The sequence below is a fragment of the Lynx rufus genome, unplaced genomic scaffold (assembly GCF_022079265.1).
Source record: "Lynx rufus isolate CCGP_SWC_20201006 ecotype Redwood Valley unplaced genomic scaffold, mLynRuf1.p SCAF_1, whole genome shotgun sequence".
NCBI classification, from domain to species: Eukaryota; Metazoa; Chordata; class Mammalia; order Carnivora; family Felidae; genus Lynx; species Lynx rufus.
In genome coordinates this window covers 199,524,208-199,668,386 of record NW_025814823.1, presented here as the reverse complement: position 1 = coordinate 199,668,386, position 144,179 = coordinate 199,524,208, and the positions used below count along the sequence as shown (strand labels likewise).

The following is a 144,179-nucleotide window of genomic DNA, read 5'->3' as shown; positions in this document are numbered from 1 at the left end:
CAAAGGACAAGATTTGGAGTGTTTCCAGGTAAGTAAAATGTCCAGTAAGTAAAATGTTCTTCTGAGTTTTGTGAGCCGCTCTAGCAAATTAAACCCAAGGAGGGTGTCATGGGAATCTCTCATGTGTGGTCATTTGGTCAGAAGCACAAGTAACAACCTGGACTTCCCATTGGCATCTGAAATGGGTAGAGGTTGGGGAGTAAGAGAATTAGGGGGAGGGTAGTCTTGTAGGACTGAACTCTTAGCCTGTGGAATCTAACACTAATCTCCGGGTAGTAGATAGTGTCAGAATTGAGTTGAATTATAGGACACCCAGCTGGTGTCTGAGAATTTCTTGCTCGGTGATGTGGAGAACTCCTCCCACACACACCCACTTTGGAATTGAGTGTAGAATTCTTACGATCTTTGAGCATCTCTGCATCATATTGCTAAGTAGCATATGAAGGCCATAGGCTGTGGGTAACTTCCCAGGACCTTACTGATTTGACATTCCAGAGCAATGATAGATAAAGCAATAAGTCAGACTATAAGTCTGGAGGTCCAGATTCCTCCTCAAGCTATCTGGGTGTCCATCATCTTGCCACACCCACCCAAGGCCCAGAATGATGACTCAGCAAATCCCTCTTTAGGAGTCCAATTATGCTTCTTATCTCTCTGGTTGCATTCCTTCAAAACCTGTCTCCTTTTCTCCCATCATATAAAACTTTCTTTCCTCTTCCTGTCTGATAGTTAATTTCCATCCCTCATGTTTTCCTCATTCTTTATACTATGGGTTATAAAATCTGTAATCTGAGTTCATGAGATTGGTTCTTGATATTCAAAGGATAATTTTTTTTAAGTTTTTAAAAGAAAATTTGTTTAAATAATCTCTACACCAACATGGGACTTGAACTCATGACCCTGAGATCAAGATTCACATGCTCTTCTGACTGAGCCAGCCAGGCACCCCTCAAGGAGAATTTTCAGAAAATAGACTATAGAGGCACTAAGCTCTACCAGAGACTACTGTATCATCACTAATGTTGGTGACATAAGTGGGTGATTTCCATTTTGCCTAGACTGTTAGTATTTCCTGAAATTCTATATTTTCTACATAATAATTGCTTCTAGTTTTCACATAAGCAATTTCATTCCTTCCTTTATTATATGTTAAAAATAACCTTAGCCATATATATGGTAAAATTACACATATTTCATTTTAGAAATTTAATGAGAACAGAAAAGCCAAATACGAAAAAGCAGCCCAAATACCAACACCTAATGATAACTGCTGCTAACAATTTTGTGAATATCTTTCTAGACATTACGATTCCAGAGTAGTATGCTTAATAATCAATTTTAAATAAATGGAATTATTCTATATGCACTGTCTTTTTCACTGATAGAAGCTTTGGATATATTTTCACATGAATTAATATAGAAACATATTAACTTTAATGGCTACAGAGTATTCCACTGTGGAATTGTATGCTAGTTTTCTTGTCCAGTTCCATATTAATGGATTGGGAAGAGACTAAAAAAAAAAAAAAAGAAAGAAAAGAAAAGAAAAAGAAAAAGAAAAAAACAAAGCCAGAATGGACATTCTAATAGATATATCATTATGCACTTGTACAATTAGCCCTTGGAATAAATTCTAGAAGATTGGTGGGTCAAAAGCTATATACATTTCATATTTTGATACATTGTGTCAATTTGCCTTAAAGGAAAATTGTATTGATTTATGTATTCCCATGAATTAGAGGGTCTGTTTTCCTTCACGTCCTACAACAGGGAGTCATTTCAATCTTTTAAAACTTTATAGATGTGGAAATTATATTTCACAATTGTTTTTAGTTACATGACTTTGATTATTAATGAAGCTGAGTGTATTGTCATTTTTATGTACCAAATTGTGTTTTTTTCTTTTTTGTCTTAAATGTTTATTCATTTGCATGGGGCGCCTGGGTGGCTCAGTTGGTTAAGCATCCGACTTCAGCTCAGGTCATGATCTGGGGAGGTTGGGGGGGGGGTGGGCATTGTGAATTCCAGCCCAGCATCTGGCTCTCTGCTGTCAGTGCAGAGCCTGCTTCATGCTTCAGATCCTCTGTCTCCCTCTTATCTGCCCCTCCCCTGCCCATGCTCTCTCTTTCAAAAATGAACAAGCATTTATTTTTTATTATTTTTTAAGTGTTTATTTTAAGAGAGATAGAAAGTGAGCAAGCGCTAGTGGGGGAGGAGCAGAAAGAGAGAGGGACAGAAGATTTGAAGCAGGCTTTGCACTGACAGCTGCAGCACCCGATGTAGGGCTCTAGCTCACTCTGGGGCTCTAACTCACTCTGCGAGCCTGATGTGGGGCTCTAACTCATATCATGACCTGAGTGGAAGTTGGATGCTCAACTGACTGAGTCACCCAAGTGCCCCTACCAAAAATGTTTTCTCATGTATCACTGGCTTATTAAAACCTATTACTGATTTTTTCTATTGAATTGTTATTTTTTATAGATTTATTCACTTGTACATTATGGCTATTAATCTTTTAACATGAGTTGTGAACTTTTCCTATTTTTTTTATTCATCTTTTGGCTTGTTTATGGTATTCTTTACCATAAAGATGTTTTAAAATTTAATGCAGCTTCTAGTTTCTGTGATAATTTCTGACCAATGAAACATAAATATGTACCCTCATATTTTATTTAAGTTCTTTTTTTTCCTTTCATCCCTCATCTTGTTCTTCAAGTTCTTTTACATTTAAATCATTGATTTATCTTTAATTTTATAGAGATCTAAAAGTAGGGATTCAACTTATCTTTTCTAAATCACTAACCAACTGTTAAAATATCACTTGGACATAAAAAAAAGCGGGGGGGGGGGTGGTTCTCCTGGGTGGGTCCGTCGGTTAAGCGTCCAACTTCGGTTCAGATCATGATCTCACGGTTGGTGGATTCGAACCCTGTGTAGGACTCTGTGCTGACAGCTCAGAGACTGGAGACCACTTCAGATTCTGTGTCTCCCTCTCTCTCTGCCCCTCCCCCACTCATGCTCTGTTTCTCTGTCTCAAAAATAAAATAAAATAAAATAAAATAAAATAAAATATCACTTGGTGAATAATTCACCTTTTGTTCCACTGTTTTGAAATCACCTTTACTGTATAATAAATACATGTGTATATACTTTGTCCTATTTTTAGACAAAACAGGGTTTTCTATAAACCTATTCATGAGCCGATAATGTACTTTTTTTTTTTTTATTGGTAGCTTTATGGTACATTTTAATGTAGGGCATGTCATAATTCTCCAGATTCACCTTTCTCCACCCTCATCTGTCTCCAGGAGGCTGATCTGTTAGGAACCACAACACAGATTCCTTTGCCTTCTGGATTCTGGTAAAGTGGCCAACAAACAGATGGAAGGGATTAAGGAGAGTGAGATCTAAGTGTTTTTCTCCCACCTCCCTACTTGTGGGTCCCTATGAATTGCTGGGTCTCCTATCCTATCAAAAGTCCCTGCTCCTAAGAGTGCCTGGGTGGCTCAGTCGGTGAAGTAAGCATCAGACTCTTGATTTCGGCTCAGGTCATGATCTCATGGTTTGTAGGGTTAAGTCCCACATCGGGCTCTGTGCTGACAGTACAGGGTCTGCTTGGGATTGTCTCCATCTCTCTTTGCCCCTCCCCTGCGCTCTCTCTAAAATAAATAAATAAATATTTAAAAAAAAAAAAGTCCCTGCTCCTAAAAACTAGCCTCTCCATGAAGCTTTTTAAGTCTCTGAGTTCTAGTAATTGTTTCCTCTTTTTCCCACTTTAGTCCTGGGACTGATAGCAGTGCTCTGGGTTACCAGCCTGGAGTGTTGCACTCTATCTTACTGTTTCCCTTATTTGCTGCCTAAACCGTTATAAATATTCCTTTGTTACTTTCTCTTCTCAATATTCCAATTTGAGTGTATCATCTATCTCCTGCTGAGAACCGTAACTGCTACAACTGGCAATCATGAATACTTCTGTCTAGTCCATGCATAAATTGGAAAGCTTCTAGCGCTTCACTGTTAACCATCCTGTAAAATAGCTACAATGAACCCTCTATGCTGTCCTTGAACATGTACTCTATCATCTCTTTCCTCCTTCTCAGCAGATGGTCTCACCCGCTATGGTACAGCATCTGTAAGCTTACACGTCCTTCCTTTCTTTCCTCCTCCCACTATGGAGGAGAGATTTCTCCTTCTGTCTCAGCTGAATTCCTCCAGCTATGTTCAGGATTCCATCCTTTCACTTTTCTCAGGGATCTTGGGCTATCACACTTTCTTTCCATTCATTCCTAAATTAGTAGATTGAAAAATGTCATGCCTGCGCCATCTTAAGGAGAAAAGTCCCTATTGGCTCAAGTACCCTCTCCAGTTTCTATCCTCTCCCTCTTCACCATTAAAGGTCTTGAACTTTACTGTGCATTTACTCTTCAGCTTCCTTGAATTCCTCTAATTCCACAGAAATTTTTGCAAGATCACGTGTCAAAGGTGGGCAGAGTGAAGAGTCTAAGAGGTTTATATGGGAATAGTGCCTGTGAATTATGAAAGGGGGGAAAAAGCAGGATATGGGCATGGAATGCATTCAGATGGTGGTGCAAATGTGAAAAATTCTCAGTCAATTCAACAGTAAGCGCTGGAGCAAACATGGCTCCTCGAAAAAGCCCTGTGCTAGGCAGAAATGCCCTGACTTACTTGATGTGCTTGTCATGCTCCATCATTGGCTGCAGGCTTGGTCTCAGTCTGAAAGCTGAGGCATATTCTGAAGATACTGCAAGCTGGCCTCTGTCAGCCTAATGCTGTTGATTGATTACTCTGTCCTTAAAAAACATTCTTCTCAGTTTTGCCCCCTCTTACTCTCCCAGCTTAAGATTTTCTCTGACCATCCCTCTTATGCTGTTCCTCACTGTTTTGTCCCAAGCCTTGTTTGTTTTGTACCCTGAGCACTCTATCTAGAAAAGTCTCACACATGTGGATAGCTTCAAAATGCTAATGACTTACAAGTGTATGGCTTTAGCCAAGATCTCTGTCCTGAGCTCTAGACCTATAGCCAGCAACCCCTTGGACATGTTCACATGCATGTCTCACAGGGCACCTTAAGCCATTCTAACTGAATTCTTTATTTTTCCTCCAAATCTGCTTCTCTTCTTCCATATTTTCTATCTCAGTAAATGGCATAATCACCCACTTAGTTGTTCTTTCTCCTCATCTTCTCCCTCTTCATAGTCTTGTGTAATCAATCACTAGGTCTTGTCTTTTTATTTTTATTTTATTTTATTTTATTTAAATTTTTATTTTAAGTAGGCTCCATGCCCTACTAGGGTTTCAAATTCATGACCCTGAGATCAAGAATCGCATGGTCTACCCACTGAGCCAGCCAGGTGCCCCTAGGTCTTACTTTTTTAAACTTCAGCTATCTCCCCAGTCTGTTTTCTTCATCCCTACTCCACTATCTTATTTCAAGCCATGGTGTTTTTCTCTTCTAAAATACTGCCGTAGCCTCCAACTGGTTTCTCTCTTTTCTGTTTTATGTCCCATTTTCATCCGGTCTTATTATTCATTAAATAAATAAAATTTAAAACAGTCATGTCTTGGGGTGCCTGACTGGCTCAGTCAGTAGAGCATGTGACTTTTGATCTTGGGGTCATGAGTTTGAACCCATGTTGGGTGCAGAGATTACTTTTAAAATTTTTTTTAATTTAAAAAATTAAAAAAATAAAATATGTCTCTGGTGAGGGAAATGCAGATGAAATCAACACTGAAATATGATTTTTACCTGTTGTATTCATTTCCTGTGACTGCTATAACAAATCACTAGAACCTAGTGGCTTAAAACAATAGAAATGTATTCTCTCACAATTCTGTAGGCCAGAAGTTCAAAATCAAGGTGTTGGCAAGGCCACTTCCCTTCAGGAGCTTTGAGGAAAATCTGTTCCTTACATCTTCCATCATCTGGGGACTTCTCCATGGCATCCCTGGGTTGTGTTCCCATCACAATCTCCAATCTCTGCCTCTATCTTCACGTTGTCTTCTTTTCTCTGTGTCTGCCTCAAAATTTCCTCTGCCTCTCCCTTATACAAATGTGTAAGATACCACTTATGGCCCACCTGGCTAATCCAGAATAAATCCTCCTCTCAAAATCGTTAATTTCATCTTTTGCCACATAAGGTAATATTCACAGAGTCTGGATATTAAGATGTAGGTTTATCTTTTGGGGGGCCACCATTCAGCCCACTGTTCCTACCAAATTAGCTTTAATCAGAATGAATATTCAATGTAAGCAAGTGACCCAAAAAACAGAAGGCATACACATTCACAGCTGGTGAAGCTATAAATTGCCACAAATCTGTTCTGAACAATGTGATAGGACTTAAGACCACAAAAAATATTCATTCTCCAGGAGCCTGGCTGGCTTGGTCGATAAAGCATGTGACTCTTAATCTCAGGGTTGTAAGTTTGAGCCCCATGTTGGGTATACAGGTTACTTAAAAATAAAATCTTTAAAAAAGTTCATTCTCTTATCTAGTAATCTCACATCCAGAATCTATCTTAAACAAATATATGTAAATATGGACAAACAGAAGGTTCACATATATATGTATAAAAATTTATTTACATGTGGAGAAAAGACTAGGAAAAATGCATCAAAATGCCTATCATGGTTATCTCTGGATGGTTATGTTATGGACATAGTTATTCATACTTGTCTATGTCTTAAAAATATTTTATGAAGAGCATGCATTACTTTCAGAATCATTTAAGTTTATTTTCAGGTTTAATCCTAGGAAATGTAGATTGGAGTTTGACTCACAATGAAGAAATACATGACTAAGCCATAGAAGATTTACGAATTACTTTCCAAAATATTTCAAATCCTATTTGTCTATATTTCCACAACCAAAGCAAGACAGACTAAAAAAATAGATTCTGGAAATCAAACTTCTGGGATTTTTGAGTAATCCCCTGTTTAATGTGCTGGGGTTCATCTACCTCCGGAGAAAATTAAAAATAAGAGAGAGATAAGTAAAGCTGATATGGTCTGCTAGGATCACCCTGTTATGAGGCTAAAGCAGACTCAAGAAGTCTTGTTCATTTTATTACCTAAAGGCAAGCTGCTGCACTCTAGAGAAATATAAAAGTCTCTTTTAAAAAAATGTATTCTAGAAAGAGAAATCCAATATCTCCATTGGGCTTCCAAGTTCTTAAATATATCAATTATATTTGACAATGTTCTGCAGGTTAAGTAACAGGAGGAGAGATGTGAGTCTATGAATTTTCTTTTGGGAACAATTAAAGAAACAAAGGAGAGACTGTTCCTTTGACTCTGTGTTAAATCTAGCTACATACAGCATGAAATAATTTTATAATTCTATTTCTAAGAGACTTCCGTATGAACTCTGGTTTAAGATCAAGATATTAGGAACAAAATAATTATTAAGCAAATGCCTGTCTCTATGTAAAATATGGTGGAAAAAATAAAATTCTCCCTACAATAAGAAAATTTTTTAATGTGCCAAACCCAGCCAGGAGTAATGTTGTTCAACCTGCATCATCAATTGAAGAAATTGCTCAGTTCAACGAGACAAATGCCTTTTTCATTATGAAATGTTGTCACATATAATTAGATATAACCTGAGGGTACCAATTAACCTTAAAATATAGTTACAGAGAACTTATTTAGCATGTGCTTATTTAGTAATTATTAACTTCATCTATTCAATGCATTACTCAATAAAATCACCAAGAAGCAAATATCTTGCAGATTCTGTCCCAGGAAGCCTTAGAAGAAATGATGGCTTCCCCATTCACTCCACACAAAACATCTTAAGGATTAAGACAATTGTAGTCAAAGGACTCTCCTCTTCCATTATGTACAAAGATCCTCAAAGCCTTTAACCTCAAGAGATTATGCAGAAAATGTGCATACAGTTTCCCCAGAGGAAATTCAGTTTGGGTGATTAACTCCATGAGAAGATGAAGCACAAAGAAAGGGACAAGAATAACCAAGGAAGACATGCTGAAGTTGTGCATTTTTTTCTGAGAATTAAGATCCAGTTAGGTGTATTCATCGTCAAGACAGTGGTTACAGTTCGGAAAGACAACTTGCAAAGGAAATGACTGTGTCATAAGTAAAGACCTTATGCAGGCTTGATTTGCAAATAACCTATTATCTGATGGAATTGCTAAAGATATTTGTTTTCTTATCATAACCTGTGGAGAGGATAATTTTACATCAAGAGTAAGACTTAAAAATAAATATGGCAATACATATGTCAAGCATATATACATATTGTAAACATACATTCATATATGAATACATAAACTCATAAATATGTACAAGGACTGTCTTTTGCAGTTTGCAGTCAAAAAATCATGAAATGTCAGAAATACTTATGTTTGGAGTAAACTTGAGAAAGCTTCAGTCTCCAAAGATTGGTGTGGGGATAAGACATTGAGAAAGGCCATAACAGCAATGGTTAAGTAGCCTAGCACTGCAAAAAGAAATACTAGACAACTATTAAAAATGATGATATAGGTATATTTGTTGTCTGTGACATCTTTCTATTATAAAAAAGCAAGTACTAGAACAGCATGTATGGTATGTCCTTGTTTACATAAAATTGTGTGTGTGTGTACGTGTGTGTGTGTGTGTGTAGAAAGATGTCTCTGCCATACAGTGAGCATTGAATAAATATTTTGTTCAATGAGCAGCATTAATTTCAGGTTGATAAGAACCTGGGGTGAATTTTAGTTCCGTCTTTTTCTTTTTCAATATTGTTTATTTTTTCCAAATAAATAAATATATTTAGAAGTATGAGAACATTTTCCTTTTTTAAAAGGAGAAAAATAGTAACAACAATATTACTCCCCTACATGTGACTCAGTACTGCAATATCCTTGAAATACCATTCATTTTGGATTTCAGTGGAATTCATGCTGCTGTTCCAGGTCTTCTTTTGTTAAAAAGCCCTGGCTTCAGAGCTTGGGGTTTTTTAGAGTTAGAAGAATCTGGATAAGGAAAACTCATTGAAGATAATGGTGTATGTACGCGAACTACTATAAAGCTAGGGAAAGAAAACAAAAAAAAGATTACACCTTTCTGTGTGTTAATTCACTATTTCTCACACTTTTCTACTTAAGCACCCTAGCTGCAGAATGAAAAAATCTGCGAGGCCCTCACAATCCTGAAATTTCTTCAAAGTCTCATGTTTGAATTAAAACATTATGAGAGTTTTGCATTGTATTCCATAAGATATCTGTCATTTTAATGCAAAATGAGGTTTAAACATCCTTATGCTAGCGTAAAACTGATGCTCCAAAGAGAAATTGGCCACGTTTTTCTTGTGGTTTGAGTGCCTGGTGGGCTGAGCGGGTGGAGTAAATAAAACCTCCCAGTAGAGAAGAAAGTCCGGCTGGAAAGTGTAGTAAGTCGTCATCAGTATCACTGAGACCAGTCGCTCTTGGGAAATGAGGCTCCGGCTTTGCCCGGGGTGTCTCAGCACCTGATGGAGATCGCAGAAGAGGCAAGGAAAACATGTGATAGAATGTCATAGAATGCCTTCGATCATAGTTTTTAAAATGCTGTTCATTTCACCAGTTCTCTTTAACATTCAAGTCCCAAAAAGAAAGTAATATTTTTAAAGGTGTGGTAGGGCAATATTTTAAAAGGTATGGACTGGTAAGGTAAGCAAAACATAGTTACTAAGAATTCGTTTCAGCACATCAAAAAATCAGGGATAAAGCTGAAATAATTTTTTTTTATTTCAAAAGACTTTATGTATGTAGTAATCTTATAGGTATTTTCACAATATTATACCTTTATTACAAATGTTTTGTACAATTTTAAATGTTTACGGATGCTTACTAGAAAATGAATAAGCCCCAGATTTCATAAATCACCCACAATATCAAATTTAATTTTAAAATAAGGTGTTTTCCCTCTCTTCCAGAACAATAAAACAAAATTCATAACATGTATCTATCCTCCAGATAATGTTATCCTTCAAAATATACATTTCCCTCCCCTGTTAAGAAAACTGCCCTCACAGTCTTTGAAATTAAGAAAAGAAAAATTTTCAATAAAGCATTTAATAATTTCCAACCTATTCATGACTGATATCAATCTTTTTGTTTAGAAAATAAAAACCTAATAACCCTGTATATCTCAATAAGAGGGAAGCATGGAGTAATAAAGATACCAGTTGGGGAACATTAAATTAAAACCATGTGGAAACTTGGCAAGAGGGTCAGGACAACCAAATTACAATTTAAAAAATTAATCGTTTTAAAATTTTTGATAACTGAGCAATCAAGAGAACTAAGTTCTATAGTTCTACAAACTAGTTGATGCTCAAAAACTCTGAAATAACCCATCTTTTTGCTCTTTTTGCAAGAGAAGGTAGCTGGAGCTGAGGATCTGGGGAAGGTTTTCAGTGCTAAATGAAACTTTAAAAGGCTTGTCTTTCTTTTGCAATTATTCATTTTTGGGTTCAGTGAAATGTGTTAGGTCACAAAGAATGATCTTATTTTATTTTTATTTTTCCCCCAAAAACATGGTGTTATAAAATTAAAATTATAGAAGAAAAATTAATCTACTTCCAGCAAAAAGGGACATTTTAAAAAAGAACCAAAAGTAGTGTTTCACACTAAAAAAGCAACTCAATGTAGTAAATTACTGTATCTGAATATCCTATTTTTGCACCACATTTAAATTGTTGGAGCCTGAAAAAGTAAATGCCAACGCTTGATTCAAAGAGATATTTATCACATTCTCTAAACCGATGGGAAGAATACACAGACACAATAGGGATTACAAGTCTCTTTGATGAAGTCTCCCTGATTTGAACCTGTTTTTTCCTCTTTCATGGAACAAGAGATAATCTCCCTGAAATAAATATTTCCCCCTTTGAAAAATGATTCAAACACAAGATAATTGGACAAAATAAGGTACCGAATACAGAAAGTGGGAAATAATAAATAAATATAAACAGATAAAACACTGGTTATATCTCCCTGTTTTTAAAAGAAAAAAGGTAATGAGCAGACAACCACTTGTAATTTACCAGCCGAAGTCTTCTTTTGACAGCCCACGGATCAATTAAATCCTCTTCAAATTAGTTTTGATGTGTTAATGTGTGAGTTCCCCACCTCCCCAAGTTTCCATGGACTATTACTGGGTTTTTATGCTGCCTTTCCACTGAATTGTTTCAAGTGTTTTGTTGCATGTTAATACAAGGTCATTTAAAGCTGCATAAATACAGAGAAAAATAACTCTAAAGCAGATTATTTCCCCCTTGGCTTTATTTTCTCACACTACCTTCCAGCTTCTATTAGCTAAGGAAAGGTAGAAAACACTTTGAATCTTGATCAGTTTTTCTTAGGTAGCTGTAATCTTTAACAATATTTAGATTATCAAAATACAGCAGGTAGCCGTATCCCAATCTTCACGACCTGTACAAAAACACCTAGATTCTCAAAACTGTTAACCTTAACCTGTCACAGATACTTAGCTCTAACATAGAGTGGCTAACAGGTAAAGAAAGAATATTTTAAATTTATGACTGGGTCATTCTTGTCACATATGATGGAATCCAAAACAATACCTCAGTTTTATCTGACAGGGAATTACTGTCACGTTTGCCTCTCCAATGCTTCCTGTTGGGGGTGAGTGGTCTATTCTTCAGCATGACAAAGTCTGATTTCTGAATGGCTGCTAGTGTCAAAGGGCCATTAGTATGCTAAGCCTTTTAGTGGCATGGGATAGCTCCATCCTGCTTTCCTCAATTGTTGCCATTGGGCCACGTGACTAACTGATGATTTCAAGGCAAGCTTTGGAATCTTGATGTCTTCCAGAAATTAATATTCCTTCTGGTAATATAATCTATTGGCTCTTTTTGCTCACTCCTTTAATGCCCGAAAAGAGGTACAGTTTTAGTGGAACTCCTGAGCAGTGAGAAAAAAAAAGAAGGCTCGGCAAATAAAATTGCTAGCTTCTCTTGTGATTAGGTTTGAAGAGTTTAAAAAGACAAATCTAATCTGTTTGGAAAAACCTTTGGCAGCTTTTATCATGTTCCTCATTTTTAAATGTTCTACACAGAGCAGTGACAATTACACTTTGAAAGCAAGTTTTCAAAACTGAATTAACTATAAAAATGTTTATAGCCCTTCCCCTTCTTTCTCTTTCTTTCTTTCCTTCTTTCTTTCTTTTTTGTATAGTGAACTCTTTATTACCCAGCACTGATTTCTTTTGCATATCTTGAATATATCCTTTTTTGTGCCTGTTAATGACCAGCACCCATAGTATTGAAAATTAAAGAAAGTGGACCAGATGATATCTGATTCTATACTCACTAGTTATGTTTTTTAAGTATGTTTTCTTTTTCCTTTACATTTAGCCAGCAAACCAACAGGGAAGTTTATTGGAATAGAACATTTCGTTCCAAAGAAGATTCAGGAAGTGATACACTTTAGATTAGTCTGCCAGTGTTACCAGAGGAAGAGCTGGTGAGGGGTGACTGAATTACAAACCTATCAGTTGCTCAGCCTTACAGGAATGAGATCTATATAATGCATGTTATTTGGTGAGAGGGATATTCCAAGAATACCAGTCACATACATATTCAAATGCGGAGAGAAAATACCTATCAAAGTTTTGATGAACAATGCTTTTTAGATTACCGACATTTATATTATCCACAAATTTGCCTTTATTTCTAATGAGTGAATAACTGAAAACTAAGAATATCTTGTTACTTCTGGGACCTAGTGTAGCAGATTGGCTGGCTTTTCAGAAAACTTGTTTCTTCTTCCTTTTTTTTTTTTTTTTTCTTTCTTTTTTTCCCCTGGGCACACAGCTAGACCATTGATCCTTCCCTGCCTTCCTTGCAGTTAGGTATAATTATGTGACTGAGTGTCAGCTAATAGGACGTATTTAGCCAATAGGATGTGCTTCGTTGCCAGGCCTGGCCCATAAAAGTCGCCTGCATATGATCTTTTCTGCCGTTTCTCCATCTGCCAGCCTGACTCTGAACATGGCGACTTTGAAAACTTACCATCAAAAGGGCAGAGCCACAAGACAGAACTAGCCTCTATTCCAGAAACACTGCAAAGAGGAGAACGGCCCCCCATCGAGGAATACACATTTGGGGCTTTACGTGAGTGAGAAATAAACTTTGATTACTGTTGAGCCATTGCACATTTAGTATTGGGAGTGGGATACAGCCAAAATTAACAATTGAAAATTTGTGAATTGCCTTCGTGGTTGAACATCACATAGTGAGGAAACTGTTATCGGGGGCTGGACACAGAGAATTATGTTACATAGAAGCAAAACACATGGCCAAACTATCTCCAGTGATAGCTTGAAAGAAGACCATATAACCTCTGAATCTTTAGCACCAGCAGAAGTGATGGGAAAGTAATGGCGACTACGTTCAGCAAGCTATCACAAGAAACCAATGTACTCAGAAAAGAATCACAGTTTGTAAACGGAAATGAAAGAGGATAGAGGCCAGAAACTCAGTTCCTGTAAAAATCGCAAAAGTCAGCTACTTCTAAACTCTTTGGAAAAGGAACGAAGACTGAAAGAAAAAAAAAAGGTTTTGAGTAACAAAAGGCTATAAAACAACTGCTGTGTTCTAGTTTGCTCAGGATAGTCATAGTTTACATCTGTTGTTTCTGCCTAAATATTAATAGTATTACTACAACTCATTGTGAGGCAAAAATCAGATTATAGGTGTGGCCTTCCTAGTCGAAGTCCAGGTGCCCTGAAGGTAGTTGGCCAGTTACAATTATCTATTGCTGTTTCACAAACAATCCCCAATTTAGTAGATTAAAACACAACCATTTATTTATCTGCTAACAATTGTATAATTGGGAAATAGCTCTGTGGGACATCTCATCTCTGCCTTGCAAGAAATCAGTGAGGGGCACTCAGTAGCTGCATTTAACTGGAACACTATTTACTACAAGAGGCAAGGAAGCAAAAAAAAATGAGGCTTGAGAGTTACGTCTAGAAAGGACCTTTAGGTGCGGCTACTGACACATGGAACTGACTGAAAAGAACATAAATCAGAAATGTACTGTGATTTTGAAGGAATTGAACTATTAACACAGTTACAAGCCCAAACTTGCACATCAGGAGCAAGCAGTAAAAAACGAGAATAGACAAGGGACTTTCTACTAGAGAGAAGAATCAGAATTTAATCAAGGTAAGGACTTTCATAATGTCTGCTCAACAAAACTTCAAAGTTGCAAAGAGTGTTGATTGCTGTGTATCTCTAATCCTTTCCTTTCCTGAATAGGAATGTTGATTGCAGTTATCTGTCCCTATTCCACCATCGTAATTTGAATGTATAGGATGATGGCAGCGGGGGACATAAAACTCGTCTTTTTAGTTCATGTTGGTAGGCTACATGTTCGTACATCAATATCAACTTCATCGGGATGCACTGTCTGCATGAAACATTTTTGTTTCGTTTTGTTTTCCTCCGGAGGGGTATGAGTGTCTTCTTTGTATAAGGAAAAAAGAGAAAAGAGATACTTAGTGATCAGAAGAGTAAACTGTGGCAGAGACCATCATGTGTTAACCAAAGTCCATTTCCTTTTCCTTCAAAGCACATAGATAGACTACTTTCCCCAGAATTCCTCTTGTAGTTAAGTATGAGTATATGACTGAATTATGGACCTTGGAATGTGGATAGAAGTGATGTGTGCCACTTCCAAGTCTGAAAGATTAAAACCTTTCCACGTCATCAGTCTGGTATCTTTTCTTATCTACTTACTAAAAGCAAAGTTCTCCAAGGTCCTTGAGGAGGATACAGCCTGGGTCCCTGGCCTGACTGGGAACACTTTATGTTAGTGACATGTGAGAAATAAACTCTTCCTTTGCTAAGACACTAAAAATTTAGGGCTTATTGGTTGAAGCCATTGGCATCATCTTAACTAATAAAAGGAAAATAAATGTACCAGAGACAAATGTTTTCTGATCTACAAATAACTACAGGTCAGTCTTGTTTCTCAATAAACCCAGTTGTGTTCATCATCAAAAAACATTTTAAAGTCTTTACTTTCTTTTATGGGTTCAGGAGAAAAATAAAACCTACATCTCTTAGGCAAAAGTTGGGATATCCACCTGGGTCATACAGTTTCCTTAGAATTTGTTTTTTTCTGAAGGGTGGGCAAAGGCAGCCATACCTAGTCCATGGAGTTCTGCCACCTAGTGCAGTTGATTGGCAGGAGTGGAGATCTAACCCAAGATGGGCCAGTCTGCTTCCTTGTACTGGGTACAAGTTGGTACTGGGAAACGACTCCGTAGGAACTGAGCATAACTGAGTTATTTTAATCGTGGGATCCTAGAATGAATTCTATGAACTTCTGCTCATTAATGAGTTAAATATATGATGTCCAAGGTTTGTCTTTTTTTAAAAAATTCTTTTTTAATGTTTATTTCTTTTTGAAAGAGAGAGACAGAGTGTGAGTGGGAGGGGGGCAGAGAGAGAGAGGGAGACACAGAATCTGAAGCAGGCTCCAGGCTCTGAGCTGTCAGCACAAGCCCAATGCAAGGCTTGAACCCACCAACAGTGAGATCATGACCTGAGCTGAAGTCAGACGATTAACCAACTAAGCCACCCAGGAGGTCTCAAGATTTGTCTTAAAAAAAAAAAAAAAATGTTTAGGACATGTGTGCATATGAGTTTTAATTTTAACTTTAATTTTTTTTTTTCAACGTTTATTTATTTTTGGGACAGAGAGAGACAGAGCATGAATGGGGGAGGGGCAGAGAGAGAGGGAGACACAGGACCGGAAACAGGCTCCAGGCTCTGAGCCATCAGCCCAGAGCCCGACGCGGGGCTCGAACTCACGGACCGCGAGATCGTGACCTGGCTGAAGTCGGACGCTTAACCGACTGCGCCACCCAGGCGCCCCAACTTTAATTTTTTTAATAAAGTTTATTTATTTTTTGAGAGAGAGAGAGAGAGAGAGAGAGACCTGGGAGGGACAGAGAAAGAGAGAGAATCCCAAGCAGGCTCCACACTGTCAGCACAGAGCCCAACGCAGGGCTCAAATCCATGAACCATGAGATCATGACCTGAGCCAAAACCAAGAGTCAGAAGCTTAACAGACTGAACCACCCAGATGCCCCAGATTTTAATATTTAAAACATATGAGAATAGTATAATAAACCCATAAATACTCATTAACCAGTGTCAATAATTATCAACATTTTCCATTCTCGGTTCTGTGTGTGCGTATACACATTGTATACATGCACACATACAAATATTTTAAAAGCTGTGTATCTCTCATATGGTTAAAAATATGGATTCTGGGATGTGATGGACTGGGCTTCATATTTTGTTTTTGTCAGTATCTAGCAGTAATCAGCTTGTTCAAGTTACTTTGTCTTCTGTACAAGTACAATATTCATATGCAACACAAAGAAAACATTAATACTCACATTGTAGGGATGATTAAAGATTCAGTGAATGGGGCGCCTTGGTGGCTCAGTCAGTTAAGCGTCCAACTCCTGGTTTCAGCTCAGGTCAGGTATGTTAGGCTCTTTGCTGTCAGCATGGAGCCTGCTTGGGATTTTCTCTCTCCTCTCTCTCTCTGCCCCTCCCCTACTTACTCTCTCTCTCTCTCCCAAAATAAATTAAAAAATAAAAAAAAAAAAGATTCAGTGAAACATGTAAAGCACTTAGCACATTATTCAGCACAGAGTAGGCATATAAGATTTACTCTTTTATTTTTAATAGTGTCATAATAGAAATTTGTATAAAATGCAGTAGTGGTAGAAAGGAAAGACTGATGGATAGATAGATACCCGTGGTGGGGGAAGGACATTAAATGAAAGAACTGTTAAGCTGAGTCTTGAAGGTTGCATTGTACTTTTCTAAAAGGACGAGATAGTGTAAAAGGTATCCAAGAGAAAAAAGTTACAGACTTTTGGATATATACAAATATACCATGAACATTTGTAATTTTTTGGCTGCTTAGCATGTAAATCCCCTTTGCATGTTTGGAAATTACCACCTTATAAATATTGATGAGAAGTGTAGACCGCTTCTCACCAGGAAACCTAAAAATAACGTGTACCCTTTCCCAGCCTGCTATGCAACTAGGATACAAGCATGTGCATATCCAGACTCAGGCATTCAGACGTATTTGCCCTGGATTTTGAATAGGGAGCCATTGATCCTGAGGGCCCAGGGCAGCAGAGAACCTATTATGGAGACAGATGGCAGTAGTGACAGCAGTGATACCCAGTTTTCATGGACAGAGTTGTCATGGTTCCAGTAGTGGAGTCTAGTGTCCGGTGACACACAAGGCAACTGTGGATCTATGTTTAACACAGCAAGTTTCTATGGCATGCTTTAGATTTGTCTCTGCTTTCTGTCTAGCTTCCCATGTTACTGCCCCTTTTTAGTTGAGCTCAGTTCTTCCGACTTTCTGTGATTCTATTTGCTACTCGATGTTTTCATTCAAACTTCTTTTTTTTATAATCACAATAGGCTTTTTGTTGCTTATAACCAGGAATTCGGATAGATAGGAAAATAGATCAGGGTAAAGGCTACTGGTACTATGTGGTAGATATGGGGTTTGGGATCTTGCAATTTTAGATAGGGAGGTATGCTGAATTTTCACCAGCTTCTCCTAGATTCCTTCCCTGACTTACCTGCTCTACCATTTCAGAAGGAACAACATCTTCCAGGTTCTCTTGACTTCAGGCTTTTAGGTGGGTTCAGTTAATGGGAGACAACTGGCAGACTGGAGGGCAAGTTGAGATATTTATCTGCCCCCCTCTCCAGCATGGGGCATGATCTCTGGCACTTCTTCCATGATTCTATTCCCATTCTTATTGGATTGCTTCTCCTTCCCTGGTGCCAGCTCCTGCTCAGCATCCCTTGCTCTGGGTTCAGATCCCACTGGATTGCCCCCACTTTGGACCTTTGAGAAAACCATTTATTTCCTGTGGTGCTTAGCCCCAGAGGTGACAGCAGCTCCTGATGATTCTGATATCTGAGTTGCTTCATGATCTCCCTTGTTTGGCTCTTCAGCAATTCTATCACCTGTGTAAACAATTCCCTGAATTAAATTTCTTCTGTTTGGAATGGTAGTTTCTGTTTTACCGGCAGGACATTGACTGGTATGTATGTCAGGGGAAGTCTTCATTGAAAAGGTGACATTTGATCAAAGACCTATCAGAGGAAGGAGTTAGCCATGTTGATATCTGGGGGGTCAGCGGTGGGGGCGGGGGGGGGAGTGTATTGCAGGCAGAGGGAACAATCAATGCAAAGGCCCTAAGGTGAGAAAATGCCTGGCATGCTGAAGAAACCAGAGTGAGGAAAGAAAGAATAGCAGATAAGGTAAGACAGGTAGTAGAACCAGATCATCTCTAATGTAAGGACCCATTGGAGGGTTCTGAGCAAGGGGGTGACATGAGTTGCCTTGTATTTAAAAAGGACCATTGTGGCAGCTGTGTTGAGAATACAGTGTAGGGGACAAAGACAAAGAAGGGAGACATATTAAAAGAAGCTAACAGCATTCTAGGCAAGAGATGATGGTAGCTTGGATCTTGCAATAGAGGTTATGAGAAGTGGTCATAGTAGAGTTATACTTTGAAAGCAGAGCCAAAGGAATTTAGGGTGAGAGAGAAAGAGAGGAGTTAAGGAAGACTCCAATGATGTTGTGAATCTCTAACTAGGGATATACAAAGTGGTTAAAAGTCTGAAAGCATGGTAGTGAGGAGTTACCTGCATTTGCTCCTCTAATATCTGCACAATTTTTTTTCCTTATGTTCATCTGGACATCATTCAGTGCTAGTGATTGAAAGTCACTAAAGAAGTTTCTGGTAGCTGTATTTAGGCCTTTGACTGTTGTAGAATCTTATGTATAGGGACTTTTTGTGCCCACTCTATAGTATGGAATTGTTTTCAGAAACATCCTAACATGTTTCAGAACTAGCATTCCTGAGAGAAGGGGGAATCTAAAGTTTTGTTAGCTTGAACAACTGAAATGACAAAGTTAAGATGGAGAAGTCTATAGGTTGAACAGATTTTGGGGAGATCAGAAATTCGGTTTTGGACATGATAAATTTGTGATATCTATTAAATATTCAAGTGAGGAAGTTAAGTAAATAAGTGGAAATACAAGTCTTCAATTCATGAGAAAACACTCAGCTAGAGATAAAGGTTTGATTGCTGTTGGTAGATAGATGATATTTTAAAGCCATGAGACTGAGGTTAAGCATATGACTCTTGATTTCAGCTCAGGTCATGATCTTGCTGTTGTGAAATCAAGCCCCATATCAGGCTCAGGGTGGAGTGGGAGCCTGCTTGGCTTTCTCTCTCTCTCTTCCTTTCTCTCTGCCCCTCCCCTGCTTGTGCACACTCTTTCTCTCTCAAAGTAAATAAATAAACTTAAAAGCCATGAGACTGAATGAAGTTGTTAAGGGAGATAAAAAGAAGTCTGAAGGTTGAGTCTTGGGGCACTCCAACATTAACAAGTTTGGGAAAGAAGGAGGAACCAGCACTGGAGTTTGAGAAGGGGCATAGAAATGAAGCAGAGGAAAACCAGGACAGTAAGGTGTTCCAGAAAACCAAGTGAACGGGGTGTATTAAGCCCTGAGTAATCAATTGTGCCAAATAATAGGTCAAATAACATGAAGTCTGAGAAATGATCACTGGCTTTAGCAACATGAACATTGGTGACCTTGAAAGAGCAGTTTCAGTGAAGAGGTGGGAGAGAAAGAATGCCCATGTGAGTTGAACAAAGAATGGGAAAATTGGAGACAGTGTATATAGACAACTCTTCAGAGGATTATTGCTGTAAAGAAACGGGGCAGTAGTTGGTGTGATAAATTGAGTCAAGGTAAGTTTTATTTTTTTAAATGGGAGAAAGGCTGACTCAGTCAGAAGAGCCCACATTGGGTATAGAGATTACTAAAAAAAAATAAAATAAAATAAAATAAAAATAATAATAATAATAAATAAATAATAATAATAATAAACTTTTAAAAAGAATAAAATAAAATGGGAGAAAGGACAGCATGCTTATAAACTGAGAAGAATGTTTCATGAAATGGTGAAATATTTATGGTATAGAAAAGAAGGAGCAGAATTACTGGAACAATGTTCTCAAGCAGATGGTTCCAGATGGGATGGGACTTGGTACACTAGTGGAGAGATTTGCTTTATATAAGGGCATGAATAGTTCATCTGTGGTAACTGGGGGAAGACAGAGTAATATATAAGTGTCGCTGCTCATAAGTGATATGGTGGTGGGTGTCCAAAGAAGTCTTCTTCTGATTAATTCAATTTTCTCAGTGAAGTAGGAAAGTCATCAGGAAGAAGTGAGGATAGGGGTGCCTGATGGACTTACTTGGTAGAGCATGGGACTCTTGATCTTGGGGCTGTGTAATAAAAAATAAAGCTGAAAAGAATAGGGGCTGCTGGGTGGCTCAGTTGGTAGGGCATCCGACTCTTGATTTCGTCTCAGGTCATGATCCCAGGGTTGTGGCATCCAGCCCTGCCTCAGGCTCTGAGCTGAGCATAGAGTCTGCTTGAGATTCTCTCCTCTCTCTCTCTCTCTCTCTCTCTCTCTCTCTCTCAAATAAAAAGAAAAAGAAAAAGTCTTAAAAAAAAGAATAGGAGAAGAGGTAATAGAAGTTTGAGGAGAGAGAAGGTATGAAAGAGTCATTTACTAAAATGGGAGAATGAACAAGATTAGGAATGTATGAATCTAGAATATAGGAAAGTATAATATGATTGTCAAATAGTGTTAAGGGTCAATTGGAGGTTTGTGGTCAAGAGAGAAATCAGTATGGTTTTGTGCTTTTCCCCAGTCATGTTCAGCTGCATGGGTGTGGGTGCAGGATAGAAAGAGAGTTGGACTTGACTTAGGTGGCAGTTTTGCTGAGTACAAAAATACTGAGAGAGGGGCAAGGGAGTTGTGAGTGTAAGCAAGAAAATGAACATGATAATTGGCCAGGGAATTTAATCTGAATAAGGTGGGGAGAGCCTTCATCAAGGAAGTGAAGACCAGAGAAATGGTGGCGGAATCAGTGGATCGGCAGGTCTTATGGAATCAAAGGATGGTTGGAGTATCCAGTCTCCTTCTACCTCATTATTTGCTCATCATAGAGACCTTGACTTTATGATCTGAGTCTTCACATGTGTACTGAGGTAGCAAGATGATAGAAGTAAGTAAAGAGAAGGGGGAGGAAAGGAAGTACAACTGCTCTCTATGTTTAAAGGAAATTTCCCAGAAGTTGTCACATGATCCTTTTTTCTTACGTTTAATTGGCCAGAACTTGTTACATGGCTATTTTAGCAATGCAAAGGCTGAAAAATAAGGTCTTTTTTTCTAGAGACCAGTAAATAATGGGTTTCTAGTATTAAGAACAAAGGGGAGAAAATAGATTAGATTAGGCAATTGTTGTATTTCTTTGCTTCTAAAATGTGCATTTTCCCACATTTTGCCTCTCTGAAATCAGTATATATAATACAGTTGGTAATGTGTCATGGTTTAATGGCTCCATTTTTCTGTAGTTAACAGTATAGAAAATAATGATGTATTTTACAGTTGATAACATCACATATTGGAAGAAAGATGGTGGTATTTTGCCAAGATAGACAATACTGCATGGGAAGAATAGATATGCTTTGGGTAAGAGAAAAGGAAGGAATACAATTAGTTTGGTTTTCTTTACATGTTAAGTTTGAGAATGACCTATAAACAGTTGAAAATTTAGGATTGGAACTCCAGACTGTGATGGGGCATGTGATCATATGTATGTGGGAAAATGAGTTCTTAGGAATTTTGATTGTCTGTACCCTTTGTTTTTCAAAAATAATTTCAAGTGGCAGTTCTTCACTCTAGGTAGAAATTATTTCGTTTGTTGCCAAAGCCTCAGCAGTCCTGCCAGATGTCATGATAATTTTCTAAGAAGATAAGGTATTAATTCAAGGTTTTCAATTAAATTAGCAGTGAAAAATAAGATGTGATTTAAAATATTAGTTTGTAGCCAATAAGTGATGGTGGAATTTTTTTCATGTCTGTAGCGATTGCATGTGAAACCTCTGATAGAAATGTCTGGTTTTAATTTATTTTCTTCTGGATGCTTTATTGAAGACCCATGTGCAAGGGGAAAAAATTAAAACCAGACAACTTCAGATCCACTGTAAATTTCACATGCCATCAGAAAGTCTAAACTAAATGTTTCTTTTGGCCACCATGCTTGAAATTCAAGCAAAAAGTAAAATCAGTTCACATTTTAATACTTCTATATGAAATAATAAAATGGTATTTAGACCTAGACATCTATTAATCCTAGTGGTAGAATCTATAGATTGGGTGCAATTGAAAAAAACAATATATGCACACAGCAAATTATTTGTGTTTCATTTCAGGCCTCTATCCTGTATTTGAAATGTGAGAAATAAGGAAATGAAAGGGGTTATTAAACTCTTTTTTTAACGCAAGCCTAGTAAAAGGTAGATTTATGGTTTCAGGCCTCTTGCCAACAACATGGGCCTCAACCCCCAACATCCTACCACCATCTTCAGGAAATGGCATTTGATCAAAGATGAAATATTAGAAACCAATAAGATTTGTGAGAGAACAATCACATTAAAAATAATTTGTACAACCTTTGTCTAAGCAAAAATAACAAAGAGAAAATGTACGCCCCCATTTCCCACATTTTTACAGTTCCAGTTAGCTTCATTCATTTATTCATTCATTCATTCACTAATTCATTCATTCTATGCATTCTTTGGTGCCTATTATGTGTCAGGGCCTTGGCTAGGTGCTGGGAAAATTATCAGTAAAAACAGGTATGATCCTTGTCCACATAGAACTTGCTTTACATTCTGGAGAAAGAGATAATTACACTGCATTAATACTGTAGCGTGGGAGGGGTTGCCTGGGTGGCTTAGTCAGTTGAGCGACTGACTCTTGGTTTCAGCTCAGGTCACGATCTCACGGTTTGTGAGTTTGAGCCCCACATTGGGCATTCTCTCTCTCTCGCTCTCTCTCTCCCTCTCTCTCTCTCTGCCCCTCCTGCTCTCTCTCTCTCTCTCTCTCTCTCTCAAAATAAATAAATAAACAAATAAAAACTTAAAAAAAAACAAAAAAGACAGAAACATGGGAGGTACTCTGAAGGAGAAAGATATGGTGCTAGGTGGGTTTACAAGAAGAGGAGTTGGAGTGGTCAGGGAAGTCAGAGAAGCATTCCTTGTGTAAGAGGATCAATAAAGATGTTTTCAGCTGTAAGATATTTAACAGATGAAAGTTTAAACAGTTAAAACACTTATTTCATACAACAAGAAGTAGGAGGTATTTTGATTAGGGGTGATTCAGAAGCTCCATAATGCCATTAAAACCCTAGGCTCTTTCCTCTTTCCTCTCTCTGCTATTCCATTCTTTCTTGGTGGGTAGATTTTTATGCTTGTTCCCTAGGCATTATGTCCTCATACAATTGCATCCAAAGGCAGGAAAAGAGGTATTTCTCTTTGTGTGTCTCCTTTTTTCAGAAACTTTTTTTCCCACAAGGAATTTCAGATCCCCTTGGCCTTGGGCATGTACATATGTTGCTTGAAAGAGCATGGGAAAGCAACTATCCTATATTATTTTAGTCTTTGTAGGAGGAGTCAGGCTCTGCCAGCAAGGAAGGGAAAGGTGGGATATGTCAATAAGATACCTACAGTTTCTACCACAGGGAGTGACTCTCTAGCTATGATCTGAACAAAGAGGATGACTAGAGAAAAGGCAAGGAAGAACACTCCAGTTGGCAACAATCTGCAAAAGGCTCTGGGGCAGGACAGAAAGACAGTGGTGAAGGTGGAGGACAAACCATGTAGAGCCTGTCAGATCAGGATAAGGGATTTTATTCTGAGGGAAATGGTAAGCCATTGGAAGGGATTCATATAGGTGACATGATCATGTGTTCATTTCCAAAGTGGAGTACAAATTGGAAGCCAGAATGATTATGGGAACCCAGTAGGGACCAGTGCAGATCTCCAGGTGAAAATAAGATAAAAAATTATACAGGTTACTGGGGCTCCTGGGTGACTCAGTTGGTTAAGCGTCCAACTTCAGCTCAGGTCATGATCTCATGGTTCGTGGGTCCAAACCCCATGTCAGGCTTTGTGATGGCAGCTCAGAGCCTGGAGCCTGCTTCAGATTCTGTGTCTCCGTCTCTCTCTGCCCCTTCTCTGCTTGCACTCTGACTCTATCTCTCTCTCAAAAATAAACATTTTTTATTTTATTTTTTATTTTTTATTTATTTAAAAAAATTTTTTAACATTTATTTATTTTTGAGACAGAGAGAGACAGAGCATGAACAGGGGAGGGGCAGAGAGAGAGGGAGACACAGAATCTGAAACAGGCTCCAGGCTCTGAGCTGTCAGCACAGAGCCTGACGTGGGGCTCGAACTCACGGACCGCGAGATCATGACCTGAGCCGAAGTCGGCCGCTTAACTGACTGAGCCACCTAGGCGCCCCAAAAATAAACATTTTTTAAAAATTGCACAGTTTACTAATTTTGTAAGTTGAGTACAAATTATTTCATTTGATCCATATTTATTGCATAATTAGAACAATTATTCCTGGACACATTACTGTGGAAATAAAGTTTATGTTCATAGCTGGAGGGAGATTGTCCTTATTTACTGGGGGATTTTTCCACCTTATAATTCATATTTACCAAAGGAAGTTCATAAAATACTAAACTTACAAAAAAATGCTAAGGAGGAAAAATAAAGCAAGGAAGATATAGGGGCTAGTGTCAAAATTTTAGATAAAGTAGTCAGGAAGGACCTGACTGAGAAAGTAACATGTGAGCAAAGACCTGAAGGAGGTGGGAGAGACAGACAGACAGACAGATGGACAGATATACACATGGGAAAGACACAGAGATGGAGACAGAGGAGTATTCCAGACACGGGAAAGCAAGCACAAAGTCCTTGAGATAGAAGTGTGCCTGGCATGCTGCAGGGATACCAAAGATGCCAGTGCGTCTAGAACGCAGTGAGTAAAGGGATGGACGGTAGGTCAGAGGGCCTTTAGAGTGTCTATTGTACAGGGCTTTATATGTTATAATAATAAGATCTTGGGCTTTTACTACGAATGACACAGAAAGTCCCTCTACGGTTTTGAAGAAAGGCGTGGCCTGACTTTTGTTTCAATTGCTTTGATCGCTACCTGGAAGCTATTAGAAGCCTATTTCAAGAATCCATGCCACAGGTGATGGTGGCTCGGATCAGAGTGGCAATAGGAGAGGTAGGGAAAATGGTCACATTCTGAACACTTTTTTAAAAAGCTTATTTATTGGGATGCCTGGGTGGCTCAATCAGTTAAGCATCCGACTTCAGCTCAGGTCATGATGTCATGGCTTATGGGTTGGAGCTGGGCTGACAGCTCAGAGCCTGGAACCTGCTTCAGATTCTGTGTCTCCCTCTCTCTCTGCCCCTCCCCTGCTCGCACTCTGTCTCTCTCTCTCTAAATAAATAAATAAATAAATAAATATCTGAACATAACTTTTAAAAAAGCTTCTTTATTTAAATATTTATTTACTTTTGAGAGAGAGCTAGTTGGGGAGGGATAGAGGGAGAGGGAGATAGAGAATCCCAAGCAGGCTCCCCACTGCCAGCACAAAGCCCAACACAGGGCTCAAACCCATGAATGGTGAAATCAAGAGCTGGATATTGACTTCTTATAATAAAATTCTCTTCAGAAAAAAAAAAAAAAAGAGTTGGATGCTTAACTGACTGAGCCACCCAGGTGCCCCAAGTTTGTTTGTTTGTTTGTTTGTTTAAAAGCTTATTTATTTATTTAGAGAGAGAGAGAGAGAGCACAAGCAGGTGAGGGGCAGAGAGAAGGAGAGACAGAACCCAAGCAGGCTCCACTCCACCAGCACCGAGCCCGCCGTGGGGCTTGACGTCACAAACCATGAGATGATGACCTGAGCTGAGAGCAAGAGTTGGATGCTTAACTGACTGAGCCACCCAGCCTCCCCAGTTTGTTTATTTTTAAAAAAAATAATCTCTATACCCATCATGGGGCTCGAACTCATGATACTGAGATCAAGAGTCACATGCTCTTCTCATGAGTTGAGTCCTGCATCGGGCTCTGTGCTGACAGCTCAGAGCCTGGAGCCTACTTCAGACTCTGTGCCTCCTCTCTCTGCCCCTCCCTTGCTCATGCTCTGTCTCTGTCTCTCTCTCAAAAATAAATAAACATTAAAAAAAATGTTTTTTAAAGGGTCACATGCTCTTCCAACCAAGCTAGCCAGGCATCCCTGTACACATGTTAAAGATTGGAAGTGGAAGGTAAAAGAAAGAAGAATTAAGAAACACTCCAAGATGGAGCACAGGGCTGGCTCAGTCAGTGGAACACGTGACTCTTGATCTCAGGGTTGTGAGTTCAAGCCCCATGTTGGGTATAGAGCTTGCTTTAAAACAAACAAACAAACAAACAAATAAATAAATGGGATTGTGACTTAAAAAAAAAAAAAAGACTTACTCCAAGCTTACCATATGATTCAGCAATTCCATTTCTGGGCGTATATCTGAGGTAAATGAAATCAGTATCTTTGAGAGATATCTGCACCCTCAACTTCATTGAAGGATTATTTCCAACAGCCAACACATGGAAATAACCAAAGTGTCCAGTGACAAATGAATAAAGAATACACACACACCCACACACCCACACACACACAATGGAATATTATCCAGACACTTAAAAGTTGGATATCCTGCCATTTGTGACAAAATGGATGAAACTGAAGGACATTATGCTAAATTCAATGTCAGAGAAAGACAAACGGTGGATTTTAACTTACATGTGGAATCTGAAAAACTGAACTCTTAGAAATAAAGAAGATAGGTGATTTCCAAGGTGAGGCGGGGGTGTTAGAGGTGGGGAAATGATGGGGGAGGGATGGGTAAAAGTAATCAAAGCATAAACTTCCAGTTATACTATAGATAAGTTCCAGGAATTTAATGTACAGCATGTGACTATGGTTAAAATATTGTTGCATTATATCCTTGAAATTTGCTGAGAGTAGACCTCAAAAATTCTCTCCATACACACAAAGGTAACTATGCGACGTGGTGGATGTATTAACTAACCTTACTGTGATAACCATTTGCAATATATGCATATATCAAACCATCATGTTTTACACTTTGTACTTACCAAATATTATGCCAGGTAAATCTCAATAGAGCTGGAAGGAAAAAAATTACCCCAAGTCTGGAATATTAGTAGTATGGAATCAATTTTTAGGAGCACCAGTTAAAGTCTCTCACAATTAGTGTTCCTTAGAATACCACTTGGGAAATGAGGTTAAAGATACTCAGTGAATTAAAAGCTATGCCAAACTACTGAGGAGTCAGATAAGGTTACATGGTGAGTACTAATTAGCAGTAGAATAAGTGTCTGAGATTGCTATTTTGTTTAATAATGATGAGCTGCTCAGGAGGATTTTGGTTACCGTGCACGAAATGCAAACAAAAAGTATTTTAAATACTTCTATTGAAGTATTTAGACCTAGACTTTTTTTTTTTTTTTTAGACCTAGACATTTTATTAAGCTTAATGGTAGACTCTATAGTTTAGGTGAAATTGTAAGTAAGTAAGTAAGTAAGTAAATAAATAAATAAATGCACATGGCATGTTAATTCTGTTCAGTTCTTAGGCCTATATATTACACGTGAGGTTAGCAAGGACTTCAGGTATGGGCAGTGGAGGGAATCCAACAGAAGATCAAGGAATCAGAGGTTCTACAGGAATGTATTGTTGGCAATGCTGATTTTGGATCAAAGGCTGTGTAGAAAGGAAAACAGACCAGTGAAGTCTTCCCTTGAGATTCCAAATTCACAGAAGGAAGAGACTAGAATAGCTGGTAGGTGGAGAAGTTGAGTTTTGGTCAATGGGACTAGGAGCAGGGCTACGGTAAGTTGCCCTGATGAACATTGGGACAGATCATAAGTTACTTCTTAAAAATGAAAACATGTTTATTAAAATTTAACCCAACATCAAAACCACCCGAGGGCTTAAAATTCCCTTTGAAATAGAGAACCCAGATACAGTATGGCCAAATTGATTTTTTGATAAAGGTACAAAAACAATTCAATGGAAGAAAGATAGTCTTTTTAACGTTTATTTATTTTTGAGACAGAGAGAGACAGAGCATGAATGGGGGAGGGGCAGAGAGAAAGGGAGACACAGAATCGGAAGCAGGCTCCAGGCTCTGAGCCATCAGCCCAGAGCCCGACGCAGGGCTCGAACTCACGGACCGTGAGATCATGACCTGAGCTGAAGTTGGACGCTCAACCGACTGAGCCACCCAGGCGCCCTAAGATAGTCTTTTTAATGCAGAGTGCTGGAGCAATTGGATACCCACAGGTAAAAAAATTGAAACTTGACCTAAGCCTCACACCTTATTGACTAAATATGCAACTCAAAAAAAAGGCCATAGACTTAACCATAAAAGGTAAAACTAAAAAAACCTTTAGAAGAAAACACAGGAGAAAATGTTTAGGACATAGACTTGGTGAATAGTACGAGGACATGACACCAAAAGCAAAATTCATGAATTAAAAAATGACTAATCTGGACTTCACCAAAATTTAATACATTTACTGAGCAACAGACCCTGTTAAGAGGATGAAAAGACAAGCTACAGGCAGGAGAAAATATTTGCAGACCACATATCTGATAAAAGACTCATATTTGCAATATATAAAGACCTCTTAAAATATAACAGGCAAAAACAAATAATGCAATTAGAAAATGAGCAAAAGACATGAGGCATTTAACTGAATAGAATATACAGATGGCAAATAAGCACATGAAAAGATATTTGATATTATTAGCCATTAGGGGAGTGTAAAGTAAGGCCATGATGAGGTATCATGACATACCTACTACTAATGTTAGCCGAGATAAAATAAGAAATAGTGAAACAGCAAATGCTGGTGAGGATAAAGAGAAACTGGTTCTCATATATTGCTAGTAGGAATGTAAAATGGTATAACTGCTTTGAAAAATCATTAAGTAGTTTCCTAAAAAAACAAATATACATGTATCACACGACCCAGCATCGTGCTTTTGAACACTTATCCCAGAGAAGTGAAAATTTATGCCTACACTAAAAAATGAGTATTCATAGCAGTTTTATTTATTTTCAAAATGTATATTGTTTTGAGGGAGAGAGCAAGTGTGCTCCTGCACAGGCATATGTGCATGAGCAGGGGAGGGGCATAAAGAGAGGGAGAGAGAGAATCCTAAGCAGACTCCATGCTCAGCGTGGAACCCAGTGTGGGGCTTGATCTCACAACCATGAGATCATGACCTGAGCAGACCCCAAGAGTCTGATGTTTAACTGATTGAGCCACCCAGGTACCCTGCAGTTTTATTTTTAATAGCTCAAAACAGAAAACAACAAAAATTTTTACAATAGGTGAATGGTTAAACAGATAGGTATGCTCATACATTTATCTTACTGTATTTGCTTTTCTGGAGGGTCCTAAAACACCAGGAATGTTACTCAGCAATAAAAAGAAATGGACTGTTCATATATGCATTAATTTGAATGGTTCTCAAGGGCATTATGCTGAGTGTAAGAAGCCAATCTCAAAAAGTCATATACTACATGAGTCAATTTATGTAACATACTTGAAATGTCAAATTATAAGAACGGAAACAGTACCGTTGAACTTTGAACAACATGGGTTTGAACTACGCAGGTCCACTTATATATGAACTTTTTTTCAATAAGTACAGTACTGTAAATGAATTTTCTCTTCCTAATGATTTTATTTTTTCCTTTTAAAACAAACTATTTTTTTAAGTAAATTCTATAGCTAACATAGGGCTTAAACTCACAAGGAGTTCTTAATAATATTTTTTCTCCAGCTTACTTTATTGTAACAATACAGTATAAACTATACAAAATATGTTAATTGTTTATGTCATTGGTAAGTCTTCTGATCAATAGTAGGCTATTAGTAGTTGAGCTTTGAGGAGTCAAAAATTGTATGTGGACTTTCAACTGTGCAGTTCCCCTGAGCCCCTGCATTGTTCAAAGGCCAACTGAACGGTGACCAAGAGTTGTAACTTGGGAGTTACTATAAAATGGTAGCACTCTGGAGATCTTTGTGGTTTTGAAATAATTCTGAATCTTGATTGTGGTAGTGGTGTCATGAATTAACACATGTGATAGAATGATACAGGACTATCCCAACATTTTACATCAATGTCAGTCTCTTGGCTTTAGTATGTACTAGAGTTATGGAAGATACAATCCATGGGAGAAACTGGCTGAAAAATCTGTACTATTTTTGCAACTTCTTGTGAAATCTATAATTGTTTCAAAATAAAAACTTTAAAAGAAAATTCCCTCTGAGACATTTCTCCTTTGCCTTCCTTCATCTTTCTGTTCATTTCCCTTTTCCCTTGACATGGCTTTCTCTCCTTAGAGCTAGGTGTAAGGTGCTACAGTGTTGAATCTCTTTCTTTTCCTTCTTTCCTTATGTATTTTCTTTTAATTCATCATAATGCAGAACCAAGTTATCCCCCATCTTCCTGTTAATCCTCTTCTTTTAATACATGTTATGTTTCCAAAGGCTTAATGTTAAAAGCAGGAATCTTAAAAAAAAAAATCTCTTTAAAAACAAAACCCCACAAACTAACTTTTTATTTTCAATAATTCAGTTAATCGTTTTTAAGGTCAGTAGCTTACAATACAAGGATGTTTCCAACACTTGTCTCAGAAGATAATTTTTGTTTTATATACATGAAGCATTAATAATATTCTTGGTGTGTACGTATTATGATCTCACAATCAGAATTTACTGGGAAGGCAGGGGATTTCAAATATTGTGTTCTATTAGTTTTTCATATGAACCTACATGTCAAAAAAATAATCCTTTTCCGGGCCATGTGTCCAAACTGGAAAATATGATCGTTACAACTAGACAACATCAAACTAAATACAGCCCTTTCCTGAGGGCTTGCATACTGAATCTGGCAACACTTTGGAAAAGTACTACTTTAGGTTCTCAAGAACCCAAAGAGCCCTCTGGCTCTTCCAGTGGGCTCAGCCCTAAATATGCTCAGCCCTTTGAAAAAATTATGAGTTGCAGGTGTTTAAAATTTCCATGTTTTTTTGCGTTTCTGTGTGTGTATGTGTGTGTGGGGGGGGGGGGAGGGTTCTTTTCATTGAATAACCAGTAAACAACCAGTCCTAGCAACAAACAAGGATTACAATTTGTGGAGGTAATATTTACACAATGCACTGCTGCATTTTCTTCCATTCATTTTCCTTCTTATCTCTTTCAATCAAACTTATTACCTCTTGTCTGAACTCCAGCATTTAACAAAACGCCAAACAAAAATGAAATTAACAAAAGCCCACTTCATTACGATGTAGCCCCAGAAGCTTGAGAACGAAGGAAGTTTGTCCCTTCCGGTGATCCGTTCTGGCGTTTGCCTGCAGCAAGATGGCGGCGGTCTCAATGTCAGTGGCGCTGAGGCAAATGTTGTGGGGGAAAAGGGCAGTGGCTGTAGCGGCCATTTCCGCTTCCAGGGTTCCTACCAGGTAACAGGATTGTCAGGCTTCTTCTTCAAGCTTCTGGGGTCTCTCCACTTTTGGGGAGGTCTCTGCTGGCTGGGTTCCGGAGAAGGCCTCTGGGAAAGCGTTCTCTGCTGACCCTTTCCTCCGGAGAGGGCGGTTGGATTTGGGACTAGCTGCTTTTCAGGGGCACTGGCCAGGCGAGTGGGGGTGTGAATGCGGGGATGAGGGGAGGAGGACCTCTGGTTTCTTGGAAACTTTGGGACTATTGCTGTGAGAGAGGGTCTGTGGGGTGGGGTTGTCTCCAGGGCTGCGAGCCGAGCCCTAGCCCCCAGAGAAGGGGAGGAGTCTCACTGGTCTTTCTCCCCACTTTACGCACCCCCTCCGTTTTTCACCTGTTTGTCCATCACTCCAGGCCTTGTTGGGGTTAAATCCCTCTTTCCCTTACATGGCTTTAAGTGGTATTAGTGGGTTTCTGAACAGAAAGATTGTTTTATTCATCAGCCTGCTTGGTTGGAATTCAATGTTAGTGAACATACCATTGCTAGTAATATTGGAAGGTAATTTCTAAAAGGCTGGTGGTAATGCCGGGAGGCTTCCTATCAAGAATGTTATTAAAGCTTCACAATAATTCAGAGATTGTTGCTGTTGTTTTGCTTTGAGCGTTTTTGTGATGGTGCTTTTTTTCCTGACTGCATTAATCCTCGATTTCCCTCTTAACGCGAATTTTCCTGACTGTGGTACTAACACAATAGCATGTAAACACGGTAGTGTGTTTATCTGCAAAGCATTATGTTTTATCGCTATTTCGCTGCCTATTAGAAATCAGGGCATGTATTGAATGCCTTTTGCATGCTCTGGAGACTACACTGAGTGCTTAGAATAACACGGGAAGACTGCAGGGACAGATGGGGGTGGTTAAAAATTGAGGGTCTAGTCAAATACTAATTAATTTAGTGTTAAATATAAAGGGAATCCCGAGCGTTAGAACTAGAGTTAATTAGAAAGGATTTGTGAGGTAAATTTTATTAAGGTTTTAGTGTGTTGGGGCGGGGGGAGAAGAATGTCCTGAATAGGGTCAGTGGCTTATGAAAAGCTTTGAAGGCAATAGTGGATACATACATAATATAGAATTGTTGAAAAATAACGATGCTAAGATTGGGGAAAGGTAAAAAAAAAATTGTAGTGAACTATTGTACATATGAAGACTTGAAGAATGGGAAGTGTTTCTCTAAATAAAATACCCGACTGGTTGACTTAGGGCTGTAAGAGAGGTGATCCAAGTTAGTTCTTGTTCTCCTAGACATTATGGAGAATAATTTTGCATTCCCAAGTAATAATGTATTCACAGTAGCCCTAGAACTCAAAACAGAGTTGAAGGGGCCACTGGTGCATGGCTAATTAAGACATGACTGTGTATCTAACTAAATTCTATATCTAAGTCAGCCATTTTGTCAGCAGTTATTGTAGTTGAAGTTAAGATACTGGATTTTAGAAACTGATGATAACTAGTACTACTTACGCAAATTTGAAGAGTTTCTGTTTGCAAATGTGTTAGAGATTTGAAAATAAAATATTAAATTAGTAAAGTGATCTTTGGTTCACACTTTAAAAAACGTAAAAGACAAAGAAAACAAATTTTAACCACAAGTCAAATGACACATTTATTTGCCTTTTAAAAATTTTATTTTTTAAGTAATCTCTACACCCAGTGTGGGGCTGGAACTCACAATCCTGAGACCAGGAGTCACATGCTCTACTGACTGAGCTAGCCAGGTGCCCCCGTTTATTTGCTTTCTGTAACACATTTTTTTGTCCAGAGAACTAGTGATGTTCATCTCCCCTTGAGGGAAATTTATGGCCCTTCTCTCTTCCCTATTATTGGCTTTTCATCCTTTAAGCATTGTCTTTCCATTATGTTTTGAAGGTAATGAGGATCTGAAAAGGTTGTGTGTGGAAAGAGTACCAATTAATAGGATAATGTAAATCTATAATTCATTTTATTGTAATGCTTAGAAAACATTTGCAAATAATGTAACCTTTCAGATCACTTGAATAAAATGAAGGGTAGAATCAGTAAGGCAGTTGGTAAGGAGGGAATAGTGAACAAATACTGAAGAAAGTGTGAGTAGAAGGAAAGAAGCTGTTACATTAACTTGTATGAAATTACAGTGTATTAGTACAAAACCAGAGTAAACCAAAAAAACCCAACAACATACACACAAGGAGAAAAATTGTTTAAACAGTGTAGATGATTCCGTTGATCTAGTTCCTGAGCTCGTGTTCCAGAGTGAGTCTCAGTTTCCATGTGCTTCTCATTTCTCTGGACTGAATGAGAAGGGGGAAAAACCGGATAAATGGCCCACATTTATTCTTACTTTCCCTGACTTTCTGACAGAATTGTCCAGGGTGAGTTTAACGATTTAGGATTTTAATCTAAAAGCTAGATAAAATGGTGCTCTTTCAAAATAGCAATACTTCGGACTCCATGTTTGATAGAGTGTTTTTTGTTCTGTTTTGTTTTTTTAACCTATTTGTGTATTGCCTAGCCCTGTTTCATCACTTTTCAATTTGAACTGAATCTTGTGTTTACCTCAAACACAGTTCCTTAGGGTCTGCGTAGGGTCTTAATTAATGACTGTGGTGAGGACTAAGTGTATAGACTTTTTTTTTTTTAAGTTTATTTATTTATTTTGAGAGTGAGAGCACGAGCTGGGGAGGGGCAGAGAGAGAGAGAAGGAGAGAGAGAAAATCCTAAGCAGGCTCCACACTGTCAGCACAGAGCCCATCGCAGGGCTCAAACTCATGAACCATTAGATCATGCCCTGAGCCTGAGCCAAAGTCAAGAGTCGGATGCTTAACCACCTGAGACACCCAGGTGCCCCATGTCTGGATCTTTTTTGTGAGCCTTATTTTGTGTTTCAATCTCTGGCTCTATTGTGTCACACTGTTTCCTTTTTCAGCATTAGATAAGCCAGGAACCTTCAGTGAGTAAGATGTGCTGAAGTTGACAGTCCTAAGGTTGACAAGGGTTCTGTGTATATTACACCTTACTGGGAAACTGAGCCCAAATTTGAGAAACATTTAGGACATTTAAAGCCAGTTATTGGCTTCTACTTCAGATAAGATGGATAAATTCCTCTCTGAAAAAGCAGCTACTTTTGCTGTCTTTGAAATATATCAAAGCCAAGTTTAGTGAGCTTGAAATATTTCTAAAATACCCTTTAATAGGCTTAATTCTTTTGCTTATTTTTCTCATTAAGAAATACCCATAATGGTTCATGAGGTTTCAGCAGTAGTAGAGATCTTTGTTGAGTTCTTAGGAGAATTAAATATTTTAATACTAATGAATATTAGAATAGTGTCTGGCACATAGTAAACTTTACCTAAGTAAACACTACTTTATTATTGGTTTGAATAGCCTGAGTATTTTTCTTTTCATTAATCTTGGTGATAGATATTGTGGTAGATGGTAGTATTGTTGAAAATATTTGCTTCCGTTTTCTGTGACAAGATTATACATTGCTGCTCCATTAGTCAAGTGATTTGTTTTGACCAATGAAATGTTACTGGCAACAATATGCCATGTCAAGCAGAAGCTTTAAGAGCTGTCCCATGTTTGCCATGTCCCTTTTCCCTTCGCCTATAGGATAGACATTTTAGGTGGGATTTTTTTCTTTTAGTCTAGATCCTGGAATGAAGATCACATGGAGCAAAGCTAGAAGCTGATTCTTACAGGTTATATAAAATATAAAGTGACTAAGAAATAAATCTTTGGGACGCCTGGGTGGCTCAGTCGGTTAAGCATCCAACTTCAGCTCAGGTCATGATCTCACAGTTCATGGGTTCAAGCCCTGCGTTGGGCTCTGTGCTGGTAGCTGGGAGCCTGGAGGCTGCTTCCGATTCTGTGTCTCCCTCTTTCTCTGTCCCTCCCCGGCTCATGCTCTGTCTCTCTCTCTCTCTCTCTCTGTCTCTCTCTCTCTCTCTCTCTCTCTCTCTCTCTGTTTCCATCTCTCTCTCTCTCTCTCTCTCTCTGTCAAAAATAAATAAACGTTAAAAAAATAAAAAAATCTTTGTTGTGAGTTACAAAAATGTTTGAATTTTTGGTTGCCTCAACATAACCTATATTGACCTTTTTTACACACACACGCATGCATGCAAATGAGCAGGTTTTAGCACATGGACTAATGTATCAGTGAGGTCACAGGCTTTTGGAGGGCTGGAAAAATTTTTTATTTATTTTTGTATACTTGATGGCACCTAGTGTAATGGTTCACAAATAATAGTAAATGTTGATCACGTACATGAGTAAATACATATTTAGAGATGTGTGATTGTGAGGAAAAGCAGGAAGCCATAGGTGGTATTTCTGTTAATAGCTTCATCAGTGAAAGCCAAATACTAACCTACATAAGTGTGAATATAAAATATCTACTACATATATTCTTTTCTAATTACTTGCAGTGGTCTGAGATTAAAATATTGACCTGAAACTCTTAACATCTGGATTGAAGTTGACTTATGAATAGATTTTTTTTTTGTACTCAGAAATTTCTTTGACAAGTGTCCTGACTCTTTTGTATTCAAATTTTATAAAGAGGTAGAAATGAATTTATTTGGGAAAGGGTGTTCATGGAACATGGTAACTTTCTTGGCATAATAGTAACTAAATGTGATTATCAGACTTGCCTTCTGGAAGTTATTTTACAGGAAGTTTTTAAAAATTAATGATACGTTGAGCTTAATGGAGAAAGAAGATGCAACTTGGTTCCTTTGTTAGACATGTTTGAAGAAGTTTCTGGGCATGGGTGAATATAGAACAAGACTATTTCACATGGAAAAGCTTCTAAAATATATCCCTTGGTTGTCTAAAGTTGAGAATCATTTTTCTAGTATTTGTTCTGAGCACAAATTAATAATAGGTGACCTTTATTTCTCATTGTGTATTAGCCACTGTGTATTAGCCAGTGACTTTACCTGCATTATCTTACGTATTTCTCACAGTGACCCTATGAACTTAGGTGTTATTTTTCTCATTTTTCAGATGAGGAAACATTTTAAAATTTACATTGCTAGGAAATAGTCTGGTTTAGCAGCCAAGGAACATGTTGACTTTAGTAATGAGAAGTATATGTCTGCTAAGAGTAAAACCTCAGTGTCTTCTCTGTTTTTCTTTTAGCAGGATGTCTTTATTTGAGAAACTATCTGATGCTCTTTACTTTCACTGTTCCTTTTTGTATAGTGACAGTCTCCAAATGAGGAATTTGTTTTCTTTTTTTTGTAATAAGGATTTTTCCCCCTAAGTTTGGTAATTATTTTTGCTGAGAAACTTTGTATATGTGACTTGATTATGATACTTTCTTACCCCCTTAAACAAAATGCAAGTAATACATGTTTTAAACAAGGTAAATGGAATATATTTTTCTTTTTTTCTTACTCCAGTGATCATTAGGAAAAAGTTATTGTATTCTGATGCCTTTAAAAACCATCAAGTGTCTGCTATACTTTCTGAGTTCTTTGTCTGCTTTTTAATAGTGTTTTTGTGTCCTTCCTTGACTGGTCTGCCTCTCTTTAGCAGTTTCACTACCCTTTTTCATTTATCATGAGTTTGAATACCAACCAAGTAAACCTGTTAGGATTTGAGTAAAATAAAGTAGGCTTAATGAAGCTCTGATGATGGCTGAAATTTACTTTGTTGCGATTAAAACCTTAAGCTTTTTTAAGGTTCACAGATAATTACATATAATACATGAGCTCCTATTATAACTTTTCTTTTTTAGTTTGCAGTGTCCAAAGACCCTGATGGAACTTTATTGTACGTGAATTTTGGAGTGGCCAGATTCTTGACAGTGACTTTCATCTAAATATTTTTATATTTTAGCAAACTATTCTAATTCTTTTGCCTTTTATGTAGTGGCATGAGAGCAATTCAGAATTCCTGTTTCAAATTTTCTTTCTTTTGTCTTATTTTGATAGGTGAATACAACCTTAGGTTCTTTAGAACTAGTTAGTTGCTCAAATGTGACCTTTTTGCATTGACTTAATTTTTTTCCTTTATGGGATCATGCTCCAGTTTAGTGGTTTTTTAAACCCTTGCTGTACGTCAGAATCACCTGTTGTGTGCATAAAAAATTCAGATGCCTTGGCCCCAATATGTATTAGTTCAGTAAGTTTAACTTGAGGCTTAACTCTGGTGATTCTGATGGGAAGCTAGGTCTGAAAATTACCGTTTGTGTGTTTTAAAATAGTTTCCATGCTATATCATGAAAGACTTCAAAATGCATTTTTCCTTGGGGGTCGGGTGGAGATTTCCAGAAACAAACAAAAATTCTTCCGTCTTTGCACATTTCCCTAATCTAAATTAAGCTTTATGCTTTTCACCCATGCACTGGATGGAAGCTTTTTCTTGGAGAAATTTTCCTTTGAGGGAGAGCAGGCATTTTGGTAATTTTGGAGAAAGCAGGCCATGTTACTCGCTCTCTAGAGACTCTTGTTCTTCCTTTTGGAAGAGCTCAGGTTTAATATAGCGCAGCTGTTGAACTCTGCCCTTCAAAGTTTTAAGAAGAAAGTGTTTTATCCTTTAAAATGGAAATGCCTTTTTTAGGGAGGTGGTCTTTGGCTGGATATAGTTCTCTAAGAAAGTTGCATGCTTTTCTAGAGTTCTTTTGTTTCAGTGATTTCTTAGAATTGTTTCAGATGTTGAGGGCAGTCTCAGAGTAAAAATCTGGCTGCTTTGTAATATGTTTTGCTGTATCCTTAACAAAGCTAGATGAAGAGTTTATTTCTTTGTGTTTTCTAGGACTCGAAAATATGTTCTTTCCTTTATTCAGCCACTCTATACATAAGTAAATGGTCCTTGAATAGGGTTTACTAGACAAAAGATCCTGTTCTAGATGACTGTTCAGCAAGCCATATGCTTCTCCTAAAAATGTCAGTCTGTCTTGATGAGCTTTAAAGTGAATACAGATGTTTTGGCTCTTTTGAGGACTACCACTTTTTGTGTGGAAAGAGCACTTCTTTTTCAGGAGATTTCTTCAATATACTTAGAGAAATTTGCATGAAATTTGTATTTATAACTTTTGTCTTTTAAGTCTAATGAAATTAGATTTAATTAGGCATTAATAATTTGAGTTTAATTTTAATATCCTTAGTATAAATGAGATTTGGGAAAATAAAATAGATCTCAATATGGCTTTTGTTAAGATTTTGTATTTATTTAGTCTTTTTAAAAATTTGGAACTCAAATTTTTACCTTGTAATATTTACCTTTATGCAATGAAAGGTGATATTTTGGCAGGAAGGGTTACCTTTTTAGATGTTCAATACCTTTTACTTTGCTAGGTTAACGCTAGAAGTAATAGTCATTAGATTCATACAGTGTTTGAGTTGGGAGAAAACTCTAGGATATTCCTGCCTGACCTCTTGTGTATGCAGGAATCTCTAGAATTTCCTGTTTCTTGATTATCTAACACTTGAGGAATAAATGGTAAATTTCTGGTAACCCTAGAAAACGTTCTACTTTTAGATTCGTTGGTAAGTGATATTCCCTTTAATACTGTGTAGAAAAAATTCTAACCCCCATGCATATGTCAGCCTTTCAGATAATTTAAGATATTTGTCATTACTCATTCTCCCCTTTAAGTGTATGCTCTAGACTTAGCATATATTGTGTGTTGTTTTGTTTTTTTACCCTTTATTAATTTATTACCAGATTTCTTAATTATTTACTACCTCTTGGTACTCCTTAGGATATATTCCATTTTGCCAATATCTTTCTTTGAGCTGTATACTGTTAACTAAATGAAATTACCAGAGGTGATAACTTAGTGAGTTGAAATTGAATTAAAGAGAAAAGTTGACTTTAAGTCGGAATTTAAAATTTTTTATTTTTAAAATTATAAAGAAAAATTCACTTTTTCCTTTTGGTGAACAGTTTTTAGAATTTAATACATGTATAGATTTGTGTAATCACCACAGTAGTCACGGTACAGAATATTGAAAGAATTCATCACCCTGAAAGACTCCCTCATGTTATCCCTCCTGACTCTAGACCCTGGCAGTAAGTTATCTTTTCTTCATCTCCATAGTTTTGTAGTTTTGAGAGTATAATATAAGTGGAACCAGGCAGTATACAATCTTGTGAAGATTGATGTCTTTCACTCAACATAATGCCTTTGAGATTACCTAAGTTGTTGTGTTTATCTATAGTTCATTCTTTTTTATGGCTAAGTGGTACATATTTTGTGGATGTACCACACAATTTATCCATTCACCCCTTGAAGGACCAAATGTCCTTATTTTTGGTTTTTAATACTTATAAGTAGAGCCACTATAGTCAATACTTGTGTACAGGAGTTGTATGAACATGGTTTCATTTTTCTAGAGTAGCTACCCGGGAGGGAGATTCCTGGGTCATTGGTAGTATTTGTTTAATTTTATAAGATACTAATAAACCATTTTCCACAGTGGTTGTATCATTTTCCTTTTTCACTAGCAATGTATGAAAGTTTTGTCACTCTGTGTCTCATTAACAGTGATATTGTCAGTATTTTTTAATTTAGCCATTTTAATAGATGTATAATGATATTTCATTGTGGCTCTTTTTTTTTTTATGTTTATTTTTGAGAAAGAAAGTGAGCAGGGGAGGGGCAGAGAGAGGGGGTGACAGAGGATCCTAAGCAGGCTCTGTGCTGTCTGCTCCGGAGCTTGAACTCACGAACTGTGAGATCATGACCTGAGCTGAAGTTGGACACTTAACCAACTAAGCTACCCAAGTTTGTGGTTTTTTAAATAACAATTTCATTGAGATATAATTTATATTCCATAAAATTCACATAAAGTAAAATTTGATGGTTGTTAGTATATTCACAGTGTTGTACAACCATTCATAGCCAATTGTAGAACATTTTTATGACCCCCAAAAGAAACTCTGTGCCCACTAGCTTTTACTTCTGTTTCTCCCTTTCCCCCAGTCTTAGGCAACCAAGAATCTACTTTCCGTGTCTGTAGATTTGCCAGCTCTGGACATTTCATACAAATGGAATCACATATGATCTTTTGTGACTAGCTTCTTTTACTTAGCATAATGTTTTCAAGGTTTATCCAAGTTGTGGCATCTATCAATACTTTATTCCTGTTTATTGATAAATAATATTCCATTGTATGGACATACCACGTTTTATTTATCCATTAGTTGATGGGCATTGGGGTGGTTTCCGCTTTTGATTATTAATGAGTAATGACCTATGAAACATTTGTGTATAAGTTTTTGTTATACATATGTTTTTATTCTTTTGGGGATATACAGAAGAGTTGAATTGCTGGATAATGTTGTAACTCTCTGTTTAGTCTTTTGATTAACTGCCAGACTCTTTTTCCAAAGTGGCTGCACCATTTTACATTCCCATCAAGAGTAAATGAGGGTTCAGTGTCTTCACAACCTTGCTGACACTTGTTATTGTCTTCTTTATTATAACCATCCTAGTGAGTGTGAAGTGGTATCCGGTGGTTTTTATTTGTGTTTCCATGATGGCTAACTCATTGTGGTTTATATCTGTTTCCCTAATGGCTAATGATGTTGAACTTTGGGGAAGTGTTTGTTTATATATTTTGCCTATTTTTTAATTGGGCTGTTTGTTTTTTTATTGTTGAGCTCTGAGAGTTCTTAAACTATTCTGGATATAAGTCTTTTGTCATATATGTGGTTTGTAAATATTTTCTCCCAATCTGTAGCTTTTCTTCTTTTAACTGTATCTTTTACAGAGTAAAAGTTTTATTAAAGTCCAACTTACCAGTCTTTTTTTTTAATGGATAGTACTTTTGTTGTCCAAAGAACTCTGCTGAACCCTGTCAGTGAGCCCTCTTGCTCAACTATAGACCCCAACAGTTACTTCTTATTGTACTTTCTTGAGGCCTCGACAAAGAATTTTGCAATGACCTAAACATTCCAACCACCAGACCAGAAGAGCCCAGATAGCGGTGGAATGCCTAGAAGACCACACCTCACCCATCCCCTTCTAGCCCATGATCATAGGCTAAACACATACTGACCCCTACTCATAGTCACACACTCTTTGCCTCTCTTGAACTTACTCCTCTGAACTCTCTCTTCAAAACTCTAGGTGTCCATCTTGCTGGTAGAGGTAGATTGTTAAGGCTCAAGCCTGCCATCTCCCATGGCTGCTGAAATAAATGTCTCCCTTTCTCTTTTCCAAACCCTTGTCTGTAGAGTTATTGGCTTCTCTTGTCGAGTTTATCCCAATTTGTTTGCCAATAGTGTCAACATAACCAATTAGCAATACCTCTGATTTGTCCAGGCCCCTCAGGATTCCCTGGAAGGAACAGAAGGCTGTTGAAGCTCCAGGGCTTACCCGTTTCCTGAGTTTCCTGAGTTTGCCGCTGTATGTTTGGGAGCAACCGCAGGTTGAAGATTTTTTTGTATTCTCAAAGTTTTGAAGTTTAATATTTTACATTCAGATCTATGATCCATTTTGAGTGAATTTTGTATGAAGTGTGAGATTTAATTTGAGGTTAATTTTTTTTGCATGTGAGTATACACTTGTTCAACACCATTTTGTGTTTACTGTGAAGACTATCTTTTTGTTTCTGTTTTTTTAAGGCGTTATTTTTAAGTAATCTCTACAACTGATGAATTTACAACTCCAAGATGAAGAGTTGTGTGCTCTACCGATTGAGTGAGCCAGGCTCCCCTAAAGACCATTTGTTTTCAGGAGTGCCTGGGTGTCTCGGTTGAGCATCCAACTCTGGCTCAGATCATGATCTCACAGTTTGTGGATTTGAGCCCCATGTCGGGCTCTGTGCTGACAGCTCAGAGTCTGGATCCTGCTTCAGATTCTGTGTCTCCCTGCCTCTTCCCTGCTCGCGCTCTGTCTCTCTCAAAAATAAATAAACATTAAAAAAAAAAAAAGACCATTCTTTTTCCATTGAATTGATTTTGTACCTTTGTCAGCAATCATTTGGTTATATCTGTCTGGGTCTGTTTTTGTATTCTTTATTGTGTTGCATTGATCTAAATCCCTTTGCCACTACCACACAGTTTTGATTACTATAGCTTCAGAGTAAATGTGTATTAAAATTGAGTGATTGTGATTCTTCAGTTTCATTCTTTTTTTTCAAAAAATTTTTAACTATTCTAGTTTCTTTGCCTTTTCATCTAGATTTTATTTTATTTTTTATTTTTATTAAAAAAATATTTTAATGTTTATTTTTGAGAGAGAGAGCACGTGAGCAGAGAAGGGGCAGAGAGAGATGGAGACCGAATCTGAAGCAGGCTCTAGGCTCTGAGTCGTCAGCACAGAGCCTGATGCGGGGCTCGAACCCACAAACTGTGAGATCATGACCTGAGCCAAAATCAAGAGTCAGATGCTCAACCTACTGAGTCACCCAGGCACCCTTAAAATTTTCAGTTTCTGATTGTATATAGAAATAGGATTGATTTGGGGGCTCCTGGCTGGCTCAGTGGGTGGAACCTGTGACTCTTGCCCTTGAGGTCTTGAGTTCAAGCCCCATGTTGAACGTAGAGCTTACTTAAAAAAAAAAAAAAAAAAAAAAAAGATCGATTTTGTGTTACGACTTTTTATCCTATAACCTTGCTAAACTTACTTGTCCTATATGTATTTTGTAAATTCTTTGGGATTTTTAAAAGTAGATGATCATGCAGTCTGTGACTAGGGTCGGTTTATTTCTTTTGTTTCAGTCTCTGTGCCTTTTGTTTCTTTTCATCTTCCCAAAGGATGTTAAAAAAGAATGGTGACATTAGACATTCTTCCCATTTACCACGCTTTGAAGCATTTAGGTTTTCACCATTAAGTAGAGTGTTAGCTAAGGTTGAGGAAGTTTCCTTCTACTACTAGTTGGCTAAAGTTTTTATCATGAGTGGATGTTCAATGAGACTTCCTCTCATTGAGAGAGAGACAGAGCATGAGCAGGGGAGGAGCAGAGAGAGAGGGGAGACACAGAATCTGAAGCAGGTTTCAGGCTCTGAGCTGTCAGCAGAGAGCCTGATGCAGGGCTTGAACCCATGAACCGCAAGATCATGACCCAAGCCGAAGTCAGAGGCTTAACTGACTGAGCCACCCAGGTGCCCCCCCCCCCTTTTTAATGTTTATTTAGAGAGAGAGCTGGGGAGGGGCAGAGAGAGACAGGGAGTGAGAATCCCAAGCAGGCTTCACGCTCTCAGCACAGAGCCCAACATAGGGCTCCATCTCACCAACTGTGAGATCATGACCAGAGCTGAAATCAGGAGTTGGTTGCCGAATTTAGTGAGCCACCCAAGTGCCCCGAGACTTCGTCTTTGATGCATAAATTATTTAGAGGAGTTTTGTTTAATTTCCAAGTATTTGGAGATTTTCCTCTCATTTTCCTATTAACTAATTTTGAGTTTAATTGCATTATGTTCTGAAAATCCAGTTCCCTGGGTTTCCCTTTTCAGTTTCCATCCAGAAATTTGTGACTCTTCTTACCCTGCTCTGTAGTCAGGGGCTAAGAGATGGAGAGACAGAGAAACTAGAAAAAAACAAAAACTGCAATAGGTGTTGGTCCTGTTTTTTGTTTTGTTTTGTTTTGTTTTTGTGTTTCAGAATCACAGCTTTAGTAACTGAAGTGATGGCTCTTTCAGGTTTCCATGTGACCATGGGATTGCCTATAGCTTGTGCATGGTGCATGGGAGAACAGAAACGGGGAAAAACATGGGTAGTTTCCATACTTACACATTTCTGTTAGTTTCCTTTGTAGATCTTTGGGCCAGAGTGATTCTTCTGGAGGAATGCTCACTCCTGGGTTTCTGGCTACATGAAATTCAGGCAGGGGATACTGGAGAAAAAGAAATAAATTCACTTCTGGTTGAGTGGTATTTCACTTCCTTGATCTGCCTGCTGTTTGCTTTTTAGCAAGAAGCTGTTCTGTGTACCCTGTCCTGAGTTTATGGTTACATTTAGTGGAAGAGACAGGGTGGAGTGTGCTTACTACATCTTACCAGGACCAACCATCTTAGGATGAATTATTTTTTAAAGTCAATTGTAGTATTTCTTGCATTTTAGCATATCTGAATAGATTTAAAAGATGTAAAAATGACTCAAAAAAGTTCTTCATACAGATCGTAAACCATTGATTCTCAGCTGTTGGAGGAGGAAGGGAGGAATTAACAACATACCAGAATCTTAGAAGTAGAGAGAGGATTTCAAAATATATGTGCCCGTGGTTGAAAATCATGGCATTTAATAAAAGGTGGATGTTTGTTGCCCATATAAATGGTCAGAAATATACATTAAGTTACTGGCTTAGACCATCAACTAATAAATCTAAACTTTAGAGGATATGGTAGTCAGAGATTTATTCTGACGGAAATTTTAGTATCTTCTCTCTAGAATATGTACTCTTATATACAAAATCAGAGTTTTATTTTTAGGGGATTCATGGATCTCATACTTTCTAGCCCTTCCATAGAGAGTATTAGATCTTATACTATGTTTATACTAGCTCTTGTGTTAGACCTTTCTCAGTTACCAGTGACAGAAACCTAGAAACTCAAATGACTTGGCTTAGTCAAGAAGAGGGAATTGGTTTATATTATCAAGCAAAGGAAAAGGTAAGGATACAGCTAAATGGTCCCAGGGACCAGAGCTAGACAGGGACCAGGCTCTCTTTCTTATTTGTCTCTGTCATTCTCTGAGTGACAGCTACTACTTGAGATTGTTTTTTCCTATGTGGCAGATACAGCTAATGAAAGTTTTTTTTAGACTTATATCCCGTATCTTTATCACCAGGGAGGGACTGAAAAATCCTTTTCTTTGGTACTGGGTTTTATTTATCTATCTATCTATCTATCTATCTATCTTATTTTTTAAAGTAACATTTATTTATTTATTTATTTATTTATTTATTTATTTATTTTAACATTTATTCATTTTCAAGAGAGAGAAAACCTGAACAGGGGAGGGGCAGAGAGAGAGAAACACAGAATCTGAAGCAGGCTCCAGGCTCTGAGCTGTCAGCATAGTGCCCGATGTGGGGCTTGAACCCATGAACCATGAAATAGTGACCTGAGCTAAAGTCAGACGCTAAACTGACTGAGCCACCCAGGCGCCCCTGGTACCAGGTTTTAAAAATCTTAGGGAAATAATCAGTGAGTCACATTAGACTAAGGGTTTACTATAATATGTAGTTATTGTATAGTCATAGTAATTCTGCTTATATTGCTGTGTCATATGCATACATGGGAACTCTGGAAGTCAGGTGTAATGAAAGGTAGGCCTTCTCAAACAAAAATTAAGAATAGTATTTTATATCAAGATCTCTTTAGGGATTTTTAAGGAACAAATAATGTTTGTGTATACTGTGTAGGCTGACTTACCTTTTTTCCTAATGAACTCTGGGATTTTGCTTGCTAAAGTTTATTCACTCATTCAGCAAATATTTGCATTTTTTTCTACTTTCAAAAGGCTGCATTTTTACAGGCTTTACTGGAAACATCTGTCTTGGTGTTCCTTGGAACATCTGCTTTAAGGATGAATGTGCAGGATAGAAATATTCAAGCAAAGTCTAGATGATCATCTTTTGGGTCTTGTGATTGGGCTTTATCTTAGATTGGCATTTCTTAAAGTAGAGTGTAGATGATTTATTTGAGTTGATCCAGGAACTAGAAATGAGGAATTTCTAGACAAGGAAGGAAAAAGTATGATGCTGAGATTGCTGCTGTAAGCACTAGAAACTCAGTTCCACTGGAACCTCCTAAGAAATATACAGAATGCCTCTCAGTATTGTCCATTTGAAAGATGGAAGGTTTGAACATTTATCCACTATTTTTCATTCTCCTGTGGTTGAAAGTATAGACTTTTCTGTTCTTTGAGCTATACCTGTGCTCCTGAAGACCTGAGGCATACATAATGGGCTGGTTCACTTGAGATGGAATGTTGGTGCATAACCTGAGTCTGAAGGTCTGTAATGGTGGCAAATGACAAATTGGCCAGAGGGGTGACATGAGCACCAAAGGTGTTGGTTACAGGCTTCATTATAACTCAAGGGTCTCTATAACTGATTTTTTTGGAGAGGGTGCTAATAATTCTATTAGCTATTATGTACTGAGCACTTAGGCACTGAGGTAATTGCTTTCTGTATGTTATTTCATCTTATGACAATGATCTCATTTTCTTTTTTTTCTTTTTAAATTTTTATTTTTGAGAGAGAGCACGAGGCAGGAGGGGCAGAGTGGGGGAGAGGCAGAGAAAGAGGGGGAGAGAGGGTCCAAAGTGGGCTCTGCGCTGACAGCAGAGAGCCTGATGTGGGGCTGGAACTCACGAATTGCAAGATTGTGACCTGAGCTGGAGTTGGACGGACGCTTAACTGGATTAAGCCACCCAAGCACCCCTGAATGATTTCATCTTAGATGGTTTATTGACAATTATAGTTTAATCGATTGCTAGGGTTGTAAATAACTCACATTTATTGGAATTTGCTTTATTCACCAGTACTCTGAAGGACATGACAAAGGATTGGGAAACTGAGGTCTTACAACTTAACTTAACTAAATAGTAATAGAAGTCTCTAGGAAAGGGATGGTTTCTTCTGTAAAATTTCATATTAAAAGAATTCATGATGGGGGTGCCTGGGTGGCTCAGTGGGTTGAGCGACCAACTCTTGATTTTGGTTCAGGTCATGATCTCATGGTTCATGGGATTGAGCCCCACATTGGGCTCTGTGCTGACAGCATGGAGCCTGCTTGGGATTCTCTCTCTTCTCTCTCTCTGTCCTTTCCTCCTCCCCAACTTGTACATGTTCTCTCACTCTAAATAAATAAACTTTACAAAATAAATAATTCATAATGGCAGAATACTTCCGTACTATGTACCAGGTAGTTGACCAGAGATTGTGTATAATACCCCAGTAAACAAAGGTCAATTTACAGATTTTTCTTTAAATTTGAGAATGTTAACAGATAAGTTTAGTGGCTGGTAAACTTCCTAATCTCATTCTCTGGATTATTTTCTCTTCACTGATACTGCTGAATAATTCTAAGATAGTTAAATTATTTTTTCTACAGCTGCGTTTTAGGCTCTTGCTCCTGTCCCACTGTCATCTTTGACTGTTAATATGGTGGTAGCCTGGTTTTCCATCTTCTTCTTATTTTTTAAGATTTTATTTTTGGGTGCCTGTGTGGCTAAGTCAGTTAAGCATCTGACTGGCTCAGGTCATGATCTCACAGTCTGTGAGTTCGAGCCCCATGTCAGGATCTGTGCTGACAGCTCAGAGCCTGGAGCCTGCTGCAGCTCCTCCCCTGCTCATGCTCTGTCTCTCTCTGTCTCTCAAAAATAAATAAATGTTAAAAATAAATTTAAAAAAAGATTTTATTTGTAAATATTCTCTATATTGAGCTTGAACCTGCAATCCCGAGATCGAGTCGCACGCTCCGCTGACTGAACTAGCTAGGCGCTCCTTGTCTTCCATTTTATTAATGTGGTTCACTTTAAATGTGATAAAGTGGTTTTAATGTGGTAAAGCATACCACTTTAGTGCATAGCTGGTACTGGAATGGATACAACATGCATTTGAGGTCATTTTAGAAATTTCAGTTTCTTCTTCCCTTAAGACTTAAAACATGGTTGTTCTGTTGCTGATGAGTTCATGGTTTAAATACATCTTAGTTAATGCTGATAAGTGATCCCTTATTAGGGCTCAGATTTTTATTTTGGTCTCAAATTTAAACTTTCAACTTCAAGTTCAAACTGTTAATTTGGCCAGTCCCCTTAACAATGTCTTACTAGTGTCCTTGACCCAAGCTTCAGGAAAAACTGCTTTCCAGAGATAGACATATTAACTCCTGATATTAACCATGCTGTCAGGCTGTATTCTTAGCTTCATACTTGAACTACTTTACTTCATGTATCAGTCCAGTCTACCGTCTCTGTCCAACAGCAGTTAGGAGCACACATTTTGGTCAGATCCACCTATATTTGAGTCCTACCTACCTATGTCACTTCCTAGCTCTGTGCCTTCTTTGTGCCTGTTTTCTGTTTTGTAAAGTGGATATCATAATCTCTCTTTTCAAGTTATTTATACACACACACACACATATATATATATATATATATATATATATATATATATATATATATATATATATAATCCCAAGCAGGCTCTGCACTGTCAGCACAGAGCCCCAGGGTGGTGCTCAAACTCAGGAACCATGAGATCATGACCTGAGCCAAAAACAAGAGTTGGACCCCTAACCGACTGAGCCATCCAGGTGCCCTATTCTTTGTTTTGTGGCTTCTTTCTTTTCCTTTTTGTTCTTTCCTTTCTCACCTTTCTTTTTTTCCTTTCATAAATCTTACCTAGATTCTAGTTCTTCTTCCTGGATTATGAGAGCAACTTGGATTTTGTTTGTTTATTTACAGTATTTTATTCATGTGTATATGAAAGAATTATCTGCACCTGGCTTTTTCCAGATTGTGACCTCCCATGCACTCCTCAGCTCAATGCAATCTATTTTTGGCATCCACCATTCCACTGAAATAGCTTTCATCAAGGTCGACAGTGACCCTGTTGCTAAATTAATAAACTCTTCTCAATCCTTATCTTATGTGACCTTTGCAGTCCCAAAAGATGACTTTCTTGTAATTGAAAGATTCTTCCTTTGACTTATACTTTGGCTTTTCTCCTTCTCAGTTCCCTTTGAGTGCCCCATCATCTTTTGCCCATTCCTTGAGCTGTCAATATTTCTCATTTGATTTAATAGCTCTTTATTCTTTTAAAAATGTTTTACATTATATAATATTTTGTGTACACTTGAATATATGTAACATACATATTTTAGGAAGCATACTGACAAAGTGAATTCATGTGGACCCACCATCCAGTATAAGAACTAGAGAATTACCAATACCGTTATTTGCATTCTCTCTGTGGTAGGCTGAATAGTTGTCTCCTTCTTCCCAAATATATCCAATGTTCTAATCCTCAGAGCCTGTGAATGTTACCTTAGGTGGCAAAAGGGACTCTGCAGATAGGATTAAGTTGAGGATATTGAGATGGGAGGTAATCCTGGCAGGCCCGATGTAATCACAGTGGTCTTATTAGGAAGGATGTATTATGAGTCAGAGGAAAAGCAAATGTCACCATGGAAGCAGAGACTGGAGCGATGTGACCGTATGGTAAGGAATGCCACCAGCCTCTAAAAGCTAAAAAAGATTAGGAACAGATTCTCTCTTGGAGCTTCCAGAAGGAACCAGTCTTGCTTGACACATTATTAGCCTGTGAGACTCATTTTGGACTTCTGACCTCTAGAACTGTAAGAAAATAAATTTATGTTGTTTTAATCCACTAAGTTTGTGGTAATTTGTTACAGCGGCAGTAGAAAACTAATATGCTTTCCTTGTAACTCATTATCTACCATGACTTCAGTTACCATCTATTTGTACTGAAGCCTAAATGTATATGGTTCATTTGCTATAATATATACTTTTCACTCAAGCCAGTCAGCACACAACTTAAAAAGGGTAAAAGGTGTTTAAAAACATTTAAAAATTCAACTGAATTCTCTTATTATTCTACTTAGTTATTATTTAGTACTCAACCAAGAAACAGCAGTTGTTCTGGTGCGAGATGACTGGCTTATTAAGAGATGGTATGGGGCACGAGGATGGCTCAGTCAGTTAAGCAAGCAGCCAACTTCGTTCGGCTCAGGTCATCTCGCAGTTTGTGGGTTTGAGCCCCACATCGGGCTCTGTGCTGACAGCTCAGAGCCTGGAGCCTGCTTTAGATTCTGTGTCTCCCTCACTCTCTGCCCCTCCCCTGCTTGCTCTCTGTCTCTCTCAGTCTCTCAAAAAGTGAATAAAAATGTTTAAAAAAAAAAAAAGAACAAAAAAAAGAGATGGTATATCTTTACTGGTAAGGGGCTTCCTAAAGGATTTCCAAAGATAATTTTCATTCTTTGTAGTTTTTGCCTAGCACACTGACTTTTGGACCTACTTTCCTTTGAGATGTAACTCTGCATCCTTTTCTTGAATTCTGGACTTCTAGACCCTTAGATCTCTACTTGGATGTCTCCACTTGGATTTTTTACAGGCCTCTCAATCACAGTATATCTGAAACAATTTGATTATGATCATATCCTCTACCACTCCATTCTTTTTCTCCCTTAGTTCCTGTTACCAATAACTTGCCAGTTACCTAGCTAGAAACCCATGTATTGTTGTCTCCTCCCTCTCCCTCTGGCCTTCCCACACTCGTTCGTTCTCTCTCTCTCTCAAAATAAATAAACCTAAAAAAAAGAAAAAAGAAAAAACTCAAAACGTTGCCTGTACTGTCCAGATACTTTTGTTTTCACCAAGCATTCAATGCTGCAGGATTGAAAAGGGAATTAAAAAATGTTTAGCATATTACTTTGATTCATTCCCATTAAGTGCCTATTATGTGTGGTACAATCTTGGCAAACATGCTCATAATTTATTTTAAAATTATATATAGTACCACAAAACAGTTCAAATTTTAGTTGAAAAATCATGAATTCTTTCCCCCCAAATATTTATTTTTCCACCATTGCTTCATATTTTGCCTTCTCCCAACTCCCTCCCAGTAAATTAAATAAAATTTAACAATATCTACAATATTCCAAAATGCCTTAAACCCTAATAGATTCCATTTTTTAATTGATTTTATTTCTAAAACAAATAGAACTGAACAAATTTAAGTAAAATTATGTGGTTTGTTTAATGTGGGCTGTAACAGCAGAATGTGTAATTCTCATTCTTAAAAGTCAGGGTGTATTCTGCATTTTGAGCATTTTGAGCATTCAGCAATTCCAAAATCTATAGTATAATAGCTGTGTAGCTATTTATTACAGAAAAAAATACTCTTGGCAGTATTTATATGTGCAATATATGTTCATCTTTTCTATTCTTGCTTTGATGAAAAATTTTGGAGTCCTAGTGAAAACTCAAGTTGCAATCAAAGCTGTCTTTCTGACAAAATTCTCCTTACACATTTTAGTAAACGTTGCCATAAGATAAAGTCTGTGATACTGTTATTCGAGAAATGGAAGAGGAGGATGTGTCATTAACCTGTAAGTCATCACTTTTCAGTAATCTGTGATGTCACTGACCATGATGGCTACATTTAAAACTCTAAAGAGTTGGTTCATGAGGAAAACAAAAATCTGAAATGCTATCCTGCTTAAGGAAATGGCGGCTATGCAATATTTTTAAATGTTTATACAATTCCATAATCAAATGAGCCCATAGGTATTTACTGAGTATCTTTTCTTTGCTGAAGATTGTGTAATGCTGTGAAACACAAAAGTGAAGAAGAAACAGTTCCCGCTCTCAAAGAACTGACGTCTAGTGGGAAGCAGAGACAAGGAAATAAGCAATCACAATGAAGCATAACAAGCACTAGAAAAAGTAAAAGTTAAAAACAGAGTACTCTAAAACCACATAAAATTAGTATTATAGTCTAAGCTTGTAAATTCAAAAGATGCTCCATAGAGAAAGTGATGTTTAAACTTTTTTTTTGAATTTACTGATTTTGAGGTAGAGAGCAAGCTGGAGAGGGGCAGAGAGAGAGGGAGAGAGAATTCCAAGCAGGCTCTACACTGTCAGTGCAGAGCCCAATGTGGGGTGTGAACCCATGAACCATGAGATCATGACCTGAGCCAAAGTTGATGCTTAACCAACTGAGCCACCCAGGCGCCCTGTGGCAACATCGTTAAGGAAGTTTTACTTGATAGTCCTGCCATCTGCCACAGTACTTCCCAGTGCCCAATACAGTTGTTCTTCCATAAATGGAAAAGCACCTAATATGTACCATTATCATAGAAATTACTACTAGCATTCAAAGCAGTGACATTGATATTGTTGTTTATATGTCTGCCTTTATCCAATAAAAATTTTAAAGCTAGCTACGGAGTCTAGCATTGTGCATAAGACATAAATGTTTGTTTCTTTTTCTCTTTCCCTTTCGTCCCTCCCTGTCTGTCTGTGTCTCTCTCTTTCAAGATTTTATTTTTTCTGTGCCCAATGTGGAGCTCAAACTTGTAACCTCAAGGTTAAGAGTTGCATGCTCTACTAACTGAGCCAGGCAGGTGCCCCAACATAGATGTTTTAATTAATCATCATCATTTTTGATTAATTGAGAATAAGAATTAGAATTTTGGCTTTCTTTCTTTTTCTCTTTCTTTCTTTCAAGATTTTATTTTTAAGTAATTTCTACACCTAATGTGGGGCTTGAACTCACAACCCTGAGATCAAGAGTTGCACACTCTACCAACTAAGCCAGCCAGGCATCCCTACATTCTTAAATATATGGTCAGCAGAGTTCATCTGGGCTTTTTGAACATAGATATACTACTTTGTAATTGAAGTATTAGCTCTTGCCAGATCATTAGATTTTTCTTCAAAGAATATTTTATTGCCTGGATATTCGTCAAGAAAATGTAAAGTCAAAGCATCTTTTTAAGGTATAGCATAGTGACTACAGTTAATAACACTGTATTACATATTTGAAAGTTGCTAAAAGAGTAGGTCTTGAAAGTTCTCATCACAAAAAAATTTGTAACTGTGTGTGGTGATGGATGTTAACTAGATTCACTGTGATTATCATTTCATAATATATACAAATAGTGAATCATTATGTTGTATACCTGAAACTAATATGCTATTTATGTCAATTATATTTCAAAACAAAATCTTCTTTAGGTGAATATTTTTAAAAGATGGAATGTAATTATGAAAGGTCAAAGGAAAAAGTACTGGTTTCACGTCTCATTTTCTTATTGATTATATTAGTTTTGTGATTGAAATCAAATTGTATATACACCTGACAATAGACTTAGGTGTTTAGCTAAGTAATTTTCTGAAGTCAGTGCAATTTTTAATTACTTTGTTCAGGATTATCAGTCTGCAGTTTTACTGACTGGATTTGGATAAATTTTACAGTGATTGTTGTTGTTTTTTTTTTTAATGGTATCAGTGCCTATAAAACTATTAGTTGAATAATAACAGCCTATTTTCTTTATTAAGCTAACCACTATGAAGTTTTCTGTGTGTGTGTGTGCGCCTTTGTTTTTATGTAGCTTTTTGTGCTCTTGTGCATATATATTGTTGTGTTATGTTTATGAAGTGGTAAGTCTAGATTGTATTTTACACTTTTGGTTTTTTTAGATTCTGTTTGAATTTGTTTAAACAAATTAACTTTACAGACATACATTATTTTAAAAATAATACTGTATTTCAAAGTGGCACTGCTTTGCTAAACTAGTACAGAATATTTTCAGTTTTTCTTTTATCAACTCATCTTTAGATATAGTAATTTATTACTAAATCTTTCCTTTTTTTAACGTTTATTTATTTTGAGAAAGCATGAGGTGGGGAGAGGCAGGGAGAGAGGAAGAGAGAATCCCAAGCATGCTCCCCAGTGTCAGCACAGAGCCTGATGTGGGGCTCGAACTCACCAACTGTGAGATCCTGAGCTGAACGGAAGTCAAGAGTTGGCCGCTTAACCAACTGAGCCACTCAGGCACCCCACTAAATCTTTCTTTGATTTGTGCCTGATGTCAAAAAATGCCCTAAAATAGGTCACAGGTAGCAAACATCTACTATAGCTATTTTGGGAAATGAATTGTTGTTTAGTTATTTTTAAAGCTTTTTTTAAAAAAAAAAATGTTTATTTTTGAGGTGGGGGGAGGGGCAAGGAGAAAGGGGGACAGAGTATCCTGATGGGCTCTGTGCTGACAGCAGAGAGCCCGGTGTGTGGTTCACATTCACAAACTGTGGGATCATGACCTGAGCTGAAGTCAGACACTTAATTGGCTGAGCCACCCAGGTGCCCCCAATTGTTTTTAAATCTGAAATTTTTTTGTTTTTAATGTGAAATTTTTTTTGTAGTTGAATCCATGTCTTAGAATTGGTATGAATTCTAGGGTTAATCTAATAAAAACTTAAAACTTCTAAATGGAATTGTTGATTTAACAACTTTAGTTTCTCAAAGTAATAATGATTGCTGGTAATTTTACTTGGAATAGATTAAAAACTGTGTTAAGTGCTTATTATCATTTATACCTCATTTAATCTTCTTATTAGCTCTATGAGGGGATGCCTTGGTTCACTAAAGGTAGATGGTACCGACTTCTGATGATAGGAATTGTTAACAAAAATTCAACCAAGTAAATTTTAAAGATCTAATTGGGTTTATTCATGGATTGGTCAGCATGCTGTCTAGAAAGGTGCTCCAGAGAGTACAGAAAGGCAAAGGTTTTTAAAAGCAGGACAAGGAAGTTACAAACAGAAGAAAGGATGGGGCGCCTGGGTGGCTCAGTTGGTTGAGCATGCGACTTTGGCTCAGGTCATGATCTCACAGTTCGTGGGTTCGAGCCCCGCGTCGGGCTCTGTGCTGACAGCTCAGAGCCTGGAGCCTGCTTCAGATTCTGTGTCTCTTTCTTTCTCTGCCCCTCCCCTGCTCATACTCTGTCTCTCTCTCAAAAGTAAATAAGCATTAAAAAATTAAAAAAAAATAAACAGAAGAAAGGATTTTTTGGGGTAAGGTCACCTACCTTGGAGTGGGGAGAGGGTCTTATTAGGTTGATTATCTCATCTTCCTTTGGGGAATGGAGACAGGCCCATATTACCTTATTGGTGCTGACCAGTAAATTCCCGACTGTTTAAAACCACATTTCTGGGGGAGGCTGAAACTGCAATTAGTTGGATATTAAGCCCCAGTTTGGTGAGTTGGCCCAGCATAAATGACTCCATTTTGGGCCTGTGGTGTGGGTGGCAGAATGGTGTGCTGTCAAGTCAGATAGCAGGGTCCTCCATGAAGACTGTGATGAGAGACTTGGTTCACTAAAAGATAAACAGTAGCAGTAGTCTGATAGCAAGAATGGTCATGTTAGACAACAGTGGCTTCTTTGAAGTGGGAGATCCTGGGCCCAAATGGTACTGAGTGTTGTTCGAAAAGTCTAGGCTGCTGAGCTTGCTAAATTGTTAAACTTTCGTAGTGGTGCCCACGTGGTTTTCCTAGCAGTCATATATTTCAAATTCCAGTCATTTCATCAAGGAAAAATAATTTCAGTCTTGCCTTTGACCAATCAAAAAAATCCTTCGATATAAATGTTGGTAGTGGTGATTTGGAATTCATGTTCATAAGTAGTCATTTCTGGAGAGCACAACTAACCATCTGAGGGTGTAGATTAAAATTAACTGGTACATATTAGATGGTACTATTAATACTGAAGATTTATTTTTTCTTCAACAGCCGGACTAGCTAACATTTACTGAGCCTTGACCAAGTGCCAAGCACTTACTAAAGCTTTATATACATTGTCTCACTTAATCCTCACAGTATGCAGTGTGTAAAACTATGGTCATTACTTTTCAGTGTAATATTTTAAAGAGATAATGCAGTCATAGAATTCTGTGTATGTAAATTGTATGAGTCTTTCTCATCTCTGTTTCCTGTTTGCTCATTTCCCACTGCTTTCCCCACCCACCAAGAAATCACTGTTAATAATTTCCTATGCTTGGAGTTTGTGCATATTCAAGTATATACATTTTTACTCTTTCCATTTTTCCATAAATAAAGCATACTAATAATATTTTTCATTTTGCTTTTTCAACTTTTTATAAGGTTTTTTTTTAAGTAATCTTTACCCACAGCATGGGGTTTGAACCTACAACCCTGAGATCAAGAGTTGCATGCTCCACTGACTGAGCCAGCCAGGCACCCCTCAGGTTTTCAAGTTTTTATTAAAATCTTATACAAAAAAGTTAGACTACAATGAATCCATAAACCCACCACTTAGGTTTATCATTGTTAATATTTTGCTGTTTTTTGCTCATTTTGCATTTATGTATTACATGTATAAAATTTACATATATGACTATATATGCATATGTATGTATATGAGCAAAATGGACATACACGTATATTCTTTTTTTACCTAAGCTATTTGAAAGTAAATTATATATATCACAGTACTCCATCCATATTTTAAGATAAATTACCACCAGCCAATGAAGGATTTTAAGTAGTGGAGTGGAATGATAGGTTGTAATTACTTGGTGATGTGGAAGATGCCTTTAAAGATGATAAGACTAGAATCAGGGACACCAATTAAGTGATTGTTTTATTGGTCAAGGTGGGAGGGAATAAGGACAGGAGTGGATTTGGTAGTACTTTATAGTGAATTGGACAGAAAAAGGAAAGTTAGCTGTTTACATTCTTTAGAGAAAATCTGGAAAAGATGTGTTTGTCAATCTTTTATAGGGTTCCCTTTTCTCTCTTGCCCCTAAATGAGCTGATAATGTTGTTAATGGGGGGAAGAAGTGAACATTTCTGTACACCCCACACTCCATGCCTGTTACTTAACAGTCTGTGTAATTCTGCCACTCGTTCTGTGAGTTATTATTATCCTTATTTTTGCAGATGAGGAAATTGAAGTGCAGAGTTGTGAAGTAATTTGTTCAAGATCATATTGCTCTTAAGTGGCAGATCTGAAATTTTAACATGGGTCTGACTGATACAGAAGTTACTACATGGCTGTTTTCCCAATTGTGTCATGAAGTTAAAAAAAAAAATAACGTTAGTGATTTTTTTCTTCTAAATGTATTTGTAATTACTCTCAATCATGTAATCATTGACTTTAAGAAATTGCGTGCCCAAGAGTGCTAGGTTTGCTAAAGGACAGATACTTTATCTATGAATTGAAGAGTAAGCAGCACCTACCAACTAGCTTTCTCTTTGATGGATTATTGCTAGATGATGAGTGCTAGTCTGTTCAGTTTTCATGTCTTATAATTTCAGCACATTTTCTGTGATGGAATTTTATTTTAAAATATATTTATGATTCAAACATAATCCCAATGGTTTTATGGCAGTTAGAAGTTTTAAAGCAAAAGATTCCTAAACTGGAGCAAATAAGCAACAAGTTGGAATACTTCAAAGTGAAGATAAATGAGGATAAAATACATTGCTTTTTTTTTTTTCTTTTAAATTAGATAAGCTGTCCAAGATGAAACAGTAGCATTAAAGCTGGTGTGAAGCAAATTGTCTCTTGGCTTTTTGATCCGTTTTTTTTCCTTTGAACCTATAAGAAAATAAATCACGTGGCCCTTAAAGACCAAAAATGTGCTCTTTAAAAGTGACATCTTGATTCACTTGAAAATAGTAAACTCTCAATGTGTAATACTTCCAACCTCAAACAGTCAATGTGAAACAGGCATTATACGACTTAAGTTCTCATATGGCATTCCCTAGAGAAGTACTTGAAAAGAGAATTACTTATCAAGCTATATCAGTTAAGATACCAAACCCCACAATATCTGTGGCTAAAACTAACAGATTTATTTATTGTTCATGTTTCATATCCCTATTGGGACAGCCAGAAGCTCTACTTCTCCACTGTTTGTCCTCACTGACCACTGTTGTTTTCTCTGACAGAGGAAAAAAGGCAATTGGTTTCTCTGACAGGGGAAAAGAGATAGGCAATTATGCACTGACTTTTAAAGCTACTAAATAGTGCCACTTCCTTTTCTCTCATTGGCTGAAATAAGTCACATGCCCACACCTAACTTTAGAGATGGTGGTGAAGTGTAATCTTGCCATATGCATGGAATGAGAACTAGAATACTGGGCACAACTGTAATGGTTCACACATAAGCCTTGTGAAGAACATAGAGAATTTTGTGTGGTTGATTAGTAGAATCTTTTTTTGTTTTGTTTTGTTTGTTTGTTAAAGATAGTACCTCTGAAGTAAGAACTACTGTCATGAATTAAGCCTCTTGATGCTAAAAGGTAAATGAGGTAGGTAACCTCATTGAAAATGTCCAATAGTTACTTGACTAGAGTAGTCAGTTTGTTCATCCTGGGCTTGCTTTTCCTTGTGTTTTGTTCTTTATAATCATTGATATATTAAAGAAGATTTGCTCTAACTATTGATAACATGAAAAGTATCAATTATTATTACGAAAAACATGTGTTGAATAATGGTGCCAAAGCAATGGTCTGAAAAATCACTAGGGTGGTAATTGGTATTAGTATGTTAATAAAGTATCACTTATTTCGTGTTACATAGACGTGCACTTGACATGCATATTTTTTTTGAAAAAAATTTTAATGTTTGTTATTGAGAGACAGAGCATGAGCAGGGGAGGGGCAGAGAGAGAGGAGGAGACACAGAACCTGAAGCAGGCTCCAGACTCCCAGCTGTCAGCACAGTGCCCAAGGTGGGGCTCGAACTCACCACGAGACCATGACCTGAGCTGAAGTTGAACGTTTAACCAACTGAGCCACCCAGGCACCTCCAGACATGCATATTTTTTTGGAAAATATGCTACCTGAGGCAGTACAGATGAGTAATCATATTGAAGTTCAACATCTTCAATTTGATCTTCTAAAAATTTGTGAAGAGATTGGTGTGCCTGGGTGGCTCAGTCAGTTGAACATCCAGCTCTAGGTTTCGGCTCAGATCATGATCACAGTTCATGAGTTCGAGCCCTACGTCAGACTCTGTGCTGGGGAGCCTGCTTGGAACTCTCTGCCTCTCCCTCTGTCTCTGTCCTTTCCCTGCTCTCTCTCTCTCTCTCTCTCTCTCAAAATAATAAATAAAAACTTAAATAAAAATGTGTGAAGACATTGATTACATATAGACCTACGTACATACGTGAAGAAGCTTTCTCTAGGCAAAGCTATAAATCAGTAGCTTTGACAAACTTGTATGGGTGTATTCCTCTTAATTAGTGGTGTAAACAAGGTAAACAGTTTCTTTACAAGGCGTATATTTTTAAAAATTGTAAAATTTACATAATACAAAATTTACCATTTTAACCATTTTTAAGTGTAGTTCAGTGACATAAGTACATTCATATTGTTGTGCAACCATCACTACCATCACCTCTAGAACCTTTTTTCAACTTCTAAAACTAAAACTCTGTACCCATTAAACAATAACTATCAATTCTCCTCTCCTCCCAGTCCCTGGCAACCACCATTCTACTTTTTGTTTTTATGAATTTCACTACTCTACGTACTTCATATTGAGTGGAATCATACACTGTCCTTTTGTGACTGGCTTGTATCACCTAGCATGTGATATAACCCTTTCTTCAGGGTTCCTCTGTGTTGTAGCATGTGTCAGAATATCCTTTCTTTTTAAGAGTATTTTGTTGTATGTATATACTAAATTATTTTTTTAATATTTACTTTATGAGAGTGAGAGTGAGCATGTGCGCAGGGGAAGGGCAGAGAAAGAGGGAGACAGAGAATCCCAAGCAGGCTCTGTCCTGTCAGCACAGAGCCCAGTGGGGGGGCTAACCATGAGATCATGACCTGAGCTGAAATCAAGAGTTGGACACTTAAGGGGTGCCTGGGCAGCTCAGTTGGTTAAACGTCTGACTTTGGCTCAGATCATGATCTCAACGGTTTGTGGGTTTGAGCCCCACGTCAGGCTCTGTGCTGACAGCTCAGAGCCTGGAGCCTATTTCACATTCTGTGTCTTCCTTTCTCTTCGCCCCTCCCCCGCTCATTCTCTCTCTCAGTCTCTCTCTCTCTCTCTCTCTCACTCTCACTCTCTCTCAAAAATAAACATTTAAAAAAGAAAAGAGTTGGACACTTAACCAACTAAGCCACCTAGGCACCCCTACACTAAATTATTTTTAATCCATTCATTCCATCTGTGGGTTTTTTCTGCCTTTTGGCTAATGTGAATAATGCTGCTCTAAACATTGGTGAACAAATATCTAGTCAGATCCTGCTTTCGGTTCTTCTAAATATATATCCAGAAGTAGAATTGCTAGATCATTTGGTAATTGTATTTCTAATTTTTTTTTTTTTATGAATTGTCATACTGTTTTCCGTAGCATCTACACTATTGTACATTCCCACCAGTGGTTCCATTTTCTCCACATCCTTGCTAGCACTTGCTCCTTCCTCCCTCCCTCCTCCCTTCCCTCCTCCCTCCCTCCCTTCCTTCCTTCCTTCCTTCCTTCCTTCCTTCCTTCCTTCCTTCCTTCTTTCCTTCCCCTTTCTAATGAGTATGATGTATCTTTTGGTTTTGACTTGCGTTTCCCTGATAATTAGTGATGTGTTGAACAGTGGTTCATATGTTTATTGGCCTTTTGTGTATCTCCCTTTGAGAAATGTCTGTTAAGTCATTTTCTCATTTAAAAAAATATTTTAAATGTTTATTTTTGAGAGAGAGAGGCAGAGAGAGACAGAGGAGCTGAAACAGGCTCTGTGCTTAAACCCACGAACTTTGAGATCACGACCTGAGCCAAAGTTGATCGCTTAACCGACTAAGCCACCCAGGTGCCCCTATATTCTGGATATCCCTTGTCAGATATGTAATTTGCAAATACTTTCTCCAGCCAATTTCTTTTTCTCACTGAATTCTATTCCATTGTATGGCTCCACCACAGTTTACCAGTTGACCTATAGAAGGACATCTTGGTTACTTTCAGTTTTTGGCAATAATGAATAAAGCTGTGATAAATAATTCTTGTGCAGATTTTTGTGTAGACATATGCTTTCATTTCAATTGGGTAAATAACTCATAGCACAGTTGCTGGATTGTATGTTAAGTTTTGTAAGAAACTGCCAAACTGTGCTATAAAGTGGCTGTGCCGTTTGCATTCCCACTAGCATGAATGAGACTTCTTGTTGCTCCACATGCTTGTCAGTATTTGGGTGTTGTCAGTTTTTTGGATTTTAGCCATTCTAATAGGTGCATAGTGGCATCTCATTGTTTGAATTCAATTCCCTAATGAAATATGTTGAACAACTTTTCATATGATTATTTGCCATCTATATATCTTCTTTGGTGAGGTATCTATTCAGATCTTTTGCATACTTTAAAACTGGACCATTTTTTTTGTTGAATTTGGAGAGTTCTTTGTATGTTTAATGTTTGTTTTTTTTTTTAAAATTTTTTTCAACGTTTATTTATTTTTGGGGGGACAGAGAGAGACAGAGCATGAACGGGGGAGGGGCAGAGAGAGAGGGAGACACAGAATCGGAAACAGGCTCCAGGCTCCGAGCCATCAGCCCAGAGCCCGACGCGGGGCTCGAACTCACAGACCGCGAGATCGTGACCTGGCTGAAGTCGGACGCTTAACCGACTGCGCCACCCAGGCGCCCCTAATGTTTGTTTTTGACAGAGACAGAGCATGAGTGGGGGAGGGGCTGAGAGAGAGGGAGACACAATCTGAAGCAGGCTCCAGGGTTTATGCTGTCAGCACAAAGCCTGATGCGGGGCTCAAACCCACAAACTGTGAGATAATGACCTGAGCCAAAGTTGGATGCTCAATCCAATGGAGCCACCCAGGCACCCCTTTGTATGTTTTAGATTCAAATTCTTCATCAGATATGTGTTTTACAAATACTTTCTTCCAGTCTGTGCTTGTCTTTTTATTGTCTTAAAGCATCTTTTCTAGAGCAGAAGCTGTTAATTTTTAAAAAGTCCAACTCATCTATTTTTTCTTTCATGGATTTTGCTTTTAGTGCTGTATCTAAAAACTCAAAAGCAAACCAAGGTGCCTAGAGTTCTATGTTAACTTCTAGAAGCTTGGTAGTTTTGCTTCTTCCATTTAGGTCTATGATCCAGTTTCAGTTAATTTTTGTGAACAGTGTAAGGTTAGTGGGTGGATAACTTTTTCTGTATGTGGATATGTTGCAGTTCCACTTAATAGAAAGATTACCTTTTTTCCATTGGATTGTCTTTGCTCCTATCTCAAAGATTGGTTGATTATATTAGAGTAGTCTATTTCTGGGCTACCTGTTGGTATGTTCTATTGATCTATTTGCTTATTCTTCTGCCAGTGCCATGCTATCTTGATTAGTGATGTGTGTAATGAATCTGAAATCAGTGTTTAGTCCTCTTACTTTGCTATTCTTTTTCAGTATTATGTGGACTATTTGGGGTCTTTTTCTTTTTAAAAAAGGATTTTTAAAAAATGTTTATTTTTGAGAGAGAGAGAGCGTGTTTGTGCACGTGAGCACGAGTGGGGGAGGGCAGAGAGAAAGAGAGGGATACATACAATCCAAAGCAGGCTTCAGGTTCAGAACTGTCAGCACAGAGCCTGACATGGGCTCGAACCCACAAGTCATGAGATCATGACCTGAGCCGAAGTCAGATGCTTAACCGACTAAGTCATCCAGGTGTCCTGTGTCTTTTGTCTTTCTTTCCACATGAATTTAGAATTCGCTTGCCAATATCCATGAAATAACTTGATGGAATTTTGATTTGTTGTGTTGGATGTATACATCAAGTTGGGGAGAATTGATGCCTTAACAGTATTGAGTCTTCCTATCCATGAACATGGAATGTACCTTCATTTATTTAGATATTTTGTGATCTTTTATCAGTTTTCTGGTTTTATTCATATAGATCTTATATGTATTTTGTTAGATTTACCCCTAAATATTTATTTTTTGATGCTAATGCAAATGTATTGCATTTTAAATATCAAATTCCAGTTATTCATTGCTAGTTGTATAAGAAGGCAGTTGGTTTTATGTATTAACATATCCCACAAATTGCTGTTTAATTACTTTTTAGCTCTAGGTTGTTTTTTGATAATTCTTTGGGATTTTTCTTTATAGACAACGTTGTCCTCTGTAAACTAGGACAGTGTTATATTTTGTATCCCAATATGTGTACTTACTATTTCATTTTCTTGTCTTATTGCCATTAGCTAAGACTTCCAATCCAGTGTTAAATAGGAGTAGCGAGAGGGGATATCCTGCCTTTTTCTCAGTCTTGGGAATAGTTACCTTTAAGTATGTTAGTTGTAGATTTCATGTATGTGTTCTTTATGAGTTTTGGAAGTTCCCCCTCTGTTCCTAGTTTGATGAGAGTTTGTAGTATGCATGGGTGTTGGATTTTGTCAGAATCTTTTATGTGACAGTATGATCACATGATTTTTCTTTTTTAGCATGTTGATGTACTGGATTACATCAGTTGATTTTCAAATACTGATCCAGTCTTGCATACCTGGAATAAATCCCATTTGGTCATGATATATAAATCTTTTTATACATTGTTGGATTCAGTGTGTGAATATTTTGTTGAGCCATCAGCACAGAGCCTGACGCGGGGCTTGAACTCACGAACCACGAGATCCTGGCTTGAGCCGAAGTCGGACACTTAACCGACTGAGCCACCCAGGTGCCCCTAATGTTTATTTTTGAGAGAGAGAGAGAGAGAGAGAGAGAGACAGACAGACAGACACACGGAGCATGAGTGGGGGAGGAGCAGAGAGAGAGGGAGACACAAAATCAGAAGCAGGCCCTAGGCTCTGAGCTATCAGCACAGAGCCTGACATGGTGCTCAACCCATGAACTGTGAGATCATGACCTGAGCCGAAGTTGGACACTTAACCAACTGAGCCATCCAGGCGCCCCAACTGAGCCACCCAGGCGCCCCTATTTTTTATGGTCTCTTTAATATCTGTGGTGTCAATAGTGATGACACCTCTTTTGTTTTTGATACTGGTAACTTTTGTCTTCTCTCTTTTTTCTTGGTTAGCCTGGCCAGAGACTTATCAGTTCCTCTGATCTTTTCAAAGAACAGGTTTTGGTTTTGTTGATTTTTTTTTTAACCAACTTCCTGTTTATAATTTCATTGATTTCTGCTGTAATTTTTGTTATTTTTTCTTCTGTTTGCCTTAGTTTTATATTGCACTTTTCTAGTTCTTTTTCTTAAAAACTTGGATTATGGAATTTTGACTTTTTTGTAATGTATGTGTTCAATGATGTACGTTTCTAAACACCCCATTTGCTGCATCCCACAGATTTTAAAAAGCTGTATTTTCATTTTCATTTAGTTCAAAATATTTTAAAATTTCTCTGAGACTTCTTTGACCCATAATTTATTTAGAGTTGTATTATTTAATCTCCAAATAATGAGCATTTTCCAGTTTTCTGTTATTGGTTTCTAGTTTAACTCCTTTTTTGACTACTGGAATACATTGTGTGATTTCTCTTTTAAATTTGTTAAGGTGTGTTTTATGGCTCAGAATGTGGCCTATCTTGGTGAATGTTCCATGTGAGCTTAGAAGGATGTGTATGCTGCTGTTGTTGGATGAAGTATTCTGTAAATGTCAAATCCATTTGATTGATGGTGCTCTTCAGTTCAACTGTATCCTTACTGATATTCTGCTGGCTGGCTCTGTCAGTTACTGTTAGAAGAGTGTTGAAGTTTCCAACTACAATAAGGAATTTGTCTGTTTCTCCTTGTAGCTCTTTGGATTTTTGCAGCATATGTTTTGATATGCTCTTAGGCATATATACTTTAAGGAATGTTAATGTCGTCTTAGAAAATTGACCCTTTCTTATGATATAATACCCCTTTTTATTCCTGATAATTTTTTTAAAGTAATCTCTACACTCCATGTGAGGCTCAACTCACGACCCTGAGATCAAGAGTCGTTACCAGTTAAGTCAGCCACATGCCCCTATTCCTGATAATTTTCCTTGTTCTGAAGTCTAGTTTGTCTGAGATTAATATTGCTATTGCAGTAAGATTTGATTACTGTTAGCATGGTATGTCTTTCTCCATCTCTTCAACTTAAGAAATATATTTATTTATTTTGAGACAAAGAGAGCAGGGGAGGGGCAGATTAATTTACTTTTAATCTGTCTGTGTCTCTGTATTTTTTTTTTTTAATTTTTTTTTTTTCAACATTTATTTATTTTTGGGACAGAGAGAGACAGAGCATGAATGGGGGAGGGGCAGAGAGAGAGGGAGACACAGAATCGGAAACAGGCTCCAGGCTCTGAGCCATCAGCCCAGAGCCTGACGCGGGGCTCGAACTCACAGACTGCGAGATCGTGACCTGGCTGAAGTCGGACGCTCAACCGACTGCGCCACCCAGGCGCCCCAGTGTGTCTCTGTATTTAAAATGGGTTTCCCTTAGGCAACATATAGTTGGTTCTTGGTTTTTTTAATCCACTCTGTCACATTTCCTCTTTCAGTTGGTATATTTATACCATTCCTAAAGTGATTATTGATACAGTTAGTGTTAATATCTACCATGTATATTTTTTCTGCTTTCTTTCTCTTTTTTTGAGGGGTGGTTTTTGCCTTGTTTTCTAAGAGTCCTTTATATATTCTAGATATTAGTGTTTTATCTGCTTTGTATGTTGTATTTATTATTTCTGATATTTCCTTTATTTTAGTTCATAGTACCTTCTGTTGTTCTGAAGTTATTTTTCTTTTCATGGTTTGTAGGTACTGTGCCATGTGTATTGTTAAGAAAACTTTTCCATCCAGTATATTTGATTTCAGTAATTTATATCCAAAACTGTGTGTGTGTGTGTGTGTGTGTGTGTGAGAGAGAGAGAGAGAGAGAGAGAGGGAGGGAAAGAGAGAAAGAGAGAGGGAGGGAAAGAGAGAAAGAGAGAGGGAGGGAGGGACACGGAGACAGAATCCATTTGGAATTCTTTGGTAGATGATTTAACTATACAGGATTCAAACATTTTTCTTCCGTGAAAGGCTAGCCAGTTGTTTCAGTAATATTTATTAAATAGTCCATCCTTTAACCACTAATATGAAATTGCACTTTAATTGTATAATAGATTTACAAATCTATATTATCTGTTTTTGTACTCTGATCTGTACTGTTTATATGATACGTGTCTGTGCCTGTGCTACTACCATATTTTAATTACTGTAGCATATTAGTTGGCAAGGCATATCCTACCTTCTAGTTGTTTTTCAAAACCTTCTTAGTTATTTTTGTGAATTGTTTCTTCCCAATGAGAATCATCTAATTACATAAAAATTTGGTTAGAATTATTATATTTAACTTGTAGATTAATAATTGACATCTTTATGGTGAATTTGCTTCCAATTATTTACAAGACATTCTAAAGTACAGCAACTAAATTTCTTCCTTTAATGCATTTTAAACCAGTAGAATTACTCTTTATTGGCCAGTATAGCTCAAGGATTTGACCTTCTTTAATGTGAACTTTTCATATATTAATTGTGTTTTGTAATATAATTACTTTTATCACTATGACATCTATGTTTCTTATTCTCTTTATTTTTACCTCATTTATATTTATTTTGATAACCTGTTGTTATAAACTTGGGTATATTTATTTCTTTTTACATTTTCTATCATGCCCTCCAGTTTCTTCATTATCATCCTCCAAAACCTTGCCCACATTCTCCTTTTACTCCTCAGTTTCATTCCAAAGTCTGTTATGTAAGCATAATTACCCTTATCCTTCTTGCACAAATCTTTCCTTCATCTGTTAGATGACTCTCAAAGGATTAGTTTGAGTTTTTGGCTTGAGTTGTATCCAGAGGCACAACTGCTATTAGTCTGTGCTCCAAGTTCCACCTGACTTAGAAGAATGGGAAAAAAAAGATAACTGTAAGCAGGAGAAGGAGATAATTAATTTTTGCTCACCTGACCAGCGGAACACTTTAAGATAATATTAAGTCCTGTAGGTAAAGATTGGAAATTTTGTGACAAATCTGAATTAGAATCAAGGAACTTATTTATGAGTAGATTATAAACTATTTTCACTGTTACTTCCACTGAACTTAACCAGAGCATTTGTAGTATCCTTGATTTTCCTTTCACTCCACATGTTTTCCGAGAATATTAAAATGGTCGCTTGACCCTTCATCTTTATTTTTTCCATTAACAGTTAGTTCTTGCTTGCTTCTGTCTAGTGAGTACAATATGATGACAGTTTAAGTTTTCGCTATTGATTCAAGATCTTGAAAAGCTTCAAGATCATTAACTTGAAGGTGATTGACCCAAATGCCAACATATTTGAAATCTGAGATAATTATTGTGACATAGAAAATGTGTACACATTTTTATTTTAATGTTTCAGTTAGAATTCTTAGTAACATTTTCTTACGATTTAATACTTCTTTATGGAACTAAACACTTTCTGATTTAATGTGAATTTGGATTAATTAAATTTCCAGTAAATTGACAATTAAAAATTGGTTTATTCAGAAGGTTAAGGATTTGCCTCCTTAATAATTTCTATAAGATTTAGAATTTAACTTTGTCTAGAAGTTGAACAGATCATTTCTGATCTTTTGAAGTTACTGGTTCAATTTTAATGTTTATAACATCATCTTCAATTATTTGTAGGGATGTTTTCATTCTCTATAGTTGGACACAAACTATCCCAATACTCAGTTGCTTAAAACAAAAACAGTCATTTGTTTTGCTCACAAATCTGCATTTTAGGCAGGGTTTGGCAGGCATGTTTGTCTGTGTTCCATGTGGTGTCTGCTAGGATTCTCAAATTGGGCTAGAGGATCATTCACATAGCTGGCAAAGTGACATTGATTATTGATTTTTCCTGACGTGGATCTCTCTGTGGGCACCTTGGACTTCCTTACAACATGATGGGTGGGTTCCAAGAGTGAATATCCCAAGAAGCCATGTTGTAAGAGACAGGAAATGAAAACTACTAGTTTTTTAAGGCCTGGGTCTGGAAACACACATATTTTCACTTCTGTATTATATTGATCAAGCAGGGTTCAGATTCTAGGAATAGGGAACCTGCAGCTCTTGGTGGGAGAGAGGAGAGTCAAAGAAATTTGGAGTCGTGTTGTCTTTCGTTCGTTCGTTCATTCGTTCATTTATTTATTTTGAGAGAGAGCTTGTATGTGCACACATGAGCTGGGAAGAGACAGAGGGGGAGAGAGAGAAAATCCCAGGGAGGCTCTGTGCTAACCAACTGGGGCTCTATCCCAAGAGCCATGAGAGCATGACTTTAGCCAAAATCAAGTGTCTGATGCTTAACCCACTGAGCCACCCAGGCACCTCATGGAGCCATGTTTTCAAAGTGCTACAAGGGTTATGGGAATTTTACTATTCTTAGTTGATAAAGTTAATTTGTTTCAAAGGGAGAATAGTGTTAGTACTTTGAATCAGTAATGTTTATTCTTATTTAGATATTTTCCAATGCAACTGGTTTCTTTTTATCTTTTCACCATTAAGGCTTGTTGAAGAGTATATTTTAAAATAATAAAAACAGTATTTGCAAGATCTATGTGAGGAAAATTACAAAACTCCAACCAAAGAAATCAAAGATCCTAGTAAATATATATGGACAGGAAGACTCAATAATGTTAAGATGCCAGTTCTTCCCAACTTAATTGGTGGATTCAGCACAATCCCAGTCAAAACCTCAGCAAGCTGTATTGTGAATGTCAAGAAACTGATTCTAAGCTTATATAGAAAGACAAAAGACCTCAAATATTCAGTGTAATAGTGAAGAAGAATAACAAAGTTATAGGTCTGATCCTGACTTTAGTGATCAAGACAGTGTGGAACTGGTGAAGAATTGACCAATAAATCAATGGATAGAATTGATAACACAAATTTCAACATTTCAACACAAATAGATTACTGATCTTTGGGATAGGAGCAAAGACAATCCAAAGGAAAAAATAATCTTTTTATTAAGTGGAACTGCAACATGTCCACGTAATCTACCCACTGACCTTACACCATTCACAAAAATTAACTCAAATGGATCATAGACCTACATGGAAGAAGCATAACTATCAAGCTTCTAGAAGATAACATAAAACTCTAGGTACCTTGGTTTGCTTTTGAGTTTTTAAATACAGCACTAAAAGCAAAATCCATGAAAGAAAAAATAGATGAGCTGGACTTTATTAAAATTAATGATCATGACTTGAGCTGAAATCAAGGAGTTGGATGCTTAACTGACTGAGCCACCTGGGTGCCCTTAATTTTTTTCTTACAATATATAGATTTAGTTAAAAGGATTCAGAATGTTTTTATTGTCATGTTATTCTCTTAACGATTTCCAGAGTAAATAGATTTTTTTTTTTTCCTTGAGAGAGAGAGAGAGTTGCATACAGGGGAAGGGCAGATAGAGAGGGAAAGAGAGAATCCCATTCAGGCTCCACACCCAGCGGGGCTAGATCTTATGACCATGAGATCATGACCTGAGCTGAAATCCAGTCCCAGCTGTTCCCCCTGCTCCCAGAGTAAATAGATTTTTGAAAGTGCTAATTATACTACTTTAATTTAACAACCAGAACATATATTTTAACTATTTGTATAAAAATGTAAAATAATTTCCATTTAGATGTATTTCGTGAATATGTATTTCTGAGCAGGGTATTTAATAGCTAATTATTAATTTTGGGAAATAACTGACATTTAAAAAAGTATATGTTCATAAAGCAAAAAAATCTTCTCTATTATCAGTTAATAATTATGCTATTAGTAGGTGGAATTTCCCTAAAGCTGTGTATACCATAGCTGTTGAAAGTTGAACATGAAGTTTTGCATCAGGAATTAGTATTTATGTTGTGTCAGAATTATGGTGATTATACTTTATTTAAAACAGAAAGAACTCAATACTGTATATTCTATTGGTTTTGAAGTTTGAGTCACAATTGTAGGTGCTAACTTTCGAAAAAGAAATCTACATTGGATGGCTTAATATTTTGGAAAAATCTCAAATGCTAACTTGTCACAATCAGTGACAGCTCTGACATTCATTAGTATAAACTACAGTGTGTACATGAAATTAAAAAAACCTGTTTTAAGTAATTTCTTTCAGGTGAGGTTGGGATGATGCTAATATAAAGGAGTTAGATTTGGTGCCCATTATATTTCTGAGTTAATATTTCTATTTTAACTATTTACACTTTCTTCAGTTCTGTGAATGGGATATGGGACTAGACTAATAGCTAGTTAACTAATAAACCAAACTGTTAGTTAACATGATCATACAAATCATTTCTATTTAAATTACTTTTGTTTTGAAATTAAAATCAAGAAACTTTTTATTTGTTAACATGATATAATTTTACAGTTACTTTAGGCCATTAAGAATATGATTGAGATTTTTCTTTTTCTTTCTGATGCCATCATTTAAGAATCAGTATTCCAGAAGAGTTGATACAGCTTTGCATTTTTCTTCCTGGTAGTGACAAACCAGCTACTGTAGACTCACAGTGTTCAGTACTTGTCACTGACAACCTTTCTGTGACAGAGAGTCTATAGACTGACATAAAGTGCAGCCTGTTGTGAACTCCTAAGTGAGTCTGCCAGAAACTCAGCAGATAGAACTAATTGGGGAGGAAAGGATTTTTGTGCCTTCTCTTTCTGTTCTTTTTGTTTTGTAAGATAGATATTGTTAGTAGCTTGTTTATGTAAGATTTTTCTGCCTCTCTTTTCTCATTGCATGGATCATTTTTTAACTTAAAGTCTTGCACTGCAGGTCATTAAGCACTTCCACATGGAGGCTGGCACAGGACCCAACTCGAGACGCACAGCTCATAACAGTTGATGAAAAATTGGTAAGAATTTTCTACTGTACACGGCTGTGATTCTGCCTTCAGGGTTATTTTTGTATAACAGCTTTTCAGTATCGTGTTCTGGGTTCTTCTAGGAAAATGACTTGAATTTAAATTTCTAGATTGTGTGTAAATTTTAAGAAGAAATTTTCATCACAAAAAGATAAAGACAATTTGTGTTAAGTGTAATACACAAATATTAAGTCATATAAAGATATTAAGAGGTTAAAATGGCAAAAGGCTTCATTTTTGTGGTGTTTATAAGTAGCAATCAGAACATTTTAATTTAACAAATACAAATTGAGTATACATATGAATGAATATGTAATTTTTATTTTCTCAGCTACACTCCTGTTTAAATTGTAAGACACCAGGTGGTACCTAAAATTAAGTATATTGGTTTTTTATGGGACCAGTTATTGTATTGTTATTATATGTATATATGTACACACAAATTGCATTTCTACATTATGCCTGAGAGGTTACAACTAGCAAAAAATAATACCCTGTTAATCAGTAGCAGATAGAATTTTGGTAACTGTCACTTGTAAAATTTTTCAATGTGTGCTGTTACTTTAGATACAACTTCTTGTTTATACCTATATTGTAAAATAGCATACATTTTGTAAAGTCTCTAAGACTTATAAAAATTTGTAATCGTGTAAGCATACTTCTCATTTTTTATCTGGTTTACCATTATCAAATGTGTGGGTATCTTTCTTAACTACGTTTCCTCCAATTGTACATTCTTTTATCACTCAGTAAGCAAAATTTAATTTTTCATTTTTTTAAACGTTTATTTTGAAAGAGAGAGAGAGAGAGAGAGAGAGAGAGAGCATGCACCGGAGCAGAGTAAGGGCAGAGAGAGTCCCAGGCAGGTTCCATGATCAGTGCGGAGTCCGACTTAGGGCTTGATCTCATGATTGTGAGACCATGACCTGAGCTGCTTAACAGACTGAGCCACCCAGGCACCCCAGCATAATTTAAATAATAGGTCACACTTAAAAATGATCTAAACACCATTTATACCATTAGAGATATTAACAGATACATAAACAAATGAGTTAACAGACAAGGGACGGATAGTTTGGAAAACTCACATGTCAGGCTTAAGGCTGGTTGGTTTTATCTTTAAACTGTCTCTATCTGCTTGCTGACATTGCCATCATCCTGGTCTAGGCCAGCATCATCTTTCACTTAGATTGCTACAGTAGTTTTTAAATTGATCTCTATAGATATTTCAATCTTCCTTTAATTCATTTTCCAAAGGATAATCAGAACAGACTTTTTTAACTGCTGTTTTTGTCACTTCTTGTGTGTAAAATCCATTGGTTTTCTTACTGACCTAGAAGTTAACATTAAAATCCTTACATGGTTCTTGAGGTCTTGCATGATTTAAGGCCTGCCTTCCCCTTGAGGTTTATTTTGTACCACTGTCTTTTATACTCTGTGCTCTAGCCACACCAAGCCTGGAACTTGTTTTCCTGTTTTGGGGCATTCACATTCCAGTTCATTCTGCCTAGATGCTTTTCACCAATCCCTTAGTTCTTCAACCAGGGGCCATCTACTTATTCTTCAAATATTAGTCGAACACCACTTGCTTAGTCAAGTATAAAAGAAGTGAGAGAGGTATGTGTGAGAGGAGGATGAATTACCCATGTCATGGGTTCATTAATTAACGACGGTACTGCTTGAATTTTTCCAATGACTATCTTCTAAGCACCAAGAGACTGGCTTCTTGTTCTAATATTATGGGGTTTACTCTGTATAATAAATTTTCAAATTTTATAGAGTTTATTAGTAATGCTTCTGAGTTCTCTTCTCTCTAGTTTGAAGAATGAGTAAGTGAGGTAGCAATCTGTTGTTCTAAACAAGATGCTGTGAATCCTACCAGAGAGGTTTACAGACCGCTTTGAGTTTTGCATTTTTTATCTCATATCAGTTGCATACTTTCAATGAATCTTGTTGCCCTGTGTAGATTTTTCTCAGCTTTGTTATGTCTTGAAGTGTATTAGTGAAAATGTCAGTATGGTATTCCAGCTGAAATCAATTCAAGTCTTACACATAAATTATTCATAGCTATTGAAGTAATATTTGAACAGATAATTCAAACCTATAGGTAATTTTCAAACCTGAGGTTTAGCCATTGATTTAGGTTTATATTAAAATGATATATTAAATACTCAAATAGGTAGCATAACGCTGATAGGGGTTTCAGTCTTCTTGTTCCTACACATTACTAGATGTTTCAGTTGATAGAGTAATGACATGACCACTGACTGAAGGGTACTTCCAGAAATATTGAGCAATTGGACTTGATTATATATGCATTTTGAATAAGAAGGATTCATTCCAAGACCCACAGTACATGCCTGAAACTATGGATAATACCATATATGCTATATATGCTATGTTTTTCCTATACATACATACCTATGATAAAGTTTAACTTACAAATTAGGCACAGTAAGAAATTAACAACAACAATAATAAAATAGAACAATTTTAACAATATACTAATAAAAGTTATGTGAATGTGGTCTCTCTATCTTGTGATGATGTGAGATGACAAAATGCTTACGTGGTGAGATGAAGTCAGGTGAATGATACAGGCTTTGTGATGTAACATTTGGCTAACATTGACCTTTAGATATGTTAGAAGGACAATCACTAGCTTTCTTCTTCTTTCTTCTTCTTTTATGTTAGTACAAGCAGGGGAGGGGCAGAGAGAGGGGGAGAGAGAGAGAATCCCAAGCAGGATCCGTGCTGTCAGCACAGAGTCGCATGCAGGTCTCAATCTCAGGAACTGTGAAGCATGACCTCAGCCAAAACCAAGTCAGATGCTTAACTCACTGAGCCACCCAGGCGCCCTGAGAATCACTACTTTCGGACTGTGGTTGACTGTAGGTAACTGAAACTGCAGAAAGCAAAACTGTAGATAGGGTGGTGTGGGGGTGGGGGATCTTCTGTGTATTAACATTAATGATAAGAATATTTCAAAAATGTTAAGTAAATGTAAGTATTTTAGAAGGAGATGTGGAAGCAGCATTTTAACATGATATATAATGTAAACCAATTTATTAGCTAAGTATACCATCTTCATTAACTGCTCAACACAAGATTACTGTTATATTTGTACCCGAAATTGGATGAAAGCTAAAATCTTAATGTAAGGTAAGCTAATTGGCCATTATCATGATTTCTATTGGATATTCTTATATAATGTATTAAAATTAATACAGGTGATAACCTATTATAGCCGAGGGCTTTAGCATATGGACTAAGCTTAGTTGAGGATAAATTTTTGTGGTTATTGTAAAATGGATCCTGGGAATTTAAAACCAGAGGATAACTTTAAATGTTACCTAGTTTTATTACTGAATCCAATTATTTCTCGTTTGAAAGATTGTTCAACCTTTTATTCAAGATAAATTGTATGGGGAAATCCAGTAAGTAATTAACTAGATAAAAGCTGAACTGTTGGAGGGTAAGGGTTGGGAACATGAAGGAAGACTTGTAAACTTTCCCCAAGACTGCCTTCTTGGGTAACTTCATAGAGTGAGATTTGGAAAGATAATTTAATCTTCTGTCCTTTTTATTAGACCAAACAACTTGTTCACAAACTTCTGTTTTAAAAATTTCCAGTTAACTGGTTCTCATTTCTTTTGAGGTTACTCTTTATATTACTCATCAGCCATAATTATTAGAAAGCGATTTATTACTGAGAAAAAATAGTCTTTACAACAAATGAAGATGGAACAATTGTATACCCAAATGCAAAACAAAACAAAAACCTTCATCTATACTGTGTACCATATGCAAAAAGAGGAGTTGTATCCAGACACTAAACAATACTTAGAACTACAGGATCTCATGGTTGGTAAGTTTGAGCCCTGTGTCAGGCTCCGTGCTGAACGAGCAGAGCCTGCTTGGGATTCTCTGTCTCCCTTTCTCTCTGCTTCTGTCTCTCTCTCTAAGATAAATAAATAAACAAAACATTAAAAAAAAAAAAACTACAGTGAGATACCACTATACCATGATATACACCATACAGTATACATTGAATGGCTTAAAAAAATTGACCATACCAAGTGCTAGCAAGGATGCAAAGCTACTGGAACTCGCATGCAGTGCTGGTGGGAATGCAAAATGGTACAGCCGTTTTTGGAAAACAGTGTGGTAGTTTCTTACACAGTTAAATATATACTTATCATATAACCCAGCAGTCCCACTTCTTAGTGTTTACTCAAGTGAAATGAAATCTTACGTTCATATAAAATCCTTCATGCAAATGTTTTTAATAGCTTTATTTATAATTCCAACAACTAGAAATACCCCAGCTATACTTCAGTATACCTATACAATAGACTTTTACTCACCAATTAGTAGCAAATGTGGGTGAATCTCTAGTGCATTATGTTAAGTAAAAGGAGCCAGACTCACAGGCTGCCTACTGTGTGATTCCATTTATTTGACATTCTAGAACAGGCAAAACTCTAGGGACAAAAAATTGATCATTGGTTGTCAAGGTTGGGTGTTGGAGGAGGAATACACTAAAAAGGGCATTAGGAAATTTGAATGGGGTGATGTAACTATTCTATATGTTGATTATGGTGTTCTTTCTTAAAAATCCTTATTTATATTCATTTGTTTAAAAAAACCCATGTAACTGAACACTTTAAAGGATTAATTTTATTGTTTATAAATTGTATCTCAGTTTAAAAAAAAATACTTATTTTTGAGTAGAGAGAGAGCACACTTGTGCTCACAAGCAGGGGAGGGGCAGAGAGAGGGGGAAACACAGAAACTGAAGCAGGCTCCAGGCTCTGAGCTGTCAGCACAGAGCCCGACATGGTGCTCAAACTCATGAACTGTGAGATGGTGACCTGAGCTGAAGTTGGACGTTTAACCGACTGAGCCACCCAGGTGCCCCATCTCAGTTTTTTAAAACGGAGAAAGAGTGTTCTTAATTCGGTGCTAATATACTTCTTTCTAACTAATATCCATTGGTTCAAGGTCTGCCCTATTATATAGGACATGCCATTTTTTTTTTTACATGACAGCCTTCTGTATACATGAAAACAGCTCTGGCCATCCTAAATCTGTGGTTCTCAAAGAGTGGTCTGGGCAGGGTGGGGATGGGGAGTAGCCCAAGACCCTTAAGAGTCCACAAATCAAACTATTTTTATAACTATACAAAGATTATATTTTCCCTTTTCACTGTGTTGACACTGACACTTAAGATACAGAAGCAGTTGTGTTACATCTGTGGTACTAGTCATTTTATTCACTTTCTTGCATTCGAGATTAAAAAAAACAACTAGTTTGACTTAATGTCCTTGATTAATCAGCAAAAATTTTTGATTAAAAAATTTCAATGCTGCAAATGCAGCTCTTTTTTTTCTTTTACATACACATCTTTTTATGTTCCATGTAACAAAACAAGTCGTACGCGTAAAACACTTCTGCTGTATACCTAAGTTGTCTCAAGGCAAAGCACCTGTGTGGTTGAGTTGCTTTTGCAAACTGAACCTAGCCACTTTTTTCATGGAACACCTTTTAAGTAAAAAAACAGCAACAGATGACAGATGAACTATGGGTTTTTAGTCTTCAGTACATGGCAGACATTTTCTCAAAAGCTAACTTCAACAAAGTGTTGCCCATGATAAACTTCAAGCTTTCAAATGAAAATTAGAATTTTTGTAGAACTTGATTCTGCCACTGATCTGATTGAGCTTGACATCTTTCCATTACTTAAAGAGTGTTCTAATAGGATTGGGGGTAGTGTTAATGAATGTGATTTTTAAAATATTGTGTAATGAAATATGCTAACATTTGGAAGATCTGCATACTTCTATGAAATAGTATTTTCCATATGGCCAGTGTATGATTTTATAAAATCATGCGTGGGTAAAAGTTTCATGTAAAGTGCAGGAAAGAATAATGAATTTAATGTAACTAAGTGAAAAAATATTAAAGCTATTAAAATATTGCTCGCTTTTCTAATTACATATTTGAGGATAAATTTTCTTCATTTATTGAAACCAAGACAACTTAGCGCAACAGTTTGAATTAGGAGCAGATGTTAGAATTTAGCTGTCTTTTATTAAGCTGGATATTAGAGATTTTAAAAAATGCAAATCATTGCAACTCTTAGTTTTTGAAAAGGTAGTTATTTTTCATTATAATTATAATGTTATTTATGTAAGTATGTATTCAGTTTATTTTAAATTAAGTATATATTTTTCTCCATTTTATTTATTTATTTTTTTAACGTTTTATTTATTTTTGAGACAGGGAGAGACAGAGCATGAACAGGGAGGGTCAGAGAGAGGGAGACACAGAATCTGAAACAGGCTCCAGGCTCTGAGCTGTCAGCACAGAGCCCGACGCGGGGCTTGAACTCATGGACCGTGAGATCATGACCCGAGCCGAAGTCGGCCGCTTAACCAACTGAGACACCCAGGCGCCCCTATTTTTCTCCATTTTAATTAAAAAACATTTTTTTTTTAATGTTTATTCATTTTTGAGAGAGACAACACAGAGCATGAGCAGAGGAGGGTCAGAGAGAGATGGACACAGAATCTGAAGCGGGCTCTAGGCTTTGAGCTGTTAGCCCAGAGCCCATTGCTGGGCTCGAACCCACAAACAGAGAGATCAGACGTGAGCCGACGTGAGCCGACCTCCGATGCCCAACCGACTGAGCCACCCAGGCACCCCTCCATTTTAATTTTTTTTATGGTGAATATCTAGATACATTTCACATAAGTGAGACCTCGTTGGGGTCTCAGTAATTTTAAATATATAAAGGAGTCCTGAGACCAAAATAATCATATCCTAAGTCTTTTCTGGGTTAAACATCCCGAGGGCTTTGATTCCTTTCACATGAGTTCCAGTTAATTCATCATCTTGATTACTTTCCAGTTTGACCGAATCCCTTTTAAATGTTGCTGCCAAGATTTCTTATGATACTCCAGATGTATGGTGCAAGGTATGGCAGGGATTATCCCTATTCCTTTAAGTCTTAGCAGTTCTAGTAAGGAAACTCAAAATTTAGGTTCTCATACTTCTTCCTTAATGTGGATTTCATGGAGAACTAAAACTCAGATCCTTTTTTATTTGTACTGTTATCAAGTCATATTTCTTTCATCTTAAATATATGCTGTTTTTATTTTCAACTAATATTCTTAGATGAGCTCAAACAGCATGTTCCCAAGTGAAGCTTAATTTTTTTCTTTCTTCTTTTTTTTGCTATCACATCTGCCAGGCAGAATTTAATAAAGTGTTTTATTCTGGGCGTCAATTGTATATTGATAACATGTTTCCTATTTATTTTTAAGACATAGAAAGTAGAGGGGAAAGTGGCATTTTCTAATGTAAAGAATGTATTCAGTAATTTTACAACTACACAGTGTTGCCATCGTTAGAGACAAATCTTCAGAGAATGAAGTTGTAATTCCTGGATTACTGTTAATAATAAATTTTATACCAGGGCACATGGTAAGTTTCTAATCGGTCAATCTTAAGAATGTCTTTCTTGTTCGTTGTGTATAAACTGTTATCTTTTTCATTTACTAATAAATGAATTAGTAAAAATTTAAATATAAGAAGAGTAGATGACAGCATTTAAAAATAATCTTGTCAATTTATGTAGAAGCACACTGTTTAAAAAAAAAAGCCTTTTTCTGGGTTGCATCATTATTATTTCTAAATATGAGATACTTCCTACAAATAATAAGGAAAGCTTGCACATGGTTGTTTGACCCTTCGTTTTTGTTGCAGGAGTTGCTGTGCCATGGAGGTTGGGGGAGAATGTCTTTGCCTTTGTGCTTTATTAAGAGAGTGACTCTTCGTGTTTTATGCCACCTCACCTCCCATCTCCTTTCAGTACATTTGATGAAAACCCAAGTCCCATCAACGTGCTGTCTTTCTGTATTTACTTGGAGTATAAAAAAGAAGTTAAATTTTCAGTACTCTTTAAAGATTCTGAGGAGGTGCTCCCTCACAAAATAACCAAAGCATACATTAAGCCTTCATAGGTGTATTTTTTATTATTTTTATTACTTTTCTTACCTCTTTTAATTTTTTCCCCACATAATTCTGATTTTTTAATTTTTTTAAATTTACATCCAAGTTACTTAGCATATAGTGCAATAGTGGTTTCAAGGGTAGATATCTTAATGCTCCTTACCCATTTATAGCCCATCCCCCCTCCCACCACCCCTCCAGCAGCCCTCTGTTTGTTCTCCATATTTAAGAGTCTCTTATGTTTTGTCCCCGTCCCTGTTTTTATATTATTTTTGCTTCCCTTCCCTTGTGTTCATCTGTTCTGTGTCTTAAAGTCCTCATATGAGTGAAGTCATATGATATCTGTTTTTCTCTGACTAATTTCACTTAACATAATACCTCTAGTTCCATCCACGTAGTTGCAAATGGCAAGATTTCATTCTTTTTGATTGCCGAGTATTACGTCTTTTAAATACTAATTCCTGGTTGTCAGAATTGTATTAACTACCTACTTCTATAGTTAAAATTTTAATACAGAAAGAAAATACTTTCATAATATGTAAGAATTATTTCAACTTATTAATAGAAGTGAAATGAGCTTTAATAGCTTGTACATTAGTATATTCTGTAAAATTATGTTGGCTGCCACCTTTCCTTCAGTTTTCATTTCTTTATTCAATAAATACTTATTGGTAACTTAGTGTGCCAGGCACATGTATAAATTTGAGTGGCTTGTTTTCTTTTAGATGCTTATTTTGGTTAAAACCCTATTAAGCACCACCTGTTTTAAATCTTACAAAGGTATTATGGTTAGTTATACATGCATCCTCAACACAAATGCATATGAAAAAGGAAACTTTATTTAGCAGTCTATAATACAGCCTCAAATCGGTGGGGTGAGGAGGATGGCTGTCATTTCTAAGCTTTTACTTGATAAATTACAATACACACTATTAATGTAAAATCCTAATGTTTTAGAAATTTTAAGTAGTCTGTATTTGTATCTTTAAAAATAACACGTGCATGTAGAGTCACTGTTTGAATGTTACCAGTTTGTTGTTTTACTACCTGAGGGTTTCTTCCAAAGAGCAATAACACAGCAGTTAAAGCTTTGTTACTTGCTGATATTTGCAATATATAATTGCTATTTGATTAAGCACATGGTATTAGCAGCACACTCAATCAACTGCATGATAATATTGCCGTTTTAGAATGTCTGCAAACAGCAACAAGCTATTTAATAGAATTTTTTGTCACTTTAATAGGTTTGAAATTTTTTCGTTGCTTGAACTCGCTCTAAGAAATTTGTAAAAATGAGTGATTTTTCAAGCCTTCAGAAATAAAACAATTATGTTTGCTACACAAGTATTTGTTTTATGTTGTTTTCACCTCCTGATGTACTAACAGTTTATAGATGAAAACTTCTTATAAGTCTGCAAACTTGAAATAAAAATGAGTCATTAAGAGGTGACCTGCACAAAAAGATAAACCTAAGTTAAAGGCTTACATTTGCTTTGACTGCTTGCTTTTTTGGTAGGGGTGGGGGAGGTCAGTTTTCTTTTGGTGAGATTACTTCTGGTGCATGGCAGCGCTATCTCTGCTAGATTATTGGAAGGACTAGTGTCTGCAATTGGGGTTATACAGCCTTCTAGCATCTCAAGTGTCTGTTTTGTCTGGACTTTCCTCACGCAGCATTCTTGTGCAAAAATTTCAAGGCTTTAGTCTGAAGCACTGGGTCAAAGGATATGTCTCTTTGAAGGGTAGACAGGAGTTTTTTATGTTTTATTCACTAAGTAGTATTTCATTTTACATCAAAGAATAGCAGCCTTTGAGAACCTTCCATGGTGGCAGTTTAGCATGTGAGGTTTTTTTTCTTTAAGACTTTCACTAAATATGGAGTAATGTTTCTTCATGTTTTTTAGTCTACAGATGCTTATTTATATTTTTGTATTTAGATGAGACTATTAAAAAGAGAAAAAGCACTGACTAAATATATATGTTAGTTTGCAATATAGTTTTATGTTTTAAAAACAACTATAGTGTTTTTTTTTTTACAATGTACTTCTCTCTGTGGTTTCACACTATCCATGAGCTACTGAAAAAAATTGGTGAATAGCCTTTAAAATTGTAGCAATATTATTGCTTAAAATTCTAAAGAAGTAATGACTAATGATTTTGGAAATGTAAATTTTATAGTGAAATAGCCATTCTTTAGTTTGCCTTTTTTCAAATACTGTGTGTGTATGTGTGTGTGTGTGTGTGTGTGTGTGTGCGCGTGTGCGTGTGTGTGTGTGTGTGTGTGTGTGTGTGTGTGTGTGTGAAAGAGAGAGGGAGAGAGAGAGAGAGAAGAAAGGGAGGGGAAAAGATACTAATTTTGAAAAATATGAAAAACTCAAGTAATGAAAAATGTTAAGATTTGGTATGGCTTAGAAGTAAATGTTGTTCCTACACTTTTGGGATAGGTTAATCAGTGAATGTACTTTGTACCAAGAATATTAATCACGTAAATGATTGCTTAAATGTTTAGAAGGCTATTAAACCGCATTTAGTATTCGTATTGCATGACATATATACCTTAGTATGTGGACTAATATTAAAATGGCTTAGTTTTGTGTTGATAGATAAAACATGCTCTTAAATTACTGGAAATTTAAATAGAATACATTGATCATTTAAAATAAAAATATTTCTACTCATTAATAATATTAATTTTAAAACAACTTCAGTTAACTCTTACATTTAATACTGAATATTGATTAAAACAAGTCAGATCATTTATATGGTTATTTTAAATAAAATTATATTAAGTACAGAACTGTGTTGTCTAAAATATACTCCCAATTAAAATAAGTTACTTTCAGATATTATATTATCAAGCTATATGAAACTTGTACTTATTAAGTACTTACAGAGGAAATGGATGTTAATAGTAGTTTTTATATGCAGACAGGAACCATTTAAATTTAAAATAGAGAATGATCTTTCTATATTAAAATTGTTTAAGGAACAAAAGATCTTTCCTCTACAGTATTCAGCCATCTCTATTATCTGTGATTCTTCAGCAATTAAAGCTGATTTATTTTCCTCTTTGTTCCTACTTGGAATACTTGAACAATGCTGGAGAATTGAAATGACTGGAATGTTTTATCTTTCAAAAGCTTTAAAGTTCTATGTACCAATTAGCAAAATACAGTAAAGGTTTAAACTGTTAATAGCCACAACATCTTTAATGCATAGATCTGTAGTATGCTAGCGCTGTATAACAGTTCTCCATTGTATGTCTCTTTTAAGGAGAGTAACTGTGTCAGTTCTTTTCTTGCTTTACTACCTGCTGTGTATGGAAATTTTGTGTAGTACTTGACACTTGCTTTCACGAATTTAAAATTCTTGCATGTTATTATGTAGAAGCTCTGGCTCTCAATAAAGTAGAATTGATAATATTTTATTTGTTTCGATTTTAATTAAGATTTTTGGGGTCATATTTTAGAGATTATATAATTTATATGTGAAAATTACCTATTTTTCTTTAATGAATTAAAGGTGCATAAGCTGTATGTTATCTCCTTGGAAATTGCTTGTCTAATTTTATTCCTTTGAATATAATTGAAAAGAATCATCAGTGTTTATGTCAGAATATGTAGATACATGATGTTTTATATCCTGTGTTTGAATATAGGCGGGTTGCTTGGTGGTTGTTTCTTTGGTAGTAGAAAGAGTATTTTGTTTTTTAGTTACTGTTTTTTTTAATTGGCCTACCTACCAGATAATTTCAAAACTTAAGAATTCATCCAAATATCTGCTTTAAACTTGTTAAAGCCTCATGTTCATCATCTTACAGTAAGTTCTTAAAGAAGGCAGGGGTGAGAGGAAGTGAAAAAAATAGTAATATCTTTTGGTGACACTTTTTTTTTCCTCTTTAAATCATGTATTTCAAGAAACAGAATTAGAGCAAAGGGAAGGAGAATGCAGACCTCAGAATTTGAGACTAGCAAACTTTGATTCTGTTTCTGTGTTCAGGCTTTCTAATTTTATGTGACTTAGTCTGTACTAATTCTAACTCTTCAAAATACCACTTGCAAGCTTGCAAATATCATTCATGTTTTATGAGATGAGGACATTTAAAAAAGGGTAGTGATATGGAACCCTTAACTGTATGTAGTGTACTGTTTTCACAAAACTCTGCTTCATAAGGCACACTTTTCAAGAATATATGAATAAGCTTTTTGTTCCATTCCTGTTTCATGTTTAATACTTCTTTCAGTGTAGAGTATATCACATATTAATAATTGAGTGTTTTTTTTTTAATTTTAATGCTTCCACTAGAATAGGTATAAGAAATGATCTTGGCTTTCTCTAAACAACATATACGACATATGTTGGGCCGAGAACACTAATGTAATTTTAAGAACTGAGGATCTGATTAGTGTACAGATTTGTATCTATTACAATGACTACTAAGCATATATTATTATAGTTAAAGTCTGTCAATTAAAAAGATTTTTAAGGGGTGCCTGGGTGGCTCAGTCAGTTAAGCATTCGACTTCAGCTCAAGTCAACTATCTCACAGCTCATGAGTTTGAGCCCCGTGTTGGGCTCTGTGCTGACAGCTCAGAGCCTGGAGCCTGCTTCGGATTCTGTGTCTCCCTCTCTGTCTGCACCTCCGCTGTTCATCCTCTGTCTCTCTCTGTCCTCAAAAATAAATAAACATTAAAAAAATAAAAGATTTTTAAGCCTAATTGAGTAGTTTGAAATTTGACATCCGAGAAATTAAAATAAGTTCCTAGTTTAGTAAGCATTATGATGTATTAAACATTCAAATATGGCTGACATGGCCTATGCCTAGAGTGTTTAGAGATAAAACTATTCTAGGGCTACGAGTTTTCAACTATGACAATCTGTAGTTATTTGTGAAGATTCTGCTAGGGATTTATTTTTACTTGTCTCTTAGTTATAATACAAAATCTTACTGTACTTTTTTATTTGTTTAATCCATTTTTTAAATGTATATATATATGCATATATATATATATATAGCACCACTGTTGAGCACCTATGTAGTTTGAGCATTTAGCCATAAATATGGAACAACATTGTTGCCCTTAGAGCTTATATTCTTATGTATAAGCATATGCCAGCTTTCTAAATAATTAAGGTACTTTCATAGATTAATGAATGTTACAGAAAAAAATGAAAGGTGATGGGATAGAGAGTAACTGGGGAGTGGATGGGCAAAAAAGGGGTTATTTGTAGGGCAATCAAAGCAAGCCACTATGAGAAGGTATGATATATGAACTAAAATCTGAATGATGAAAAGGAGCCAGCTATGTGAGAATCCAAGAACCTACCAGGTAGAGGAAGAAGCTAATGTCCTGAAGTGTAAACCAGCTGGTAGTAGTCAAGAGAAGGAGAGCTGTGACATAATGAAAAGGGGGAGAATTAAACTCAATGAGGTAAAAGAGGTAGGCAGGGACTGCATCAGGTACAATTTTTATGTTCATGGTAAGAAGTTTGAATTTTATTTTTATCTTAATTATAATGGGAAGTCATTATAGGGTTTTAAGTAGGAAGGTGATTTTATCTGATTTACTGATCAAAAGAGCTTGGGAATTACTTGGCTTTTATGGTTAAAGGTCACTTGAAAGAAGCTCAAAGGAAGTGGTTAGTCTGTTGCCTTTTTTATTCACTCCTAAGTGAATAAAACTTTCCTAAAGTTTTCTACAAGTGATTAGATTTTGAACAGCCATTTAAAAAAAGATCCTGATTGGGGTGCCTGGGTGGCTCAGTCAGTTGGGCATCCGATGCTTGATCTTGGCTCAGGTCATGATCTCTTGGGTCCATGGGGTCAAGCCTCAGTACACTGACAGCATGAAGCCTGCTTGGGATTCTCTTTCTCCCTCTCTGTCTCTGCCCCCCCCCGCCCCCATCTCTCTCTCTCTCTCTCATTAGATAGATAAGCATTTAAAAAACAAAAGATCCTGGTTTTTGTCTTTACATTTTAGATTTTACATATGGTATAACAATTCATTGATGCTTGATTCTTGTATTCTGTATCTTCTGAATTTGAAATGCTTTTTGTTAAAGATCATATTGGGACCTGAAATAATAAATTCATCTCATTCCTCTAATTCACCACTCTCCCTGGTCTTCCCACACTCGCCCCACTCCACCCCCAAAAGGGGAGGGTAAAGTAGAGAACCCTCATCACTGTGAAGGAAAATAAATGAACTGAGCTGCTGTCCACCAAGTAGGTGCTGACAAAGCCCCAAATACATTTAAGTTTCTGTTCCTTGCTTCAGCTGGTGGCATGGGCAGGTGGAGATGGTTGTCTGTCTTCATTTTAATTTTGACTTCTTTCTGCCATTCCTTTCTCCCTCTTTCTGTCTGCTTTTTTGAGATTTGTCTCTCTCTCTCTCTCCAGTGTTTGTATAACTATTTCCCTCTGTCGTTGTAACTCTGTGTTCATCTTTTGCTGACTATGAATCTGACAGTCATCTTTTTCTGGCTGCTTGGTTTCCCCTTCACCCCTGTCAGTTTCCCCTTTCAGCAGCCTTTATAAAACTATAAAGGACTTCATCATTCCTTTCCTTTTCCTACCCCTTTGTCTCTTTTACTCTTGTTCTTCCTCCCTTTCTCTTCATTTTTCCACATTTCTGTTACTTTTGTCCTTTTTATTCTTTCTTTACTTCTTCTCCCTTCTCTCAAAATCCTGGGAAAGCTATGTCAGACCTAGAGAGGAGAGACAGAGATGGCCCCTACCCTCTAATAGCTTTTCTTCTCTCATTGCCTTATTTCCCCCCTTGAGAATATATTGGACTTTTGAAGACATTTACTAATTGGAAAAAGAAACGTCATGATTTGTACATTATATTACTTGAAATTTTCACCCTAGTGAGAGACTTTGGGATACTAGAAAGAGTATGGACTGATTTTATAGCTACAGCATTAGGTTTTTTAAATCCCTTCTTTAAGCTGTAAGACTTTGAGCAAGTTATTTAACTTCCTTGTCCTTGTAAAATGAAAATGACTTTTCAGATTTGTTTTGCAAGTTAGAGAATACATCAAATAAGAGGAGATATAATATTTTACTTACTTCATCATTCCATAAAAGCTCTTTTCCTCCCCCCCCCCTTTTTTCCTATGTGGAATTGTCTGAAGAGAGAAGCAAACTGGAATGATGTTTGTTATCCTTAACTGAATCTGAAGTAATTGAGAAAACTACTATTATGAGTCGCATTTCTATTCAGACACTAGGGGATTTTGGAGCAAAATATTGACCTCAGTTACAATGGTTTTATGTTAATATATTAGAGGTGTTCGTTTGTGTATGTATGTGTGTGTGTAGTTAATGATTTTTGTTAATGTAACTTATCTATTTCTAACAGCCTTTTGCATTTTACTAAATCATCTTTGATATTACTATCTCATTAGTTTCTGACAATCGTTTGACAGTCTATACAATTGTCGTTTCAATGAGAAATTTCTTTAGTCACTTATAACCTATTTTTTTTTTTTAAGTTTATTTATTTTGAGGGAGAGAGTGCATACAGGAGGGGCAGAGAGAGAGGAAGAGAGAGAGAGAATCCCAAGCAGGCTTCGCAAGGTTAGCACTGGCAAGGAGCCTGATGTGGGCCTCCTTGTGGATCTTGAACTCACAAACTGGGAGATCATAACCTGAGCGAAATGGGCTTGATCACGTGATGCTAAGATCATGACCTGAGCTGAAATCAAGAATCTGATGCGCAACCGTGGAGCCACCCAGGCACCCCTATAACCAGTTTTTAATGGGAACTTTAAACTGTATTACTCCAAAGAAGTTTCTGAAGGCCTTAATTCATTATACGTTCTATTCAGTTATTAAACTATATGTAATTTTAAAACTTTACTGATTTTAACTGTAAAATATGCACATTATAGAAACATTAACTTGGAAGTATAAAAGTACAAAGAAAATTAAAATCATCTTTAATTTGAGTCTTGGTGATATTCATTTTTCTATGAATATTTAAACACACCAACCATATTTATATAGAACACATCATGCTTCATAATTTGATGTACTATTTTTTTTCATTAATGCATACTGTATTTGCATTATATTTTGAATATCTTTAAAAGTATTCAAAAGCACTACGGTGCCTGGGTGGCTCAGTCACTTGAGTATCCAACACTTGATTTCAACTCAGGTCATGATCCCGGTATCATGGGATCAAGCCCCCCATTGGATTCTGCACTTAGCATAGAGCCTGCTTAAGATTCATTCTCTCTCTCCCTCTCCCTCTCCCTCTCCCTCTCCCAGTGCCCCTCTTCCCTACTTATGCTCCTTCTGTCTCTGTCAATCAATATTATTCAAAAGCATAATTGTAAATGGATGTATAGTCTCCCATTGTATGACTATACCATAATCATACCTATTGTTATACTTCGCATTATTTAAAATTTTTCACAAGTACATACAATGCTAGAATGAACAACTTTATACCTAAGTCTAATCTTTGATAGCATCTTTATTTTAGGATTGATTCTATGAGTTGAATTACTAGATCAAAGGGGTTAATATTAATATTTCAAATATTTTTTGATACCTAAAGATAATACAGGATACTTCTAGAGGTTACTAATTAACTCTATATAATTTTAGAGGTGTGGCTCTTCATAGCCTTTTTTTTTTTTTTTTTTTTTTTTTTTTTTTAAGCATACATGGTCCAGTTCTGTGGATGCCTTTCAGAGTCTGACACATGGGTATAACAAATTCTAAGAAGTGGAATACATACAAGAAGTAGAAAACAGTAAAAACACCTTTAATATTTTAATGCATTTAAAATATTTAAATGCATTGAAAGTACTTCAAAGCTTAGTACATCCTGAGGATCAACATTATGAAGTTAGCTATCATTGTACTATCAATTCATGATATTCAGGTTGATGAGATTTCAATCATAAGTATATGTAAAATGCATAGCAATTAGTACTATTACTACTGTTATTTTATAATGCATTATAACAGTTTGTTATATAAAGACTGTATCTGAGGAAGTTATGAAGCATTCTCCGTATCTTACATGTCAGTCTGTATTCTTTCTTATTCTTGTTATAATGCCTTTCCAGAACAATGCAAGCTAATCCTTTAAAAAATGTCTACAGTACTTACTTTGTCATTTATTTGGTGAACTATGTTAATATTGATTTTTTATTTAATTTATTGTAGTCAGAAACACACTCTGAATTCAGTTTTGAAATTTCTTAAGACTTTTTTTTTTTTTTAATAGCTCAGAATGTCATCTGTCTTAATGTTCCCATGTATACTTGGAAAGAATGTGCATTTTCTAGTTTTGGGGTTTGGTGTTCCATAAATTTCATTTAAGTTTTATGTTGGTATATAGAGTTCAGATTTTCTTCATCCTGCCTAATAATTTTGTTTACATCTTTTGTCCATTACTGAGAGTAGTGTTAACATCTCAAACTTTAATTTGTCTGTTTCTTATGTTAGTAGTTCACTTTTTTGCTTCACTTATTTTGAAGCTCTACTGTTAGATGCATAAACGTTGAATGTATAAACACTGAAGAGTGTTATGTGTGCTTAACAAATTGATGTTTTTATTGGTATGTAAGGTCCCCCTTTTCCTGGTGCTAATCCTTATTCTGAGGTCTACGTGGGTGACATTAAACAGCTGCTCCTTTCTTCTTAGTTTTGCATGGTGCGTCATGTTTCACTCTTTTACTTTTAACCTGTTTGTGAGCTCATGTTTTAAGTTTGTCCCTTGCACATACATATATTTGGCTCTTGCTTTTATTTTACCTAGTTTGTCTCTGCCTTTTAATTCCCATTTGACTTTTTTCCCCTTCCTTCTGTCCTCCCTCCCTCTTTCTTTATTTCCTTCCTTCCTTCCTTCCTTCCTTCCTTCCTTCCTTCCTTCCTTTCTTTCTTTCTTTCTTTCTTTCAACTTCACCCATTTCTTTCACTCTAGCCCCCCATCTCCGACAGTCACCAATCTGTTCTCTGTATGTATGGGCTTGGTGTTTTCTGTTTTTTTTGTGTGTGTTTTGCCTTTTTTTTTTTTTTTTTTTTAGATTCCACACATAAGAGAGATCATGCAGTATTTGTCTTTCTCTGACTTATTTCACTTAGCACAATTCATGTGAGGTCCATCCATTTTGTTGTTAATGGAAAGATCTCATTCTTTTCTATAGCTGAATAATATTCCATTAAATATATATACATGTTAATATATATATATATATATACACACACACCTATATGTGTATATACAAACCATACATACATACCACAAATTCTTTACTCATTCATCCATTGGTGGACACTTAGGTTGTTTTTATATCTTGGCTATTATAAATAATGCTACAATGAACATATCTTTTTAAATTAGTGTTTTTGTTTTCTTCAGATACATACCCAGAAGTAGAATTGCCGATAGTTTTATTTTTAAATAAATAGTAGTTTTATTTTTAACTTTTTGAGGACCTTCCATGCTGTTTTCTACAGTGACTGCACTGTAGTTTACATTTCCACGAACAGTAACACAGGTGTTCCCTTTTCTCCACACCCCTACCACACTTGTTATTTCTGGTCTTTTTGATAGTAGCCATTTTAACAGGTGTGAGGTGATAGATCATTGTCATTTGATTTGCATTTAAAATCCCTGATCACTGATGATGTTGAACATCTTTTCATGTACCTTTTGGTCATCTGTATGTCTTCTTTGGAAAAATGTCTGTTCAGTTCTTCCAATTTTTTAGCCAGATTTTTGTTTGTTTTTTTGTTTTTGCTATTGAGTTGTATACATTCTTTAAATTTTTTGGATATTAGCCTCTTATCAGATATATGATTTCCAAATGTATTCTCTCATTCAGTAGGCTGCCTTTTTCATTTTGTTGATGGTTTTCTTTGCTGTGTAGAAAGTTTATAATTTGATATAGTCCTGTTATTTACTTTTACTTTTAAATCTGAAGAGTCATTGCCAAGACTGATATCAGGGAGCTTACTGTCTGTATTTTCTTCTAGAAGTTTTATGGTCTCAGGTCTTATGTTCATATCTTTAATCCATTTTGAGATAATTTTGTGTATGGCATAAGATCATAGTTTCATTCTTTTTCATGCGGTTGTCTAGTTTTCCCAACACCTTTTATTCAAGAAATTGTCCTTTCTCCATTGTGTATTTTTGACTCTGTTGAAAATTAATTGACCATGTATGCATGGGTTTATTTCTGGACTCTATTCTGTGACATTGGTCTATATGTGAATTTTTATGCCAGTGCTGTTGCTGTTTTGATTACTGTAGCTTTGTAATATAGTTTAAAGTCAGGGTGCATGATTCCTTTAACTTTGTTCTTTTTCAAGAGTGGTTGGCTATTTGGAGTCTTTTTTAGGACTGTTTGTTCTATTTGAGAAAACTGCCATTGGAATGTTGATAGGAATTGCATTGAATCCATAAATTACTTTGAATGGTGTGGACATTTTAACAATATTCTTCCAGTCCATGAGCATGGAATGTCTTTCCATTTATTTCTGTCTTCATTTTCTTTTATCAATGTCCCATAGTTTTCATTATACACGTTTACATCCTTGGTTAAATATATTCCTAGATAATTTTCTTTTTAATGCTATTTTAAATGAGATTGTATTCTTAATTTCTCTTTCTGATAGTTTATTATTAGTGTGTAGAAATGCAGCAGGTTTGGGGTGTCTGGTCGCTCAATCAGTTAAACGTCTGACTTCAGCTCAGGTCAGGGTCTCATGGGTTGTGGGTTTGAGCCCCTAATTGAACTTTGTGCTGACAGCTTGGAGCCTGAAGCCTACTTTGGATTCTGTGTCTCCGTTTCTTTGACGTTTCCCTGCTTGTGCTCTCTCTCTCTCTCAAAAAAAAAAAAAAAAAAAAAGTAAAAACATTTTTTTAATTTATAAAAAAAGAAAAGAAATGCAGCAGGTTTTTGTGTGTTGGTTTTGTATCCTGCACCTTTGTTAAAATCATTTTTAGTTCTAATATATATTGTTTTAAACATTTATTTTTGAGAGAGAGAGAGAGATATCGCGAATGGGGGGGGGGGCAGAGAGAGAGAGAGAGAGAGAGAGAGAGATCCTGAGTCGGGGAGGTGCAGAGACAGAAGGAGACACAGAATCTGAAGCAGTCTCCAGGCTCTGAGCAAGCTGTCAGCACAGACCCCCATGTGGGGTTCGAATTCACAAAGCATAAGATCATGGCTTGAGCCGAAGTCCAACACTAAACCAACTGAGCCACCCAGGCACCCCTAGTTCTAATATTTTTTGATGGGATCTTTTGGGTTTTCTGTACATATAATACCACGTCATCTAAAGAGTGACCATGTTATTTCTTCCTTTTCAATTTGGATGCCTTTTATAGCTTTTTCTTGCCTAATTGCTCTGGCTAGGACTTCCCATATTAATGTTGAACAGAAGTGGCAAGAGTGGGCATCTTTGTCTTGTGTCTGATCTTAAAGGAAAAGCTTTCAGCTTTCCACCATTGAGTATGTTGACTGTGGGCTTGTCACATGGCTTTTATTATGTTGAGGCACATTCCCTCTAAACCCACTTTGTTGAGTTTTTAAACATAAATAGATGTTAAATTTTGTCAGATGTTTTTTTGCATGTATTGAGTTGATCTTATAATTTTTATCTTTCATTTTGTTAATTTAATATTATCTCTGTTAATGTGTAATTTCTACCTTTTAATTCCCATTTGATTTCCCTCCCTTCCTTTTGCCTTCTCCTTTCTCTTCCTTTTTTCTTCTCCTCTCCTTTACTACCTTTGTCATCATGATTTTAGATTGAATACATTTTTAAAAACCCATTTCATCTCTCCTATTGATGTTTTATCTCTACCTCTTTTTTTAGTGAGTCCTTTAGGTATTATAGTATGCATCCTTAAGGTTTTATATTCTGCTATGAACTAGTAACATATCACTTTACATATAACCTTGAAACAGTGCTTCCATCTGTTACACTAGTCCTTTGTGTTATTGTTGACATACATTTTACTTTCCAGTATAAGCCTCATAGTAAATTATTAATATTGCTTTAAACAATCAGTCATCTTTAAAGAAATTAAGAAACAAGGAGAAAAATCTTTTATATTTACCCACTGATTTACCATTTTTGGTGTTCTTCATTCCTCCATATAGATAACAGATTTCCATCTGGTATCTCTTTCATCCTGAAGAACTTCATTTTAACATATAGTGCACATCTATTGGGACAAAATGTCTTAGTGTTTGTGTATATGGAAATGCCTTCATTTTGCCTCTGCTTTTGAAAGACTTTGCTTTAGCTCAGGCTGCCATAACACCATAGACTGAGTGGTGTCTATAACAAATTTATTTTCTCATAGTTTGCGAGGCTAGAAATATAAGATTCAAATGCCAGCATGTTGGTTTCCTGTTAGGATGATCTCCCAGGCTTGTAGATGGCTGCCTTCTCACCTTGTCTTCACATGGCAAACAGAGAGAACGAGAGCAAATGTGAGTGTGCAGGCAGGCATGAGTAAACAAGTGCTCAGGTGTCTCTTCTTATATAGGCACTAATCCCTTTATAAGAACCCCACATCTTGATTCATCTAACTCTAATTACTTCTCAAAGGCCCATCATGTTTCCAAATGCCATCCTATTTGGGGTTAAGCCTTCAATACATGGGTTTGTGGGGCAGAGGGACACTGAATGTTACAGACATTCTGCTCATAACCACCTTTTCACTGGTTATAGAATTCTAGGTTGAAGGTTTTTAACACTTTAAAGATGCCATTCCATTTTTTTAAAATTGTGGTAAATACACATAACACAAAATTCACCAACTTAGCCATTTTTAAGTGTACACTTCAGTGGCCTTAAGCTTATTTACAATGTTGTGCAGCCATCACCAGTGTCCATTTCTAGAACTTTTTCATGGTCTCAAACAGAAACTCTGAATCCATTAAACATTAACTCCCCATTACCCACTTCCCCAAATCTCTGGTAACCTTTATTAGGCCTTCTGTTTCTATGAATTTGCCTATTATTCGTTCTTCTTATGAGTAGATTCATGCAATATTTGTCCCTTTGTTACTGGCTTAATTTTTACATAATTCTTATAATGTGTCAGGATTTTACTTCTTTTTAAGATTATCTAAGTTGCATTGTGTATATATATGCTACATTTTGTTTATTCATTCATCTGTTGGTGGACAATTTGGGTTCTTTCTACCTTTTGGCTGTTGTGAATAATGCTGCTGTGAACATGGATGCACAAATATTTGTTCCAGTCCCTGCTTTCAGTTGTTTTGGGTATATGCCTGGAAGTGGAATGGTTGGATTATATGATAATTCTATGTTTAACTTTTGAAGAACTGCCATACCGTTTTCCACCGTGCCTGTACCATTTTCACATTCCCACCAGCAGTGCATAAGTGTTTCAATTTCTTCACATCCTCATCAACACTTACTTTCTGTGTTTTATATAATAGCCATCCTGATGGGTGTGAAGTGGTCTCTCATTGAGGGTGTCATTTGCATTTTCTTAATGACTAGCGATACGGAGCATCTTTTCATGTGCTCGTTGTCCATTTGAATATCTTGAATATTCAAGTATTGTTCACATTTTTTATTTGGATTGTTTTTTGTTGTCTTTTTTAAATAAATATATTCTGAATATTAATCCCTTATCAGATATATGTCCTGTGCACAAATGTTTTTATTTTGATGAAATCCAGTTTATTTTGCTTTTGTTGCACATGCTTTCGTTGTCATATCCAGGAAGTTCTCCTTAAATTCAGTGTCATGGAATTTCCCCCCAGTGTTGTGTTTTCTTTCTTTCTTTTTGCTTTTTAAATTTTTTTAACGTTTGTTTATTTTTGAGAGACAGCCCGCTTGCAGTGGGGGGAGAGGAGGGGGAGACAGAGAGAGGGAGTCACAAAATCCGAAGCAGGCTCCAGCTCTGATGTGTCAGCACACAGCCTGGCACGGGTCTCTAAACTCACAAACCACGAGATCATGGCCTGAGCCCAAGTCAGTTGCTCAACGGACTGTACCACCCAGGTGCTCCAACCCCCCTCCCCACTCCCCAGTGTTTTCTTAGGAGTATTATAGTTTTAGCTCTTACATTTAGGTCTTTGGTCCATTTTTGAGTTAACTTTTGTATTTGCTATAAGGTAAGATTCCAATTTCATTCATAGGCATTTGGATATGCAGTTTCCTTGGCTTTGGATATGCTTTCTTCATTGAATGGTTTTGGTACTTTTATTTTCCCCCCATCTAACCTTCCCAACAATTGTGTTGTAAATGCCTTTCTCATGTTTCCTATAGAGGTGTTGCCAGCCAAGATAAGGGAGAATTAAGGGTTGCACATACAGACAAGAAGTAGGTTTGAGACATTTAATTTCAGTCTCAATAAAGAAAGAAGGATTACTCTGCCACAGAGAGGTTCCAGTTCCAAGAATTTTGACCTGATGGAGTAATGTAGGTGGTGTATATATAAAGTGGACAGGGCCCAGGGAATGGATGGAGACAATTATGACAGAAGTGACTGGTCAGAAAACAGGTGTTTTCACATTTTGTTAGCTACAGTATAGACCCTAGAGCTGCCTCATTTCCTCTCCTCCCCTGCTCCCCACACCTGGTTAGTCCTTCCTAGAAGCCCTTGCCGTGGCCACTTGGGCCCACTACAACTCCTGCTGCACCTGAGCCAGGGTCTTCTCTGTAGCGCTGTCTGCTGTTCAGGATCCCAGAGCTGGGATTTGTATTGCTTAATTTCAGCTCTGATATAGTCCAGCCTCTTTCCCACTGTGTGGCCCAAGCTTCTCCCGTCTCCTCTTTGACCAGCACAGGACCCAGAAATTTAAAGACCATGTTGGACCGAACCAGCAGGGCCAATTCCTCCTTAATGATATTATTTTTATTAGTTGCACCTCAGGCTTCTGCTGCCCAGACATGGATTTAACTCAGGTCCTTCTGTAGCTGCTGATATCTCCACTTCTCCCTGTAGCTTATTCTGGATTAGTTTAGCCATGGCAGGGATGAAGGCCTGCATGGAGTTGGGAGAGGGGCTCTGGGTCTCATACTCTGGAAGGTACCTGAACTCGCCTTTCTGCCTGACATTCTCCCTTCACTATTAATTGAAGTATACCAGTCTTGGCCTCTTGTTGAAAATCAGTTGACTATATATGCAAGAGTTTATTTTGGGGCTGTCTGTTCTATTTCATTGGCTTGTATCTGTCCTTATACCAGTACCACACTATTTCAAATGCTATAGCTTTACATAAGTTTTGAAATCAAGATATTTGAGTCCTCTTTGTTCTTCTTTTTCAAGATTTGTTTTGAGGCCAGAATTCCATATGAATTTTGTGATGAATTTTTGTTTCTGCAGAAAACATAACTGAGATTTTGATAGAGTTTGCATTAAATCTGTAGGTTGATTGGGTAATGTCATCTGAACAATATTAAGACATGCCAGTCCATCAACACGAAATGCCTTTCCATTTATTTTTGTGTTATCTAATTTCTTTAAACAGCGTTTTGTAGTTTTCAGTGTACATGTCTTTCACCTTCTTGGTTTATTCCCAGGTATTTTATTCTTTTTAATACTATTGTAATTGGAATTGTTTTCTTAATTTTCTTTTCATATTCTTTATTGCTAGCATTGAGAAACAAAACTGGGGGGCGCATGGGTATGTCAGTTGGTTAAACATCCGACTTCTTTTCAAGTCTTGATCTTGTGGTTAGTGAGTTTTGAGTCCCACATTGGGCTCTCTGCTATAGCACAGAGCCTGCTTCAGATCCTCTGACCACCCCCTACCCCCACCGCCCCTTCCTTGCTTGTGCTTTCTCTTAAAAATAACTAAACATTAAAAAAAAAAAAAAAGTTAAAAAAAAACACACAACTGGGTTGCTTGTGTGTGTGTGTGTGTGTGTATCTTGGTACTTTGCTGAACTTGTTCATTAGCTCTAACAGGTTTTGTGAGTGTGTATGGAGTCTATAAATCTATGAACAGAGATAATTTTACTTTATTTAGAATTTGGATGCCTTTTATTTATCTTGGGTAATTGCTCCTTTTCAGAACTCTGCCTCAAAAAGGTTTGTTACCTCAGCAACCCTAAGCTCCTAAATCCTACTTTCTCTGCTCTGATACTAACTACTGTGTTGTGCTTAGGCTTCGCCGTGGTCTGCAGTGTGCTTCCAGGCATAAAGCTGAGGGGCGCCTGGGTGGCGCAGTCGGTTAAGTGTCCGACTTCAGCCAGGTCACGATCTCGCGGTCCGTGAGTTCGAGCCCCGCGTCGGGCTCTGGGCTGATGGCTCAGAGCCTGGAGCCTGTTTCCGATTCTGTGTCTCCCTCTCTCTCTGCCCCTCCTCCATTCATGCTCTGTCTCTCTCTGTCCCAAAAATAAATAAACGTTGAAAAAAAAAATTAAAAAAAAAAAAAAGCTGAGATAGTTAAGGACTACATCATGAATTCTCCTTCCAGGGATTACACTGTGATTCTGCCTACCATCCAGTTGTCCAGTATCTGAAAATAGTGCTTAAAGTAACTTTCCCAGTTTTATATGTCAAGGGCAGTAGTCTGGTAACACTTAATTCCATCATGGATGGCAGTGAAAGTCCATTTACATACTACATTGTGATGATTCTTTTACAATAATGGCTTTGTTAATGAATCTGTACTTTTTTTTAAACTACCTTTAACAGTTTGTTCAGGTACTGATTCTCTCAATTCTTTCTATAGAACATAGAACATGTTTAATGACACCCCAACACACTACATACTATGGCTGAATTTAGGTTTCATTTTAGTATACAGCCAGACTTCGGCTCACAGTAATTGAGTCATGGTTACCAAGACCCAGTTGTGTTTGTTTCCATAAGTTTCTATGCTAGTTTTCCTTGAAATTGTGATTATATAATTTAATTGAATACTGTGATCTGATTGCTATATAGGGGACAAAGAGTTCTTTCTATGACAGTTCTGGTGAATACTTTGAAAAGGCAATGTAATGGAGGGGCACCTGTGTGGCTGGCTCAGTTGGTTAAACATCTGGCTCTTGATTTCTTGATTTTGGCTCAGGTCATGATTTCATGGTTCATGAGTTTGAGCCGTACATCAGGCTCTGTGCTGACTGCATGGAGTCTGCTTGGGATTCTCTATCTCCCTCTCTGTCTGCCCCTGCCCACTTGTTCACACACACTCTCTCTCTCAAAAAATAAATAAACATTTAAAAAAAAAGAAAAGAAAAGACGATAATGGTGCATTTCTTTAAAAAAAGTTTTTTTAAAACATTTATTCATTTTTGGGAGACAGAGACACAGCGCAAGCAGGGGTGGGGCAGAGAGAGAGGGAGACACAGAATCCGAAGCTGGCTCCAGACTCTGAGCTGTCAGCACAGAGCCTGATGTGGGGCTCGAACTCATTAACTGTGAGATCATGACCTGAGCAGAAGTCCGATGCTTAACGACTGAGCCACGCAGGCACCCTGATGATGGTGAATTTTTAATGAATTCTGTCAAATTAGGTGGAGGTGAAACAATTACAAAAGATTATAATGTAAAAAGGAAATCATAAAATTCTAGACAGATTTTGGACTCTGTTTCCCAAATGTCTTTGCATTCTAACTTCACATTTAAAACCCCCCAAACTAATAAATTAACTTATTTTCCTGGTAACTTGTCAAAGAAACGACACTTAGAATTCTAATCATTGGACCCATACTCAAAGAAAAAATACTGGCCCTATTATCAGATTATTAGAAGAGTGTACATGTATGCTTTTTAAGTTAAAATACAATGTATAAGGTGTGAATGTATATGTGTGCACGTGCATGCACATGTGTGTGTATATTTACTTACTTAGGTGGTCCCCTGTCGTCACTAGTACTTTCAGCTAACTGACTGTCAATTCCTGAGTCAGAAAGGAGACTTCTGTTGGGTAATTTCACTTTTATTCTAAATTAACAAGGAATTGTCTTACACATCTTAATGTGCCTCCTCACAGTCTAGTTTGATCTTCACATCTTTGCCTCTTGAATATTGCTTTGTTAAACAGAAGCATTTAGGGGCTTCTGGGTGGCTCAGTTGGTTAAGTGTCCGACTGCAGCTCAGGTTGTGATCTCATGGCTAGTGAGTTCGAGCCCCTCATCGAGCTTGCCACTGCTGTCAACGCAGAGCCTGCTTCAAATCTTCTGTTACTCGCCCCAACCCTGCCTCTTCTCCGTTTGCATTCTCTCTCTCAAAAATAAATAAATCTTTAAAAAATCTTAAAAAAAAAAACCCATTTAGCTTTGGATCTGTTATTTTTTATTACTTCCAGCCTCCTTTGCAGATTTAATTAATTTCATTTATTGCTTAAACTATTTCTTGATTTTAAGAAGTTAATTTACCTTCTGTTCCTTTGCTTTGATATTTTTTCAACAATTATTTGATATTTGGTTCTTTGCTGCTATGGCTTTTGTTTTCATAGTTCTTAACGTATGTTGTGTGTATGTCAGCCTTTTAATTTATTACCAGGGTATGAGGAGGACTGTTGGATTAAAAAATTGGATCTTTTCAGACTATTCCAAGTGCTCTATGGCCACACTTTTTTGTCCTTTTATTTCGCCTTCTGAAAAAGCTCCTACATGCCTGATAGCTACATGACTTAGTGATTTAAAAATCCCAAAACTTCTGGAGCATTGGATTAAAAAGAAAAAAAAAAGTTGCCTTAACTGTTACAAAGTTGATCATTATTATTATAGCTTTCTTCTTAAAATTATTAGCTTAGTAACTTTCAAAATGATTCAGAGAAGCATGTTGGTTTTCACATACACAATATTGATCATTTAATTTGTGAGGCATTTTTTTTTGTTTTTTTTTTTTTAGTAACTTTCAGTTGTTTCAAAATTAATAGAAACCAAAGATTGTTTCGTGTGTTTCCTTGTATAAAAATGAAGTCTCCCAATGAATTTTCCTGATTTGAGGGGCAGAAAGTTTTAGCATTTTTAAAAAATTGTAGCATTCTCTCATAAAATAGCTGATTAGTAGACTTGATTTGGCTATGCCATATGTTAAATCATGCACTACAAAATTAACTATATACAGAACAAATCTGAAAATATTTGCTATCCGCACACCATTGTGTTGAGAAGGAACAATTTATTTTGCCCTTCAAGGTCCCTCTGGATGGACCAAGAACCAAGTTGACATGAGACAGATTAACAGGAGACAATAACATTTCATGGTGTACATTTGGCAGTTCACATAGCCTTGGAGTTCCAAAGACAGTTGAGCAACATGATGCCTCTTTGAGCTAAGGAGAGGGTGGGAATCTGAGGATACAAAGGGGAGAAAGACTGTTAGCAGGAAGGTAAGAGGAGATGTTTAAAAAAAACAAGAGTTGCCTTATTATATAGATAAATTTCTTAGGTAAAGAGGAATCTCTGTTAGTAGCTCTCTTTCTGGTACAAATAGGCAGTTGAGGGAGAGGTAAAGAGCTTTTCCTGAATGTGCTGGGTTTTGATTGTTTTTAGTTCAAAATGATGTCCATGCCAAATTGACCCATATTGGTGTGGCCTACCCTTGGCCCCTACAATTACAAAGAGATTGTGTGATGTTTCAGAGTTATATTTTGGGCAGTTAATTAGATTTTAGATGAGTGTTAACCTTTTCATGGCGGTTTCTTTTGGTAGCTGCTCTTATAAAGTAATATAACATCATTTAGGTCATTTTTGAGGAAAATTTGTTAAATTTTTGGTATGTTTTTACAAGTCAAAAACCAAACTCATCTTCTGTAGTTTTGCGTGGAAGAACGCACACTAAATAAATCCAAGCCAATTAATATATACCTGTGCCTTGAGAGGATAAATGGAAGTTGGCTTCCCTTTTGGTGGCAATACAAAATTTGACCACGGTTTTGGAAAGCAATTTGATGACATATTACGGACCATGAACATTCTTATAACCTTTGACTTTATCAGTTCTACCCTCAGTTGTGGTTAAAGGAGTTAGGTTACAGGGATTTTCATTGCAGTATACTGGAAAAGCAATAATAACAAGACAGTGTGATTTTTCAATAATGAGAGATTGCTGATCGATCTATCATGGCCACTAGCTCAGGAAATGAATGGGTGAGTCCTGGTGCACTGCCTCAGCCAACTGCTCCATCCCAGGAGATTCCTGAGGGGGCTGGACAAATTGGAACCATAGCTCCTGGCTGCGTTTGCCAACACTGTTGCTGAACAAACTTGTTGCAAGAGAAGCCAATAACTCAAGAGATAAGGGTTTGGAAAAAAGAAAGGGAGAAATTTATTTCAGGGGCCAGCAGCCATTGGAGGTGGCAGGTTCAAGCCTTAACAACCTACCTCTCTGCTGGCAAGATGGATACCTGGAGTTTTATAGGGAAAGTTTGTGGTGGGGGGTGGTCCATGCAAGAAAGCAAGCAGAGAGCTCATGATCACAGGTGGAATTCAGTATGTGTTTAGCCCATGATCATGGTCTGAGAAGGGGATGTGTAGGGTATGGTCTTCTAGACACTCATTTACTATTCGAGCCTTTCTGGTCTGGCAGTTGGAATGTTCAGTCATTGCAAAATGTCTTCGTCAATGCCTCAAGAAAGTGCAGTAAGAAATAAGCACAATACGTTTTAGTTAGAGTGTGAGTTAAGCAGTCTTGTCTATTTCTGGTTTTAACCATTGGCGTCTGTAGTTTAGTAAGAGGGCTCATTGACAGAATTGGCTAAGACATTGTGACATATTAACTTAATAGACTATTAATGAGGATTATGGGGCACCTGGGTGGCTCAGTCGGTTGGGCGTCTGACTTCGGCTCAGGTCATGATCTCACAGCTTGTGAGTTCGAGCTCTGCATTGAGCTCTGTGCTGACAGCTCAGAGCCTGGAGCCTGCTTTGGATTCTGTCTTCCTCTCACTCTGTCCCTCCCCCGCTTACACTCTGCCTGTCTCTCAAAAATAAGTAAGCATTAATTTTTTTAAAATAGACTACTAATAAGGATTAAAACAAATATGAAAACTAGGTCAAAAGAATCAATGCAAAATAACTGTATTATTATAACTATGTAAAGTGGAATTGTATATGGATATTTATTGGTAGGTAAAACAGTTAAGAAAATGGTTGCTAGGGTGTTAAGCATATGGATATATTTTTATAAATTTCTCTTTAATATTATTAAGTGTTTACCAGTATCGTTAAAATCTTAAGTATCTTGAAGGAATCATCTTCTCTGTCCCTCTTTGGTCAGATATTTTCTGATACTCTTTCACCTTTAAAATTTGATTAAATTTTTTTTTATTTAATCCTTCCAAACAGTGCTATTACATAGCTTCTGTGATACAGTTTTTAAAGGAGGAAATGGACATAGAGTTTAAGCAACTCGTCAGTACTGCATAAGTAGCAAATGGTGGTCCTTGGGTTCCTCCAGATTTATCTGAATCCTACTTGCTTTCTCTTAACCAATATTGTATTTTCCATTGTGATTATTTAGTTATTTCTGCCACGCATCACCCCTACCATGGGTGCACAAATTGTAAACTTATTCAGGAATAAAATTTTGTCTTTATATCCCCTGCAGCCTCTGGCATGGATAACTTGGCATAATAGGATCTTTCATTTTGAGTTGAAATAAAGTAAATTATATCTTATTCTTTCAGTTTCATGAATGTTGTAGGCTTATCAGTATGTGTTTTCATACTTAACACAACGCATTTAACATATCTTACTCAGTGTTTTTGATGTGTACAACAAATGGGACATTCAGCCCTTGTTTTTAAAAAGCTACATTTTTCTCTCCTCCAAACTTGAAGCAGCTTATGGACTCTAATTACAAAACCCTTTGTTGTATTTTGATTACTAACTCGTTTTTCAAGGAAGATGGGAGATTTTCTGTATCTTAACACCAGCTTCCCATTACTTATTCACTCCGTTCTTTTTATAAAGTTCAATATTACTTTTTATGAGAATAGAGATGATGTCTTTACTGTTTTGAGCATTATGTCTAGTAACTAATACATAGTAGGTGCCAAAAAATACGTTGAGTAAATGAGATACATTCTTTTTATTGTCTAAGGTAAGCACTTTATATACATTAGTCCTCATTTTACTTCATTTAGTTAATTTTATAGATGGTGAATGAAAAGTTTATTTGCCCAAAGTTGTGATTTGGTATTCTTCTAACCCAGTTTGACTCAGCCCTTTGCTTTTAACCATTGCTCCTGTTCACAAAGAGCTAGGAGTAATGAAAATAGTTAGGGATTGATACTCATGTGTAATTCTTAGTTTATGTGTTACATGATTTTCAGGGTCATTTGCATGTTACTGTTTCTATCTTAGCATTTTATTTAAAACTGAACTTTTGGTTCCGTGATAGCCTTGCCCAGTATACAGAATGTAATGTTGCATTCCAATACTTGTTTCATTACCTGGTTGGATTCCCACATCAATGTGTTGCTTTAACAGACAAACAAAAGTCAGTTCTACTACCACACCTCTAATGTATTTTTACAGTTTTTATTTGTATCTGAATTTTGATGACCACTGACTTTTTAGAAGTGCTTAAAGTTCTTCCGTGATAAGTAAATACCTATAGTTATGCTGTCAACTCTTTATATTGTTCAAACTATAAAATTTATTTTGTAAACTATCCTTCATTATTTATGAGACCACTTAGTGAGTTTCTTGTGCAAAGTATCTGTAGGGTACTTGAAAGGAAGTTTTTATTACAGATTTTTTTTTAACATCTTTCATGGTTGAAGTAGAATATAAACGCAGTCTTCAAATTTAGATCAGTTTTAGCCCTAGAATAAATTTAAATACATAATTGGTAACTAAAAGCTTGCAGTAGAACAAGTTTCTATAAGCAGTATTTGTACTTAATGTTCCAGCATGTGCTGTATTAAAACTTTTCAACATCGATCCATACATGCAATTTATTGACCTTATTACCCAGAAACCTGGTTAAAATTTTGGCTCTTCTGGATGTGCTGGGAGATCTGTCAAAAATTCACCAAAGTGGTGAAAACCTTTTTCATTTATTTCTCTTTATGACAAGTATAAACTATTAAGGTTAAGTGGGTGGGGCAACTGGAAGTAATTACTAAGGCCAGTGGCATTTTTGTGGTTTAATAAAGGCAGAAGCTAATTATTCAGTTTTTATTTAAGTGAAATGGTGCCAGAAAGGAGGTTCCTGCAGAGCAGCTGCACTCCTTCAGTGTTACCCTAATTTACCAAAGACACAACTGTCACAAACAAAACTTTTAAACTTGATATATAACCACAAAAGTAAGGAGGCTTTTGTTTGGAGTGCATGCAGAAGAACTCCTTTATACAAATCAACCGGCAGATGACGGACAATGATGAAAATTTGATTCTTTGAAGTCATAATAGTCATTGAAATGTGTGAAATTCTGGTATTGAAAAGAGAGCGACCAGCAAGACTCTAAATCCTGGGTGGTTGCAAGAAGCTTGCTGGGAGGTTTTTCTGCATTTTGACACCAACTTCCCATTGCTTGTTCCCTGCTTCCTTTGTTAAAAAAAAAAAAAAAAAAAAAAAAAAGTTGAATTCACACAACATAAATGGGGACAGTTGATAACCGAATCATACAGTTTTTATATGGAAAACAAATATTTTATAATGGAAATTGGTATTTGAAAGAATAAAGTTCATTTACATCTACTGGCATATACTTTCTTAATGATTTTTTAAATTCCTCTTCCGTTTAAGTAGACTTGTGAGATAGAAGGTCAGCTGTAAGCTCTTCCAGAATTTAAGACTGTGGAGGAGATGGTGCTGAAAGAGAGGAACTTTGGAATTGTGAGGTGCATCTTTTCAGGAGCAAATATTTATCTGAATGCCCTTCAGTCTATGAATCATTAGTCACATTTCTTAAGATTGCATTATGGTACATATGATTGGTGTTTGTGAAATTTTATTAAGATAGTAACATTATTTAATAATTGGAATACAGGTTTTATGCTTGACTCAACTGTTTAAAAATTAAAAGTTTTAAAACTCAGAAAATTAGTGTCTATTATCTAAAAGATAACTTGACTTATGAGAATTTATACATAATTATTAGCTAGTGAGTGTTGAGTTTCTTTAGGTAAAAACCTGAAGGCTTCTCATCCAATGTGATGTAGCTTTTTTGTAGTCATAGAAAATTATGAATTGTTATTTATAAATACGTATTTTGCCAATAAAATGAGAAATCTATTAAAGGCAATATTGACATCAGCAAAGTATTTGGATAAGTAGGGTTTTCTTTTTAGAAAACCACCGGTGATCCAATATTGCAATACAGAAATAGAAATCTAGACATAATGTCTTTAGTTCAATGTAGTTTAGTTTGCAGATGTTTTATTTATTTATTTTGAGGGAGAGCAAAGAATTCAAGACACAAGTAAAGATTTCAACATAGTGCTTCATAGTTCTTTTCAAGTATTACATTGTTTTAATGGAATCTTGGAGTGGGAGCTTTTAGCCCATTGAAATGTGGCTTAAAGGACAGGTTCTTCTGTCACTAGCTGAAGCCGTGTGGATGAAATGATAACAATAGTGTCGTAATGCATTTTAAAAGTGTGAGAAATCAGTTTGTCTAGACTGAGAGTGTGCCTACAGGGACTAGGAATTTTAGAGCTTCTGTGCCCTTTAGGTGTCAAGTATGTGAGAGATGCCAAGCCTTTTCATTCTCGGTCTTTGGCAGCAGCTCAACTCTGCTGCGGCACCTTACATGTCTTCTGCAGGCAAGAGCAGGGACTTTGTCAGAACAACTTGGGCTTCAAAATTCAGAAACTTTTTTGTGCCAATGCCAACTTTAAATTGGGGGATGAGATCAATTAAAAAAATGTCATACTTGGAGAAGCTATGGAAGCACTGGTAGTTGTTCAAAATAGAAAGAGCTCCGTAACATTTTAGCCACTTAAAGAGATTTTCCATCCTAAAAAATCATTCTGTCCCCTTCTGTTTTAATAGTACAAATCAAGAAATGCTGTTTCTTTTTTTAAAAAGTTTTATTTTCTATTACTTTGTCATATATATACATCACAATGTAGAAGGTAAAGAAAAAGTAAATCTGTTCCCTATAATCTCATCTTCCTGAGCTAAATGGTATTATAAGTGTTTAATGTCTCCTTTCCTGTAAGTCGCAAAGAGTAGCTAACTTATAGTTCTATTTTTTATGAACTTTTATGGAGGGTTTGCTGTGGAATTTGGAAATGGTGCCTCGCCCTGTAATTTTGTAACACACTTATATTGTTTATTTATATACCACTTAAACTCTAGCTGAGGAAATAGGACTTTAATATAAAGATATGTAATATTAAATAATAATATGACAGATTACAAGTGCTATAGTGAATTCAAAAGAAATAAGCAATGAGGACTTCCCAGGAGTCTCTTTTAAGCTCTTGAGTAGAGAAATATGGTTCTTTAGAAAGTGAACAAATGTCATAAAACATGAAATTCCTTTGAAATTGAACTTGGCGATTAAAAATTACCAATTAAAACTTATATTCATACATTTAGAAATTATGAACCAATTGCATTTATTTTATTTAAGAAACTTTTTAAATGTAGGCACATACTAGAAGTGCATATTTGTGTAAATATTTATATGGATTATTTTGATAGTTTCTCCAAACAGACAAGCTGTGACAAAGTAACCACACCTACTTATTGGTGCAGGTGGAAAGGTATTGTGTTAAGCAGAAGATTGGTTGCCAGCTAAAATAACTTTAAACAGTGTTTTCTTAATCTGTGAGTAGGAAGACTAGTGAAGTCAGAAATGCGCTTAGTATTTTCCCAGTATATGTTGCCGCACTAAGTGTTGACAGTAATTATTTGGTCCATAGCATTGTTTAGAGTGGAACTATAAATTAACATTAGTCTTCTTTAGGGGATATGTTACAGTGAAATAGAAATTCACAAAATTTTCTAGTTTTCACAAGTTTGGTGATTTTTTTCATGTTAACTCTGTTGTTTTTAACCAGTTTTTAAAAATTTAGTAAGTGAACCATGGTTTTAAAATGCTTCATTTGTAAGAATATGATTAACCCTGATATGATCTTACTTTGATCAAATATTCTACCATTACCGAAAGGAGACTTAAACTCTGAATTACTTTATTATTTTGTGTCCAGACTGCTACTATGTTTGATAAATATGTCTAATCTGGGGCATCAAAATTACAGGCATTTATCACTTTGAGCATTTGTTAAAATTATTTTAAAAAAAAGAGAATCAAGAAAGTTACCATTGTTTTCATATCACATTTCTGCAAAAACTGTGTAAATTTTATGGCTTACCTTTGCAGAATAAATTTGGTGTGGGTTCTTTTCAGTAGATTTCACTAAAAGGAGATAAATCAAAATGCTAATTAAAGTTTATAATTGGTTTTATTTAACAAAAGGTTTAGGCCTTCCCCTGAAGGAAATGACTTCTTGTAAGCAGTTTGACAAGGAAACCACTGATAATAGATTTTTTTTCTATTTAAAAGTAACTTTTTATATGCCCTTTTTAAAAAATATATGTATTTTGAGAGAGAGCACACGTGCGTGGGAGGCACAGAGAGAGAAGAGGACAGAGGATCTGAAGCTGTTTCTGTGCTGACAGCAGCAAGCTAGATGCAGGGCTTGAACTCACAAACCAAACTGAGATCTTGACTTGAGCTGAGGTCTGAAGTCAGATGCCTAACTAATTGAGCCACTGAAATGCCCCTCCCCTTAATTTTAATACCCATTCACATTCTTTCTCTGCTTAATAGTTACACTGGCTCATGAAATAAGAGTCTATAGGCTCTTCTACCAGCAAACTCTTCAGAAATTATCAATGCTTTATTGGACAAAAGGGACCTAATTTTTTTTTCATGAACCCTTTCCCACTGTACCCTAACACTCCTCCCAGTATACCTTTTCCAGATATCAAAATAGCAGTTTATATGGTAAAAGCAGAGTAGTGAAGTCAGAAAGCTAAAAACCCCAGTTTATAAGTCTGAATAGAATTGCATGAACATAAAAAGCAGCAAAAGTACATCAGAGTGTATGTGAACTGTTAGAAATGTGTTTGCTTCTTTTTCTGTAGGATATCACTACTTTAACTGGCGTTCCAGTAGAGCATATCAAAACTAGAAAAGTCAGGATCTTTGTTCCTGCTCGCAATAACATGCAGTCTGGAGTAAACAACACAAAGAAATGGAAGATGGAGTTTGATACCAGGGAGCGATGGGAAAATCCTTTGATGGGTTGGGCATCAACGTGAGTACTTTGGTTTAATTTGAATATTGTTTCTGCTTTTTCTGTGTGGGTTTTCCTTTTAAATATGTTAAATTGTAAATCCAGTATGTTGACAATACTTTTTGAGACCATTTGTGTAGGTATAATGTTAAGTGATAGACCTATGTATTATATTTACATGAATATGTATTTAATGCTCATGTAAGGGTGGCCCAGCACAAAAATCAAAGAAACAGTCTTTTCAGAGAACTATTTACTGGATAAAAATGGCTGACGCTAAGCATTGTTAGCATGGCCCCAAGCTGTTTAAGATACACTGTGTGAATAGTGTTAATAATTTAATGACACCTTTGTTTCCGTATAAATTATTTTTTGTTGTTGTTTGTAAGGAGAAGAGTGAGTTTAGAAATTAGGTATTATGGGGTGCTTGGGTGGCTCAGTCGGTTAAGCGTCTGACTCCTGGTTTCGGCTCAGTTCATGATTTCATGGTTAGTGAGCTTAGACCCCTAGTCAGGTTCTGTGCTAACAGTGCAGAGCCTGCTTGGGATTCTGTTTCATTCCCTCCACCACTTGCACATGCTCTCTCTCAAAATAAGTAAATAGATTTTTTTTTAAGAAAAGAAAGAAATTAGGGGCGCCTGGGTGGCTCAGTCGGTTAAGAGTGTAATTTTGGCTCAGGTCATGATTTCACAGTTCATGAGTTGGAGCCCATGTCGGGCTCTGTGCTGACAGCTCAGAGCCTGGAGTCTGCTTCAGATTCTGTGTCTCCCTCTGTCTCTGCCCCTTCCCTGCTCATGCTCTGTCTCTCTCTCAAAAATAAATAAGCATTAATGAAAAAAAAAGAAATTAGCTATTTTGAGGGAAACTTGCAAGTTCCTGAGATCTTGTGATTAACAAATTTATAGTGCATTGGAATAAAGTGGTTGTAAATTCAGTGGCACCAATGAAGTCAGTAACCTAAATCTCTGTGGTGGAATAAAACTCAAATGTTAAATGGCAGGACTGCCTCTAATTGAATAAAAGCTGCTGTTTGTTGCTGCTACTAGAGAAAACAGCCAGATAAGCTAGAAAATTGTCAATCTTATTGAGACTCCTAGAGCATTTTATGTGTCCAGTCTTTAGTTGAAGGTGGTTATCAGTTTAAATTATGTCTAACTGTAAAAAAGTCTGATATTTAACATCTTTTCTTACAATGTACCTGGGGGAGTTTTTGTTAAAAATGTCTGCCATGTGCAGTTTAAATACAATTATATTTTATTTGACAAGATGATATATAGGCAGTTTTTTAGGTGTCCGTATTCAGTGTTTTAAATGCTGTGATTACTCTTTAAGTCACATGAGATTTTAATGTTTTCCTCTATTTGCAAGATTCATCCATTGCACTATTTATTGATGGTATTTGCGTAGTTTTATTAATAAATTTAAAGATCAAATAGGCTTTATTCAGTGATATATGAATCAGGTAGCATCCCATCTAGCTAATAGAAAGGAACTCTAAAGAACTATACAAAATGGAAGACTTTTTTTTTTTTCTTAAGATTTTATTTTTAAGTAATCTCGCTGCATCCAGCGTGGGACTTGAACTCACAACCCTGAGATCAGAAGTCACATAGTCTACCGACTGAGCCATCCAGGCACCCCCAAAATGGGAGGCTTTAATTGGCAGAATGGTCAGAGATAGGGAAAGTATGGATTACCTCTTCTCTGCGGACAGAAGGGGGTCTGGTCTGTTGGGTGGATTACCTCACTATTGCTGACGGGGAAATTCTAGAATTGACTAGTTTAAGGTTACATTTCTGGGAGAGGTTGAAATTACAGTTAGGTATGCAGTCTTGCTTTGTTGATGTGAGGCTTAGCGCAAATGACTCCATTTTGAGCCTATTTTGATTTTTTAAAAAATTAAATCAGACTCTCAGCATAACTGAGAGATAACATCAAAATTAAAGGCATTAGCATCACTCCCAGCTACCACTTTGAAGTTCTCCCAGCTTTTTCTTTTTTTAAATGTTTATTTATTTTGAGAGAAAGAGCAGGAGCCAGGGAGAGGCATAGAGGCAGAGAGAGAATCCCGAGCAGGCTCCACACTGTTAGTTCAGAGTCTGACTTGGGGCTCGATCTCACAAACCAAGAGATCATCACCTGAGCTGAAATCAAGAGTCTGATGCTTAACCGACTGAAACACCCAGGTGCCCCTCTCACAGCTTTTGTTAATCCTTTGGGTGATATTCACAGGTCTTAGTGTCTGTGACAGACCACAGCTTCAGGTTCTTAATTTTTTTTTTAATTTTTTTAAATTGATTTATTTTGAGAGAGAGAGCAAGCGGGGTAGGGGGAGAAAGAGAGACAGAGAATCCCAAGCAGGCTCTGCACTGTCAACGCAGAGCCAAATGCGGGGCTTGAACTCATGAACCATGAGGTCTTGACCTGAGCTGAAGTCGGATGCTCAACCAAATGAGCCACCCAGGTGCCCCAGGTTCTTAATTTTTTTAAGTTGGTTATTCTTTTTGTTTTTTTGGTTTTTGTTTTTGATTTATTTTATGTTTATTTATTTATTTTTTTTTTTTAATTTTTTTTTTTCAACTTTTTTTTTTTATTTATTTTTGGGACAGAGAGAGACAGAGCATGAACGGGAATGTTTATTTATTTTTAAGAGTAAGAACATGAGCTGGGGATGGGCAGAGAGAGAGGGAGACACAGAATCTGAAGCAGGCTTTAGGCTCTGAGCTGTCAGCACAGAGCTTGATGTGGGGCTCAAACTCATGGAACATGACATCATGACCTGAGCCGAAGTTGGACGCTTAACTGACTGAGCCACCCAGGTGCCCCCTTTTGGTTCCTTTCAGTCTTAGGAAGATTATTTGCTTGTTGGGTAGAGGATAGGAACATGCATTTAAAGTCTTTGAGAGAATACATCATGCCAGGAAGGATTAGTATGATTATAATAAACAAGACAATTCCCAGTGTTTGGATGGGACTTTAGAACCATGGTCTCCAAGATGCAAACCAATCAAAATCAATTCAGTCAAAGACTCCATGGAAAGAGTCAACCGTTTTATGCCAAGTGGCTTTCTAGGTGATCTTATGTAACTAGTTTCAGCTTCCCCAGAAGTAATCCACAGCAGGTGGTATTGACCAGGGAATTAGAGCCCTGCCTGCCAAAGGAAGTGAATCCTGAATGCCTCCCAGTAATTCTCATTTTAATCTGTGGCTCCAGACTGGAAAGTGACAGCCATGGAAGCCAGTTATATTTTAATGGCCTGTAGACTACACAGGCAGTTTTATTCTGGTTACCCTTTCCTTGTATTCCTTTCTTTTTCTTTTATTTTTTTAACATTTATTTTTGACAGAGACAGAGCATGAGTGGGGGAGGGGCAGAGAGAGAGAGAGAGAGAGAGAGAGAGAGAGAGAGAGAGAGAGAATCCGAAGCAGGCTCCAGGCTCTGAGCTGTCAGCACAGAGCCCGATGCGGGACTCGAACTCACAGACCACGAGATCATGACCTGAGCCAAAGTTGGATGCTCAAACGACTGAGCCACCCAGGCGCCCCGGTATTCCTTTCTTTATAGAGAACCTAGATGCAAAGTTCCCCAAGTTTTGAGGTTATTAACTAAAGACAGGGAAATGGACCAAGGGCTCTCTAATATATAGACCAGAGTTTTTGATGACAAGAAGAGAGGATTTTAGCTAACGTATGAAGTCTTGATCTGGGATCTTGGAAGGAAGTAATCTACATCATTGTCACCTACTTCTCTTCTTCAATCTGATTTGAAGGTTTCCAGCTTTTGCACATTATTAGATATTAGGCAAAGCCTTTTTTAGCTGTGAAATATGTGCCTGAGATTCTAGTCCTTGAAGTTCGGCTCCATCTAGGTGGTGAGGAGGAACGAGTAGAGCCCTTTCTGAGGATATTCAAAGGCAGTCTTTGTTCTCAGTGATTCCAAGTGTGAGGGAAAATGGAAAATATTAATTTGGAGAGTTGTAGCCAGATAATTGATGAAACTAGAAAAATTTAGGATCCAGTCTAGTTTATAGGAATACAACAAAACCTCAAAAATAGTTCATAGGGCTAGGATCCAGCATTTAAAAAGGTACAAACATTATGCTCTACAATTAACTCCATTTTTTTAAAAACCAAAGATAAACACAGTAAAACTAATCGGCAGTAAACTTGGCCTGATTGTTTACATAAGTGCAGTGAGAATAGTGACTTACCATATGAGCTTTTTTTGAACACTGCTTTGCTGAAACATTTCATAAGGAATCTCGAACTGTGAAAAGCTTCCAAGGGACTGGCCATCAGATTTTACCTGCAAAATCATTCCTATCAAAGCCTTGGTAGGGGCGCCTGGGTGGCTCAGTCAGTTAAGCATCCGACTGGCTCAGGTCGTGATCTTGCAGTTTGTGAGTTCAAGTCCTGTGTCGGGCTCTGAGCTGAAAGCTCAGAGTCTGGAGCCTGCTTTGGATTCTGTGTCTCCCTCTCTCTCTCTTCCCCTCCCCCGCTCATATCTGTCTCTCTCTCTCTCTCTCAAAATCATAAATACACATTAAAATTTTAAAAAAGGCCTTGGTGATATAGCCAGTGTTTCCAATTGTGTCTTGTTATAAGGAGAACAGATTTTTAAAAAATTTTTATAGTGTTTATTTTTGAGAGAAAGCCAGGGAGGGACAGAGAGGTGGGGAGACAGAGTATCCAAAGCAGACTCCATGCTGACAGCACAGAGCCCAGTGTGGGGCTCATACTCACAAACCGTGAGATCATGACCTGAGCCAAAATCTGACGTTTAACATATTGAACCACCTAGGTGCCCCAAGGACTTTTATTGAAGTTGTGTAAATAACTAGCTATATTGCTATGAAAAGAATACTTCAGAGTTTCATCTTTGTTTACAAAGGTATACTTAACCAAATTGTTGTAAATCATTAATAGCTTAAGAGAAAAAGTTTGCAAAATCTGGAAAAACAAAACATTAAAGAACCAGCAGTCTTTCAGATAAGAAGTTCTGTAAATTATAATTTTTATCAGTCCACTCAGTGCCATGTTACTAATCCTTTATTTTTTTTTAAGTAGGCTCTACACCCAATGTGGGGCTCAAATTCACAACCCCAAGATCAAGGGGTTGCATGCTCTGACTGAGCCAGCCAGCACCCACCATGTTATTAATTCTTGAATCCATTTTTTTCTAATAGTTCTGGAAATTCCGACCCAGTTTAGTTTTATGATCTTAGTTATGAGAAACCTGTACTTGTCAGGGCGCCTGGCTGGCTCAGTTGGTAGAGCATACAATTCTGGGTCCCAGGGTTGTAAGTTTGAGCCCCACATTGGGTATAGAAATTACTTAAAAAAATAAAAATCTTTAAAAAAAGAAACCTGTACTTGTCAAAATCCTTTCCATGAATCTCCTTGAAAATGGTAGCACTTTCTTAGGAACACTGAAGCATCAGAGTAAAACAACGTATCTCTGTAAATGGAATTGACAAGGAAATTTGGTTATTGTGTTACACAACATTTTAGGAGAAGTAGAATTATGAATGATAACATTACACCAGGACATCAGATTTCTAGAAATTTTAGAAAACTTATAGTACATACCTATATAAATTACATAAAGAAGGCTTAATATTATTTTATCTGACATGGCTTCTCCTGTCACTTAACATATCAAATAAGCCTAACTAGTTTAACATCTCCCTTTTTATAAGAAGAGAATACAAATCTTTTGCAATTTTTTGGGACCCTCTAGAAAAATCTTAAAGTTAGTTCAAGGTCAAAAATACTTCATTTGGAGTTTGAATTTTGGAAAGTTGATAAAAAAATATCAAGGGTTAAAAAACACTTGGTAAAGTTGGATCGTAGGTTAGTGTGAAATAATACTTAGTTATCCAGTTAACCATAGGGACAATTAAAGACTCTGAGAGCAAATACAAAATGTTAGATTAGGGGGCACCTGACTGGCTCAGTTGGTAGAACGTGACTCTTGATCTCAGGGTTCATGCCCCATGTTGCAGCATGGAGCCTACTTTAAAAAAAAGTTAAATTATTGTAAAACAATAAGCTTAACTTTTTAAATAGGGAAGTAATTAAATTTAAGTAACTAAAGGTGTGATTAAAAAAAAACAACATGAAACACAGGAAAGTATTTTGACAAGACAAAATCTTTGATTTCTAGGCAGATTAGTCAAAACGGTAAAGGAATAATAATTTTTTTTACTATCTCTTATCAAAAGCAGTCCAACAGTCCAAGAAAATTTTGTCCTTTTAACAGAGAGAAAAACCACATTCTAATTTCTTACTAGCTTACTTGTTCACTTAAATTTATTCTAATCTTAGCCAGTCTTGACCATGCCTAATACTCATCCAAAGATTCTTTTTCTTCCACAAACCTTAGTGGCTTTAATTACATATGTTAGAATTTTTAACCCTAAAAACCTTTAAAAAAATTATGTAGGCTTCATGTCCAATGTGGGACTTGAACTCATGACTCTGAGATCAAGAGTTGAATTCTCTACTGACTGAGCCAGCCAGGTACCCCTAAAACTCTTAATTTTTAATGAAAATAAGGAAGTAAACAAATGGTTATGAACTGTCTCTTACACTAGCATTCTGTAGATTGGCAGACATAATTTTGTTATATCTGGGAACACATGTTTTCTCATAGTAAATTTCTCAGGCACAAAACATGTTTACTAATACATCCAAATACCTTGAGTTCCTCTATAAAAGGAAGGTAAAGTAGATAAACCTATATTCAGTAATTAAATGTTTCAGTATTTTATCTTATTTGCAAATGATCTAGATATGTAATGATTCTCCATCATTTAACTTAGCAAAACTTTAAGGTTTCGGGTTACCAAAAAGATTTGGGAAACTTAAAAAATTTCATCTAAAAATCTTTATCCTGCTTACATCTCTGTAATTCACTTGTTCTTAAAAATTTTGTTTAGATCACTTCTGAAATTTCATCATCCCAAGTTATTTTTCTTGCTGATAAGTTTTGTAACAGATAATGTGAACGTGGACTAGTAAACCCAAGTTAATAAAAGTTGTATGTCTGCATTATATTCACTATTGATAATTCTAAAGACATGCCTATTTTAATTAAGCCAACAAACTTAAATTGGCTTTGATACTGAATATTTTCACAGATCACATGAGTCTGAAAAGCATTTGAGTTTCTATTGTATAGTTGAGAATTTTAGGAATGCCTTAATTTATAGAGGTGCTTAATTTTCTTCAAGCCAATTAAATAGAACTCTTTTACAAATTAATTTTACCAATACCATTAAGAGATTTAAAAAAATCCACCCATCTGTAACACATATATTTTGACACATAGACATACAGACAGATGTAAATGTAGAACTTCTAACTTCTATTTTAAAATTACTTGCACAGGGGTACCTGGGTGGCTCAGTCAGTTAAGCATCCGACTCTTGATTTCATCTCAGCTCATGATCTTACAGTTCCTGAGATTTAGCTCTGTGTCTGTCTCTGCACTGAGCATGGCACCTGCTTGGGATTCTCGGTTTACCTCTCTCTCAAATAAATAAACTTTGAAGAAAAATAAATTACAGCCATCAATCAGGTACAGTAATACACAACTCACTAGTTATAAAAGAAGTTGGATCTAAGTTGTTTTTCTGGTAGATGGTATAGGTTAAGGTTACTTGTTCAGATGGCTAAAGCTTTTTACTTTTCTGGAGGAGACATCTACTTCACTGAGTTGATGTTCACAGATTTACATAGGACCTTTGAAGACACATTTTTTCCATTGTCCCGTTTGATTACAAATGAAACGTCAACACTTGGGCCATGGTTTGATTGTGGACCCCTATTGGGGGGGGGTGTGATGTGGGGAACCTAGGTGTTATTTTAGGTGCCTGGCCTTGGAGTTATTATATCTCTATGGCCAGTATCTTGGCAGACTTTTGTTTGTGGTCTTGTTTCAAAGTTCCTTCAAAGTGCTCAGCTATGGTCACAGGTTCAGTCAGTCAGTTGTCTCCATCCTGTTTTCTGCTTATCAATTCACTAATCTCAGGAGATACTCCATTGACAAATAGAGCAGCTAGAGCAAGTTGGTGACCTTATTCTTATTCTGGAGCCCCAGAATGCTGTAGGAAGAAAGCTTCCAAGTGGGCTTAAAGTCTGCAACAGATTCATCTTTGTTTTGTTTGCATGTTTGAATAATATACAAATAATAAATAAATATACATGTTTGAAGAGGGGGACACTAGGAATGGCTTTTAAAGATTGGTTGCTGTTCTGTGAACCTTTTCTAGTCCAGGAGGGGACCAGATTGAAGGTTAAGGATCTTGGATATCATCCTTGGGGTTATACCATCTTGCTTCCTGCATCCATTTTTGGGCTTTACCAGGTCCCACCAACATGTGCACAAGAGGACAAGATCTGGCAACCTGGCTCTAATAACTTCTTCAGAAAACTTTTGGGGATCGTCCTTGGGTTTAGGAAATTCTTTTAACTATGGTTTTAATTTAGTCTTTGACCAAGGAGTGAAAGAGAGTCACCCCACAACCTCAGGTGTTTTTATTGTAAAATATAACCTTTTAATAGTCTCTTCAGAGTGGAAAGGCAGTTCAGATACAGGATTACTAGAGTGTTGAGTACGCAGGGAAAGGAAGATTTGAGGCGAGCAGTAGGAGTTTTATTGTCTTTTTTTTTTTTAAAGTACCTCTCGTGTCTTTAATTTTTCATTAGTCTTTTGCTTCATTTTTTAATGAAGCATTTTTGGAATCTTGATGCATTTTGGAAGCTTCTGAATACCAATTAAAATAGATATCTCATTCTGTTTGTTCAGTTTAGGAACCCTTGTTTTCAAGTACATTTCTCAAATGAATGATCTCATCTAATTGGAACATTCCCCATAATGGCCATTGTAATTAATTCTAGGTTGTCTCTAATAACATTTTGACAATCTTGTAGATATTTATAGCTTCTGAGACAAAATATGCAGGTGTGTCAGAAGGTGGCATGCTTAACTTTTTAGAATTTAAGGATCCCTTCCCTTTTGTTGTTATTCTAGCTAAGCCTTTGGGTCTCTCAGAACCAAACTGAAAGGGATACTTGTAAGGGATGTGCTGCTGCATTGGGGGTTTTATGGTGTTTTGCAGTATACCTCATTGCACAGAAATGTTCTTGAGGTTGACAGTGACTTAGTGTCAATCTAATCCATTCTGTAGCCGACTTATACTAACATGGGGATCTCTGAGTTAGGTGGTGATTGCTCTAACAGCTTTTAAGTGCCTAACATGTTCCCACCAATTTTTGCAGCTTTTTGGCTTCCATCATCTCCATTAACATTAACCTTTACACAAAACAAGACAATCAAACATGTATACCTTACTATATTGGCAATAACCAAGAGATAGTACTGTGCTCTGGCCATGAGATAGTCCTGTGTGCACCGCCAGTAATTTCTATCATGAAACCTTGGACTGGGGAAAGGATTGAACGAGCAGACACCAACAAATGGGGACTGGAGGCTCCACATCAGTGGGAAACTGCAACTGCCATTAACAGTTCCCCCATAGGTCTTGGGACAGAACTAAGGACCCTGGGGTTTCAGACAGTTAAACCAGAATTGTGGCCTGAACTACCAGCAGCTCCCATGGAACTTACTGGTAAGCCAATTAGATTTGGAGCTTGACGCAAAGAGAGCAGAGATCAGAATCAGGAACTTACCCATGACTCTTAGAAATGGTGGAAAAAAGGGTGCCTGAGTGGCTCAGTCGTTAAGCATCTGATTTTGGCTCAGGTCATGATCTCACAGTTCATGAGTTCAAGTCCCACATTGGGTGAGCTTGAGCCCCACTTGGGGTGAGCTGTGCTTCTCTCTCTCTGCCCCTTACTCACTTCCACCCTCTCTCTATCTCAAAAAAAAAAAAAAAAAGTGAAAAAGACCAAGAACTCAAAAGGATTCGTGGGTACCACCCCTGTTTCTCATTGTCCCTAAATGCCATCAGAAGTTTGCTTCATATCTCATAGCTGCCACCAAATCTGTTAAAAACAAAATTCAACTGAGTAAATTTAAAGATCAAATTGGCTTTTATTCAGTTATTCATGAATCCAGCAGCATTCCATCTAGCAAATACAAAGAAGCTTCAAAATGCTGTGCAAAATATAGGAGGCAAGGATAAGGAAACAGCAGATTTCCTCATCTCTCTGATTGTTATTCCAGATTGACTATTTTAAGATTACATTCTTGAGAGAGATTGAAATTGCAATTAGGTATGAAGTTTTGATTTGCTAAACACAAATGACTCCATTTTGGGCCTGCTATCTTTTATTACAATTTTCAATTGGGGGTTATTATAATACTTAAAATGAAGATTCTTATACATATCTCTTGGTGAACCTATGACTTCATATTAATATGCTGATTGACCCCTGATCAAATGAATTTCTATTCAGTACCATTCTTTAATTCTCTATCCTTATGCCTATTCAGTTAATGACGCTGGTTATGAGATAAGTTTTGTATTAGCAGACAGTGCAGTGACTGATAGATTACCTTGAATTTATGGAGGATATATGTTTTGCTTTGTTAGGGTGGGTCTGTTTCAATTTTACTCTGGTCTTAGCCTTAGAACACAGTGTTAGAAAATAAAAAGGCATGGCTCTTTTGAGGTTTTGTTGGAAAGTACGAAGTACTTAACCAAGTCCTTCTAAGTCTGTGGGACTCCAGACTTAGTCTTCCCTGTAGCAAGTAAACAGCAGTTGAAACCTCTGCTTAGTTGTTTCAGCCTTCTCAGTTGTTGAGAGTCTTGTCCATTTGTGTGTAGTTCAGAATTTCCCTCCTCTTCAGATTCCTCCTTTTCACTGTTTCTTCCCCTAACTTGCCAGCAGCTCTGGCAATCCTAAACACTCTCTCCAGATTCCTTGTGCTAATAAGACTGGCTTTCTGCTTGACTTCTTGATGGTCCTAGCTATCTACACCAGAGAGTACCTTTAAGGAAAAAACAGTATCAACTTATCTAAACCATTGTGTTTCCCTTCTTTCCAAGGTTCATTTCTTCATTTTCTTTCCTGCTTTTGGTCACTCTGTTCCCTTCAAACAGTTGGTTTTTCATTTTGTTTTGTCCATAGTTTATAATTATGTAATTGTTAGGCAGGTAAGTCTGATTTTAATGACAGGTAAATCTGCCATTATCCAAATTGGAACCTCAGTAATTGGGAATTGAGCAAATAAAGTTTAAAAATAGGAGTACAGGGGCGCCTGAGTGGCTCAGTCAGTTAAGCATCCGAATTCAGCTCAGGTCATGCTCTCACAATTTTGGGTTCAAGCCCGCATTCAAGCCTGCTTGGGATTCTCTTTCCCTCTTTCTCTCTCAAAAAATAACTTAAAATGAGTATAGAAGTACAGATTATATTTGGTAAAGATTAAAAAGAGATTATTTATAGATGGAGGAGGGTAAACTGTAAAAGACTTCATGTAAAAGATTGGTATTCATTGCAGACCGAGAGATGGTTGGGATGGACTTGATATGCTGATGTGTTCTGGTCTCCCTCTGTATTCCTAGTGGAAGGAACAGATTCAGCTGGTGGGAACGTATAGGTTGCCTTCAGAGGAACACTTAGCAATCTGTTTTGAACAGTTTGTTACTTTCAAGGGAAATAATTAAAAAGAAGACTGGAAAGTGTGGGTTTTGATCATATTGTAGAAGGGCTTGAATGCCAAAGTGTAGGAGATTTTGAAATTAATTTGGTAGACAGTGGGAACTATTTTAAGTTTTAAAGTTGGACAATGAGTTTGAGAGTTGAACTTTAGGAAAATTAATCTGGCAACAAGATGAAGGGTAGATTGGAGTCAGGAAAGGAGGCAGAAAGATTAGTTAGGAAAGAATCTGAAGTTTGAGGAAGGAGAAAGGGTGACTGGTGGTGTGACTGGTGGTGGCAACATACTTAGAGAAGAATTGCGCAACATGGTAGACAGAGAAGGAAAAGGATGGAAACTGATACAAGTTGTTACTGTTAACCTACGTGTGTAATTCTTCATAAATAAAGTGAGAAGAATAAAAGCTGTACCACCTTTGCAGAAAGGAGAGCTCCTGGCTCCTGAGTTTTTCCTACAGTTTTTTTTGTTTCCTATTCTCAGCTAAGCTGACATGAATGACAACACTCACCAAATTACTGGATCATATTTATGTTGACCATTTATTTTTAATAGAGGATGTTTCTTTTATTTTTTTTTAATGTTTATTTTTGAGAGAGAGAGAGAGAGAGAGAGAGAGAGGCAGAGAGAAGGAGACAAGAGAATTTGAAGCAGGCTCTAGGCTCTGAGTTGTCAGCACAGAGCCCAATGTGGGGGGCTCAAACCCACCAGCAGTGAGATCATGACTTAAGCCAAAGTCAGGTGCTCAACTGACTGAGCCACCCACGCACCCCAGGACAATTCTATTTTTTAAAAGTTTATCTTGTGAGAGAGTGAGCGGGGAAGAATCTCAAACAGGCTCTGCACTGTCAGCGTAGAGCCTGTCATGGGGCTCGAACTCACAAACCATGAGATCATGACCTGAGCTGAAATTAGAGTCAGATGCTTAACTGACTAAGCTACCCAGGCACCCTTTGTTCTCAGTATAGTTTCTCTAAACTATCAACTGAGAAATCATATGTGCTTTGAAGAGGAGGGATCGATATAAAATTATTATTCATTATTGGTGCTAATACGGCTAACTAACATGAAGTTCTTTTGCTTACAAGGTGGGGGAAGTGGTATGGTAAGAATACATATCATAGGATCTCATAAGGAGCCCCAGAACAGTAACCATAGTGGATGACTGCAACTTCAGCAATTTGTGAATCTTCATTTCATTGAGGGCTGCTTCCCATATATTCTCTTCAGTGTATATCTCATACCTTCCCACTATCCATATTACTTCCTAAATCTTATTTTTTACTTCCACATTTTTAAAGTATATTTATTTATTTTTAGAGAGAGAGACATTGGGCATGCACATAAGAGGGGTAGAGGGAGGGAGGGAGAAAGAAAGAATCCCAAGCAGGCTCTATGCTTCCAGAGCACAATGTGAGTCTCGATCCCACGAACCAAGAAACCATGATCTGAGCCAAGATCAAGAGTCAGATGCTCAAACGGCTGAGCTACCCAGGTGCCCGTTCCACATTTCTACACGATGTTTCACGGAATGCTATATTCACCATTGAGAGATTCATAATAAACATTTGTAGCAAACAGTGTTCTACCTTTTTATACATGTACTAATAAAACTGATATTTCTGAAGTTATATGTATGGCAGCTTGTGAAGAGTCTGTGTAGATTTGTAAATATTACCCTTTCTTAGATTGAGGAACTCAATTAGATGTCAATTCTTGGAGCTTTATTTTGTCATGTGGCCATATGCTTATTGCCCATAATGATAGAAGGTTCATTAGAAGAGTGGGTGTTGTTGCCATCTATTGGGGGGGGGGTAATGATAGTAGTACTTACAGTTGCACTCACCAGTAATTTTCTTGGTAATAAATTTATAAGGTCAGTTTAAGAATTCTCTTGTTTTTTTTAAATTCATTTCTATTTTTTTTTGAAGAGTTGAATAAATGATTTTATTAAGGAGTAAAAAAATTGCTGAATGTCTTTGCAGTCACTAATTTTTTTTAATGTTTTATTTATATTTGAGAGAGAGAGTGAGTGCAAGTGGGGAAGGACAGAGAGAGAAGGAGGCATAAAATATGATGCAGGCTCCAGGCTCTGAGCTGTCAGCACAGAGCCCAAGAGGGGCCTCAAACCCATGAAGCATGAGATCATGACCTGAGCCCAAAGTCAAACGCTTAACCGACTGAGCCACCCAGGCACCCTTGCAGTTACTAACACAGGAAAAGATGACATTCAAAGAGTTAAGTTTTAAAGAGACTGTTTGAAGCAAGGTATTTCATCAGTAGTATACTTATCTCATACAGCAGCTGTTTATTTTCTAAACGTTTTAGTTGATTTTACATATATATTTTAAAATATATATTTAATGTTAAATCCTGGAAAAAAAAATGGTCTCTTACAGGGCTGATCCCTTGTCCAACATGGTTCTGACCTTCAGTACTAAAGAAGATGCAGCTGCCTTTGCAGAAAAAAATGGTATGTTTAGGTTATATTTGTTTTGCTTTGACAAATAAAATGAAAGTAAGATTTTATGTTCTTGACCTTAATCAAAATCAGTCAGGAATACAGAATTTGGGTTGAAAGAAATCTTGTAGTAGGTCTGTCTAATCCCGTGGTTTTTAGATTTTTTACACCATCAAAACACCTCCCCCATGTAAAAAAATCTAAAATAGAATGCCCACATAACACATAAAAGCCAAACTTCCCTAATTTGAAATAGAAGCAGGGAGAAAAACTATTTCTCCTACTCCTACCTTGTTTATGGCTCCCTCTGCAGAATTACTAACGTTTGGTTTTTGAACTCATTGAACATCTCATAAGATAGCCTGTCCCAGTTGATACCTCTGTTTATTATTTTCTTTATTACTTTGAGCCAAAATCTCAAATCTGTAATTCTGCCTAACAGCTCTTCCATTATTTGAAAAATAGTTATCATTACCTTATTCTCTATAAAATTTCATGTAAGCCTAAATGTTTGCCACTTTTCTAGATATGGTGGGGATAGTACCAAGCATAATCTGAACTCTAATATTAGATTAATGCAGCCTAAGACCGTATTAGTTTTTGAGGTAGCCACCTAAAATTTCTTTATGTTGATATTGCTATCAATGAAAATGCCAGCTCTTTTCTCCTCATTTTCTATTAAGCCATGCAACATGGTGGTCAGTCATGGGAGTCAGTCCAGTCTGAATTCTGATCCTTGTTATGCTACTCTGAAGCTATATGATTTTGGATTAATTTCATAATGGACTTAACGTTTTCTCATGGTTGAAGTCATGGTACTTAAGTCATAGTGTACCTAGTCCAGTACCTTTTACCTAATAGTTACTTTGTATCTTATTAGTTCTGACCCTTACCTCTCTCCATCTGATATTTCTGTTTGTCTCCTTTGGATTTAAAAGCACTACTATATATTTGTACCTAATGCATTCTTTTGTTCCAGTTGGTCAAACTGAATTTGAATCTAAACTATCTATTTGAATGAGATCATGTCTATTTAAGTATATTGTTACTATAACGCAGTAGATCAATGTAAAAGATTATTAGTGTTCTGTAACATATTTGACATATATTATTATCTAAAATATTCACTTTACCCTTAGTATTATGTAGCTTATGATTAAGAGTGTGAAGCCAAACTGCCTGGCCTTTGGGTCCATGTTGGTCTCCTATTATTTGTATGTCTTGTGCTTCCATTTTCTCCTATGTACAGTGGGAATTGAGGATTGCCTTCATTAATAGAAGTGCTTAGAACATAGTTAAGTTATAATTGTACATAAGTTTATCTTAGACTTTGTAGTAGGCTTTTTAAAACTTAAAAAAAAAATTTGTAAATGAAGCTCCTTATTAACATGTTCTTGGCAATTTCCAAATTTCTTAATTACATAATTATTCTCATGGTGGTCATAGTCTTTAAGATATTATTTTGATTTAAATTAAATTGCTTTTTAATTAAACTGTAATATAGCTTATCAAAAGCAGTTCTATTAATGTTTTCCATCTTTGCAGCCTACCATATTTCATGTCTGACACCTTGAAAATTATTCATTTGAGGTCTGTAATGTGAGTTTAATAACAGGAAATCTAATTAAATTGTTAAATCTCTGGTTAATGTCTAAGTGGTCACCAGGACTGCATGACTACAGTTGTCATGTGAATTGCAGGTGTGAACTAGCTGCTGCTGTTGAAATCAGGTGCTTTCCCACTTTGATTTCTACCTCCCTGGGAAAGAAAACTGAGGAACATTATCAAAGTCAGTAAACAGTGTTAACTTAAAAAAGTTTAATGGAGAGTATCTTATAATACTGTAGACTAATAGTGGGTCAGGAATTTTAACCTACAAAGTAGTAGGAATTCTATCTGTCTTAGTCACTGCTTTGTCCTCAGCACCTAGCACAAAACCTATATAATGGACATGTGATATGTGGTAAAATTAATTGACTTTCTAAAATACATCTTTCTACTCATCTGAGTTCTCACTGATTATTACACCCTTGAATTCACTGTAGTACTTGTGATCTGTCTCATTTATTGAACATTCAGCATTATATATCATGTAAAGAGATTTTATATATATAAAGTCCTATTTCTCTAGTTATTGAGGCAAGAAATCATTGAAACGGTACAGAATCTCAAATTACCCACATCTTACCCATTCTGATTTGTCTCTCTTGGGTGGGTGGATAATGGTGGGGACATACAAATGGATCCCCTCTCCTCCCACACCTAACATCATTCCATTGTGAACTAATGCTGGTGAAGGTTGAGTGAACCAATGTTCTGGTTAGTAACAACATTAAGAAGAAATGGTTTAGAAGCACTAATATGTAAAGACTATTGGATTAAGAGGCTGGTAATTAGGATTCTCATTCCATAACTGTCAGCTTCACAGGAGATCTTGAGCAAGTCATGTTTCACTATACTTTTGATAAACATATATCTTCATCTTTGAAATGAGAAGTTGGATGGGTAATGCACAAAGCCTATAGACATAAGGTTATGTCTCTTTACTTTTTAGCCCAGTACCTTATTCATTATATGCTCTAGGGGGAAAATGTGTTTTTGTTGATATGAATAAACAAAAAAAACCTGGCAAAGTGTATCCTATTAAATGTTTGCCTTTTGGGCATATCTAGAAATAGGAGGTTAGTTTATATACTCAGGGACTATTCCAAAAATGAACAACCTATACGCTTCATCCCATTCTTAGTTTTGTTTCCGTTACTTTTAAGTGGTTTTAAGAAAAGTCATGACCATCAATGTCTTTGACGTAAAAGATTGTATTGTAGAGAATGAGTACAGTGAGGAACAAGATTTCCAGATTCATTTGCTTCCTAGAAACCATTTTTAATGCCTTCTAATTATATTTCAGACTCAGGTAATGAGTATCATCATCACAAAAGCTAATAAGGCATGCGTTTGTCACTATGCTTAGTGCTTTTCATCCTTCTCATTTGATCCTCCCGCAACTCTATGAAGCATGAACAGTTATTATCCCCATTTTGTAGATCAAGGAAACTGAGGTTTTAGAGACATTAAGTAACGTTAGCTAACAAGGTCATAATACCTATAAGTGAATGAGCAAGTTTTATTTGAACACAGTCGTAGCCATTCATTTATGTATTGTCTTTACTATTGCAGCTGAAGAGCAGTTAAAGAGTTGTAATGGAGACCATATGGCCCCCAAAGTCTAGAAATATTTTGTTTTTGGCCATTTGCAGAAAATAGTTATTGACCCATGGTCCAAACCATTACACACACGCACTGTCTGAATGCCAACACCCTTTCCTCTGTGACGTTTTCTAAATCCAAAATATTCTTTATTCAGACATCGTGTAGGGCCTGTGCTTAAGAAATATGCTTCTCAGCTGATAATTTAAAGTTCACAATGTAAGCACTAACATCACTGGAGCACTGACCTAGCTTTCTTTTACTGTGTCCCAATTCTTCTTTCTGCCCTTATCGCCAGGCTTGCTAGATCCTTTCTCTCATCTATGACCTGACTCATGCTGTTCCCTTTCTCATACTTATTGCTGTCAAGAACTGGGATCTAGCCTTCAAAATATAGTTTAAACATTAACTCTTTCTCGGTCCCTTTTCTTATTTTCCTTTCCCACCTCCATCTCCCACCCCCTACTGGATAAACTTTCTCTCTTCCTTTTAACTCCCACAATGATTTATTCCTTTCTTACAGCTTTTATAGTACTGTTTTGTATCTTTTGTGTTGCATTCCATCACACGCTATTGTTGCTGGCACTGGTGGCTGGTCTGGGGATCAGTAGTTAAATAAGGCCTGTCCTTGTACTCAGACTGTTAATATTTTATCAAACTTAATATTTTATCCTGGATTATAAGCACCTACATGGGAAAAAACATCCAGTTCCACTCATCTTTTAATGTGCTCAATAAATATTGGTGAGTTTGAACTATACATTTGGATGTCTTATAAATTGTTCTCCAAATCATGTTTTAACTTTTCTGTAAATCACTTTTATTTGGCTACTTGTTATGCCTTTTATTATAATTAATTCCCTGTAACTAGAAATCTGGAGAAAGGAAATTGTAGTAGAATGATTAACAATCTCTTATATTCTGATGTGTTGGTAAAATACAACCAATGTTTTTCTAATTTGGAGCTTATCCTGAGTTTATTAATGGATAAACTTAAGTATATCCCAGTGTACTTAAGATGATGATTTCATAACGTTAGAGCTGTTTTCCAAGGTGTGTGTTATTTGTTCTAAACTCTTTTTTAAGGATATAGAGGCCTAGAAGTTAATAAAACAAGACCAGATCAATCACATAGCTCTTAACTGATAGAGCCCGAGTTCCTAAATTTCAAGTGCAGTATTTTTTATACTATGCTGCTAGTAGATCTTAATCATTAGGTCAGCACTGTCCAATATGGTAGCCACATATGTGTCTGTATAGCACTTGAAATGTGTCTTGTGCAAATTAAAATGTGCTGTAAGTGTAAAATATTCCCTGTATTTCAAAGACTTGGTGTTAATATCTAAGTTTTTATATTGATTATGTATTGGGGTAGGAAAAGAGGATTGAAATAAATTCTACCTCTTTCTTTCTTTTTTTTTTTTTTTTTTTCTATTTCTTTAGTCATTTGTTAAAGTGGCTACTAGAAAGCTTAAAGTTATACTGGGGCACCTGGCTGGCTCAGTCAGAAGAACATGCAGCTGTTGATCTCGGGCTCATGAGTTCAAGCCCTGCATTGGGTGTAAAGATTACTTAAATAAACAAACTGAAAATTTTAGAATATATGTGATTCAACCAGATAACCTGTTTATATGCTTGCATCCCTATCCTATTGGAGTGACTATAAACATGAGCTAGTAAAAAAGGAAGAATAATCCAAAACTCACATCAGCTCCAATGTTTTGTCAATGTTGGCTTCTTAAAGGAGTGTGAATATTGCTTAGGTGATTAGATTCAGGAAAATCTGGAATGATAAAATAGTGTTCATTAGCTACTACAGAAAATCCATGTTTAGTCCCCAGAAAATACAGAACTTCATTCATATGCTCAGAAGTTTTTGTTTCATAGCCAGATTCAGAAGGTGCTTTCAATGAGAAAATTCATCTGTGGAAAATAAAAAGAGGATGATACAGGAAGTGATATACCAACCATATGCATCCATTTACATTTCTGCCATATGGACTGGGCTTGAGCCCTCTTGGTTAAGCGTCAAAAGTTATTAGAACTACTGAAGTTCTGTCTTTCAGATCAGAGGCACAATATACCTACCAGGATTCAAAGTGTGACAGACTTGTTGAACAGGTACTTTTCTCTCTCTCTCCATGGAACCCAGTTTAGGCACCAAAGAAGGAAGGAAGCTCTGAAAACATGGACAGCAAAAATCAATGATGATTTAAAGAAAAAGAAAAAGAGTGATGAGACTTCCCTGAATGGCCTTTCAGGCGTAAGATTTGGAAAAGTAGGATCTAGAGCAGGAGAGAAATAATCTGTTCTGAGGTAGAAAAGAGTGCATCAAGGAACTAGAAGAATCAGCTAGGGCAGAGTGAGGACATGAATTCCAGGAAATGAGACATAGGGGGTAGACAAGAGTCATGCAGAGCCTTGTAGCTTGAGATAAGCATGGGTGTAGTGGACAATCAGGCAGGATTATCTACAGAAGTCTTATATGGGAGGCTTATAGATAGATATACTCAGGAAATGTATATTATTTTCTTTTGTATCTCTTATATATAAATCAAAAAGAAATGTTCATTCAACTTGGTCAATTACATACTTTGCTATTCTGAAAGCTATCATAATAGTTGAGAACTTGTTAATTAAACTCCATTATATTTGCCTTATTTTAGATACTTCCTAATGTACCTATAGGACATTCAGAATTATTAATGTAGGTATAATTTCACTAACCTTGAAAAATCAAATATAATATCATTATAACCTGTATCAAATTTTATCACTCCTTACAATCATTAAAGTTCTGGTGTTCAAAAAAAATTATATGTGATTTACATTGTTTCTATTGGACAGCACTAATCTATAGTATTTAGCAGTATACAGAATATACACTGTTATATGATGTGAAAATATTGGGGTTCGGGAACGAATAATCAAAGATTCTTGATGTCTTTGGTGCAAAAAGGTGGTTTTATTAAAGCAGGGAAATAGGACCCATGGGCAGAAATAGCTGCACTTTCAAGTTGGGAGGGGGCTCAGGATAGCATAAGCCTCTGAGGAATTTGGAAACAAGATTTCTAAGACCTTGAGGGGCTGCTGTTAGGAAAAGGTCATTTACTATTGTCTAGTAAAAACTTAAGCCTTGAGACCCTTCAGACGTGTATCAGTAGGCCTTATGCTTGGAGGATGATTGCTAACATATATCTTGGGGTTATAGAGATAAAGGAAGTTTCCAAAGAGATTTTTACAGTATCCTGGAGGTCGGGGTAATGTCAAGCTAAGGTTGCCTTTTGTTTCTAGCAAAGTATTAACATTAAGGCAGTTGAGTTCCTGGAGGAAGGTCACCCTGCCTGTCCCAAGTACTTGTCAGTGGGTTGTAAGTTTTAAGGAATTGTAATTTTTTTCTTTTGCCTTGTTCTCCACATCAGTATACAGATTCTAAATATTTTACTTATATTCTATAGTTAATATAAGAAATAAGAAAACCTTATCCAACTTTGAGGATTTCACATTTTATATTGAAGAAATATAGTTCTATTCTTTACTCTTACCCAGTATGAAGGATAAGTGGAAATCTTATGTTACACATAATATAATGATGAAATAAAGTAGCTAAAAGAGACCAAGAGTATACCACAAAATCCCATTAATCGCCTATTTTCAGTTTCTTAACCAAATAAGGTACTGTGCAGGTTCATCTTTTTATATAAGAATATATTTCTGAGACTAAAAGAAGCTCTCTTCTTCCTGCTTTTAATAACTCCTATAACTACCACCCCCCGACCCCCGCTTCTGTTTTGCTTAGGTCTCTCTTCTTACCATACCTCACTTCTTCAAAGTTCTGTGGAATTAGGGAGTGGGAAAGGAGAAGAGACCGAATACTATTCTCCCTGTGGCTTCCCCTCTTCTCCTTACCTTCCCCTTTGCCAAATCTTACTTCTCAACCTCCCCCAACATACACACTAAGTAAAGGAAATATAAATACCCTGGGTGTCTTGGGTTTAACCCCAAGGCCTCATCCTGAAGGTCTCCTCTTTGAGCTCAGCAAATACTCCAGAGGAACTCTTCAAAGATAACCTTTCTTTGTAAAAAGAGAAAAGAGTATCTGGGGTTTCCTCTGAAATGTAGATGAACCTTACTTTAGTTCTTTGTGTACTGAAAAGACCCACCTTTCTCACCCATTGTGGCTTTTGTCTTTTCCTGGTGTTTCCTGAGGTGGTCGAAGGCGGGGAGGAGAAGGAAGCTGCATCACAGAGAGAGGAGGAGTAAGATAGTTGTGGAAAAATGGTCGAAGACTAGGATCTACCACCATTTACATGCTAATGAAAACCAGAAATGGCCTTTTCCCTGTTTGATCTGATTTGAAACTTTGTGACTTTCCTCTGGTAGGTCATTTTACCCCCTGTGTTTTTCTCATTGTTGTTAGCTATAAAAACTCTTTGAAATTCTCAAAATAGTGGAGGGTTTCTTTCAGGAGCAGGAGGATAGAGGATAAACTGTGAAACTGCATTCTGTCCACAGTGGGTCTGTTGGAGAGGAAAAGCTGTCTCCAAAGTAATAGAAGGTAGAACAGGGGAGGAAGTAGACAGGTCGAGCCCTTGATTCAGGAAAATAAGGAGGTAGGATTTAGAATTATCCCAGAAGTAGACCCCATCAGCAAAGTCTGGACTTCCACCTAACTTAAACCTTCGAATGAGGGTCTCAACCTCACATCCACACATCTGTTAAAAGATGCCTTTGTTTTGAAAGCTAGGAATCATGACTCCTACAGATACAAAAGTTCTTGTTAAAGGATTCATTTTATCATGTGATATAAAGGAAGTAGGTAGATGTTATAACCAGTTCAAAAAGTCAAAACAGCACAAAGTATGTAGAAAAAAGGAATGCAAATAGAGACAGATGGAGGTTTTTTGGGGGAGGGGAGTTAATTAAATCACCACCAGTAGGACACGACATAATTTGCATATCTATCATACAATTTAAAAAGAAATAAAATAGCCGAAAGACAAGGAATTAAGCTGGAATCTGTTAACCTGGAAGGGGTAGGGAGGGCATGCTATAGATAATGCCATTTTCTACTGAAACAGAATTTGTTTCCACTCTTCCCCTTTTACGATTAAAAAAAGTATAAAGAAAGATTATGATCACAAAATGTTGGGCTAATAAATGACCTGATTATTTATTTATGTGTAGCAAGAATGCCTAATTTGCCACAATAGGAGAGGAAAAATAATTTTTCCTCTAACTTTCTAGGTTCTTGGTTGAGACTCCGCCCCCCCCCATAATGAAAAGATTAACAAACAAATTTAATAACATTTATACCTCCTATATACCCAGGAACACTGAGTAATTCCAAAATGGCCATTGCCACCACCTTAAGTATTATCTCCAGCTAAAGACAAAAGATGGGGGGGGCGGTGCTAGGGAGAGTGAGTTTGGAGGTTATCAGGCAAAGCACCATAAACAAGGGTTTAATTGTTATGCAGATTTAATTTCAAGACTTCTCCATTGGTGAGTTTCCCAAGTTTTAGTCCTCCTCCTCTTCCTAGTACTGAGTGGGAGGCACCTTTACAAATGGAGATTTCCCTTATAAATGTAAATGTCCCTCACAAAAGGCCAATTTCTTCATTTTCAGAGATTTTACTGCTTCTGAAAAATAACAAGCTCAAAATAATCCTTATGCCAAAAAGGCATTTTTGGGGGCAGCAGTTCTGCTCTTTACCATGTAAGCTTTTGTAAGTTTGCTTTGCTGTGAAATTTTTCATAAGGAATCTCAGATTAGACTTTTCACAGCCAATAACTAGCAACCAGATTTCTTCTGTGTGATGCCTATTAATTTAGGCAAATTCTTTCTCCCTTCTCAAGGTCCTCAAAATATCCTAGGGTCCTCAGAATAAGGTTCTTTACTACCTTGGGGAACTTTGTAAGCCTGGTGCCAGGCCACTTTTCCTGGAAGGAGTTTGTAAGCATTGGCCTCATAAAGTCAACTTTAGTTCTTTTAAAGTGTCTGGTCATATCTGATTAAATGAGCATCATTGTCAAATACGTCGATTGAGGTAAAACCTTCATTGCATAACCATTGTTTACACTAATGTTCTAATAAAAAGGACATATTGAACATGTACAAATAACTGTATTACCATGAATATAGGAATATTTAATAAGAGTTCCCAAATTCTGTAGGGGTCATTCAGGGAGACTCCTGTCATTTAAGAATGATATAAATTTTAGTTTACAAAACAGTCTACTAAATTGTAGATACCTCAGAAGAAAGGGAAAGGACTTCCTTAAATGTCCAGAAAATAGAACATTTTAGGCCCTATCAGTGCATTCAGTCCTATATAGTTAATTTTTGTTTCACTGGATCATTAATTTATCTGGTGCTCAACTAGAGTTCTGGAAATGTTGACTTAGTCCACTGGTCTGGTCTTATAATTATTTATGCCATCAGAAGCCTAAAGCCAGGAATAACAGTCCTTCACAGAGCTCTGAGGCAGTCTCTCTTTGTTGAAGACAAAGCACTCAGGCCTGTAACTGATTTCAGGAGCTTTCAGGGAAGCATCAGAGTGAAACAAAACAATCTATCCATAAATGATAAAAGACTTAAGATGGCCGTAGTTAACATTACTGGTAAATTTCAGAAGTGAAATATTTGTAACAAGGGTAATGCAACTTAAAGTCATACCAAAAATGTTGTAGACAAAATATCTGTAAACAATATTAAAGACTCTTTTCAAAGACAGTGAATGTGCATCTAATTTATAAAAATGGATGAACATAATACTTCCAGAGAAATATAATAATCCTGAGATATATTTCCTGAATGCACCAAACATTATAGTAATATACCAAAAGTATATCAAGAAAATCAAGTAAAGAGATTCAGTAAGTCTGGGGTAGGTCCTAAGCATTTGTGTATTAATAAAACACCATTGATAAGTGATAGGATTCCTGATTTACATATACTAACCTTAGGAGATAGGATTTCCAAACTAAGGAAGATGCAACAAAGTTGTTATTATTATTTCTTTAATGTTTATTTTTGAGAGACAGAGTGTCAGTGGGGCAGGGGCATAGAGGGAGACACAGAATAGGAAGCAGGCTCCAGGCTCTGAGCTGTCAGCACCAGACCCTGATGTGGGTCTCAAACTCATGAACTGCAAGGTCATGACCTGGGCCTAAGTGGGATGCTTAGCCGACTAAGCCACCATGTGCCCCCCGCCCCCACAAGTTGCTATTTTTAAAGAAAACTGAAATTGTATCTGATAAGTAACACAGCATGGACAGTGAGGGCACTGAGAACCTATACTTAGCATATAGCATAAATTTGTGAAATATTTATATTAATAATATTTTACCCATACACATTTAACCTCAGGAGGGTTAAGCATCTCTTCTGACTTGATAATTCTTGTAATGCTACTCATCAATAATAACGTGTCAAATAAACCTAGTTATTTCCTGTCTTTTCACAAGGTTGAAAGAATACATCTTTGTGATCTTCCAGAGGCCCTCTGGGGAATCTCAAAGATAGTTTTAGGTACAAAGATAATCTGAATGTTTTAGTTTAACATTTAGGCTTTTTTATTTTGAGGAGGCAAAAAACAAAATGTCTGTAGATTTGCACACTTAGGATAGGAATAGGATCATGGGTGCCAGACAAACAGTACTTGGCTGCTCACTTCAGAGTGAGGATAAAACTTACAAACATAAGCGCGCCTGGGTGGCTCAGTCGGTTAGGCATCTGACTTCAGCTCAGGTCACCATCTCCTGGTTGGTGGGTTCGAGCCCCAGGTTGGGCTCTGTGCTGACAACTCAGAGCCTGGAGCCTGCTTCAGATTCTGTGTTTCCCTCTCTTTCGCTGCTCCTCCCCACTCATGCGCGCGCGCTCTCTCTCTCTCTCTCTCTCTCTCTCAGAAGTAAATAAACATTAAAAAAAAAACTTACAAACATAAAAGGTAACGTAGCTGTAAAAAACCTGAGCTCTCACAGAAGTCATCAAGGACGTAAAGCATATAGGGTTCATATGTGTAAAACATATAAGGTTATTGTGGTAAACCACAGAACCTTTGAAATCTAGGCAGATGAGACAAAAAGAATTAACCCTTCATGTTGAGGCAGGGAACAGTGAACTAATGAAATAAGCCTACCAAAACTTAGCAAACTTTGTGAAGATTGTAAACGTTTCATAGCTTTTCAGACTTATTTTTTAGACATGTAAGGCAAATAAAAGTGGGGTTTTGTTGTTTGTTTTTTTTTTTTTTTTTTACAAATCTTATATAACTTTCTGTATTCATTCAGGTTATGTCCTTCACCATTTTCTTTCTCATTCTGGAACAGTTATTTACTTTAGGACCTAACTGTGAGGGGACCGGATCAGATGGGGAGGTCATCAAATGTGGGGCAACCCAATCAGGCAGAGGCCAGTGGTGCAAGCGGTGTAAGAATTCACCCAAGGCAGAACAGAAGTTTATTGAATACACTTCAAGGGAGCAGCAGGCAGGACAGCGAAGGAGAGACTGTCTCCTAGGCGGTGGTGGTGAGGGGCCACAGTTACAGGACAGAGTGAAGGAATATAGAATTTTCCCTTTTTTGGTAATCTTCAGAACTGTGCCTGGTTGTAATTGGTCAGTTAGGGCCTGTGGCTATTTAGATGTGGGTCACTTAGGGAGCCTGTTTGCATTCAGCCCTGTGGTAGCTGTGGGCGGTTTTGCCTTGATCAGGTTTCCAGTGTTCAAGTTGGTTGCCTAAAAGCAGCCTCTATACTAACTGTTCTCTTTTTCCATTGGTAAACAGAAACACATCTCATTACCTTGCATACCAAGTTGCAACTCTGCCACTACCGCTCCTAGTAGAATTTGATTCATGTATATTAATTGTATCTTTTAATGAAAGTTACTTGGATTTCATAGAGAAAACTGAGAGATCATTGAAAACTGTTACACACCAGTATTTTTGTAAACTAGCAAAACGTAGAAATTCACATAACAACGAGCCACCTAGGTGCCCCTGGAAGTTAAGTTTCAATGTGACATACTACAAAACTATTACTGTTAAAATTACCAGAATAATGAATCATTTTGGATAAACACAGATTTATATGTTTTAGGATTATAAACATTAAGCAGAAGTAATACTAGCTTATTCGATCAGTAAATTTATATAAGCTCACAAAGAATGTATCAAGGTAGAATAAAGATCTATGCGTTATATTTAACACTATTAAAGAAAACATAGCTTCTTTTATTAAATCAAAATTATTAAATTTGTCTTGTTTGCCAAAGATTCATCAATATATATTTTTTTAAATTTTTTTTTATTCTCTACACCCAACATGGGGCTGAAACTCACAACCCAGAGATCGAGGCTGGCACGCTCTTCCAACCAAGCCAGTCAGGCACCCCAGATTCACCTATGTTAATCTAAACTTGAATTCTTTTTTTTTTTTTTTTTTAAAGATTTTTTTTTAATTTTTTTTTTAACGTTTATTTTTTTTTTTTAATTTTTTTTCAACGTTTATTTATTTTTGGGACAGAGAGAGACAGAGCATGAACAGGGGAGAGGCAGAGAGAGAGGGAGACACAGAATCGGAAACAGGCTCCAGGCTCTGAGCCATCAGCCCAGAGCCTGACGTGGGGCTCGAACTCACGGACTGCGAGATCGTGACCTGGCTGAAGTCGGACGCTTAACCGACTGCGCCACCCAGGCGCCCCTAAACTTGAATTCTTAAACAAACGTTCCTTAGGTCTTCAGGGGCACCTGGGTGGCCCAGTCAGTCAAGCACCCAACTCTTGATTTCAGCTCAAGTCACAGTCTCACAGCTCAGGAGTTTGAGCCCTCAGTTGGGCTCTGTGCTGATGTTGTGGATGGAGCCTGCTTGGGATTCTTTTTCTCCCTCTCTCTGTGCTGCATGTGGTCTCTCTCTTTCACATAAATTGGGGGGGGGAGAAAACTTTTTAAAATCTAGCACATTAAGACTATTTAGAAGTTGAATTTCCTTGTTTTCTAAGAATTTTAAGAATTCTTTTATTTTCTTGAGAGAGAGAGAGAGAGAGAGAGAGCAAGCAGGGGAGGGGCAGAGGGGTGGGGACAGGCAGAGGATCCAGAAGTGAACTCTGCACTGACAGCAGAGAGCCTGATGCTGGGCTCGAAGTCAGGAACTACTCAGGAACCATGAGGTCATGACCTGAGCCAAAGTCGGAAGCTTAACTGACTGAGCCACCCAGGTGCCCCAAGATTTTTAGGAATACTTATACAAGCACTTAATTTTCTTTATAAGCCAATCAGAACAGAGCCTCTAAAAGAGATTTTTGTAATCTAATTCATTAATATCATGTAGAGGTAGAAAAACATTGCCCACACATATGAGAGGTAAAGGCCCTTCTGAATTAATAGACATGTAGACAGACTAATAGTCACAGAGAGCTTACAACTTCAGTTCTAAAATTTCAGTCGTGGTTTAACAGTTAACAGAATTATGAAATTCACTAGTCCATACTAAACAGCTGTTCTCTTCTAAGTGAGTATAAATTCTTCATTTGTTTGAGTCAAATAAACCTCAAAGACCAACAAACCAGATTTTCTGTCTTTTCTCCCCCTATTTAAAATGAGAATAGAGGAGCACCTAGGTGGCTCACTCAAACTTTCTACTCTTGATTTTGGCTCAGGTCAGGATCTCCTAGTTCTTCAATTCTTGCCTGACATGGGTCTCTGTGCTGACAGAGGGGAGGGAACCTGCTTGGGATTCTCTATCTCCTCTGTCTCTGCCCCTCCCACTCATGCTTGCAAACTCATAAACAAACAAACAAACAAATAAATAAAATGAGAATAGATCTCTAAAGCCATTAATTCACTTAAGGGAATCATCAAATAATTAGACCATAAAACCAATTTCCAAACATAGTAGAGAGCAAAGTTAAAATTAGAAAAATGGAGAGTCAGCAAAGTTCTCTTGTATTTACCAAGAAAAGACATACCTTCGCTTAAAATAAGGCACGCAACTTCTGGTGTTTTGGTTGGTGGATCTATTATTAGGTGTCTCAATGGGACCTCCAAAATTGTTAAAAGAATTTCCTGAAAAAGATAAAATCATGACTCTAATATAGATATAAATGAACATTTTTTAAATTTATTTAAATTTATTTAAATTTATTTTAGTCATGAAATAAGGGAGCCAGGCAGATATTGTAACCAATTCAAAGGAAAAATCAATATGGCACAAATTTATATAAAGGAAATTTGAGATGAATTACAAATGGAAACAGACTTTTTTTTTTTCAGAGGGGGTAGGGTGGAGTCACCAGACAGAATTTATGTATCTATTACAGTTGGTTCATTATTCATGATAGTTATGATCTATAAAGTCCCAGCAAACACTAAATTAGCAAATACGGAAATACTGCTCCTAGGAAAATACAAAGTTAAATTCCTGCAAGCCCCTGATCGCACTACTTTGTTAGCCAAGCAATATGTAACCTTTTTAAAATGTGATTCCATTCAGATGTTTAAAAACACCTAATTTAATGTATATCGTTGATTCATGAACATTGAACTCATAGCCAACAGCACTTGTAACTTATGCCTGAGTGAAGCTTACCCAATACACATACTGGCATATCAGAACCTTTTTGTGCTTAGGAACACTAGAAAGCACTGAAGCACTATACTTGTGGGGCCATTTTAAACAGCAAAATCCTCAAGGAAAAAAATACAAACAATGTGGCTGTAAATAGAACACGAAAAGGACACTTGTTTACAATATGAGGTTGGAAACAAGAAGGCACAGAACATTACCTTACTTGACCTCAGCTGGAAACATGTATGTTGGGTGAATCTAATTTTAAAGGTCTGTGCATGTCACTAATGACCATGAAAGCATCATGAATATTGATTTGGGGGTTACAAGTAAATTTTAGTGAGTAGGCAAATTCACAAATACAGAATCCACAAATTATGAGGACTGTTTGTACCTACATTTTACAGGGTTTCAGAATAACTCAAAGACCATGATCAGGGCTGAGATCTGGTGTACTATAGATACTACATTATTTTCTGGTGGAGCCCAGTTTTTTTCTACATAACTCTTTCTTCTCAGTCCCCAGTCGTAGGTACTGGCTGTCTTGTAGCCTGGGAAGTATTCAGCTTGACTCCTGACCTGTTGAGGCACCTGAGAGACAAAGATAGACATGTTGGAGGGGGTGGGGGAGAGATACTTAGATTTCCTGTTGGAGGTCTGAAATAATTTTTCTCTTGGCAGTCGTGTTATATATACACGGTGGCTTAGTGAGGTGCCTAGTGTAATATGGGATTTGGAAATTCCTATGCACAGACCATACCCAAACCGATGACATTAACATCTCATTGAGTTTTGGACATTTACCAAATATTATTACCAATGTTATATAGTTTCTTTTTCTAGAAAAAATGTGTTCTCAATTTCTAATGACTGATTTTCACATGTACTTTTGGAACACAAACCAGTTTGTTTTGTGGCAAATTCTGAATAATGTGGTTCCAATTACTGCTTTGGAAATAAAAATAATACTGTAGAGCAACTATATTATTTGAGAAGATAAAATTTAAGGGGGTCATTGACTATCACATCAAAGGTGGGATTTTATTTTGAGGTGTTGCAGCTGTGGCAGGTGTAGGGTGTTACTAATCTAATAAATATTTCAGGTGCCTCACATTTTTACCTTATTTGCTTGTTTAAATAAGTTCATATAATTTTTGTGGACAGAATTGCTTTGCTAGTGTATCCCAACGTTATTTCTCCTCCATGATATTTTCTAAAAGAAGATCTAAGATACTTTCAAATTAATCTGAACTCCCCCGCCCCCCAAATACTTATTAGGTACTAGGGAATTTCAAAGTAGAGGGACTTTTAAAGTGAAACTCCTCAAAGGCTATCAACCCCCTCCTCTTTTAAATTATATTTGAAAAGTTTATGCTTTGCTTTTACTCAGGCATAATAATATGGGTACATAGCCTGGTGAGGAACTTTGAAACCTTCCAAGTATCAACATACCTTCTTTGGCTTCCCAAAGCCTTTGCTATTCTCATCCCATGCCTCTGTTAGCAATGACCGCCAGTTATGTCAGTTTGTGCCAAATTATGTTGTGCTTCTTGCTTTGCACACAAATGGACAGTAGGAAAAATCATTAAACTGTTCACTTCCGAACTAATGTCAGGGTTTGAGATTAGATTGTTACAGGTGAAAGACATTTTATAGGGCTTGAACCAAAGTTATTAGAGGTAACATATTTCACAAGCAATAAAAGCACCGATGAATAGTTTGCATTACTGGACCATAAATAAAATGGTTCTGTAAATAAAACTGAATGGAATTTTTATGTCTCATACATAGAATTCACAAGTTAATTGTTGTGGTCTGGTTTTGTTCAGAGGCCTTATGTGGTTGGTTTTTGAGTTTGGGGCCTTGGGCTTTTTTAGGTACATTTGAAAGATTACCCCAAACATTCATATCATAGGAAGTAGAGTATCCCAACCACTGCCTGGAGATCAACAAAATAAGTGGGCATATTTCCAAAAAAGAAATTAAGCATGAGATATTACAGGTCACATTTTATGTTTACTAGAGTATTTGCCAGAGGTACTTCTCTGATACTAGGGCTTAAAGATGAAAATATCTTTGTGAAAGCATTCCAGTGTGTGAAACAGCAAAGGGAGTCAGCTTCTCATCATTTAGGTGCTGGTGGTTGGATTTGTGGTTAATCCGTGCCATATGGCTGCTCTCCTCAGTGGGAAGTGACGGCAGCCCTGGGAGCTTACCCCATCCCTGGGGCAGCTGCTTTGGACTCAGTTGCTTTGATCATCTTCTGTTGCACAGCTGGGAAGAGTAAGGAGTGGTTTTCAGTGTCCTAATGGAACAACATATTGGGACCACTGTCATAGATAGACTACATCTTCATTTTGAATAAGCATTCTTCAGATAGTGCAGGTGTTTTCACTTCCATGAGCTCATTCAGAAACTCAAGTTTGAGTTCTTTAAAAAAAAAAACTGAGTATTGAAAAGCAAATTCCTACCGAAATTTAAACATTTCACAAATAGAATTCCATTCTTAAATTTTTACGTCCTATTTCTTGCAAGTTATATTATGTTCTGTTTGTTGTTCTTTCTTTTCAAGAACTTTCAAAAAGGAGGTAGAAAAGGAGCATAATTCATGTACCTTACCCATTAAGTACAAATGTTTAATGCCCTTTCAAGTGTGGTGTTATTCTTATGGTTATCTTTTAAGCTAAGCCTTACTGCTTGCTCCAGTAGCCTTCATATTATCACAATATTATAATAAATAACTTGGGAAAGATTCTCATATGAAGTATAGTGGAACCAGTAAATTTGTTGATCCAGGCATTATAAGGTAAACACTTGGGAGAAGGATGCTTGGAATTGTGGTCAGACTCTTGATAGAGTTCCCCAAAAAAGAGCAAATTTTCATCACAGCTTCAGATCTATATCTTCTCCATGATGGATAGAAAATCCAAAAGGAGATTTATGTAGACTCTTACTTGAGTTTCAGTCTCTTGTGAGTTATCATTAGATTTCCTCCAACCCTTTCCTTTTACTTAATCAGAGAAGCTTAGTTGCTTGTGCATCTTTGAGAACAAAATTACTTCCCCAGAAAAATGTGAGAACAGACTTTTTCCCCTATATATCCTAACATCACAGGTGGCTGTGGTAGAGTAATAACATAGAGATGGACTCTGTTAGCAAATGCTGGTTTCTTCCATGTGTGTTTTTGTTTGTTTTCCCAGGGTGTTTTGCCCATCCACATTCCAATCCCTATAATGATACTTCTATTTATTGTTGTTATCACCATCAACAGCAACTATAATCTGGCTCACAGTTTCTAAGAGCCAGGTCACTCCTTAGTTACCAGGAGAAAACCCAAACCAGTTGTTCTTTCATGTGTACAAAATCCCAGTCTTCTCACATTGCAGTGACCCTAACAGCATTTTGAGACTCCATGAACGAAACAGATAATAGAGCTATGTCTGCATTCTGATGCATTAAAAAAATTTTTTTCTCCCTGAAGGTTGAAAGATTAACCATGTAAATGAGAGAGTAATTATCAGGTATCTGTCCGTGTATAATAATGTCTTTATTGGACTGGAGAGTGTGTTGGGAAGAGGCGGTGGGGAGGGGGACAGAGTAGGGAGCATAGGGACTCTCACCCATCGCTTGGCAAGAAGAGATCATGGAGGCCTTGGGTAGGTGACTTACCAACAGTCTAGACAATTCTCTAGAAACCTTTTCCTTTGTCCACAACTTGGGTGGCTATGGAGGGACATGTATGAGGGACATAGACTTTCCAGGCATTCTTGAAACAGTCTTTTCAACACATTTCTAAAAATCAAGGGGGAAAAATATCACAAAATCACAAAGATTGAAAGGAAATGGGTGTGAAATAGATAAAAATTGCAATTATAAGATGCTTCTAAAGAAAAGGTTTTGTGGTTGGGTGCATAGTTTTAAAGTCAACCTCAGTGAAAACTCTGGCTTTGCCACTTAGCCGTGTGGCTTTACGCTGCTTGTTTGTCTTCCCTGTGTTTTATTTTTCCTCATGATTAAATACAAAATCGGGGTGTATATATAATGCCTAATCAACCTATGATCTCAGTTTTAAAACTCTATAAAAATACATTGAAAGCACTTAGCACAGGATTTTGAATACCAGGGACACTCACTCCTGCCTCCAGGCCTTTGTACTTGTTCTTTTTGCCTGCAAGCTCTTTCCCAGACCTCCACCTTACTCTCCGACCTCCTTCAGGTCTTCAGTCACATGTGACCTTCTCAAGGAGGGAGGTCTTCCCTGTCCACCCTCTCTAAAGTGTTTTCTCTTTAGTGCTTGTTAGCATATAATATGTATTTTTTTTATCATAGTTATTACTGTATTAGCACCTAATATACTGTGCATTTATTAATTTCTCTTCTAACTTAAAGAAGTTTGGGAGTTTATTCACTGCTTTACCTTTGGTGTCTAAACAGTCCCTGACACAGAGTATGCAATCATTAAATGAATAGCAAATGCTGAGTAAATATCATTATACCTGCTTTATTGAATTGAGTATTTTTTGTAGTTCACAGCATCATTTGCTAGCTAATGTAGGAGGTGCTTGAGAAGTTTATAATGTTAAAGTTATGCTCAGTTTACAGTATTAATTTGCTTACAAATTCCTTTCTATAGTTAATTCAAAATTATTAGGTTCCAGTGTGATGAAAGTTTTATTTACATTAATACTTCATATAGAAAATGTGTAGCTACAAACTGGCAGGTAAATCTGAGAGAGAAAGAATAGCTGAACATTTATCATATGCTTTCTGTAAACACAAGAGACACAGTATTAGTTAAGGCACAGGCTCCAGAATCAGGTTGTCTTTGTTCAAATCTTCATTCTGTCCCTTCCTGAGTGAGCTTGTGCTGGTTACCTAACCACTCTGTGCCTCAGTTTCCTCAGTTATATAAAGGACATAATATTAATTCATATAAAAGTTTTAGAAAAGTACCTTTTTCATAGAATCAGTAAATGATTAAGTGCCAGGTGTTTTCTGAGCACTTCACATGAGTAAGTTTGTTTAAACCTCATGACAACGTATGAGGTAGGTACTATTCTTAGGCCCCTTAGTACATTTTTTGAAATGCAAATAGCTACTTGTTAATGTTCAGATCCTCTTAAAGTAAGACCTAGCTTTGATTTTTTTTTTTCCTGTTTTAGTACATTAAAAAGTACTCAAAACTTTACCCTATGAAAGTAAGGTTACGTTTAAGCAAGTGAATCAATATTTTGTGTCCTGGATTTTGAGGTTTCATTTGTATGTGTATTTTTAAAGAGAGAGCAAAAGCAGGGAAGGGGGCAAGAGGCGGGGGGGGGGGGGTGGGTGGGTGGGTAGATAGAGGGAGGGAGGGAGGGAAATCTTAAGCAGGCTCCATGCTCAGCGCACAGCACAACAACCAGCCCTACGACCCTGGGATCATGATGTGAGCTGAAATCAAGAGTCAGATAGATGCTCAACTGACTGAGCCACCCAGGTGCCCCTCATTTGTATTTTTAAACCATTTGTTAACATTTGCTTTCCTGCTTCTCAGTTTCCTTATAGCACGTAGACTTTCATGGAAGATGGAGTTCTAGCAGTGGAATTATTAATTATTTCCTCTTTTTGGACACTGAAATAGGCAATAGTAGTAATATACTTTGATGACTTGATTTTCATAGGCTTCACTTTTGTGGCAAAATTGCATTCTAAGGGGCTATTGAATGAAAGCTTTGTGGCAGCAAATTCTATACTCACCAAGAGGCACTTAGAACTCATGACTCACAAGATCAAGAAGTTTACTTAATTAGACCTGTATTATTCAGTTTGGGCATTTTATACATGGCTACATGATTCAGCCATGGGTCACATGTTTCAAGAGGAGTTATTTGAAAAAAGCCCTCAGAATAAATTACAGGTATGGAAAATGAATCTTATGAAGTAAAAGAGGTTTCTCAGACTAGGGAATAGAAAGATGACTTAATTACATCTTCAAGAAGGAGCATGTTGAATAGTTGTTCTCCATACCTTAGAAGAACTGAAGAATTGGACTTACAGCAGAAAACATGGAAGTAAACAGTCCCAGCCCCCTACCAGAGATTCTGATCCAGTGGGCCTTTGGTGAGGGCAGAAATTGTGCATTGTTATCAAGTATGTCCCTGGGATTCTAAATAGATAGCACTTGAAGCAAATGCTGAAATTTTTTTTGTATTGAATCAGTAGCCTGTCAAAGTCCAGAGAGCTGAACCAAGTAATCTTTTATGGTCTGCTGCAACTATGTCATTTGTATAAATAAGTATATAACTATGTTTCCTGTATTGCTTCCAGTGAGATCCAAACTGTTGTAAAGGCACTCGTTTTTAGAAAACAGTGAAACAGGTTATATTGCTTAATGCTCCCTACTGCAGTTATTAAGTCACATGTTAAATGACTTAAATGTTGGAGAAATGGAAAATTTTATGCGAATATGTAACCATTGATAATTGAATTAGGAATATTGAGCAAGGAGAAGTCAAATCATGGGTCACACTTTTGAGATATGGTAAATCATCTTCAGACAATATATTGGACCCTCTTATCGCACAGGATTGTAAGGGAACACATTACTAAGTTTATTTCAGGTTGCTGAACTGCACTCCTGATAAATAAACATTAAATTTATGAAAGTTAGCTTCTGCTTGCTGTGCTCTTGAGGTATCCTCTTTAATTGTTTCTGTGGGTTTGTTTTTGTTTTCTAGGGTGGAGCTATGACATTGAAGAGAAGAAGGTTCCAAAACCCAAGTCCAAGTCTTACGGTGCAAATTTTTCTTGGAACAAAAGAACAAGAGTATCCACAAAATAGGTTGGCACTGACTATATTTCTGTGCTTGACTGTGAATAAAGTCAGCTGTGCAGTATTTATAGTCCATGTATAATACATTTCTTAATCTCCTAATAAATTCGACCTTTAATCACAGATACATTTTGTGGTGTCTATTTTAAATGTTTGTTTTAAGTCTCAAAGTGAATATATTTCCTATATATAGTGGAGGTTTGAGGTGATCATACTTCTAGGTAATTTCAGTATTTAACATCTATTAAAAAGAATGCTTGAAATCAACAGCAACATTTGAGTTTTACACTTGGTTCTTTATAGCCATTCTCAAGTTAATAGTGCTTATAATGGTCTCCTGGGTGGCTCAGTTGGTTAATCATCCGACTTCAGCTCAGGTCATGATCTCACAGTTTGTGAGTTCAAGCCCTGCTCCAGGCTCCACACTCTCTGCCTCTTGCTCACTCACACTCTGTCAAAAATAAATAAAATTTTATAAAATAGAATTAAATAGTTAAAAATTATTACAATGTTTATTTATTTTTGAGAGACAGCAAACAGGAAGGGGCAGAGAGAGACACAGAATCAGAAGCAGGCTCCAGGCTCTGAGCTATCAGCACAGAGTCCAATGTAGGTCTCGAACCCGTGAACCTGAGGTCATGACCTGAGCTCAAGTCGGACACTCAACTGAGCCACCCAGGCTCCCCTGAAAAATTGTTTATAAATTACCAGCCATCATCGTTATAATGCTGTCTTAGAAATTCCCTTGTTTTATCTTAGGTTAGAGATATTCAAGATTACATTGCAGTTGATAAATCTCATTACTGAAGTTCTTCTTTAATTAGAACTTTATATCTCGAAGTTTGAATCCAAATGAATTGTGTTACATACTAAACTCTGCCCAGGATTTCACGTTCATGACTGTGAGGGGTTCAGATGAAGATTTTATATTCTTATGAATTCAAAGACTCCAAGAAAATAATCAGTTCATTGATGGAGATCTTTTTGTATTCGCTATTGGTTTTATAAAATAGAAGTTAATAGATGCTCTTGCTATGTGCTAAATCATTTAGGTCATCCATTGTGAGTTATCAAGCACATACTCCTGTCAGTCTCTTCGTTAAACAGTTTGTACACTAATCTTTATCATAATTCTGTTAGGCACTATTATTTCCCCCATTTTGCAAAGACCTAAATCAAGGCTTGAAGGACTAAATAACCTACTCAAAATTACACAGGTCCGAAATGCCAAAGCTGGGACTTGAACCCATATCTGTCTTCACATCCCATACTTTTAATTACTTTAGTTATAAAGAAATATCAGTGGCAGATGATTTTTTTGGGTTGCTAATAAATTCTTTGATTTTTTAAATTTTTTTAATGTTTATTTTTGAGACAGAGAGAGACATAGCAT

At 36.8% G+C, this 144,179-nt stretch overlaps 1 protein-coding gene and 1 pseudogene across 2 annotated transcripts; one reads left to right on the top strand and one right to left on the bottom strand.

Moving 5' to 3' along the window:
• The first annotated feature begins 31,484 nt into the window (after positions 1-31,484).
• On the top strand, positions 31,485-142,909 carry NDUFS4 (NADH:ubiquinone oxidoreductase subunit S4). Of its 2 annotated transcripts, none has more exons than XM_047092650.1 (5): positions 31,485-31,603; positions 70,826-70,904; positions 106,961-107,133; positions 121,138-121,211; positions 142,692-142,909. In XM_047092650.1, the coding sequence occupies exons 1-5, from the start codon at positions 31,506-31,508 to the stop codon at positions 142,793-142,795; spliced, it is 528 nt and encodes a 175-aa protein (XP_046948606.1). In that variant the 5' UTR covers positions 31,485-31,505; the 3' UTR covers positions 142,796-142,909. The 2 variants fall into 2 exon arrangements, with proteins under 2 accessions (XP_046948606.1, XP_046948615.1); XM_047092659.1 differs by lacking the exon at positions 31,485-31,603 and adding an exon at positions 41,903-41,998.
• On the bottom strand, positions 94,572-94,918 carry LOC124527104 (prefoldin subunit 6-like; annotated as a pseudogene).
• Positions 142,910-144,179: the final 1,270 nt, after the last annotated feature.

Coding starts and splice junctions, on each gene's coding strand:
- NDUFS4 (XM_047092650.1), top strand. CDS start 31,506: ATGGCGGCGGTCTCAATGTCAGTGGCGCTGAGGCAAATGTTGTGGGGG. Junction 31,604..70,825: donor GCTTCCAGGGTTCCTACCAG/GTAACAGGATTG, acceptor CTTGCACTGCAG/GTCATTAAGCACTTCCACAT. Junction 121,212..142,691: donor TGCCTTTGCAGAAAAAAATG/GTATGTTTAGGT, acceptor TTTGTTTTCTAG/GGTGGAGCTATGACATTGAA.